This window comes from Rhinatrema bivittatum, chromosome 2, assembly GCF_901001135.1.
Source record: "Rhinatrema bivittatum chromosome 2, aRhiBiv1.1, whole genome shotgun sequence".
Classification (NCBI taxonomy): domain Eukaryota; kingdom Metazoa; phylum Chordata; class Amphibia; order Gymnophiona; family Rhinatrematidae; genus Rhinatrema; species Rhinatrema bivittatum.
The window spans coordinates 278,267,439-278,411,617 of record NC_042616.1 but is presented as its reverse complement, the minus strand read 5'-3'; the positions used below and the strand labels follow the sequence as shown (position 1 = coordinate 278,411,617).

The window sequence follows — 144,179 nt, the reverse complement described above, 5'->3', positions numbered from 1 at the left end:
CCGCCACGTTTCCGGCGTCCCCACGCGGCGCCCAGGCCTGCCTCCGCTTCCCCTGTGCTGCTGCCGCGCCGCCGAAGCAGCCGGCGTCTTGCCGCGGCTGGCTCCGCCCCCTAGGGGCACGCGCGCGTCTCGGCCCGGGATTTAAAGGGCCAGGTGCGGGGAACCTGCCTCCACCCTCCAGTGACGTCAGACGCGACTGGGCTACTTAAGCCCTGCAGCCCCTCTCCTCAGAGCCTTGCAACGAGGTTCCCAGGTTCGTCCTGCTCCCAGTTGCTGTGTTCCTGCTCGTCGCTTGATCTCCTGGTTTTCGACTTCGGATTGGCTTGTGGTTCTTCCTGGCTCCTGACTCTGGTTTGGCTTCGGTGACTTCTGGCTCTCGACTCGGCTTGGCTTTCGGTACTTCTCTGGCTCTTGACTTGGACTGGCTGACGACGATCCTCTGGCTCTAGACGCGGACTGGCTGACGGCGATTCTCCGGCACCTGACCCTGGCCTGGTGAGCAACGACTCCGTCGGTAGAGATCTCCTAAGTCCCAGCAGCCGGGTTCCTACGGGCTCCTCCCGGGGGGACACCGGCTTCCAGGGTGAATCGCCTAAGTCCCAGCGGCCGGACTCCTACGAGCTCCTCTCGGGGGAGTACCGGCTTCCAGGGCGAAGATCCTCTTCCACCGGGTCAGCCTCTCCTCCTGGCCCTTGGTCGCATAGGGCCCTTCGTGTCTTCCTCTCAACTGTCCGCGAGCCTGTCTTCGCCGCCTCCCGGTTGGAACCGGTGTCTCTACCTCTCTAAGGTATTCCATCTCCTGGTTCCGATCGGCCCAAGGGTCCACGAAGCTTACAAGAAGCATGTGAATTTTGAAGAATATTTATATTCTGTGAGAGAGTCTTTGATGTATGTTTTGAGATATTTAATCTTTAAAATATACATATTTAGCAATCTTGATATGATTTTAATACTTGTTAGTTTATGGGTTGTTCATTTATCATAGAAAAAATAACACCCTGAGGAAGCCCAGTCGGGTGAATTGAGGGTCCTTTGTCAGGGAGCAATCAATCAGCATTGAAAAACCTGTTGACAACAGTGTATAAAACCATTGATAATGAGGGAATAACTAATCAGAATTGAGAAATGTATTAACAACAGAGTATAAAATAATCAGTAATGAAGACTCTATCCATATTAAGTACAAGATTGGCAACATTGGAAATATTTATTTATTTATTATTTTTTATATACCGACATTTGATCTCAATTGAGATATCACACTGGTTTACATTCAGGTACTGTAGGTATTTTTCTATCCCCAGAGGGCTTACAATCTAAGTTTTTGTACCTGAGGCAATGGAGGGTAAAGTGACTTGCCCAAGGTCACAAGGAGCAACAGCAGGACTCAAACCCTGGTGTCCTGGTCTGCTGCTCTAACCATTAGGCTATTCCTCCTCCCTTTACCATATTCAACATGTATGACTTCTGTGAAACGCATTGTGTTGAAGCATTGGCCTGTGTTGGAATCTTTGCCTTCATTATAGAACAACTGATTTTTGCAGTTAAAAAGGGATGGAATTTAAAGAGGAGATTGTTCAGAAGAGATTCTTTACAAATCACATAAATTAGTGATAAGGGACAAGTGAGGTGTACTGAGTGTTCAGATTGTGATAAAATGTTACCTATTCAATTTAAAAAATATAAGATTGATTGTCATTTCATATTGTTGAAAAAAAACATTATTTTAGGTAGAATAAAAGGCGAATGAATAGGGTATGTGATAAAGGATGTTTGTTGCGATTGAGGTTAGTTCTTAATGGTTTTTATTGAGGTGTAAATTTGATGACATTTTGTATTTGAGGATATTTGAAAACTATGTAATTTATATTGTACATTTAAACATTAGTTATATAAATTTGTGAATCCCTGTACATACATGCATCTCTACAGCATTTTAATGAAATTATTTAAATAAAGCCTGATTTATTTATTTTTTGTGGTAGATTAATTAACATCTCTCATTGTGTTATATATTTAGTATTGGATTGGCCCAGTTATACAGTGGCAGAACCATATTCTGCCATGCAGAGAACATAGGTTTGATTTGTGAACCAGATCTTTTGTTCCTTGGGCAGGCTAGGGCTGGGGATGCTATGGAGGCAGAGTACATAACCTCTAGCAGGGAGGTTGTCTCTGTCATCACACAAATGCAACACCTAAATCAATTCTTTGCCTCTGTTTTTACTGAGGAGGAGGATGGAGGTCATATATTATACCAGAAACATTTTTTGATGGTGATTATTCTGACCAACTAATAAAATCAATGTGAAACTGGAGTATGTAATAAATCTGATTGACAGACAAAAGAATAAATCACTGGGACAAGATGGTATTCACCTCAGAATTCTGAAGAAACTCAAACATGAAATTGCAGACCTGTTTCTGATTATTTGCAAGCTATCATTTAAAACAGCAACAGTACCAAACGTCTGGAGCGTGGCCAATGTGAAAAAGGTTTCCAGGGGTAATTTAGGAATTTATAGACTGGTGAGCCTGATATTAATGCTGGGCAAAATGGTAGAAGATGTTCTTAAAACAAAATTACTGACCACATGATTTAATGAGGAACATCGTTTTTGCAAAGTGCTGTCTTGCCTTACCAATTTACTAGATTCCTTTGAAAGTATAAACTTGTGGATAAAGGTGATCTGGTTCATATTGTGTATTTGGATTTTCAGAAGGCATTTTACAAAGTCACCAATGAAAGACTCCTCAGGAATCTGGAAGGTCATGAGATTGGAAGCAGTGGTGTACTAAGGGGGGGGGGATGTGGGGGTGTGGTCCGCCCCAGGTGACAGCCAGGAGGGGGATGCCAGCCGGGAGGTTGGCTGCCTCGAGCAGAGCCCATCCTGCTTGCAGCAGAAGAGAAAGGCTGGCAGGCCATGAGCGGTGGAAGTAGGGCTGGTGGAAGCACTGGCGGCCTTCTCGAGCACCATGGGTCTGGGGCCAGCAACTGCATAGCCTTTTCTTCTTCCCACCCTCGCAGCCCAGAAGAGGAAGTGGTGGGTCCACGTGAGCGGAAAGAAGGAAAGGTCATGCCATCTTGGCCAGAAGCAGGAGGAAGATCAGCGCGTGTCCCAGATCATTGCAGGATGAGGAAGCATCGGCGCTTGAGTGCACATGGAGCAGCAACAACGTTGACTCCCTCCCCACTGCAGGTGCAGAAAGCAGAACCACATCAACCCCTATAGCCTCAAGAAAAATGAAGACTCCCCCGTCTGTCACAGGGGCTGAAGGAGGAACCTGCTGCTGTGCTTCTGATGGGGAGCAGGACAGGAAATGAGAGAGAGTGTGTTTGTGTGGCTGAGAGTATTTGTGTGTGTGTGTGTGTGTGTGTGTGTGTGTGTGTGTGTGTGTGTGTTTTTGTGTGTCTGGGAGAGTCTGTGTGTGTCTGTGTATTAGAGAATGTGTGTGTGGGTGAGTGCATGGGAGTGAGGGTACATGTTTGTGTGCTAAAGAGGGAGCCTGTGGGAAGAGAGGTGTGTGTGTGTGTGTGTGTGTGTGTGTGTGTGTGTATGTGAGAGAGAGATGGAGCCTATGTGAAGGGATGTGTATGTGTGAGAGACAAATGGAGGGAGCCTGTGTGCAGGATGTGTGAAAATGTGTGGAAAAGAGAGAGGGAGCCTGTGTGAGGGAGAGAGGAACTGGAGATCTTTGGGGGGAGGGACAGAGAAATGAACAAGAGAGAGGAGAATGGAGAAGTGAACTGGGGGAAGGGGGACAGAGATGTTTCCCTGGGGGGGTGCCAAAGGAAGTATCCACCTAAGTGCCAAATACTTTAGGTGTGCCACTGTTTGGAGGCAGTGTTCTATTGTGGATTGGTAACTGGATAAAAGACAGGAAACAATAGATAGGACTAAATAGTCAGTTTTCCAAATGGAGAAACCTTGTTAGTAGAGTGCCCCAGGGAACAATGAATGAGGTGACCAAATTTGCAAATGACACAAAATTGTTTTGAGTTGTTAAAACAGCAACAAATTGTGAAGAACTGTAGAAACCCAATGAAATTGGGCATCTAAATGGCAGATGCAATTTAATGTGGACAAGTGCAAAGTAATGTATATGACTAAATAATCTCAACTACAGGTACATGGTGCTGGATTTCATGTTAGGATTCACCACCCAGGAAAAGGACCTGAGAGTCCTTGTGGACCATACCTTGAAATCTTCAGCCAAGTGTGTGGCGGCAATCAAAAAGGCAAATAGAATGTTAAGAATTATTTGGAAAGAAAAAGAGACAAAAACTGAGGATATCATAATGGCTTTGTAAAGATCCATGGTGCCACTGCATCTTGGGGCGGATTTTAAAAGCCCTGCTCGCGTAAATCCGCCCGGATTTACGCGAACAGGGCCTTGCGCACCGGCGCGCCTATTTTCCATAGGCCTGCCGGCGCGTGCAGAGCCCCAGGACTCGCATAAGTCCCGGGGTTTTTTGTCGGGGGCGTGTCGGGGGCGGGGTGCAGCATTTCGGGGACGGGCCCGGGGGCGTGGTTTTGGCCTGGGGCGGTCCGGGGGCGTGGCCGCGCCCTCCGGAACCACCCCTGGGTTGTGTCTCGTGTGCCAGCGGCCCGCTGGCGCGCGTGAATTTACTTCTCCCTCCGGGAGGCGTAAATCCGTGGACAAAGGTAGGAGGGGGTTTAGATAGGGCCGGGGGGGTGGGTTAGGTAGAGGAAAGGAGGGGAAGGTGAGGGGAGGGCGAAAGAGAGTTCCCTCCGAGGCCGCTCCGATTTCGGAGCGGCCTCGGAGGGAACGGAGGCAGGCTGCGCGGCTCGGCGCGCGCCGGCTGCCCAAAATTGGCAGCCTTGCGCACGCCGATCCTGGATTTTAGAAGATACGCGCGTATCTACTAAAATCCAGCATACTTTTGTTTGCGACTGGTGCGCCAACAAAAGTATGCAAACGCGCATTTTTTAAAAATCTATCCCCTTGAGTATTGTGTGCAGTTCTGGTTGCCCCATCTCAAAAAAGACATAGCGGACATAGAAAAGGTACAGAGAAGGGTGACAAAAATGATAAAGGGGATGAAAATGCTCCTTTTATGGAGAAAGTCAACAGATTAGCTTGGAAAAGAGAAGACTGAAAAGGGATGTGCTTGAGATTTATAAAATCATGAGTAGATAAATAGGGGACAATTATTTATAAGAAACATAAGAAACATAAGAAAATGCCATACTGGGTCAGACCAAGGGTCCATCAAGCCCAGCATCCTGTTTCCAACAGTGGCCAATCCAGGCCATAAGAACCTGGCAAGTACCCAAAAACTAAGTCTATTCCATGTAACCATTGCTAATGGCAGTGGCTATTCTCTAAGTGAACTTAATAGCAGGTAATGGACTTCTCCTCCAAGAACTTATCCAATCCTTTTTTAAACACAGCTATACTAACTGCACGAACCACATTCTCTGGCAACAAATTCCAGAGTTTAATTGTGCGTTGAGTAAAAAAGAACTTTCTCCGATTAGTTTTAAATGTGCCCCATGCTAACTTCATGGAGTGTCCCCTAGTCTTTCTACTATCCGAAAGAGTAAATAACCGATTCACATATACCCGTTCTAGACCTCTCATGATTTTAAACACCTCTATCATATCCCCCCTCAGTCGTCTGAAAAGTCCTAACCTCTTTAGTCTTTCCTCATAGGGGAGTTGTTCCATTCCCCTTATCATTTTGGTAGCCCTTCTCTGTACCTTCTCCATCGCAATTATATCCTTTTAGACAATTATATCCTTTTAGACAATTATATCCTTTTTAGACAATTATATCCTTTTAGACAAATCTAGGACTAGGGGAGACTCTGTGAAACTAGAAACTGGCAGATTTGAAACAAATAATAGGAGGTATTTTTTCACTCAGTGCAAAAGAACATAAGAACATAAGAAATTGCCATGCTGGGTCAGACCAAGGGTCCATCAAGCCCAGCATCCTGTTTCCAACAGAGGACAAAACCAGGCCACAAGAACCTGGCAATTACCCAATTGCACAATCAAGCTATGGATCTGTTGCCAATAGATGTGGTCAAAGCAACTAACACAATTCAAAAAGAGGACTGGACAAGCTCCTGAAGGAAAAGTCCATAAACAGTTATAAGCCAGGCAAACCTGTGAAAACCAGTGGTTATCCCTGGGAGTGAGTTACAAGAAATAGATCAATTACCGGGGATCTGCTGAGTATTTGTGACCCAGACGCGCCTCTGTCGGAGACAGAATGCTGGCCTTGATGGACCTTGCTCTGACCCAGAATGGCACTTTTTATGGTTTTATAATCTTACCTTATGGCTGCACCTAGGGTGCAAGTTAGCCAGGTTCTGGGCTGATCCCTGATTTCTGGACTGTGACTGAGAACTGTCACTGAGATGGCTCAACTATGCTGGAGAGAGAATACAAAATAAAGGAAAAAAGCCTAGAGACTTGCACATAAAGATTTCTGGCACCGTGGCTTATCAGTGGCCAGGCCCAGATTTTCCCATAGACAGAGGCAGTTGCCTCTGGCGCCATTATTCAATATTTCAAAGGTGCTGTGCTGGCAGCTTGAGTGACGTCACCTGTTTGCCCTCCCCCCCTCCCCCCAGCTCCTTCTTCCGGTGCTGGTGGTGATGAAGCAAGCACAAAAATCTTCAAAGCATGCGCAAGAGTCCTGATGTGCAGACACACCTCTGCATCATGCATTGGGCGTACCTCTTTCTCCTTTCGCCTAGTGCCTGGTTGGAACTGGGATCCCAATCGGTGCAGCTTGGTGCCGCACGGCAAGACAAGGGAACCGCGGAGTTCAGTTACAGTAGGCACAGCTGCCAGCCGGTGTGTTTTTAACAGACCAATGCTGCTGCCAGTAAGGAGGATAGGAGGAGGAGGAGGAGGAGGAAGAGAGGGCACGAGCAAGCAAGCAAGAGTGGTATGGGATGGGAAGGACATGATGCTGGGGAAGCCGGGGAGGGAGTAAAAGAGAGAAGATAGATGCTGGAAATGGCATGGTGTGTTAATGAGAGGGGAGGGAGAAAGAGGTGCTGGGCATGGTGTGTTAATGAGAGGGAGGGAGGGCATCTCCCTTGTAATCCTTAATTGTCCCACTCATGCTCCACCCCCCCTCCCAGAGGGCACTTCTAAATTTAGTGGCTATGGGTCCAAAATTTTAAAACTGCATCCGTCAGAGGCAAATTCTGATTGAGCTAGAAGCTCAAAATAACAGAAGAAATCTGCTGAATGAAAAGAAAAAAAAAAGGAAAAATCCTCCAAAAACATTGGATAATTTCAATGACAGGCAGCTTATCTGATTGGTGCGCTTCAGTTATCCATTACTGCTCTGCAAATTTCATACCAGTTGCTTTTGATCCATTGTTGGATTTGCAGTCTGACACCTTTTATGATCATTTGAAATTTTTGTTCTTAAAATAAATAAATTGGATAAGTTGCCACAATCTGCAGTCCTTTCGCTGGTCAGTCTGCGTACACAACATGAATAGAGTCTGCATGGCACAGAACAAGCCTCCTGGCACTGCTGGTTGATTTCCTGCAGGATCTCGCACAGAAAACTGCCTCAGAGTGCTTCGAGGGTGACTCTGTTCTGCACATTAATCACGCAGTCTGCCAGCAAAATGAAAACAGATTGGCTCGGTCGAGAAGAGTGCAGGTCCCAGCACTTTATAAAACAATATCAAAACAAGGGGAAAAAAAAAGTTATCGTACATTGCAATGCTCCTTTCATGCCTACTCCCCCCTTCCGGCCCCACCCATTTTTCTGTCTTTAAAAAAAGCAAAAAACAAGAGATGCATGGAGGAGGGAGAACTTCTTTAAGAGACCATCAGGCTGCACAAGATTGCACGGCTCTATATATTATATATATATATTAACCAAGAGGTTAATATATAAAAGCTTTGACCAGGTAACTGAGATTTTAAATTTTTCTCCCACTCCTCGGTTAAATATTGTCCGGGTAAGTCTGGTTGGAAGAACCAGCCGGGTAACTTTAACCGGGTTACCTAGATTAACTTTCTCATTCTCCGGCCTGCTGAAGTGAATATTGACCTCTAAATTACCAGTATGAAAAACAAAAAAAATGAAAGCACTTTCTGCGTGTGAAGATTTTGCATAAAAAGAAGCATGAAGAAAATACATACTTTAATCATTTATTCAGAAACCACTATAAATCATTTCAGCCTCCTGTCAAATGTTTGCCTGAGATGGGAGAGAAACCTAAATAAGGGGAGAAGAAAACTGTGCATGTGGGAGTGAGAGAGAGAGCGTGTGATTTGGGATGGGCTGGTGTGAGGGCGGCTTTGACTAGTATATCAAGGAGAGAGAAAGAGGGGGAACATGGCTGTGTGAAGAAGATAGACTGCAGGTCTTTGTAAACAAATCACGTGCCTGTTTTTGCAACTGCGTGCGTTTTGATGGGCAAGGAAGTGGGGGGCTTCTCAAAAGGATTTACATTGTAATTCACAATTGATAGGGGGCGCTGGGGTTTGGGTAGGGCCACTATGATCACCAGGCAATATTGCTTACACTTGGGAGGGGGTGAGAGGTGCTCACATTGGATGCAAGGCCCCATTTAAATATGCATTGGTGGCGCGCAGGTCGCTGGTCAAGTTTGTGCCCTTGCACAGCCAGGCACACGTAAAAAAAAATTCACGGACAATTTTGCTACCTATGCTAATGAGCTCATTAGCATGAGTAGAAAATTGCACAAAATGGACCTTTTAACCGATGGTAAATATCACTGGTTAATATACTAGCCTTTGCATTTGTAAGAGAGAGAGAGAGATAGAAATAGTAAAATAAAATAAAGGAATGGCGAGATTAAAAAAATAGTAAAAGATGATGATTAAAAGGGAAGAAAATATGCAGAAAACATGTAGAAATAAAGATAAAAAGAGGAACGAGGAAAGCTGCTACAGTAAGATGGAACTAAATAAACCTGAATATAAGAAAGATCTAAAAGTTTTCTTGTCAGGATTTTTAAGTGATCCATCTTTAGTGTTCAGTACACAATGTGCTTATGTAACTATACTATATATAGACTGGGTTGTATTTGTTTTCTGACACTACCATACACCTTAGTCTAAAAGTTAGACGCTGCCCTTGAAAATGTTATGAAACAATAATCTGGCCCCCAGACTGATAAAAGTTGGTCATCCCTGGCCTAGATATTGTTTAGCTAGAATTGTAAAGGTGACAACTAGTAGCAATATGAACATCTAAACAGATCGTGAAAATTTGAAAAATAAATTTGGTCGTGCTCTTGAAGGTTGCCGCAAAGAGCAAAGGGTAGCATTCACCAGTAAAATGCAACTACAGCCTGGTATGATGATTTCCCAAAAATGGCAGCTTTCCATTTGCCTTCTATAAAGGTCTCTATATAAATAATAGCTAACAGGTTGATTTTAAAAGCGTTGCTCGTGCAAAAACAGCCTCACACGCATGTTTGTGTGTAACGTGCAAACCTTTTCAAATTTACTTGTAAGCCTGGAGTAAGAAAGGAGTGTTTCACAGCAACTTGAAAAAAACTAGGAAAATATCCTTCCAGGTGAATTGGAATTACAGCAGACATGTTGCCAAAAAGTACAGGATCAACCAAAACACTTGAATAAAACTATGGCAGTGGGCTCAGCTAAAGCATCTTTCCCTTTTACATATAGGTCTTTAATTTTTCTTGTGCTTTGGAGAGGAAAATTAAACATGTCATGTGATACATTTGTATTTTGGAGCTATAGCCTCTTCAGAAAGAATAGTGCTGCATATATTTTCCAGGTTTGTTGTTTTTTTTGTGGATTTATAGTTTGTCTGACATGAAATATGTTTCATACTTTAAAAGTACCTACCCCTAGATTCATCATATCGCTATAAATATAGCGAAAATAGCGCCCGTGAGAAAAAAAAATAAAAGGGGCATGATTAGGGTAATTTTCCAGGTTCATTAAATTTATCACGCCTGTGATATTTTCACATCACAAGCTGAGAAGTTCCCAGACAGGCTTTTATTGCAATTGGGGGTGGGGGAAAGAGAGAGAGACAGAGAGAGAGTGAAAGAGAATGAGCACCTCTTTATAAGGAGCACATATAAGTAAACTATTTATATCACTGTAAGAGGGGCAACTAGTAACTTGGGGAGAAGTTTTGGTGGTGTGCTAGGTTTTGAGGGGCAGTTTTACATGCACAGTCAGAGGTACTAACTGCACAGTAGACATCGGTGCAGATTGTATGTGATTTGGAGTGATGAAAGTTAAACAAACATGAGATTTGAACAGTATAATCTCGACCTAGCTTGATAGCAGCTAGGTAGAGAGTGCATCAAGCTAGGTGTTATTTATCGTATCTGTTATGGCATTATTGTTGGTGTTAGCCTGTGTTAACGCCTGCGATAAGGCCCTAACACGATTTTTAAAATGACCCACCGCCCCCCAGTTTAGGACATTTATGGGATCTATGACTGTTTCTGATATGAGGGAAGCAGAACCCAGGAAAAGCATTGGTTTGAACTTGCGACATTGGAGTCTCTTTGTTAATCCTTGATACAGGAGTTATTTTGTTTGAAAACAGCTAATATGCCCAGGGAGATTTTTATAGCCAAAAAGTACTAGTAGAAACATAAAACTGCTAGTAACTCCGAGCTGTACTGTTCCAAGCTCTCTGTTTGTAGGGATACCATAGACTGCACCAAGAAGGAGTATTTTTCTAGGTGAATTGTGTCCTCTGCTTCTCATCTGTGTGAACTATTTCGAGTAGTGAATTCACTTGTTCAGGTACCATCTTCTGGCTCTCTGAATTTTTCCACTATACTATGTGAGTGTTTTGCTGCTTTTTACATACCAAGATTGATACAAATTGAAGGCCTGATCTCAAGCTTCTTCTGGCTAAGATCTGCTGCAGGCTCGTGGAGTGAGTTTGCTCTTCCTTCAACAACTAAACCTGTTTGACCTTGGTTCAAATGAAAGACAATTTCTGTGTGTTCAGTTCATGTTTTTGTGCTCTGATTAAGGTGTTGTGTTCAGATGAAGGATCTTTGTTCAATCAATTGTGCATGCTTTAGTAGTTCAAGACTTGCTGCAGGCTTGTTTAAAATCTGTTCTGTTGTGGTACATCTCATTCTTTAAAAGCCAAATTCTAATAGCCCTGAACTGTGCAGTTACTGCCCTATTTCCATTGCTAGCAAAAATTATTGAGAAGGTAGTTCTCCACCAGTTGCAGGAATTCCTGGATGATAATCCTCTTTTTCATGAATCCCAGTTTGGATTCCATCCTTATCAGAACATAGAATTCTTGTTATCTAGTTTGATTTGGGGCCTCATTTTCCAATATCACATGTGACCAAGGAGAGAGAGAGAGAGAAAGAGAGAGAGAGAACCTTGCTATAGTGCCTCCTCCCTAGACAGGTATTTGTATCCCTATGGTAAGCCCACCTAGTAACTCGAGGTGGGGATTAGGTAGGAGTGTAGGGGGTTGGGGGCCACTTTCACATTCAACATGAGACGTACGAACAGAACAGTGGTCTCCTGTGAAGATTTGATGGCCTTCGGAGTGAGGAAACTCACTCCAGGATGAGATTTGGGCAATGTTCTCTCAACCTAGCTTGATGGACAACATCAAGCTAGGTTGAGAGAACATTGCCCAAATCTCATCCTGGAGTGAGTTTCCTCACTCCGAAGGCCATCAAATCTTCACAAGAGACCACTGTTTTGTTCGTACGTCTCATGCTGAATGTGAAAGTGGCCCCCAACCCCCTACACTCCTACCTAATCCCCACCTCGAGTTACTCGGTGGGCTTACCATAGGGATACAAATACCTGTCTAGGGAGGCTACACTATAGCAAGTCTCTCTCTCTCTCTCTCTCTCTCTCTCTCTCTCTCTCTCTCTCTCTCTCTCTCTCTCTCTCTCTCTCTCCAAACCTTGGTATAGGTATTCTTTAAACCTTTTGGGGGTAATGCTGATTTTCGGATTATAACTTGACTTTAATTCTGTCATCATTACATTACTGTAATTCTGTTTTTGAATTTCCCTCAGCCTTCAGTGAAGGCCTTACAGTTAATCCAAAATTCTGTGGTCCACTTAATGTTGAGGTGTCCTTTGCATTCTCGTGTTTCCCAAGTATTGACTAATTTACATTGGCTCCCTGTTTATTGATATTTGGTATTTAAGTCACTTAAGGGTCTTGCATCTGATTGATTGTCTGCTGAATTGAGTGCATATTGTCCATCTTGAATGCTGTGCTCGTCCTCTCAGCACTTGCTTATGGTACTCTCACACAAACATGTTCAGTTAAAGGAATCTCAGGAGCGCATTTTTGGGGTGGCTAGGCCTGTCTATTAGAATGAGCTCCCAGAAATTTTAAAATCAGAATGTGAGCTGTTACAATTTAGGAAACTGTTGAAAACCTACCTTTTTGTTTTTGCCTTTGCTGATTGACAATGACTTTTTAAATAAACTTTGTGGGTAGCTATTGTTAAAAGTGGTACAGGTTATAGGTTACGTGCTGTGGTGTTATTCTAAAGCCTGTGAAGTCAGAGGTAACTGTGATTGTTTTGTTTGCTTGCTATTTGGACAGTCTAATGCTTTAATTTTGTAGTTTAGTTTTACATGCTTTGAGGTCAATGTTCCAAACTAAACATTTAAATGGATAACTTGGGCTTAGATGAATAACCTGGATAACCTGAGCTAGATGGATAACTTGTGAGTCATCCATCTAAATGGCTTTGTGTTTGTTATGGCCGTTGGCCGCAGGTGGCTGCGGCCGACCCAACTCACATCATGTGTTGCCCTCCTGTCCTCTCCAGGTGAACTTGTGGCTGTGGCTAGCCGCTACCACCGCGAATCTCCTGGCTCTCAAGTCTACTCGTGGTGGCTGGGAAGCCGCTGATCTCCATGCCGACTTTAGGCCTTCCTAGGCACATGCGCACCACTGGGTCTCACTTTAAAGGCACTATGGTGGGAACCTCAGGGGCATCCCTGACTGATGACATCACAAGCTGGGGATTCATAAGCACCTCCCTTGGCCTACACTAGCTGACTTGGCAATGAGTTCCTTCGCCTACTGGTGTTTGCTCCTGTCTCCTTGGACCCGTGGTTCTTGCCTTGGATCTCTACCTGCGGCTCTGGACTCTGGCTTGGGTACCCACTCCTCGGGAGCCTGCTTGCGCTTCCTGTGGGAGACTTGGTCTCCAGGCTTCCCCGCTTCTTGGGTTAGTCCCTGCACCTTTCCAGACGTCCTATCTGCTGGCTTCCCTGCTCCTCGGTGTTGCCTTATGAACTGCCTATCTGAGATTCCTTCTCTGCACTTTCCCGCTCCTCGAGGTAGTGTCTACCTTAGTACATTGGAGACTCACTCTGCGCATCCTCCCTCCTTGGGGCAGTGCCTACGTCTCTACACCAGTGACTGTACTCTGTGCTCCCTCGCTCCTCGGGGCAGTGCCTACGTCTCTGCACCACAGACTCCTCGGGGCAGTGCCTACGTCTCTGCACCACAGACTTACTCTGCTCCTCATGGCAGCTTTAGTCACTACATCGGAGATTCGACTCTGCGCTCTCCTGCTTTTCGGGGCAGCCCCTACGTCTCTATACCAGTGATCTTTCTCTATGCAGCCTCACTCCTCGGGGCAACCTACGTCACTACATTGGAGACTTGACTCTGCGCTTCCCCACTCCTCGGGGCAGCCCCTACGTCATTATACCTGAGACACTGTCACTACGCTGTCCCGCCCCTTGGGATAGTCTCTGCATCACTCCTCCAGAAGATCTGTCTCGCGCTCCCCACTCCTCATGGGCCTGCCTAGTGCTCCTCTGTCGGAGGTTCCTGCTCTGGTACTTGTACATTCAGTCCTGCCTGAGTACTGTGACTCCTCTGAACTGTGTCTCTTTGTCCTGCTCCTCAGCGCGCCTCACAATACTTCTCTGTGCAGGTACCTGCGATCACGTGGCAGTGACGCAGGGCGTTCTCTCTACTGAACTACCATCATGTCCCCTGCTGCAGCTGACCTCGCCGGTGAGGACCTGTGGGGCTCCACCCCACAGGCTGTATCAACCTTCACCTCGGGCCAAGGGTCCATGAAACCCATGATTCCTAACAGTGTTTTGTTATTATATTTCATTTATTCTCTATGTTTGGTTGTACTCCAGTGATATATGTAGATTAACAGATTATAAAATTTATAAATAAAATACTCTTGTGACATTTATTTAGTTTTTAACAGATGGTTTAATCTTTCTGCTCTGGCAATGCCCTATCATCATCATGTGCTCAACTGAGTTGGGTGACAAAGCATTAACTCCTCCTCCCCTCCACACACACACACACACACCTTGTTTAGGTTCTCAATCTCTGCTAAAAGGCTATGAAGGGATCATCCTTAGCTCATATCTCCGACCCTATATTTAGATCTTAGACAAAAAGCTAAAGCACACCATCACAGCTCATATCAACTTATTAGTCTCAGCAAAGACACTAACAATTGGAAGAGGCAGAAACCAAAATTGCTTTCTTCACCAGCACTAGGGATTTACTAAGCAACATTTTAAAACTTTCAAAATGCAGTCACCTGTTCTCTACTTGCTTTATGAGCAGTGAGCACACATAGGATGGTCAGTCTGATCCAGCAAATGTTCAAAGCAGACTTATTCTGCACATATAACGAGACAACTTGCAGATTTTAAAAATAGTCATTTGCACATAAATCCACTTTGAAAATTCAAGCTTAAGACTAGGGGGTATAAGGTACCCGCAGTCCTTAGCTGTACATAGGCTATTTGAAAATTGCCCTCACAGGGAATAATTTTTAAAGGCATTTACAAGCATAAAACCCAGTTTTATATGTGTAAATGGTTATACTAAAATAGTCCAGGGTTGAGTGCCTGTAAAAGTATGTGCATCACCTGGTTACATACATAGCTTTATACAAATGGAACAGAGCATTCTGGGATGGAGTTGCGTGGAGATGGCATTTGCATGCATACTTTTTCTGATTTTACAAAGTATGTGCTTAAGCGCACATCACGTAAGTTACTACCACTGAAGAGGGTGTGTACCTTTCTGCAAGTGAATATGTGTACGTACTCCTCCAATTACCCGATTTTAACTGCCATTCCTCCCACTACCGGTTTCTTAACTGTTATTTCTTGACACAGTAGACCTCGTCCTGTGGGATGGCATGAAGGGAGACATAGTGCTAGAGAGTTAAGGAGATTGTTGAACAAGAGTAGATGCTGTTTAGGAGCTTTCCTATTTTAATCAGCCTCCTCATGTATGCAGTAGCGGGGCACTTTTTTTTTTACTTGCATACTTTACACAAATTTTCAAAGCAAGACTATCAATACTTCTCTGTTTCACAATTATCAATTGAAAAGTATGCATGCTTGACGTCATTAGGCCTTGCCTGAATAATCCTCCCATGATTTGGGGACTAGTCTATTGGAATATATTTTTTGGTATAAGTGGATAAATGTTTACGTTTGCTTGTATTCCAATATGTTTGCTTTATGGATATTGTCAATGTATCTTGTTAAAATCTAATAAAATGTTAATTTAAAAAAAGAAAAGAAAAGTATGCGTGTAAAAAATACCCATCCATGCACCTTGCACCTCCTATTTGGGCAGGCGGCCAAGTGGGAACAAAACAGAATGGGGGTAATTTACATGCACAATTGCTACGATATATGCAACGTCTACACACTAAATTCTTTTGAAAATGACCTCCTATGGGTCAGATTTTCAAAGGGGTACGTGCATAAGATACGCGCGAACCCCCCGAAAACCTGCCCAAAGTTCCCCCTGCGTGCGCCGAGCCTATGTTGAGTAGGCTCGGTGGTGTGCGCAAGCCCCAGGATGCGAGTAAGTCACGGGGCTTTCCTGGAGGGGCGTGTCAGGGGGCGTGTTGCGGCGGCATGTCATTTGGGGGCGGGGCCGCGGGTGTAGTTCCGGCCCGGGGGCGTTTCGAGGGCATAGCCGAGGCCTCCGTAACAGCTCCCGGGCCTGGGAATCGTGCGCTGCGGTCAGCCCAGCACACGCAAATTACGCCTGCCTCGGGCAGGCATAACTTGTGCAACAAAGGTGGGGGGGGGTTTAGGTAGGGCTGGGGGGGTGGGTTAGGTAGGGGAAGGGAGGGGAAGGTGCCGGGGGGTGGAAGGAAAGTTCCATCCAATCGGAGCGGCCTTGGAGGGAACGGAGGCAGGCTGCGCGGCTCGGCGCGCACAGGCTGCCGATTTTGCACAGCCTTGTGCACGCCGATCCCGGATTTTAACAGATATGTGTGGCTACACGCGAATCTATTAAAATCCTGCATACTCTTATTTGCGCCTGGTGCGTGAACAAAAGTACGCGTGTGCGCAAATTTGTAAAATATACCCATATGTGTACATTTGACAACTGAATGTATACACTTACTGTTTTCCTTCCCTAACCTAATCCTATCCAAAGAATGCCTTTTTTCCAGTGACTAGATACGTACACAATATAGAAACCTGTGCCTAGTTTAGCCACTTTGAAAAGGGCAATTTTCAACCAATTCATTTTAACTATAAAGGTTTTAAAAATTGCTCTCATAATGATGGCAGACCTGCCATTCTTTTTTTTTTTTTTTTTGGAGGGGGATGTTTATTCTACTATTTAATTTTTTAAAGATATAAGTGGTGTGAAACTATTCTTGATCAGAGAAAGTAATAGTATTTAAATCAGATTCAAACTAACTGGGGTTTCAATGACTGCTGCTCACTAAAAGGAAATATATCACTGCCTAGACATAAAGGTGTTCATACTGTGGATAATGAAGGATATTTAGCTAAATTAGCACTGTGAAGTTCATGATAGTGAATAACACCTTGGGGATGGTGAAGATGGCTGATCCTCTTGTGAAAGAAATTGACAACAATTTCTGTCCAGGACCGCAAAAACCAATAGAAAATTAACTTAATGGAATGGTAGCAGCAATTCCATGTTAGAGGAGATTAGAGTAATAGATGATAATGAGAATGCATTTTTATAAAGCAGTTTTCATGGCAACCATCCAAAGGCACTGAAGAAGGAGAAATATATATGAGGTTCAGCTAAAAGTCTAAATAATAAGAAATATATTTAGGATACCCTCAAAAAAATCAACTGAATATCTTTCTTCAGTAGCACTGCATGATGAATTAATATATAATCCTGGGGTATAACAAGCGAATGGCCTTGACATCTCTAGTATGCAGTAGGAGTGTGCACACTAATGTATTCTTTTTTTTTTTTCAGAAATGTTTGGTTGTTTTTCATTTTGGGGATTTTTTTCTTTTTGTTTTTGTGGTTTTTCATTTTCAGGAAATAGTGTACTCTATTAGTAAATAGTGTGCATTAAAAGAACCGTGATGTTATTCAGTGGGCAGCAAATGGACAGCCTTAAACTCTTTGTGGCAGCATGTGCAGTTAGAATGACCAGAGAATAGACACAGGCTAGGCTCTGGCTGGATATTTATGAATTTTTATTAATTCACAACAGAAAAACAGCTGCATATCTTCGCAACTTATAAACAATGACACAGTATCACAATTTGCATTCTCTCAAACTAGGCCTTTCCCAAGATTCCTCCTATTTTCCCCAAAGCTTCATGTTCCCTCCTGAGCCTAGCTAGATGTGCACCTTCCCGGACCAGGATTCCCTGTTGTTTGGGGCTTAAGGTGGACCAGGTCAGATCTCTAGATCTGGCATCTTAAGATATTCTGGGGTTTTCTTGTACATATCCATTTACATTCCTATTGAAATGTATTCAATGAAAGTTTTAGGAGAGAGGAGTTGTGGAAATGGTGATTTTTACTGCCACAATAAGGTCTCCTTCCTAATCTATTTTGCAAGATCCATCTGGACCTGGCTACATCGGGAGGGACAACGTACAGAAAAACTTTAGACAGGTATCTGAAACGATCAAAATAAAAATGAAGACATATGATCTAGAGCAATAGTAATTTAAATACCGTATTTTTTGCTCCATAAGACGCACCTGACCATAAGACGCACCTAGGATTCAGAGGGGGAAAATTAAAAAAAAAAAAATTTGTGCTAAACCGGCTCTGCTTCTGGGCGTCTTATGGAGCAAATTAGGGGAGTGCATAGCTTTTTTTTTTCTCCCCATTTTGTTTTCGGGTCTGGGGAGGGCCATTTCGGTCCACTCCCCAGATCAGAAAACTTTTCTTTCTCTGGGAACCCCTCCCCCCCCAAAAAAAAACCCCCATCCCAACCCTTTAAATTAATTAACACCCCCCACCCTCCTGACCCACCTCCAAGACCTGCCGACTTAATTTACTACAAACCCCCACCCTCCTGACCCCCTCAAGACCTGCCGTCTTAATTTACTACAACCCCCCACCCTCCTGACCCCCCCAAGACCTGCCGACTTAATTTACTACAAACCCCCCCCCCCCAAGACCTGCCAAACGTCCCTGGGGGTCCAGGACCGGTCTGGGAACGATCTCCTCGGCTTCGGCTGTCGGCTGCCAGTAAACAAAATGGCGCCGACGGCCCTTTGCCCTCTCCATGTCACTGAGACCGACCAATAGCAGCGGTCGGTCCCAGTGACATAGTGAGGGCAAAGGGCCTTCGGCGCCATTTTGATTACTGGCAGCCGACGGCCCTTTGCCCTTACTATGTCACAGGGACTACTGCTGCCATTGATCGGTCCCAGTGACACAGTGAGGGCAAAGGGCCGTCGGCGCCATTTTGATTACTGGCAGCCGACGGCCCAAGCCCAGGAGATCGCTCCCGGACCGCTCCTGGACCCCCGCTGGACCACCAGGGACGTTTGGCAGGTCTTGGGGGGGATCAGGAGGGTGGGGGTTGTAGTAAATTAAGTCGGCAGGTCTTGGGGGGGTCAGGAGGGTGGGGGGTTGTAGTAAATTAAGTCGGCAGGTCTTGGGGGAGTCAGGAGGGTGGGGGGGGGGTTGTTAGATTTTTAGTTTTTTTTTTTATATTCGCTCCATAAGACGCACATACATTTTCCCCCCACTTTTGGGGGGAAAAAAGTTCGTCTTATGGAGCGAAAAATACGGTAATTTACACAGACCAAAACAATGGCAAACAGCAGAGGAGATACAAGCCCACTCTGTTTATCTGTCTAAAATGTTGCTGTAAACCGATCCTCCAGATGCAGCCTTGGCTAAACATGGTCCCGTGACTAATTTTTCAGCCTTTATTTGGATCAAAAACTTTGGGTTTATACAATTGTTCAACACGTGGTTCTGTTTATAGACTTCTCAAATATACCTCACAGCATACTCGTTCCTTGCCTTGATAACCAAGTGTGCTTTATGCTTCAGTCCACAACTCTTTGTGGTGATACAGTTGATCATAACATTCTTCTATTAAGATTGAGTGAAATTGATATCTGCGGTCAAGCCTTGAAATGGCTTACATCTTTTTTGCATGATAGGTCCTATCAGGTAAAAACTGAAACCAAGACTTCCTCTTGAAGAACAATCACAACTGGTATTCCTCAGGGTTCTGCTTTATCGGCAACCCTGTTTAACATTTATTTGTTACCACTATGTAAACTATTAGCAGGTCTTGATCTCAACTTTAGAGTGTACACTGATGACGTACAATTCTGGATACCAATTGAAACTTCTCTATCACATTTCCTAAATTGTTTAAACATTTATTTTGCAGCAATAAAAAAAATGGTTAATTGTCAACAGGCTTTGCCTCAATATTGAAAAAACAGAAATAATCCAATTAAGTAGAAAAAATGTGGACTTTCATTTTGATGTAAAACAATCACAATGGAAAATTCATTATGTGACTTAGGGGTGTTACTGGACAACCAATTAACAATGACTATTCATTTTTGATCAGTCATCGAACAAGGATACCATAAGCTTTGCATCTTAAGTTGACTAAAAGCACGTTTAGAACAAGAAAATTTCCATTCTCTTCTTCAGACACTGGTATGTGCTAATATTGATCCTTACAAGTGCTACAGAATGCAACTGCCCATACATTAACAGGAATAAGAAAATTTGAAAACATTAATTTGATTTTATGTTCATTACAGTAGCTATCCATACAATTTCACATATAGTACAAAGTTCTCACATTAATCCATAAAATTTTGTCTAACAATGACACTATGTGGCTGGAATTAGCACTGAACTTTTATGTTCCACAAAGAATGTTACCGTCAGCCAACAAAGTCTTAGTAGATATTCCATCTATACATGATGCCCATCTTAGCGAATATAGGAGAGAGTGATTTCAACTGTGGGACAATTCTCTGGACCTGGATGCCTGAGTCCTTAGATATTACATCTAATTTCAAAATCTTTTTTAAAAAGGGCTTAAAATCTGGTTCTGTATATTGGCATTCACAAATTGATGATCCATTTGCACAGTAGTGCAATTGCTTATATATATGTATGATTCAGTTGGGCAATATAAATATATAAGAGTGTGAATTGTTTTGTAAACTTGTAATGTTGCTTTATGTAAATACTGTGTATGTTTTTAGCTTATTAACTGTTCTGTTCTATTTGAGGGATGGCATATAAAACCAAGCAAATAAATAATGAATACAATATCAGTGTCTTCCCAATAGAGTGCAAAGAACAAGAAGTAAAATAATGGACAAACAGCTCCTACAGATAACTCAGGCCATCCCCTTTAATGACTTTAAAAACCAAAACTGGTACCTTAAATGAATTCAACAAGCAACTCGGAACCAATGTAGAGATTGTAATCTGGGAGAAATATGCTCCCAAATATTGCAACCTGTAGTCAGCTGGGTAACTGAGTTCTGAAGGGGCTATAGAACCCTAATAAAATCCTGGGGGGGTCCTAGATAGACTGAGTTAAAATAATCGTGCTGCTTAGGACTAGCAATTGCACAACTGTCCTAAAATCAGCTGATGACAAGATATATTGCAAATACCTCAATATTCACAGCTTATAATTGATACTTCTTAGCACAAACTTAATCTGACTCTTTAAGGGAAAGACCTGAATCAAACAAAACTCTAAGATCGCAGGCTAAGGACACAAATAGGAAGGTAAAGTTTCTAAAATGCAACTGATTTACAGAATCAGGGGAAGACTTTCAACTCACCTAAAGGGCTTCTGTCTTCCTTAAATTAAAGGCTAATATTTTGTTTTGCCCTCAAATATATACAGGCAGTTAATCAGGGGATGACAAAGTCATCTTAGTAGAAGTAGATGAGTTTAACCTATATGGCAAAATAATTGAACATCGTCTATATATATCCTTTACTGTTCTCCCAATGATGAGAGAAATTTCTCCATGGGCTACAGATATATATTGAACAAAACTGGTAATATCACTGATCCCTGGGGCACAACTAAAGTGAGAGATTTCCAAGAGGAATAACTACCAAATACCCTAATCTGTTTATTCCTTTCATTCAAGAAAGACTCAAACCATTTGATAAATATTAAAAAGCCCAAATGATTTTAGACCATTCATGGACTGACAAAAGCAGATGAAATGTCCAAGAACACCAATACAACTGACCCTCCTCCTTCCAACTGACTCAAAAGGGAGTCTAGCACAGATATCAATAAGGTCTCAATGCTATGACCCCCTCAAAAGCCACATTAGAAAAGATCTAAAATATGATGATCTTCTAGTATTCCTGCAACTGGATCAAAACACATTTTCTCAACTTCCAAAGACAAGAAGACTCAAAATTGGGTGATAGTTTATAGGGTCCAAAAACAATAAAATAGATTTCTTTAATATAGGGCAAACCATTGCCAATTTTAGGGGATTGGAAACAACCCTCTCTCTCAATGAAGAGTTGACAATGTTAGCTAAAAATTCAGAAAAGGTATTTTTTAGCCCTCAAACTATCAAAAATGAACATTGGTCTAAAGCAGAGCAGGTAGATTTCTTCTGAGGTAATAAGTCAGTTACTTCAGCAGGGGAAACTCTGTGAAACTCATACCAAGTGATATAAACTGCCCCTCTAGAGGGAGCACATGAAGTCTGAACTACCTCTTGGTCATGTTGCGGTTCTGGCCACGAGCGCCGCGACCAGACCCTTACCTCCGTGTTTCTGGACCCATTCCCGCTTTCACTGGCCTAGTTCCTGACCTGTTTGGCGGCGTCCTGGCGAGGGCTGCACTGCCGGGAAGCCTTCCATGGACATCCTGTCTCTAGGCGCTTTTCTAGGCCGTTTCCCGTCACTGGTGACTCCACCCAATTCCTGACGTCAGATGCCGTGGTCTTCTTAAGCCGGCCACGGTCACCCAGTCTTTGCCTTGCAACGGGCTTACCTACCGGATCCCTGTTGCATTGTGCCCTGGAGCGTCCTGCTTGGCTAAGCGCTCCGTTCCTGCTTGCCAGCTACAGTACCTGCTTGGTTACTGCCTGCCTGCTACAGTACCTGCCTGGTTCCTGTTTACCTGCTACAGTTCCTGCCTGGTTCCAGTACCCGAGTCTTGCTACAGTTCCTGCCTGGTTCCAGAACCCAAGCCCCATTACAGTACTGACCTACTGTCCTAGTCTGGTTCCAGTTCCCAGTCCTGATCCACTACCGCCTAAGTCCCAGTGGCCAGGCTCCTACGGGCTCCTCCCGGGGGAGTACCAGCTTCCAGGGTGAAGAGCACCTCTACGTCCAGCCTGAACATCTGCCTCCCGGCCTGTGGTATACTAGAGACATTTGAATACATTTCCCAGTCTCCTGCAGGTCGGCTCAAGGGTCCACTAAACTGACTTTCCCTAACAACTTCAGCCAAGAAAAAATCAACAGAAGTCTCACAATCTCCAAATCTATCTGATTAGTACTTGGTCTCCAGAAAACACATTGTAATCCTAAACAATTCCCAGGACTGGCTGAAGGATCCCTGAATCCATTGGGTAAAATAGGTCTTCTTCGTCTTATCAATGACCTATAAACAATCCTCTGATAACAATCAGGGATGCCCCTTGATCGTGATCAAATAACCATAAGTTAGGATCATCCGGTAGGACTGTAGCTAAGAGAAGGCTACACCATTTCTGAATCTGTCTCCAGAAAGTCCGTATCACAGGACAGGTCCAAAAATGGTGATAAGTGCCCACTGCTTGTTTACATTTATTGCATATATTGAATGGTAGTAGGCGGGTTTTAAATGCTTTGTCTGAAGTACAAAAAAATTGCCTAAGAAATTTATATTGGGCTTCCCGAAGCAAGACGTTCTCCAAACACAAGGGGATGTCTAAAAACATGCTTCAAAATCAGAAAAAGTCAAACAAAACTCAGACCAGCATTGCCATTTGTTGTACAAATGAACAAACTCATCTTTGCTGGAGAGTTTTCACAACATTTTCAAAAATTGAGAGATAGAGGGTCTATCCTTCCCCTAACCTAGAATTATGGTTGTAAGGGTATTAGTTGCTACTGAGGGTTGAAAGGCTATAATGTGCCCTTTGGTAAAATGACAGAGTTGCAGGTAAGCAAAAATGTCCGTGGAAAGTAGTAGGAACTTGCACTGCAGATCATAGAAACTGTACGGTTTCCCAGATAGTGGTAAAAAGAGTTGATAAATAAAGGAGAGCCCTTTATCTTTCTATCTATGAAAGACTGAGTTTCCCATCCCAGGTGAAAAGATCTCATTGTCTGTAATCCTTTTTTTTTAAATTTACTTTTTATTAATTTCACAATATAACATTTCAAGAAATTCAAAAAAGAAGCTGAGCGATACCGAAAGAACATTCTTAGTGTCCATTGTTTATCTGCTTCTAAAAGAAAGGAAACCACTAAAGTTGCAGGGGTGACTGAATTTTTCTGAGATGTTTCTAATATTTCAGTCAGATTCATTACAGATGGTTCAGCTGGTGTCAGGACATGAACTCCCTTCTGATTTTGTAAGTCCTTCTTCTTAAAGGGTGGAATGTAGAAAACCCTCGAAGTGAGAGGGAGAGCCTGCTCAGGAATCTTTAATATTTCCATCATGTATTTTTTCCGCATCTCCTAAGGAGGAGTATATTGATCCTTAGGAAAGTTAATGAAATGCAGATTCTTTGCCCTAAGCTGGTTTTCTAATTGCTCCAGCCTCGTAAAAAGCATCTGATATTCTTTAATCAAAGAAATATGCATTGAGGATTTTTCTTTTATTGCCTCTTCGATTGAATCAATTGATTTCTTACTGCTCAGCACTTCTTTTTCCACCATATTCAGCTGATTACCAAAGTTCTCCATAAAATTATACACAGGTGCCATTTGGTTATATATATTAGTATTCAAAACTTGTATTGCTTCCCATACAAGTTTTGACAGAGCTGGAATTTAAAGAAATCTCAGCAGGTCTTACCAGGTCTATTTGTTGATCTCTGGAAATGAAAATGCTTCTCCAACTAAAGGCTGAGGAAGGGAATTTCAATATATGCCCCTCAGTTTTACGATTTGGAAGGGTTATCTCAACCCATACCATTGAATGATCTGATACTGCTGATGGGCCAATATCAGCTTGGGAAACTTTAGAAAACTTTTCACTGGAAAGTAGGACATAATCAAGGCAGGAAAGGGTTAGGTGTGCCCTAACTATGTGTGTGTACCCTTTCTCCTCAGGATGGAGTATTCGCCAGATGTCTAAGAGGCCTAGTTGTCTGCAGAGAAAGGCTACTCCTTTTTCATTTCTTTTTTGTCTACTGGATGTTAAAATTGATGGGTGCTTATCTAGTGATAGATCGTGTGGGTAATTGAAATCTCTTGCAACATATAATGTCCCCTGCCGATGTGAAATTAAAAGATGGACAATATGGGAGAAACATTTGTGAGAATAATTGTTAGGGGCATATAGATTGCAAAAAGTAACATCTTCCCCATTCCAACATCCCGGACAAACTTCCCCTCTGGATCCTGAATTGTGTTATATAGAACAAAGTTAATCTTTTGACTAATTAAAATTGCTGCGCATACCTTTTTCTTTTGTGTGGGTTGTAAGTGCGATGTTCAGCCATTCTCTTTTAAGTTTCTGACTTTCCTGTTCAGTTAGATGTGTTTCCTGTAGGAAAGCAATTGCAGCTTTATGCCGCTTAAGTTGGTGAAGAATCTTCTCTCAATGGTAGATCCTAACCCGTTAACATTCCAAGAAATAATTCTGTTCATCCTTCTCTTCTAAACTGAGATTTTGTCTCCTCCATTGTGGAGTTCCTAGTAAGAGATGTACAGTCATCCAAGCCCCCTTCCCTTATGCCTTGAAAAAAAGAAAAGAAAGGGGAAGACTGTCCCCAAAACCAAATGTGTGGGTATCAGTGATAAGTCTACTATGCCCCCAAATAAAAGTAGATCCCAAACTACTTTTTACAGAAAGATAGATACAATTCTAGAACTGGTACACTTTTTGCTCAAGGCTCAAGTGAAAGGATGCACAGAATAAAGATATAGAATAGTTGGCTATTATGTATGCTCACTGAACATGTAAGAACAAGATCACATAGCAATTTACCTAGAAATATCGTACCTTTTGTCCCTAACTGATATCCCTCCCTTTCCCTCCCCCTCCCCTTCTCCCCTTTCTCCTCCACATTATGCTTGCCCAGTTTGTTTTTAGCCTCTTCGACCATGAAGAGTAAGGAGTCCTGTGTATATGCATGGATAGGTGCCACACCCACCAGGAAAAGGAAAAACAGTGGGAAAAAATAGTCTTACAACATCAAAGAGCTTACATCATACCCTCCTGAGGATAATCTCACATATAGAGATAACAATGAGGATTAAAGCACTTATATCCAAGCCAATTCAGGTTTTCACCTCTCGCCATGCTCTGTTGAAGAGCTCCATTACAGCTGGAGTCTGGAGGCCTATCTGTTGATGGTTTGTATCTCCTTTCTTTTGATTATATCTGGTGCCTAAAGTTGGCAGGAATTTTTGAAGCTAGAAAAGAGTTTTTATCTTAATGCACGAGAAGGAATTTGGAGATAGCGGCTTGTTATACTGACTGTTCCCGGTACTGGAATATTCCTATTGTTTAGCCAGATTTAGTGCACTTAGTTCAGTCTGGGCTGATTTCCATCCTTACCCCCTTTTCAGCAGGAAAAAAGAAATCCATACACATGAAATAAGACACAGTGTCTCTATGCATCCTTATTCTAGCAGACATACCTTTTAGTAGAACGTGGAAGTATAGAGATCTTGGGAGGTAATCAGTGGGATCATACATAAGGAATGGCTGATTGAAAACATATTGAGAGAATATTCGTTAAGTCACCAATCTTCATCTTATCCTGAGCTGACCACAGCTCTGGCCTTTCTTGCTCTGGCCGCTACTGTTGTTCCGAACTGATAATAGTCTTAATATTTTTTCTGAACGTGATAATGGATAATAAATTTGAGAACAGTGTCTATGGTCTGAGACCTGAAGGTTGATGACTCCATATACTTGAGGAATGGTTTGATAGGTTTGTCATTCTCCCAAGGCGAGGCCATGTCTCATCTCGGCCCGAAGAAGTAGCGCGCAACATCATAGTCCACAATTTCGTGATGATCCCCGCAGTACCCTTTAGGACAAGGTATTCACAAATGGTTGGGCGTCCGCTGCTTTATCAAAGATTTTAGTATGTCCTTTATGCCATATCTTGAGTTTTGCAGGGGACAGGAACGTGAATTTGATTTGTTTTTTGTAGAGGATATTGTAGGCCTGGGTGAAACTCCAATGTAGCAAGGATACACAGGCAGAGTAGTCTTGGAAGATATGTATTTTATGGCCTTTGTAAAATATCTCTGATTTTTTCTGATATGCCTGCATGATGGTGTGTTTGTGAGCAAAATGTAATATTTTGATGATTACAATTCTTGGCCTTGCTTCTGCTTCCTTGCGTATGCCCAGCCAGTGTGCTCGCTCAATCGCTAATTGTTGTTCAAGCTCAGGTAAATGGAGTTCCTTGGGCAACCAGTGCTCTCAGACCTCTTTTAGATTCCTCTCCTCTACAGATTCAGGGAATCCCAAAAATCGGAGGTTCAATCGCCTGAAACAGTTTTCGACGTTATCTAGCTTCGCAGTTTGTTCAGCTAGAAACTTTTCTAGCGCCGCCATTTTAGCTGCTGTTGCCATTGCATCATCTTCTAACAAAGATATCCTACCTTCATCATGGTCCAGCCTATTCGAACAAAGCATTCTGGACACTTGTGAGTTGGGATGAAATTCCAGCTAACTTTTCATCTAGGACAGCGAGGCCCGCCGATTTGATTTCAGAAACGGTACCATCCTGTTGGTCGTTTCTTTCTAGGGAAGCCAATGTCAGTGCCATTTTGGACTAAGCCCCACACGGCTTCTCCTTTTCCTTCCTAACACTTTTAGTGGCCATCTCCAATGGTGATTTCTGCATAAAACGCACTATGGACATAGGCTCTGTACGATCCTGCTTGAAAAGGATCTTGATTCCCCGATATAATTGCTGATTATTTTAGATACAGTGGGCACAGCACCCAGAGCTAAGGCAGGAGTGTCCTTCCTAGCTCATCACATCACATGACTCTCTCATTCATTTTTATAAAGCATAAGAACATATATTTTCTTATGTGAGACATTTGCTAAATGTGAAATATTTTAATGTAAATGCTGATAACTATTGCCTTTAATTTTTACAAGTGTAATCCAATTCAATAAAACTTTGATAAGCAAAAAGGGTTCTTTTATTCTGGTAATAACTCTGGTATATTCTGACACTTAGCTCAGAAAATTGTAGAATAATCCCAAGAAAGCATTTGAATTGTTCAGTGAATTTTGTGAAATTTCAGTTTATCAGAAACATAAGGTATTCCCACAGTTCCATGTGGCACTACAAACAACACCTGTTTATACCTCCATACAATTTTCAAGAATTAACTAGAAGTGTTTAGATACAATTTGAAAAACATAGAAACATAGAGATATAATGACAAAAGAAGACCTTACAGCCTATCTAGTCTGCCTAGGAACACAATTGCCGAGCTCTTCAGCCCCTACCATTCTCTCAGAGATCCCATGTGCTTGTCCCATGCTTTCCTAAATTCATTATACAGTCCTGGTTTCCACCAGCTCCATGGGGAGACTATTCCATGCATCCACTACCCTCTCTGTAAATAAATACGTCCTTAGATTACTCCTGAGTCTACCCCTTTTCACTCTCATCCCATGACTCCTTTTCCAGAGTCTCCTTTCCATTGAAAGAGACCCACCTCCAGTGTATTGATACCTCAGAGATATTTAAATATCTATATCATATCTCCCCTATCTCATCTTTCTTCTAGGGTATACATGTTTAGACATAGTTTATCATAACATCAACAAACTGTTGCAGTTCTGGCCGCGATCACCGCGGCCAGGCCCTTACCTCCAGGCTCCCGGACCTGCTCCCGCTTCCAGAGGCCTGGTTTGCGGCCTGTTTGGCGGCATCCCCGCTGGGGCTGCGCCGCTGCGAGCTCTCCCATGGATGCCCGGCTTCTAGGCACGTGCGCCACTTGGGCGCTTTTTTAGGTCGTTTCCCGCCAGTGGTGACTCCGCCCAACTCCTGACGTCAGACGTCGCGGCCTTGATAAGCCGGCCGTGGCCATCCAGTCTTTGCCTTGCAACGGGTTAGCCTCCCGGTTTCCTGTTGCGCTGTGCCCTGGAGTGACTTGCTTGGCTTTGTCGCTTCGTTCCTGCTACAGTACCTGCCTGGTTCCTGCCTGCCTGCTACAGTACCTGCTTGGTTCCAGAACCCGAGCCCAGTTACAGTATGACTACTGTCCTAGTCTGGTTCCAGTTACCTGTCCTGATCCATGACCCGCCTAAGTCCCAGCGGCCAGGCCCCTATGGGCTCCTCCCGGGGGGATTTTGGCTTCCAAGTGTGAAGCCACCTAAGTCCCAGCGTTGGGCTCCTACGGGCTCCTCCCGGGGGAGTACCAGCTTCCAGGGTGAAGAGCATCTCCGTCCTGCCTGAACATCTGCCTCCCGGCCTGCTATTCACTAGAGACATTGACCACCTTTCCCAGTCTCCAGCAGGTCGGCCCAAGGGTCCACTAAACAGAGACTCCCATAAAACAAACACCAAACAATTTGTGCTTTCTTCAAATGAATCCTTTCAGAACAAACTATGACATGTCAAATTACCCAAGAACAAAAATGTGACCCTGAGTTTCATTCAGATGACCCATAAAAGGTATGTGCTGTTCAAACTCTTCCTTTCATACCCTGCTTTTCCCATCAAAAGTCTCACTTCCTTCCAGTAGTTCTAAAAACAGTGACCTAACATATATTAGAAGTCCTTAAGAAAGCCTTTCACATCCTATTTCTTTTTCCTTTGAGTCACATTTCAGTCTCACCAGCTCACTTTTTCTAGGCATATTTTGCATTTCTCTTTCCTTCATCTGTAAACATCCATTTAACCCCATATACTCATTTTAACTAGCCTACTTCATGCATGAACCACTTCTCATACCTATTTCCCTACATCAGTTCTACACAATTTTAATTAATACACATATAAATATTTGTTCGCCCATATTTAAATGCTATCCAGCTGAACAAGTTAGCCAAATAAATGTAGCTGAATAGCACTATAATAGTGTGGACTTAAAACTTGGGGTGAGGGATCAAGGGTCAGGAAGGCTTGGGGGGGCAGTTTTAGATATACTGTCACAGGTACAAACAGCACAGTAGACACCTGTGAAGATTGAGTATCATTTGGAGCACTGATAGTTGAAAGAAAAGTAGATTTGTACACTGTACTCTCTACCTAGCCTGATTGACACTCTACATAACATTGCAACACATAACCACAAAGAAACAATCAACAAGACTATAACCCTTATCCCCCAAAGGCAATTTATCAGTAAAGCCAGACTAACTAGCAATAAACCACATCAATGACTATGAATGAGAAATTTTTACATACATAGAAGGTAGTGCATGCAAATAAATCTCATTAGAGATTTTCATTAGAGATATCTTGAAAACCCGACTGGCTGGGGGAGTCCATAGGACCGATTTGAGCACCCCTGCACTATGACATGAGACAGTCAGCTGAGCAGATGCAAGCGAAGGCATAGGTAAAAGAGCTTGCTGAGATGACCTCTGAATTCTCTTTGGCTCATAATGCAACAAGAGGTCTGCCAGATATTTAGAATGCCAGTCTATAAGCATTTAGGGGTTGATTTTCAAAGTCATTTATATAAATGAAACCCATTTTTATACATGCACATGGCTTTTACAAAACAGACCAGGACTCTGGGCATGTAAGCATGCACAGAATCCAGTTACACACATAGGGGCAGATTTTATAACCTGCACGCACGGCCTACATTTGTGCGCGCTACCTGGCGTGCACAAATGTACGCCCGATTTTATATTATGCGTGCGCAGCTGCGCGTATGTTATAAAATCCGGGGTCAGCGCACCCAAGGGGATGCACACTTGTGCACCTTGCGTGCGCCGAGCCCTAGGGGAGTCCCGATGGCCTTCCCCGTTCCCTCTGAGCCCAAAATCGGAGCAGCCTCAGAGGGACCTTTCCTTCTGCTCCCCCCACCTTCCCCTCCCTTCCCCTATCTAACCCATCCCCCAGCCCTACCTAAATCCCCCCCACCTTTATTTCAGGAGTTACGCCTGGCAGCCGTAACTTGCGCATGCCGGCCGACTGCCGGCGCACCATTCCCCGGCACAGCCACTGTGCCGGAGGACTCGGCACTGCTCCCGGACCGGTGCCCCAGCCCCACCCCTTCCCGCCCCTTTTTCAAAGCCCCGGGACATACTCGCATCCCAGGGCTTGCCCGCATCGCCAAGCCTATGCAAAATAGGCTCGACGCGCGCAGCAGCAGGTTTTCGGGGTTACGTGCATAAGTTACGCACATAACCCTTTGAAAATCTGCCCCATATTGTATGTCTACATGAACTGCAGAGAGGCATTCCAGGGGGTGCAGTTGGAACTTATGTGCATACTTTTCAATTTTAAGAAGTATACACATAAATTAATCCATATAAATTACACCTCCAAAAAAGAGAGAGAACTCCATTTACTTGAGCATTTTCAAATGAAACTTATGCACATTAAGTTTGCTTTGTAAATGCTGGTTAAAGTCTGCTTGTTCAAGTTACCACAGACATTAACCTTACCTGCACAGTTATAAAGTCACCCTCACTGGGAGTAATTTAATAGGTTGCTTAAATTTGCAGGCTATTTGCCCAAGGTACACCAATTTTCACAGCAAACAATGCTTTTTTGAAATTTATCCCCGCAAAGCTAAGCACACACACTTAAACACAATTATATGCAATTAAAAACTCTGTGCACAAGTCCCAACCCTTCCTTGATTCCATCCCTTGGAGCGCCTCTCGCATATAATTATTAAAGTGCCTACCTACAGTGTGCATGCGCATAATTTACATGTGTATCAATTGTGCAGCTTTTATTGGGCCATGTCTGTGGGTAAAGACTACAATCCAACTTTACATTTTGATCTGAATTCTACACATTCTACATATTACATTTTGATCTGAATTCTACACAAGATAATGACACAGTTTTGCCTCCAAAACTGTGTCATTATCAACCTCGCTGTCATGTTTTGGAGGCATTGAAGACATTTCATACCAGTGGTCATTATGCCCTGGCACAAAAAATTGCAATAATCCAAGTCACTAGTGTTAGGTTCGTGGACCCTTGGACCGATCGGAACCAGATGGTGAGCCGCTGAGTGAGGTGACAACGGAGGTCCCGATCGGAAGGCGGCAAGGACGGAGTTGTGAGTGGCTGGAGGGAGATCCTGGAAAGCCCTATGCGACCAAGGGCCGTGGCAAGGAAGGATGAAACGGTGGAGCTGGTACAAAGGTGAGAAGATCTTCGCCCTGGAAGCCGAGCCTCCCCCGAGAGGAGCTCGTAGGAGTTCGGCCGCTGGGACTTAGGCGATTCACCCTGGAAGCCGGCGTCCCCCCAGGAGGAGCCCGTAGGGACCCGGCCGCTGGGACTTAGGAGAGCCCGCGGGGGCGGAGTCGGACGGAGTCCAAGGTTGTCGCTCACCAGTCCGGGGTCGTGTACCAGAGAATCGTCGCTTGCCAGTCCGGGATCTGAAGCCAAAGGATCGCTGTAAGCCAAACCAAGGTCCGAGAGCCGGGAGTCGTCGTAAGCCAGTCCGAGGTCCAGAGCCAGAGGGAACACCGTAAGCCGTACCGGGGTCAGAAGCCAGGAATCGTCGAAAGCCAGTCCAAGGTCAGAAGCCGAGAGTCACCGTAAGCCAGTCCAGGATCAGGAAGCACAGGAAGTCAAGAAAGTACTGGAACGCAGCAACTAGAGACAGGGAACCCCTGGTAACCTCGTTGCAAGGCGAAGGTCCTAGTCCAGCTGCAGGGCTTAAGTACCCTGCAGCGTCTGATGTCATCAGGGGGCGTCCCCGAAGTTTCCCGCGCTGGCCCCTTTAAATTTTGAGCTGAGACGCGCGCGTGCGTCTAGGGGGCGGGGCCTACCGCCGAGAGACGCCGGCTGCTCCGGCGCGGCGAAGAGGCAGGAGCAGAAGGAGATGCAGGCCCGGGCGAGGTGGGGAGACGCCGGGCCTGTGGTGGCAGAGCTCCCCGGAGGCCCGGGGAGCGCGGGGCCCGTGCGGACGCGTGACAAGGTGGGTGGCGATTCCGGGGGCGACCCGGAATCGCAACAACTAGTTATTAACATATGGATAGCCAGGGCTAAATTTTCCCTGTCATAAAAGGTACAAAACTGACAAATATGGTGCAGACTCAAAAAAGCATTTTGGACCATTGAAGTCACTGGCTCCTGCACTGGTAGCTGTGCATCTAGTTTCAACCCCAAACTAAGACCCACGTCCTTTGGAGTCAGGCTAACCCCAGACACTACTGGAAGTATAGTGAGTGACCTCCCTTGCCGGCTAATCCATAATGCTTCTGACTTAAGAGAATTCAACTTAAGTTTATGTTTCTGCCACTGCATCCAAGCAGACAATAAGTTTGAAAGTCCTTAGGGAATGGTCAGATTATCTATTAAAGCCATAGAGGTCGATATGCAAAGTCTTTTTCTGGGTAACAACACATGCACAACATTTATCTGAATGAAAAGATGCATTGCTAGTGGCATTCTGGGAGTGTGAGAGTACATATTGAGTGCTCTCCTACTAAAGTTATGCGGGTATTTCTGGTTGGAAAAATAGCTGTCATAAATTTATTCTTAAGTAATTAGTGGCAGACTTATCCTGGCAAGCCTTGCTAAATATCATGAAGAGCTACAGGCATAACTTTACCTGAATAAATCTGCCACTTGCTGGCTTACTGAATATCAGCCTCATAGGTCACTGGCAAACCTAACATTCATATTTAAAGTTAAATGATGTATTGGCACATACCTGCAAGATTTCCATATAGAGCTGGATTACTCTGATGCATTCTCTGCATGCCCATTATGTTTTACAGAAATCTCTGGAAGATTTTTCACATTGCCTAGAGGCACTATAAAACCCTATTGTTTGTTATCATGGTAAATGTTTATTTGCAATCAGATTTCACAGTTCCCAGTAACAAATCAGCCTACAGACCTGAACTTCCCAAAATACACAATATTCACATGAAATAACTTATAGTAACTTTTCATAAGTTTCTCAGGTACTCACAACTTTCCCATGTTAGACTAGATATAATCAAGACATTTACACCTAAACCTGTAGACAGACTATTGTTTGCAGTTATAATAAGAGTGCAAATCAAAGATCATCTAAGCAGGATTACTGTACATAAAACATACTGTCTTGACAAACCCTGTAGAGATGAAATGCTAGCTCATGAGAAAACTGACATCAGTTGAAAGATGTAATACCAGTATCAACAAAACTACAAGCAGTCAGGCGATAATCCACCCAAAAAAGTAGATGAAAGGAATGGTTTAAAGACTTATGCCATATTGAACATTTATGGAAAACTGAAATCTACGGTACAACACAAGCTAGTTAATGTGTCCTGTAATCCTTACAAAAAATGTGTGCAGGCATATTTTTCCAAACATCTAGCCATAACCATTGACATTAAGTATAACAACAATAGGGTATGTGTCCTATTAAAGGGGTCTTGTAGATACTGAAATTGACCCTCAATGTCAGGGAACACAGAGTTGCTGGAATAAAGGCATTTAACTTATCGGGCTGGTATTCCCAATGGTTTGCATTTATTGTTGATGTAGAATAGTTGCAAGTATTTACAATAAAAAGCAAATACAGTTTATGTACAATCAACATTTCTATTCTTGCTGAATAGATGCCTCCTCTCTCCCAACTCCTCAGAACAGGGTCATTCATCAAAATGCGCTAACACACGCGTTAAAGCCATAATGCATGAGATAATAATGCTAGCGCATGGCGTGAATGCAAATTATGGGAAGGGGTGGGAATAGGGAGGAATTTGGGTGGGGTTTATAAAAATGAAGGGCAATATTGCACCGTTTTAATGCCTTAACTAACTACACTTTTTTTCCTGGTATTAAGCTGTGCAATATGACTGAAATGGCCGTAACACAATTTGTGATAAACTTTTTGAATTGCATTTTGGCCATTTCTGGGGGGTGGAGGGGGAGAGGGAGAACCTTTGGGGAGGCCCGCACAGTATGCAACTATTTATATGCCTATCAGAGGGGCATCTAATAGCTCGAGGTGAGGTGATGGTGGTGGTTTAGGGTTTAGGAGCCAGTTTTTCATGTAGAGTGAGACGTATGAACAGCACAGTACACCACAGTGAAGATTTGGTCTTAGACAGTATGAAGATCATGCAGGGCACAGAATACATTCAATGTACCATTTTAGCACAATCATGGTATTTGATTGGTAGGGCTGGAGAAAGGTATCAGGAACCCTAGGAAAACATTCAGCCTTGCATTGCCCACCCCCCACTGACTTATCCACCAGCTGAGACAGTAGGGGAAAAAAGCAGTGATGAGGTGGTCATGATCACTAGCCAACTGGAGCCTGAACTGGTAGTGAGGAGGAACGCAGTAAGAGACTGAGCCAACAGTGAGTGGGAGCACATCTTTACAGCTCCCATACAATAAAAATAAAAGAGAGAGATGGCTTAGCTGCCTCTGCTGACAAGTGGCAAGACAGACCCAGAAGTACTGGGCCTTCCTTAAAAGTGGGAGGGTGGCACTGGAAATTTTCAAGATTTTGAGACCTCCCAAATATTGGCATTCTAGATGATCACCTAGTTTTCCTAATGGAAAAGCCACCCTGTGAATTGGAATATGTGGATTGGGCCTTTAATTACAATAGTTACAAGATGGTGCCTTATAAACTGAGCAGTGTACAACAATGTTTGAAAAACAGTTGACTGGTGAACATTTAATTTGAAAATAATTTTCTTGTCTAAATTACTGTGGAATGTTTTGGACGTGCTCAAGTATGTGTGTTGGTGTTTCTCCTTTCTGATCTCCTATTTGTCCTCTCGCATATTCCATCTTCTTCATCGCTTCTCTATAGTCTACACCATACCTCCCACAATATATCATGCTCTAACAGCCCCATGTTTTCCATGAGCAACCCCCAATGCATCCTGTCAGCTAAGCCCTTGAAATAGCATGAACACTCTAAAGCTAACATCTAGTCTGAAGCAGATTTTAAATTATAGGCCTTATTGAGCATGTACTAAAAAGCATGCAGCGGAGAGCATATCACACTATTTCATGGCATCAAGGGGGCTGGTACTATTTGAGTCAGAAGCCCAAAGAAATAGAAGAAATTTGAGTAAAAAACAAAACAAAACAAAAACACAAAAAAAGATGAACTGCAATGTAGAATCATTTCATATTTTATTGGTACCTGTTAGGGAGTGCTAGGAGAGAGGTCCCACCTCTGAGGAGATTGTGTGCCCCTGGACCTCGGCACAACCCCAGAGGGCTCCAAGAGAGACATGTCCGAGCCTGGGCTGAGACCAGGAAGCCAGGCCTCCGACCTGCACAGCCTGAGTGAGACCAACCACGCAAGGTTGGTCTCTGAGTGGTCCTCTGACTACTCCAAGCCCTTTCGGACCTGCCGCTGGGAACGGCAAAGGCAGCAGGCTGGACAGGAGATGAGGGCAGACGAAAGCTCTGGAACATGAAGACTCAAGACGAGGAACTTGGAGACGTGAAGACACAGATGAGAAGCTTGGGACGTGAAGACTCAGATGAGAGGCTTGAGCACGAAGACTCAGGATCAAGGTTCAGGAACAAAGTCTAGTACTTGGTTGAGGCTGCGATGCAGCACGCCCTACACAGCCCACCACAGGGCCGACCCACAGGACTGGTCACAGACCACGCTTAAGGGTGAAGCAGACTCCAGACGAATACGTAGAAGATGAAGCTAGAACATGGTGAAGATTCAGTAGAAGCCTGCACCGAGACACGCCCTACACAGCCGCCCATGGCTGGTCACAGACCACGCTAGAATGGAGCAGATTCAGTCAAAGTCTTAGGCATGGACGGTGCAGCCACAAGAACATCCGAGGGCCGAGACGAGGTTCAGGGTAAGGGACCAAGATGAGACTTGGCTCCAGGCATGAGCACGGGACCAAGATGAGACTTGGCTTCAGGCGAGGATGACCCTCCGGAGGCTTGCGCTGCAGACGAGAAGACAGGCTCATGCCACAAGGTGACAAGACATGACATGGCACACCAGAAGAGATGGCAATGAGGAACCAAGGGTCCAGGAAGCAGAAGCAGAGTCAAGGCATCAGGAAGGAACATCATAACATCAGGAGATGACAAGGAATATCCAGAAGAGACCAGGAACATGAAGCATGATGAGGGATCCCATGAAGAATAGGAAATACCAGCAGGACCGAAGACGAGAAGTACTGGAGAGGAACTAACTCCTTGTGAAGGCAACTAAGGACTGGAAGCTGAGCCCTTAAATAGGGCTGAAGATCAGGAAACACCCTGGGAGGAATCCAGGTGGGGCCAGAAGGCTGGCCCTTTAAATCACTGAAGGAGGCACGGCCCGCTCCTTAGGAACAGGAAGCAGGAAGTTGTGCAGGACCATGGCCAGCGGCCCTGCACAGACGCTAACGATGGAGGAGCAGGGCTGGGCTGAGGAGCAGGCCCCGACATCAGCAGCGGCTCCTACCGCTGCAGGAAGAACAGAGGGCGGCTCCAGCCACCAGGAAAGCCCGGGGGCTGCGGCCTCCAGGCCGCAAAGATGGAGAAGATGTCGGCGGTGGCTCCAGCCGTGCTGGAGCACAGCGGCAGGGCCCGCCATGCAGAAGAAGCACACCAAAGTCCGTGGCTCCTACCATGGTGAAGGAAAGCAGTTAACTGTGACTCCGGCCGTGAAGGTAAGCGCCTGCTCATGGCTAGGCCCGCGGGCAGGAACACAACAGTACCTTTACATTATCCAGAAATTTAATAAGAAAGTTTAGTGCTGTACATATCCATTATTTTGTATTATGTGGTATACTATGAGTGCATTTTATCTTGCCTAGAATGAAGGAAATGCTAGATCTCCAACATTTGATCTTTCCAAGCTAGTATCTTCATATTTATTTTCGACTTTCAGTACTAAGGTGCAGCATTCCAAAGGAGCTGTACATGATAGGGACTGAAATACTGATGTGCATGGACTGGGAGTGAGTACCTTGGGGTGATGAAGTTCAACAATCTGAAGGTAGCGAAGCAATATGTCAAGGGAGTGGTTAAGGCCAGAAGGATACTGAACTTCATAGATGCATATTTAGCAGGTCTTTGAGGTATCACCTGGAGTACTGTGTTCAGCTCTGAAGACTGTATCTCAAAAAGAATAAAGATAGGATGAGGTCCAGAGAAAGGCAACCAAAAAAGTGTGGGGTCTGTGGTGGAAGACCTATGAGAGGAGACTGGAGGACCTAAATATGAATAATGTGGAGGAGAGGAGGGACATGGGAGATATAATACAGACTATTAATACAATTATCTTAGGGATATATACTATTAATCAAACTGACTTAGGGAATAGTCACTGCTTATTACTGGCATCAGTAGCATGGGATCTACTTAGTGATTGGGTATTTGCCAGGTTCTTGTATCCTGGATTGGCTACTGTTGGAAAGAAGGTGCTGGGCTTGATGGATCCTCATTCTGACAAAGTATGGCAACTTCTTATGTTTTCATGATTTTCAAATACTTGAAAGGAATTAATGATACACAAAAATTCACCTTTTCCGATGGAAAGGAAGCTGTAGAACTACGGATCATGATGCAAAACTCCAAGGGGGTAAATTCAGGAACAATGTCGGTAAATATTTCTTATGAAACAAAGGAGAATGTGTGATAGCAAGTAGTGCTGTTCAAAGTTGATATAAAAGAACACACAAATCTTCAGAGTATGCAGCAAAGCTGTTTATTTATAGGGCTCATTGCAGGCTACAGTCCCCCAGTATGGCAATAAATATTTTTTCACAGAAAGGGTGATGGATACATGGAATAATCTCCCAAAAAAGGTGGTGAAATAAGAATGGTAATGGACATAGGTTAAACACAGAGGATCCCTACTAGTGGTTAGCGGTTAGGAATGAAAGAATTGGCATAACTTTTCTTAACTTGAGGTGTAACCTTTCTACATAGGAATAACCTGCATAAAGCAAGTTTCTGGGAAGACTGGATGAATCATTTGTGCTTTATCTGCCATCCTTACTATGTTAATTTGAGTGTTATAATTTGGGAGAGAGCATGGACTGGTTGTTAGAGTATTGGATTTTGATTCAAGAGAACTACTTAGACATGAGTTCAAGGACAGTCCTTGCCAATAGGTTTATGACTTTGGATATGTCATGTTCTCTAGTTAACTGTGACTCAATTAAAAACAAAGCATTAAACTTACTCTGGCTGTTCTAGTCAACTAAAAAATGACTAGAGCTCACCATAGGAATTGATATCTTAGCATATTAGCAACCATGTAAAACGTATATCAGGAATGGGCATGGGGTTATGAGATGAGAGTGAAAGGAGGCAGATTCAAGCGTAATCTAAGGAAATATTTCTTTACGGAGAAGATGGTGGATGCATGAAGAAACCTTCCATTGAAGATGATGGTGACAAGGACAATATATGAATTCAAGAAAGCATGAAGCAAGCACGGAGGATCACTGAAAAAGTTGTAGGTATTGTAGAGCTGAGCAATTGATATGCATGGGAAACTAGACAGGCATCATGTTTCTATGTTCACTCTGATTTAGCATTTGGTACATATTCCAGGAAGACCAACTCCCATGCATTTTCCACCAGTTACTTAAGTGAGATGTGTGATTGCTTCTTAGCTAAGATTCGAGTATAGCATCTAAGCACTGAGCTGAGGACAGTCCCTTCTTGGCCTTTTGGCTGAAACTCAGAACCTTCTTGGCCTTTTGGCTGAAACTTGAAGTTCTGCCACTTCATCTCTTAATAAGATGTTTTACCTTATAACCATTTCCAAAGCAGAAGGATTAAACTTCTTGTTTAAAAAAAATGATTGCTGTAGCAAACACTTAGAACATATGAACATAAGATATTACAATATGTACTCCTGTGGGAGTATTGAGAAGAGAAAAAGATTTTGCTGCTTACTGAAGAGGATCAGAGAGCATTTCTCTGGGAAATTTTAGGACTTAAAAAGTTTAGGGGAGAAGTGAAATAGTGGGGTATATTCTTTAGTGTGTGGGTCAAAAATAAAAAGCTAGCACAAGGTAGGTAATTCTAGTGTCTGTATTTCTCCTCCCTCCCATCTCAATACCCACCCACTGCCTAGCTCATTCTTTGATTTGTAGAGAAGAAATATTTTCACATTAAAAATCAATCAGGGTTTTATCTAAAACACAACATAGCCCCAGCCCTTATCAAGAGTTTAATTATCTTTTGCAGATTAGCCGTGAGCACACCATATAAATTTAATGGACTCTAATTTACTCATCCCTATTCCTTTAGCAACTAAACTTAAAAAAGAACACAACAATATTAAGATGAAGGCAGCAGTCCAGCAGCAAGATGGGGGCCTTCCAGTCTTTTGTACTGAGTGTCACATGTATGATTTTTTACCAGCTGGTTAGAGATTGTATGTGTGCACCTGGTGCAAAGAGTTCCTGGCTCTCAGAGAATGAGTTTGATCTCTGGAGGAGATGAAGCAAACTATATAGAGGAGACCTTCAGGGACATAGTAGTCAAGTACCAACTACAGACTTGCAGCCCCCGGACTGCCTTGGAAGAGGAAGTTCACCTAGTCAGAAAGCATCACCTGGTGTAGCTGGAGGTGATCCTGTAGCAAGGATCTGCTCTCCAGGTGATGTATTATCCTCTCGCTTCAAGGATGAGTCTCTCAAGCTAGTGCCCAAGAGGGAAGGGTTTAGTTGGCCATCATAGTTGGTGACCGATTATTAGGAATATAAATAGCTGGGTGGCTAGTGGACATGAGCATCGCCTGCCTGGTGCAAAAGTGGCAGACCTCACTAGTCACTTAGATAGGATTTTAGACAGTGCTGAGTAGGAGCCAGCTGTCATGGTACATGTGGGCACCAACAAAATAGAATATTGTGGGAGGGAGGATCTGGAAGCCAAATTTAGGCTTTTAGGTAGAAAGTTGAAATCCAGAACCTCCAGGGTAGCATTTTCTGAAATGCTCCCTATTCCATGTGCAGATCCTCAGAGGCAGGCAGAGCTCCGGAGTCTCAATGCAGACAATGCAGGGAAGAGGGATTCAGTTTTGAAAGGAACTGGGCAAACTTTTGGAGACAGGGCAGTCTCTTCCTAAAGAACAGGCTCCACCTTAACCAGGATGGAACTATTGCTGGTGGCACTAACCTTTAAAAAGGAGATAGAGCAGCTTTTAAACTAGGACAAAGGGGAAAACCAACAGTTGCTCAGCAGCACATGGTTCAGAGGGAGGTATCTTCAAAAGATACTAATGAAAAAGGAGAAATAGGGCATCCCAACAGAAAGGTTCCAGTAAAAACAAAAGTAGTGTATGTGTCTCCCAGTGCTACTGCCCAAGAGGGAAGGGTTAGGTTGGCTATCACAGCTGGTGATTTGATTATTAGAAATGTAGATAACAGGGTGGCTGGTGGACGTGAGAACTGCCTGATAACTTGCCTGCCTAGTGCGAAGATGGCAGACCTCACGCGTTACCTAGATTTAGGATTTTAGGTAGAAAGCTGAAATCCAGAACCTCCAGGGTGGCATTTTCTAAAATGCTCTCTGTTCCTCGCACAGGTCCCCAGAGGCAGGCAGAGCTACGGAGTTTCAATGTGTGAATGGGATGATAGTGCAGAAAAGAGGGATTTAGTATTATAAGAAACTGGGGAACCTTTTCGGGAAGGGGGAGACTTTTCCGAAAGGATGGGCTCCACCTTAACCAGAGTGGACCAAGCTGCTGGCACTAACTTTTAAAAAGGAGATGGAGCAGCTTTTAAACTAGAACAAGGAGGAAAGCCGACAGTCACTCAGCAGTGCATAGTTTGGAGGAATGAATCTTTGAAGGATGCAATTGAAACAGGAGAGTTGGGGCATTCCAATAGAGAGGTTCCAATAAGAGCAAATGTAGTCCATGTGCCTAAAAGTAAAGAATCACCTGAGCTAAAGAATTCCAAATTATTCCTATCAACTGAAAAGTAGGTGGTTAATGCAAATAAAAAATGCACTTTTCTGTATGTCAATGCCAGAAGTCTAAGAAGTAAGATGGGAGAGTTAGAGTGTATAGCAGTGAATGATGAGATAGACATAATTGGCATTTCAGAGACCTGGTGGAAGGAGGATAACCAATGGGACAGAGCTATACCAGGGTACAAATTATATCGCAATGATAGGGAGGATCAACTTAGTGGGGGTGTGGCACTTTATGTCCGGGAGGGTATAGAGTCCAACAGGATAAAGATCATAGAAGAAACTAAATGCTCAGTAGAATCTATATGGGTAGAAATCACATGTATGTTGGGTAAGAGTAGAGTAATAGGAGTATTACTACCATCCAAAATGGTCAACAGATCATGAAATGCTAAGAGAAATCATGGAAGCTAACCAATTTAGCAGTGGTGGGTAGGAGCCAGCTGTCATGGTACATGTGGGCACCAACATGGTACATGTGGGCACGTGGGTAAATTTAACATCAGGACATGCTAGAGACCTAAAGTTCCTGGATGGAATAAATGACTGCTTTATGGAGCAATTGGTTCAGGAACCAACGAGAGAGGGAGATATTTTAGATTTAATTCTTAGTGGAATGCAGGTTTTGGTGAGAGAGGTAACGGTAGTGGGGCCAATGGGCAATAGTGATCACAACATGATCAAATTTGAACTAATGAATGGAAGGGGACAATATGTAAATCTAATACTCTAACACTAAATTTTCAAAAGGGAAACTTTGATAAAATGAAGAAAATAGAAAAAAACTCAAAGGTGCAGCTGCAAAGGTTAAAAGTGCACAACAGACGTGGACATTGTTTAAAAATACAATCTTAGAAGCGCAGTACAGATGTATTCCATGCATTAAAAAAGGTGGAAGGAAGGCAAAATGTTTACTGCATGGTTAAAAGGTGAGCTGAAAGAGGCTATTTTAGCCAAAATAAAATCCTTCAAAAATTTGAAGAAGAATCCATCTGAAGAAAATAGGAAAAAGCATGAGCATTGTCAAGTTAAGTGTAAAACATTGATAAGACAGGCTAAGAGATAATTTGAATTGAAGATGGTTGTAGAGTCAAAAGCGCTCATAATAAAAACTTTTTAAAATATATCCAAAGCAAGAAACCTGTGAGGGAGTCAGTTGGACCATTAGTTGACCAAGGGGTTAAAGGGGCTCTTAGGGAAGATAAGACCATTGCAGAAAGACTAAATTAATTCTAAGCTTCTGTGTTTACCAAAGAGGATGTTGGGGAGATAAAGTTTCTGAAGATGGCTTTCAAGGGTGATGAGTCAGATGGACTGATCCAAATCACTGTGAACTTGGAAGATGTAGTAGGCCAGATTGTAAAACTAAAGAGTAGCTAATCATCTGGACCAGATGGTATGAATCCCAGGGTTCTGAAGTAATTAAAAAATGAAATTTCAGATCTATTAGTTAACCTATTATTAAAATCATCCATTGTACCTGAAGACTGGAGGGTGGCCAATGTAATCCCAATATTTAAAAAGGGCTCCAGGGGTGATCCAGGAAATTGTAGACCAGTGAGCCTGACTTCAATGCCAGGGAAAATAGTGGAAACTCTTCTAAATATCAGAATCACAGCACATATAGAAAGACATGATTTAATGGAACATAATCAGCATGGATTTACCAAAGGGAAGTCTTGCCTCACAAATCTGCTTCATTTTTTTGAAGGAGTTAATAAACATGTGGATAAAGGTAAACCAATAGATAAAGTGTATTTGGATTTTCAGAAGGCCTTTGACAAAGTCACTCATGAGATGCTTCTAAGAAAACTAAAAAGTCATGGGATAGGAGTCAATGTCCTTTCGTGGATTACAAACTGGTTAAAAGAAAGTAAACAGAGAGTAGGATTAAATGATCAAATTTCTCAGTGGAAAACGGTAAACCAGTGCTTTTCAATATATTTATATATGATCTGGAAAGGAATACGATGAGTGACGTAATCAAATTTGCAGATGATACAAAATTATTCAGAGTAGTTAAATCACAAGCGGATTGTGGTAAATTGCAGGAGGACCTTGAGAGACTGGAAGATTGGGCATCCAAATGGCAGATGAAATTTAATGTGAACAAGTGCAAGATGTTGCATACAGGGAAAAATAACCCATTCTGTAGTTACATGATGTTAGGTTCCAAATTAGGGGTTACCACCCAGGAATCCTAGTGGATAATACATTGAAATAGTCAGCTCAGTGTGCTGCAGCAGTCAGAAAAGCAAACAGAATATTAGGAATTATTAGAAAGGGATTGGTGAATAAAATGGAAAATGTCATAATGTCTCTGTATTGCTTCATGATGAGACCACACCTTGAGTACTGTGTACAATTCTGGTTCCCGCATCTCAAAAAATATATAGTTGCACTGGAGAAGGTACAGAAAAGGGCAACCACAATGATAAAGGGGATGGAACAGCTCTCCTATGAGGAATAGCTAAATAGGTTAGTGCTGTTCAGCTTAGAGAAGAGATGGCTGAGGGAGGATATGATAGAGGTTTTTAAAATCATGAGTGGTCTAGAATGGGTAAATGTGAATCAGTTATTTACTCTTTTGGATAATAGAAGGAATAGGGGGCACTCAATCAAGTTAGCAAGTAGCACATTTAAAACAAATTGGAGAAAATTATTTTTCATTCCATGCACAATTAAGCTCTGGAATTCATTGCCAGAGGATGTGGTAAAGGAAGTTAGCATAGTTGGGTTTAAAAAAGGTTTTGACAAGTTCCTGGAGGAGAAGTCTATAAATTGCTATCAACAAAGCTGACTTATGGAATAGCACCTGTTTATTATCGGCATTAGTAGCATGGGATTTATTTAATGTTTGGGTACATGTCAGGTACTGGTATGCTGGATTGGTCACTGTTGGAAACAGAATTCTGGGCTTGATGGACCTTCGGTCTGACCCAGAATGGCAACTTCTTATGTTCTTAGATATGCCATGCTGGGTCAGACCAAGAGTCCACCAAGCCCAGCATCCTGTCTTAGATAGTGGCCATTTGGGTTACAAGTAGCTGGCAGATACCAAAAAGTAGATCTATTCCTTGTTGTTCACTCACAGGGAGTGTGATGGTTTTCCCTCGTCTAGTTGGCTAATAATGTTTTATGGACTTTTCCTTCAGGAATGTAACCCAGTGTTCCCTTGTATTTTTCCATCATGGGCAGTGGGAAAGTTTTTTTTATATTTTTGCAGTTCCTCTTTGGCTGGGGCTATAAATGTCCATGGAGCATGCTCAGAAACTGGAGGGAAGGCAAGTTGGGAAGGAGAAGAGAGAAGGAGTTGTGGGTCATTGCCTCATCCCTGGTGGAGTGATCAGGAGGAAAAGTATGAGTTTTGCTATTGATCTTGGCCATCCTACAGTTGGGATTGATCAAGAAGACTAAAGGATTTTGCTACAGAGAGCTTTTGTGATTTTGACCAGTCTGGAAGGAAGGGCATCTCCTCCTGGTATCTAGAAGGGCTGGGTCAATGATCTTTTTGCCCAAGCTACTAGACAGAGGCAAGGTGTAAAGAGAAGTTTGGGATTCTTGTCATTCCAGTAGGATTTTTCTGGACTTGGTTTTGAGTCTGAAGACCTGTTTGGATCTTGAGGACTAATGTTAAACTAGGAGAACTTTGTTACCTTTTCCCATGTATGCTGGAATTTCATTTAAGCTACTCTACTCTCTGTTGAATATGGATGGTGGTATCGGAGGGGAAAGGCCAGCTGGGTGGAGCAACATGGACAAGGATATTATGATTTTTCCAACCCTTACATTTTTTATGCTGTTTCTTGTTTTCACAATACTTGCATGGATACTTATTTTCAAGCTAAAGTAAATTGCTTCTGTTGAACATCAATTGGACTCATTTTATTTTTCTTCTCTTTTGTGGTTTTGGGTGGGGTTTTTTTTCTGTGGTGGATGAACAGTGACTGCTATTTGATATTGTTTCTTTTAATTTTCTAGTTCCCATTGGTCCTACAGTCCTACCTTTCTAGTAGGTCCTCCTTTCTTCAGTGAGGGCCATTAAAAAATTCACTGACCTCAGCTGAACCGCCACCAAATTTAAATGTCTGGCCCTGAAGACAGGAGGATCCACAAGAAAGGTAAGTATAGTGGTACTTAAGGGAGGACCTGCAAGGTGGGGTGGGTTAGGGAGTGGTGGGGGATAGATAGGTTGTGGAGGTAGTTAGGTGGACCGGGGTACATTAGTGAGTGGGTGGGGCCAGATGAATGGGCAGGAATAGATTAGTGAATTGGGGGGGGGGGGGAGAGGATTGGGAGTTCTCTTGTCCTGGGGCATAGTCCCTCTGACTAAGGGTCCTCGGACAGAATTCCCCTAGCTTTGGAGTTCTGGGGCAGAGGTTTTTTTTTTACCTTCAAGGGTCCCAGACTCATGTACCCCAGTTGTGTTAGTTCACATTGTTCTTTTGGTCCATTTGTCCATCAAGTCCAACATCTTGTCTCTGACAGTGGCCAATACAGATTGCTTGGAAAATGTTCAGTTGATATGTTGTGTGATCAGGAAAGACAGTATTAATTGTCTCATGTATGCTGATGATGTGCAGATTTATCCTGAAACTAATGAGTCACATCAAGAGTTCATGGCAAGAGTGAGCACCAGTTTACTCTCTGTATCTTCATGACTTAATATAATCAATTAAAACTGAAAGCAAATAAAACTGAAATCCTGTCGGCTAAAAAAACTATGCTTTTTTCACTACCTGCTCTAAATTTAGAGGTCATTGTGCTCTTAATTAATCAACAGGAGCACTTTCTCAATGTGATAATGGACTCTGAGTTGTCTTTAAGGGGATAATTTTCAAAGAATTATGAGGGAGTTGTGCACATAAAATCTGCATATCAGTGTCTAAGTAACATCTGTGCACAGTAATTGAATTTTCAGAAGGTCTGGAGTATGTGCATACTATTGGTGCCACACGGAAAAGTATACACGTAGAAAGAGGATGTTTCAATGGTGTCCAGGGCATGGTTTGGAAATGCGCGCATATTTATGCATTTTATAAATGGAGTAAGCACATATATTATTAAACATGCGCATTCTGTTACACCTGCTAAAGACATTGCGGAAGTTATACCTGACTTCTCTTTCATCTGCAGTTTTTGGGTGGGGGGGGGGGATGGTGTCTGGGAGCCAGTGGTGGAGAATGTGAGTGAACTTATAGAAGATGTGGGTAAACTGGTGAAGGTCTTGGTCAATCAGTGGAGATCTACCTCAGCAAACTGTTGCTTGATAATATACACACAAGTATTTTCATAAGCGAAATCTGCACATGCATCGGCCAACATTATCATATACCTGCTTACATGCATAAACTGAGGGTTATTACTGGTATATATTACAATTAATTAACCCATAAAATAAATGCACGTACTTTTATAAAATAGATGCATAAACTATGTGAATTACCGCATTAAAAAACATGTGTATAGAGTGAAAGATATGCACATCCTTTTGGGGCAGAGATATGCAGTATTTTTAAAACTGTGCGGCTCCCACTGCACAATTTATAAAAAAAAATCAGGTGTACCTTTAGGCATGTTTACATATGTGTGTATGTGCTGAATTATGCACACTATTGAAAATTACTCCTCTAACTGCTCAAATTTCCTTGGTGGTGAAAATGTTGTTTTATTATCTCTACACGCTTCACCAGCTTCAGTCTTCCTTATCCCAAAAAGACATAGCTGCAATACTTCATGCCTTCATACTTTGATACATGATTATTGTAACTCTAACAAACTTTGGGGAGAAATACCACAACTTAGTGAATGAGCTCCCTAGGTAGAACATTTAAATCCAGAACCTCCAGGGTGGCATTCTCTGAAATGCTTCCTGTTCCATGCACACGATCCCAGAGGCAGGCTGAGCTCCAGAATCTCAATGTGAGATGAGACAATGGTGCAAGGAAAAGGGCTTTAGTTTTATTAGGAAATGGACAACATTTTGGAGATGGAGGAGCCTATTCCAAAAATATGGACTCCACCTTAACCAGGGTGGAACAAGGCTGCTGGTGCTAACCTTTAAAAAGAAGACAGAACAGCTTTTAAACTAGAACATTGGGGAAAGCTGCCAGATACAGAGCAAAGCATGGTTCAGAGAGAGGTATCCTATCTTTGAAGGATACCTAGAAATAGAGGAGTTAGAATATCCCGATAGAGAGGTTCCAATAAAAACAAAAGTAGCCCATGTGCCTGTAGGTAAAGAACAGATTGAGTTAAAAGATTCCAAATTATCCCTATTTACTGGTAGGAAAGTTGTATATACAAATGAAAAAATGTAACATGAAATGTATATATGCTAATTGGCATTTCAGAGACCTGGTGAAAGGAGGATAACCAATGGGGCAGTGCTATACCAGGGTACAAATTATACTACAATGATAAAAAGGATCAACTTGGTGGGGGTAAGGGAATTTATAACAGGGATGGCACAGAGTCCAACAGAATAAAGATCCTACAGGAGACTATCGGGTAGATTTTAAAAGGCCTACGCATGTAAATCCCAGGGTTTACGGGCCATTGATCGCTGTCCTGAAGACTCGTGTGCCAGCAGCCGGCTGGCACGCACAACTTACTTCAGCTCGGGAGCTGAAGTAAGTGATGAAACAAAAAACAAAAAAAATAAAGGTAGGGTTTAGGGGGTGGGGAGGAAAGAGGAAGGGCGTTTAGATAGTGGGGTAGAAAAGTTCCCTGGGAGGGAAGGCCCAAAGGCGTTGCCACGTGAAAATTGTGAAAGTTCCCCCCCTTGTGCGCTTGGATTATAAAATTCGGCACGCACGTGCACGTTGCCCACAGATTTTATAATATGCGCGTGCCGGCGTGCGCAAGTTATAAAATCAGCACGTCCATGTGTGCACACCAGGAAGCGCGCGCACATTATAAAATCTACCCCTAAATGCACAGAAGAATCTTTATGAGTGGAAATTCCATGTGTGACAGGGAAGAGTATAGCAGTGGCGGTGTATTAACATCTACCTGGCCAAAATAAACAGACGAAAATTATATGCTAAGTTATCAAACTCGACAGCACAGAAATAATGGGAATTTCAATTACCCCAATATTGACTGGGTAAATGTCAGATCGGGACATGCAAAGGAGGTAAAATTCCTGGTTGAAATACATGACTGCTTCATGGAGCAGCTGGTCCAGGTACCAATGAGAGGGGGAGCCATTTTAGACCTAAGTCTTAGTGGAACACAGGATTTGATGCAACAGGTAACAGTATTAAGGCTGCTCTACAACACTGATCATAGCATGATCAACTTTAACTTATGATTAGAGAGATGACATTTAGAGGTTGATTTTAAAATGAGCGCATGTGCGCCCATACATGTGCATATGAGTGCACAAACAAGCTAGACATTTTAATCATTTGCACACTTATGTGCATTTGTTTTAAAATGCACCAAGCCCAGGTAAGTATGTTCCTAATTTTAAGAACTTACTTGAGCACAGCTAGCGCACACATGTGTCTTTAATAGGACCATGTCGGCTTTTACGTACATATGTCAGCGAACTTTAAAACAGGCTCGCGCGAGGCACATTCCCATTTTTCCAGTTAGTCCACCAGTTTGTCCAGTTAATATTGAGGTCTTTCAGACACCTTTGGTTCGTCATCCTATACACTGCCCAGCTGACCCGGACCCCTCACTGTCATATAAGCCCTGAAACTTGAGATCTATACCCTTGTTCCTCAACAAGAACAACAGTAAAGTTACACGGATATCTAGCATATGCACACTGTGGGTTTCATTTTTTAAATTTGGAGTTACACACTTAAGTCTTGGCCCTGTCCTAGAACGCCTATGCCCTGCCCCATTATTCTACATGCACGCATTTTGCGGCTTTTTAAAATCCATGTTGCTCACACACAGCTCACATATGCATGTACACTGGCATTTTTGCATGAGCAAAGCTTTTAAAATCGACCTGTTAGTAAATCTACTGCCCAAGCATTTTACTTTCAAAAGGAAGACTTTGATAAAATAATGAAAATAGGAAAAAGCTAAAGGGTGCAGCTATAAAGATTAAAAGTTTATGTTAGAAATGGACATTGTTTAAAAAAAATATCTTGGAAACCCAGATCAGATATATTCCATGCATTAAAAAAAAAGGTGGAATGAAGGCCAAATGACTGCTGGCATGGTTAAAACCTAAGGTAAAAAAACTGTTTTAGCAGAAAGAATTTTTCAAAAATTGGAAAAAGGATCCATCTGAATTAATTCTTTGCTTCAGTGTTTACTGAAGAGGATATTGGGGCAACATCTATGCTGGAAATGGTTTAATGATTCAGAAGAATTGCAAGAAATCACGATGAACTTGGAAGATATAATAGGACAGATTGACAAACTAAAGAGTAGCAAATTGTCTAAACCAGATAATTTACACTCTGAATTCTGAAAGAACTGAAAAATGAAATTGCAGATCTGTTACTAGTAATTAGTAATCTATCATTAAAACCACCCTCCTACCTCAAGATAGAAGGATAACCAAAATAATGCCAATCTTTAAAATGGGCTTCAGGGGTAATCCAGGGAACTATAGACTGATGAGTCTGACTTCAGTACTGGGAAAAATCATAGAAACTACTCTAAAGAACAGTATCACAAATATATAGAAAGACATGGTTTAATGGGACACAGCCAGCATGGACGACGTGCTTTATCGATCTGCTACATTTGTTTGATGGCATTAATAAACATGTGGATAATTGTGAGCCAGTGGATATAGTTTATTTGGATTTTGAGAAGGCTTTTGACAAGGTCCTGCAAGAGAGACTCCTGAGAAAATTAAAAAGTAACAAAACAGGAGGTAAAGTCCTATTGTGGATTGCAAACTGGTTAAAAGATAAGAAACAGGGAATAGGAATAAATGGTCAGTTTTCTCAGTGGAGAAAGGTAAACAGTGGGGTGCCTCAGGGGATCTGTACTGGGACTGGTGCTTTTTAATATATTTATGAATGATCTGGAAAAGGGAATGTCTGCAAATTTGCAGACAATACAAAATTATTCCAACACAAATCACAAGCAGATTGTGGGAAATTTCAGCAGGACCTTCAAGACAGGAGAGGGTGAATCCAAATGGCAGATGAAATTTAATGTGGGAAGTGCAAAGTGATGCACATAGGGAAAAGTAACCCATGCTGTAGTTACACGATGTTAGGTTCCACATTAGAAGTTACTACCCAACAAAATGATCTGAGTGTCACTGTGGACAATATTTTGAAATCTTTGGCTCAGTGTGCAGTAGCAGTCAAAAAAGCAAACAGAATAGTAGGAATTATTAGGAAAGGAATGGAAAATAAAACTGAGAATGTCATAATGTCTCTGTATCGCTCCATGGTGAGACCAAACCTAGATTACTGTGTGCAATTCTGGCCACCACATCTCAAAAAAGATATAGTTGAATGGGAAAAGGTACAGAGGAGGATAACCAAAATGATAAAGGGGACTGAACGGTTCTCCTAGGAAGAAAGACTAAAGAGATTAGGGTCATTCACCCTGGAGAAGAGATGGCTAAGGAGGGCTATGATAGAAGTCTATAAAATCATGATGAATGGAATTGAATGGATAAATGTGAATTGGTTATTTACTCTTTCATACAATACAAAGACTAGGGGACACTCTATGAAGTTAGTAAGTAGCACATTTAAAACAAATCAGGAAAAATTATTTTTCATGCAATCTATAATTATGCTCTGAAATTCATTGCCAGAGTACATAGTAAAGGCAGTTAGTATAACTAGGTTTAAAAATGTTTGGACAAGTTCCTGGAAGAGAAGTCCATAAAGTGTTATTAAGCCGGTAGACTTGAAAGCCACTACTTACCCCTGGGTGTTAGCAGCATGGGATCTATCTACTATTTGGGGGTCTTGCCAGATACTTGTCTCCTGGATTGACCACTGTTGGAAACAGGATACTGGGTTTGATAGACCCTTGATCTGACCCTGTATGGCAATTCTTATGTTCTTATCAGCCTCTACCCTCCTCATTTCCCATCAATCCCACTTCTTTTCCAACAGGGAACACTCCTCCCCACCTTCCTCATCAGGTCACTCTAACCCTTTCCCGTCACGCCTTGTCCTTTTTCATCAGAGCACCTTGCTCTCTCATTCCTCATCAGTCCCCTCCCCCTCTGTAATTTTCATCAGATTCTCCCTCTATTCCAATAAGGCACTCTCCTCTTCTGCTTTCCTATCTAAGCACTCTAACCCCTTCTCCATCAGAGTCATCCTATCCATTTCCCATCAGGCATCATCCTCTCCCCTTTCCCCTTCTCTGACTCATCCCTTCCCAAAGTGTGGGTCCTGTTGACTAGAGGAGAAAGGAGTTCTCTCAGATATCAGTGTGGATTGGCTGATTTTCTACTCTGAATTCCCTGTGTTAGGAGAATTTTTCACAGTGTGCTGGGTGCACCAAAAACGACAAAGGACCACTGTTTAAGTGTCCAAACTAATACTTTACTGCAAATAAATGTCTTTTTCCAGCTCCACAGTTCTTGCTTTATCTTTCTCTCTCTTTACAGACCTATGTCCTCTATCCATGCAAGAGCCTTGTATTGGTCCAGGAATCCAGCTGCTGTCCTGGGTTAGGCTAAGCAGTGGTCCCCTCAGGTTAGGGCTCTTTAAATAGAAGGGAACCCCTCCCAGATGGCAAAAAGCTAATCTTGGCACTTGGAAACTCCAGAAGGGTGTTTTCCCTTTAGAACTGATGTTTACACACAATTAGTTGTCCTTACTTTCGAGGAGGATCCCTGGTGGAAGGGATCCTGAATAGAACTGCAGGTCCACAGGTGGGTAGGAAGAGGGCAGAAAAGTACTTCCTTCCAGGTCTTGAAATTAACTTTTTTTGACCGGATGTCCTCTGCAGCAGGTCACCACCACATCAAGGGTAGGCCTTCCCTAAACCTGGACATTTTCAACTCAGGGTTCCCCTGAGACTCGGAAAGGCCCAGGCCTTTAGAAGGTCTCCTACCAAAAAAAAGTTAAAATCCAAAACAGTGCCCAGCCACCACTCTGTACCTCGGGAGGAAAGCACTGCAGTGGAGCCTTAGCCTGCCTGGAAGGATCTCAGAGGTCTTCCAAGGTTCCAGGTATGCCCCAAACTGTAACAGAGAAAAAATTCTCCAACCTCTCCTTCTAACTTTCAGTTCAGGCTGCCCTGCGCCCTTTGCAGATTTCTGCTAAAAAGCCTCCAGCAAGGGATATCCATTACAGCCCCGCCATTGGGAAGGCTGCCACAGAATTTTATTTATTTTATTTATTTCAAATTTTTATATACCGGCATTCGAGACAACAGTCACATCATGCTGGTTCACATAAAACAGGGGTGCATAGTAAACATAACTATAACAATGGTGCTGAAAAGGCAGTTACATATAACAGGGTGATAAGAACTTGGCTGAGAAGGAAGAGAAAGGACAGGATTAATTCACACAGGTAAACAATAGAAGATATGGTTAATCAAGGTGTAGTTGGAGATTAGTTGACCATGTTGGTGTCCGGGAAAGCTTGTATGATCCTCCCCCTAATATTAGCTCTCTAACTGCACTATAGGTCTGTTCCCAGGTCTTAACGGTAACCCTGAAAAGTGCCCGGGTTACACAATTACAATCTCAGAAATGCCTCTTTATTGTGGCTGAAAGTATGCTTGTTCTTTTAGCCAGCTAAAAATCCACTTAGATGGATTTAGTTATTCTATCCATGTAACCCCTGTTTTTACCCACATAGATCCAAACTAAGCCTTTGAAAATGTACTCCTTTATGGATAATTTTCTTAGCTGTTAGTAATATATTTGTACAACTAGGACTTCACTTAAGCTGAAGGTGAAGATTACTTACTTCTGGACACTATATAAAAGCCCCTAAAAGTAAGGAGATTCATGAAATTCATGATGAAAGGGTTAGCTTTTCATTATATATTAAGAATGCCGTGCTACATGCTTCATATGACACAAAATGACAAGGTCGGGAACAAAGAAATTAGAAAAAGGTTGAAGCTAGCTGAGATCACAGAGAACATGAGGGAAAGAAGCTTGAATGTTTGAACACGTGGAAAGCAGAGATGAAAGTTACCTCAGCAGGAACATATATGCAAATGAGGATGAAGGTGAAAAGACCCGGAGGAAGACTATAAAAGGCAGAGATAAATACTGTACATGAGGAGACTGAGACCCAAAACTCAAACAAGAGAACTGCCCTTGATTGGGTGAAGGGCAGGTAAGACCTTAGACTTCACATAAGTGGGGAAACACCGATAAGAGGATAAAGAAAAACACTACTGAGGTTGCTGGTTGTTTTGTTTCCTGTTAATATGAGAACCTATCTGTATTGGATTATATAATATTTTTGCAGTCAAAAGTAAAAATGTATTATAAACCCTTGGGTTAGAGCACTGGATCTGATTCAGAAGAAATCCTTGGACATGTGTTCAAAAGGAGTCAATAGCAATGATTGCTTATGAGACTTTGGGCCAGACAATGGGTGGGTACCACGGTTAGGGATGTGCTTTCCTTTGAAAATGGCACAGAAGCAACCAAAAAAAAAAAAGGTTTTGTTTTTCCATTTTACGTTAAATGGTTTTAGGGGTACATTAAATGATTTTAGGGGTACTAAAATGGAAAAACAAAATGAAAAAAAAAAAAAAAGAAAACACCAACAGAATGAAAAAAAAAAAAAAAGAAACAGAAAAAAAATCCCTGTATACCACTAATCTGTTATACCACTCCTAACAAGTAAATAAACAAAATTTATTAAAGCTTTGCAATCCGTCCAAAATTCTGCTGTAGGGAGTTTAGCAGGGTTTTCGACTTGCGAGCACATTACTCCTTTTTTGAAGACATTTCTTTGGTTGCCCATTAAATGGTTTTAATGTTGGTTTACAAGGGATTGAATGGTCTAGTACCTGCAAGCTTCCATGCTGCATTAAAGTTTTACCGCCCAGTTAGGCCTTTGAGATCCACGAGTCAGAATTTATTAGAAGTTCCATCATTCAAATTGATAAGATTGGATGAATCCCATGAAAGATTAATTTATGTTCAAGGCCCTGAACTTTCAAATGCCCAGAGGGCTAAAAGGGAAATCTTCTCTTTTGCAATTTAAAAAAAATGACAAAGCGTTTTTTTTATTTTCTATGGCCTTTCCCAAATGATGTGCAATAAAGTCGGAGGTAGGAACTGTATTGATAGTATCTTGTTAAATGATAAGATAATAGGTTAGTGGATAACATATCCTAATTTATAGTATATTACAGTGAAAAACAGAATGATGTAAGGATAATGAGAACGTAAGGTGTTATGCAATGACTTAAGAAAGAAAGTAGTTCTCGAGTTCTTGAATTGTTGCTATCTCTTTGTCTTGTTGTTCATGTTTTTATTTTATGTTTATAGTATTTGTAATTTGTATTACAGATTTTATGAATGTTTTTATTGTTAACTACTTAGAAATTATGATTTGTGGTATATAAATTTCAAATAAATAATTAAAATCCCAAAGAGGAAGAGGTAGCACACAGGCTTTGAAATAAATTAAACGTTTTCACTACAGTTGCTCACATGAGGAAGCCAGTAGTAACATGCACATTGGGACTGTTAGCTGTGAGTGCCTCTGGAGGACTCATGTGACTAAGTTACTTTATCTTTCTTTGCCTCTGGGACCCAGTTGAAAACATGGCATTTATCTTCATCAGATGTTGTCTGTGCATTAATTGAATTTATATCGAATGTGGCGCTACCCTGATTTTTGTACACTGTTCTATAGGTCAACAAATACTTGTTCAGAATCTGCAAAATACAAAATGTGGACCTGATTTACTAAGCTTTTTTTCCCCCATAGACACAGAATGGGGAAATAAACCCAGGGAGGATAACTTTAAAATATGTGTGCAGGTGCCCAAATATACACACGGCAAGATGCGCTGAAATTTTATATCCTGCGTGCACATGTTATAAAATAGGCCTGGTGCATATATGCATGCTTCTTATTTTAAGGGTGTAGGCAAACAGCAGGGAAAAGCCGGCATTTAGACACACAAGTGATGGATTTTTATAACATGCACGCATCCAGGAAATAATCAGTATTAACCAGTTTGCCCAGTCTATAGCTATGTCCTCAGGAAACCCCTGATTCTATAGCTTGCACTCCTCCCAGTTGAGGCAGACCCCCCCCCCCCCCAAGGCAGTTTCTATGTGGCTAGAAATAGTTTTACATACAGCATATACATGTAGGGGCATCATAAATCTAATCATTCATAAATCCTATCCATCAACAACCATATACATACATATTCCACAATTTTGTTTTTATTATTTTACATATATCAAAGTTTAAATGTATACAAATACAGCATTTACATAATGTTCTTAAATACAATATCCATCATCAAATTATACATATGGGTATATAAGAAGGTATGGAGACACATTTACATCCACTCTTGGATTACCCATATAAACATATCAAAGATATAAAAGACCATTTCCATCTGCCAGAATCCACTCATGTTCACCTCACCACTCATACATCATCCCATTCATACAACATACATATCTAAAAAACCTCCATCTAAAATCACAATACAACACCACCTCCCAACAAGGACCCTTGTTTCGCCCCACCCGGGCTTCCTCAGGGGATGTATTTCTGCACCATTCCCATAAATTCCTGGACCAGTATCTTCTGTGAGACCAAATCTCGTCAGTGCAGTCTGCACTGCTCACATGTAGTCCAGCCAACGTCCCATGTACTCTACAATAATTGTGCTCCTCACAACCTCTTCATGTCCATATCGATCTTCTATTCACATAATCCCCTTTTATTTTCCTGACACGGACTCATGCATGTTTATCAATGCACGATCATTATAATTCACCAATAATAGCACATTCAATAATCATGGACACCCTCCTTCACATCAATATGACTTCAGCTTCTTCTGCAAACGTCCACCCTCCTTTTCTGGTAATATTCCTTCATGCCACCACAAACACCCCTCAAACGCAAACGAAGTATGCTACTTCTGGGCAGCACTGCCCATGCACCATCGCTGTACCAGCCGCCTCCAACCCCGCCACACCCCCCGGACCGCCCCTTTTCTTTGGCCTTACACTTCTGCGTGTAACAGAAGTTACACGCGCAGCTGGGCCCCTTCTAAAATGCGTGCGGCACATGCAAGGCACGGCCGCACGTGTAGCTGCCGTTTTTTTACGCATGCTGGCCATTTAAAATCTGCCTGTTAGTGAAGCAACCTCAAGTGCATATTTCAGTATTCAATACATTTTTGACAGTCAACATATGACATTTTTTTTTAAATAAAATGTTTACATGAATGTAAATGGATCCAAACTCCTCTATTTTGAGAAACATGACCTAGCTAACTTTTAACATTCATTGACCACCAACCTACTGTAACTCCCTATTCCATGGCATCTTGCTACACAGTTTCAAGCACCTACAGCTTTTGCAGAGCATGGCAGCTAGGCTTTTGGTAGGGGCCAAATCCACTGACCGTGTGATGCCAATTCTCTGTGAAGTACTCTAGCTCCCAGCTGAGAGCAGGATACAATTTAAAACTCTTTGCTTTGCCTTCAATCCATGAATAAAGTGGCCCCAGAATATCTTTCCCAACTTCTGCTCTCCTACGCTTCCACAAAAGAGCTCCAATCCTCCCAACAAGCTCTACTGCTTTCCCCTCCATTAGCTTCAGCTAAACTAACATGCAAACGACTTCTCTGCCCCCAAAATATAGAACAAGATACCTATAATGCTATGCCTGGAAACTTGTTACCTCAATATCTGGAAAAAAAAAAGTAAAGCTTGGCTGTTTAGCCAAGTCTTCTCCTAGACTCCATAGCAAAGACTCATCCTTCTGTCCGAACTCTCTGAGGTCGATATTCAAAAGATATTTATCTGGATAACTTTTGAGTTATCTGGATAAATGCCGAGATTTTAATATTGGTGCCACTTATCTAGATAAGTGGCACCAATATTAAAACCTCCCACTTACTTTATCCAAGTAAGTGGGAGGTTTTTTAGGAGCATTCTGGGGCAGAGCTGAGCTAGCCAATATTCAGAGTTAGCCAAATAAATTATTCGGCCAACTCTAGATATGGCCAAAGAAGGGCTGCTGAGTGGGCTTGCCAGGCCTACCCCCCACCCCATGAGAGAAATGTGGAGGCCTGCTCTCTGATTCCCCCTGCCTACTGCCCCCCAAAGATTTAGCAAAAGATCATGCTGAATGGGCCTGATTGCTCTCCCTCCCCTGGTTTGGCCAAAAAAAACGTATGTCTGGTCACTAATTCCCTGCCACCCCAGCCACCCCAGCCTCAATTCTTCCAGCCTACCCAGCATATTCCAAAACCTTTAGTGTATGCAATCCCGGTAGCACTGCGGGTTTTGGAGTGTGCCAAGTGGGATGGAATGCTTAGGGTTGGGGGTGGTGGAGGGAGGGAGAAGAGGATGAGGCTAAAGGTTAAGTTAGGCCAAACTGGGGAAGGGTAGGGAGAGAGTCACTGATTGGTCCCATTTGGCATTATCTTTTGCTAAATCTGTGGGGAACTTTGAGGAGGAGGTGGGATCAGGCCAGAAGGTCCCACATTTCTTCCACTAGGGTGGGAGATGGGGGATAAGGTGGTCAGACTTGCTCGATACATTTTTTTAAAAGATGTTTGTCACTTAACTAGTAGCTATATTCTTATCCAGTTATACAGTTATCCAGGAACATATTGCCCCTGAATATCCCTGATAACCTATCTAAGGCGAAGGTGGAATAGCAAATATTTATAAATAAATTACTGGATAACTTTATTTGAGGATATTCAGTGTTGAGTATCCCTGATAACTTATCTAGCTATCTTTAGCCACACAAGTTATTCATTTTCTGGATTTTAAAATATTGACCTTTCAATGTCCATGAATCTCCCAAGGCTGACCCACTACCAGGTTGTTTTTTTTTCCCAAATGTTCCTTAATAGCTCTGGCATCTTTTCTTTCCTGCCTTTCTATTATGCATAATTCATACTTTACCCTCTCTTTATAGCCAGTGTACATGCTTATCGATATTTATGTAGTACCTCATGTCTGTATGTCATATCAATATGTATGCATTACTCAAGTTTTTGCTCTATGTATCACTTATAAAAATGGTGAAATATCAAATCTTTATAAAGAAAATAAAATGTATACTATGTGAAACTAAACAGCTATATATATAAAACCGGATTGATTTGTATTGTATACAGGAATTCCGGTATATAAAAATTTAAAATAAATAAATAAATAAATAAATAAATAAATAAATATAAATAAATATTTCAGAGGGGAAATGAGGAAACAACCTATAGATCTTGCATTTAATTTACTATGGTGGATTACTTCATCATGGCCTTTGTGAACATTCCGTGTTTTGCCTTGTTAGGAACAGCATAACCTTTAGCTAATTGTGCACAAACATTTGCCAAATTCTAATTATAGCTGAGTACACTAATGTTTGGGGAGGTCAAATGGAATATAAAGTAATTCAGATAATCCAACTCAAGGATAGGACTAGAACTCTAAAATCCTGTCTTCTAAGCCATCATACTAACTACTAGAGCTTACATCTTTCTATGGTAAATTAAATTTTTCTGGAAATGACACATAAAAGAAGGCATCTTTTTATAAATGCTATTAATCCAGATACCCAAAAGGCAGTTCAGAGCTACAGGATAGAGAGAGATAAGAAGAAAGTTATCAAGACAGAAAAGAATCACGTCCATAATTATGTTAGTGTGAGCTTTTAATGCAAATATTCTCTACTTTCAAAATGAATTACTGCAGAGAAATATGGCCTTTAGTATCTTCATTATCCTTTGTACGGTGCCGCAGATGCTGAAAAATATTATAATCCAACATTTCCAAACTACTTTAACATAAAATGTCATGTAACTTTAGATCAAAGAATATACAACTCTCTCTATAATATTTTTAGAGGGATGATAGCCATATAGCAAATAGTAATCAAAAAGAATAGCCAACGTCCCATTTATATGTAATAATACAAAGACACCGTGTGACGGATTTTTAATCTCATTATCAATCGGCCTCATATATGGGCCCCGAAATTCTCAGCCTCATGAATTCAAAAACAGCGTTTCTCCCATGAATTACAAAGAAGCTAGGTAACATTGAATTGAAATATGTTACTATAATCGTTATAAGGACTAATGAATGTTGAACAGATTTATCACTATTTGTGAATTCACAAGAAAAAAAATCATTATTGGACCTATGATTAAAACTTTGGCATTGAATAATCTCTGCTCACATGCAATGAGTTTTATGCCCATATATGAGGCCCATTGATAATGAGTTAAAAAAATCTGTCACATGGTGTCTTTGTATTAATACATATAAGTGGGACGTTTTGGCTACTCTTTTTGATTACTACATGTAACTTTAGATGCCATTTCCCATTATGGCTGTACCACATTAAAAAAATAGATCCACAAAAATAGAAGGAATGATTGTTAAGGCAGGTGTTAGTTCCAAACCTCCTCTGTAACATGATTACAATGTTCATTTATAGAAATACTCTTTAAAAAATAAATAGGTAGTGTCCCTTCTTCAAAGTACTGCTTTACTTATCCTAAGTGTCTTGGGACGCAAGATTACACGAGTCAAATATCTTTGAAGGACATCAAACTCCTTTAGTATGCAATTGGAATGAACAAGTAAATTGTAAGATATTCAGGGTCAAAGAAATATATACTTTTGATTTTCAAAACAAAGTCAATTTTTAATCTGTTTTTGTCTCTGCCTGATTATCCTTACTAAGATTAGATCACAGCCTGCTATCATTAAGTACTATTAAAGGTTTCTTACTTTGTTGACCCTACATCAAAGGATTTCAAAACATGATGCTGTCTGACAATTTAAAATGCTTCATTTCTCAAACATTTGTGTTATTTATTCAGTTTTATTTGCTTATTATGTGTATTATATTTGATATACCGCATATTTATACAATTCTAGATGTTTACATATAAAATACATACATAATTTTGCATTAAACAATGCAAAGAAACAAAAGAACAAATATATACAATATATAGAATCAAATATTCAATATTCATTACAAAACAGAAATTAAAAGATAGTGTACACTAACCCTCTAAAATCAGAGCTAATACAATTGAATTTCAGTCAATCTTTAAAGGGTTGGGAGAATAACCACACCTTCCCATTCTTCCTGAATTTCAAATAATCCAGCCTTGCTTGAACATCAATCGGTAATGAGCCTTGAAAACTAAACAAAGTGTGTCCAGTTACCTTCCAATCAGAGTGGGGCGGTAGTCTTAACAGACCTTACTGAGAGGAGGAGTGGAGAGAGCTCCTAAGACAATAAGGGATCAGAAGATCCGAGAGGTTACATTGGTTGACTTCTGTGCAAGATTCGATAAAACTAAGCATAGAATTTTAAACTGAATTTGACAGACAATGGGTCATCAATGTAAACTCTCTAACAAAGGAATGGCATGATCGTATTTGTTTTTGCTAAGAATCGGCTTAGTGGCTATATTTTGCAAGAAGTTGTAACCGTTTAGTTTGTACTTGAGGTAAGCTTTTGATAGAAAGCACTGCAATAGTCAATGCAAGAGAAAACCAACACCGAGTAGCAAAGTCTGCTAATCTGGAGGCTCCAAGAATGGCACCCTATAGAATGTACGGAACAGAAGGACATCTGAACAAGTTTTGAGATTCGATCAGACATGGTAAGTTAAGTTTGGAGTCCAGCTGAATAAATACTAAGAGTTAATACCGCTTCTCTGAGAGGTGGCGCCATTAACATCAAATCCCAATGTCTGTTTACACAGAGGGCCTCCGATTGCTGGGGATTAACCCTTAGTTTCTGCTGGAATAGCCTCTGAGCAAACAGAATCTAAGCATTCATTAAACTTCAGTAAATTCCCTGAGCATTTTATGTCTAGCTGGGCAATGACTTGAATATCACCTATGCATAAAAACACACCTGCTCTTGAAATGTTCTATGACACATTCACAAATTATTTTTTAAACCCTATAAATCATGTATTAAGAAAATAAAATAGAGCATAGCTATCCCTTTATGATATAATGTCTGTGTCTCAAAAACAGCAAATAAGTTCTTCTCAAATGAGATGCAAATCTAGTCTCATTGTTATCTACAGTACTGTGCTTTCAAATTATAGGAGCATTGCTAGCACTTCCACACCCAGAAAGTTTTCTGTGAGTGCCAGTGACAGAGACAAGGAAGCCTGGACTGCATCCTGAATTTCTTTACCACTCCACATCCCCAGCACACGCACACACACATTCCCCCCGAAAACCTGACAGAAAGAACACTAATCCTTTCCTACTGGAAAATACACAGTTTCAAGATGAATCCCTGCAAGCTGAAATGAATTACTTTAATAGCCACAATCCCAGTAGGGTCACTGATCAGAAAGGCACAGCTGACCACCTGCTACATGACATCAACAGAGACAGCAGCAGTTTCTGAACCACTAATTGCTGATTTATTCGTCCAGGGCCCGTGCCCCCTACACCATATCATCAGATGGTCACCAGAGTCCTGGAGGAGAGACCAGGAGAAAAAAAAACGGAAGTGCAGCTCTCGTGTAACCTGTGGGTGAATGCTTTTACAGCTAATGTGGGCTTCTGCTGAGCGTAGCATAAAAAAAAAAAAAAAAAGAAGCACTACTGCGGCTCTGCATGCAAGGATGTAAAGGGACACATTAATAAGGCCCAATCATTTCCTCTTTAACTGTGACTTCCAGGCATCCGAAACACAGCACCACTTTACAACAGGATCAGTAGCAGCGCAAGATAAGAGGTTCATTTGATCTTTGATGTCAAAAAAAAAACAAAAACAAATCCCCAACCAAAACATGTACATTCTTCCACCACAGCAATGAATGGATGAAAGAGAAGTGCAGTCGCAAGACTCTGAAAGTGTGACGTATGGTTAAATTCTGAAGAAGCTATGACTAACTGCTAATCTTACCATTTCTGCAACTCATCTGGTAGTGAGTGAAACAGGCCAGACACAGGCAACCTAAATAAAGCTCTCTGGGACTTAACGCTGCAGTCGTCCACACTCACCTTTCTCAGATTGGTGTCAGCTACTGCTGGCATATGCTAAGCAACTATGGCTCTAAAAAAAAACAACCCCTTACTAATCTACCTGGTAACCAGAATTGAAAAGAAAGCATAATAGCTCAGTTATGCAATGTAAACCTGTACTGTCTTCAGAGCAAATTATCTGCAACCTCACCCTTTCCATAATACCCCCCACCACCACCACATACACAGAAACATGCATTACACACTCACATATCTGATTCCCATTTGTCTTCTGTATGCTGGCAGAAACCATATGTGAGTGTGGGGTTGCATGCACAGATCTGGAAAGCAATGCTAGCCCGTGCCCACACGCATACACATAAACAGTACACACACACACACACACACACACACAACATCTTAAACCCTCATGCATTGTCCCCTGTAACAGAAAGCACATTAACATTTGAGTGAGCGTCCCCATCAGATATGGTTCAATAAAAACTGCATTGAGAACATTTCTTTTGTTTTATGAATTAAAAGGCATCTCCCAAACATGATTATAATCATGATTATTACGGACGATTTACCAGCGCTAAGGGAAGATCTTTGCTTACGGTATTTGACTGTGAGACCATACTTGTAGCTATAACAGCCTTCTCCTAAAAGGCAAAGTCATTGTGTACAGTAATTTAATGAAATAATGTATCTCTGTTTATATGTGTGTGTATATCTATATTTATACACACACACTCATAAACATATATATATGATACCTATGTATATACATATATACATACACATATGAATATAACTATATATATATACACACACCACATATGTATGTAGATAAATACATACATAAATGGGGTTTTTTTATATACACACAGCATATTTCTGTTTCTCAGTACATGGAAAACTATAAGCTGTAAAATAAAGAGATGCATTTAGTTCCTATATCAAGAGAAAACTGAAACCTCATTGGGGGGGCGGGGGGGCAATGCAAGGGTCTTTTTTTTAGGAAGAGTAATAAGGAAAAAGCGCTTATCTCCTAGTAGGGGGTCTTGTCAAAATAATGAGAGCTGCCATAGGACGAATGAAATGTAAAAGGATCAGCACAGCCAGAAAGACAAAGAGGGACTAAACGCAAAGAGCAGCCTTGCATCTTACCTGTACAATATAGTGACTCAGGCCGAAGACATTCAGCTCCTGGCTCCGGGTAGACCCTTATATCCCCCGCATGCCACTCATGGCCACTTCCACGTAATCGTGCCGCGGGAGACCGCACCGTAGTTCCCTCTCCCTCAGTAAATCGTGCGGGCTTGCGCGCGCGCGCGCGTGCGTGCGTGTGTGTGTGGCAAAGCCCGTCAGAGATGCACCATACCCCAGCCCCGACGGCAGCCGCTCTCAGGCTGGAATGCTGCACCCTGCATCTCCTTCCCCCCGCCTCTCGGTGGGTACCAGACAGCTGTAGCCAACCACAGACTCCTGCTCATAGATATGCATTAATGCACCCCCACCCAGGATCGGGCTCTTCCTCTTCACTTTGATTCGCATACCTCTCTCTCCCTTTCCCTTATCCCCCGGCCCTGACTCTTGTCATTAGTTGTTCTCTACCACACAAAGAGATGGCAGGGAGCTCCCTGGGAGAAGCGCGAGCAGCTGCACCTTCCTACCTCCTGGGGACTGCGCCGTGCAAGCCTCCTTCCCAACTAATTGGAAGCTCTCTCTGCCCTTGCCAGTGGCAGCAGTTTCAGCCTTTGACAAAGACGTTTGGAAATCGCTGGCAAGTGGGGAGGAGGGGACTCGAAGGAGGAACAATTGATCATTAGCTAAGGTGAAGGGCAAATATTGCTCTCCAAGAGAAATTCCTGCTTTTGTTTTGCTTTTTTTTTATCGTATAAAAAACAATCTTGCAATGGTAACTGCATCAGGTACTGTGGACCAGAATAACTGGACGGACTGAATGGGTCGATTGGCCTTTTTTCTGCCATCACCTTCTACTTTGCAGCCCTGTACATCACCAGTAACCACAGAAAGGGTCTGCCAAATAACAGATTGTGGAAACTGAGTAATATTTAGGCTTTTTTTTTTTTGTCCATACTTACCTCAGGTCATCATTATCATCATATAATGGAAATGCAGCAAACTGTTTATTTTTTAAGGGTATCAAACACTTTTTGTGTCCGATTTTTCTTCAAGAGGAGCCCACATAGCATGTAAAAACAATATTTTTTTGCTCTATGAAAGCAGACGGTAATTTCATCGTCCACAGCCAGGACACTGGAGGTCACAGCCAAAGCCTCCAGTTCTCTGCAGCAGCCAGAGGGTAGATTCTGTAATCAGATGTATGCAATTCCTTGGCCAAAACTGTAAATTCTGCTACAAATCTGTGACAAGTCTGCAGTGCAAAATACGTCAGCATATTGCCATTAAGAGAGTGCAAAATCTTTGCACACAGAAGGCAAATGTATACTTAGCCTAGTTTCCTACAGGAAAACTAATTTTATAAAATTACCATGTGTCTGCATGTCTGTCCATCTCTCTCCTGTCACCTGGTACAAAAACAGCTATTTTAATTTCTTTATGGTGGGTACCCTTGTGAATATGGATGTTTTCTCTTTCCAGTAAGATTCTGTTACTCCCGCTGCCAACCTCAGTGCAGAATAAAGGAGGATAGTATACTTATGTGTCTGTCATGAGTATGTGAAAGTGAATACAAATTCTTGTTTTTCTTTTCACCTCCTTTTTCTTTCCCGGTCATCAAATCCACTTTTCCTCCCACTTGCACCTGTTTTTTTCTCTCTTTTCATAGACAAGTAAAGATATAAATATCCTACCTTCTGAAAAAAAAAAAAAAAGCTATAATTAGTATCTGGCTGCTGTAACTAAGATGTGAATAGCTTGGTAAGAGTGCCTTGAAAAAAAACATTTTAGCTATAAAAATCCAATATAATAAGCACACATATTAAGGATGTGCATTCCTTTAAAACAGGCCACTTTCATTTCCCCCAAATGAATGTACCATGCCTTCATAAAACTAAAAAAAATTCAAGTTATTCATTTCAGGAAACAGTATGCACTCTTTTCAAATACAGCATGCTATTTGCAAATAGTGTATTTTATTCAGAAATAGTGCATGCTGATTTTCTAAAATGAAAACCACAAATAAAAAATCTAAACAATTCCCAACATGAAATTCAGTTAAAATATGAACCAAAACTGAAAAAAATATGCCTGTACATCCCCAACACTCATACATGCGCGCGCACACACACACCCTAATTTTAAGAGTAAAGTTAAAGCATTTTGCCTTTTAATCCTGGTCCAAGAAAACAAACCAGTCCACAGGCAAGCAACAGAAATATGATGCAAAACATTGGAACGTTCTTGGTAGCTCTGTAGAGAGAGTATAAAAAACTTGAGCTCAGGCCCTTCAGGCACACTGATATTAGATTCTAAACTGGTAGTGGGGGAGTTAAACGAGACCACATGTTGAAGTGATTGTGAATGTAAAGCACTGTGAAAAACTATCACTTCCAGAATTCAGGGACTGGAAATTGTATTTTAAAAAATAAAATGACTTTAATTTTGAAGATTGAAGAAGAGCTTTGGTACATTACTTGCTCTAACAAGGTTAACTGTAGCATAATTATTTACTGTCTGTAGTGTGTAGGGATGTGCAGAGCAAAATTTTATGTTCATATTTTTTATGTCCGAAAGGGGGTCCCACTTGCGGCCAATATGGACATAAAAAAAATCCAATGAGTTGGGTATATGTACATATGTGCAAAAAAAAAATTTAAACCCCCTCACCCTCCTTAATCCCCCCCCCCAGACTTACCACAACTCCCTGGTGATCGAGCGAGGAGTGAGGACGTCATTTCTGCAATCCTTGGCGAGAAGCATGTGACGTCGGTGGCACGTCGAGTGACGCGGCGTCACGTGATTCCCGGCTCGTTCGCGCCGGACGGCTCGTTCGGCCCAAAAAGAACTTTTGGCCAGCTTGGGGGGGCCTCCTGACCCCCTCAAGCTGGCCAAAAGTTCTTTTTGGGCCGAACGAGCCGTCCGGCGCGAACTCGCCGGGAATCACGTGGCGCCGCGTCACTCAGACGCGACGTCACGTGATTCCCGGCAAGTTCGCGCCGGACGGCTCGTTCGGCCCAAAAAGAACTTTTGGCCAGCTTGGGGGGGCCTCCTGACCCCCTCAAGCTGGCCAAAAGTTCTTTTTGGGCCGAACGAGCCGTCCGGCGCGAACTCGCCGGGAATCACGTGGCGCCGCGTCACTCAGACGCGACGTCACGTGATTTGGCCAGCTTGGGGGGGCCTCCTGACCCCCCCAAGCTGGCCAAAAGTTCTTTTTGGGCCGAACGAGCCGTCCGGCGCGAACGAGCCGGGAATCACGTGACGCCGGCGTCACTCGACGTGCCGCCGACGTCACATGCTTCTCGCCAAGGATTGCAGAAATGGCGTCCTCACTCCTCGCTCCATCACCAGGGAGTTGTGGTAAGTCGGGGGGGGGGGATTAAGGAGGGTGAGGGGGTTTATATTTTTATTTTGGCTCAACAATCGCGATTTCCCACATATCGAACATATCTATGTTCGATATGTGGGAAATCCGATCGTTTATGTCGAATCAATTTTTTAAGTAAAAAAAAAATATGAGTTGCGTTTTACTAATGCGGTCAATCCGAATGCACACCCCTAGTAGTGTGTATTATGTCTATGAGCTTGATTTTCAAAGGGTTTAGTCACCTAACTTCAGGAGTTTCTATCCTAAACTGGACCTTTTGAAATTTTACTAGGTCTGAGTTCCTAAATTTCAGTTCCTAGTTTAACTCGGCCCTTAAATTAGGAGTCTGAAAATTGAGCGGCTACAGGGGCAGAGTTAGGGCAGGGAAACAAAGTAAGGGTCTTAGCACTGATTTTCAGAACTAGGCACCTAACTTACTGGGTCATTCGTCAAAATGCATTATGGCATTAACACATGCGGTATCACATGCGTTAACGCCATAATGTTATGCACAGGCTTGTGGACCCTTGGGCCGATGGGAGGATGGAATACCTTGGGATGTTGGTCCGTAAGTTCTCCCGTCGGGTGGCGAGGCAGGAACAGAGGACGTGACCAGCTGACTCTCGGCACAGGAGACAGAGATGACTGTGAAGGCAAACGAAGAGTGGTGAGATGAAGAAAGGAAGTGTGTCTTCGCCACTGGAAGCCTGCGATCCCCCCAGGAGGAGCTCATAGGGACCCAGACTGCTGGGACTTAGGTGGACCTTTGAGAGGTCAAGGATTCGATGCAAGGGCTGACTGGAGCTTCGCCCTGGAAGCCTGCGGTCCCCCCGGGAGGAGTCCGTAGGGACCCGGACCGCTGGGACTTAGGCAGGCCCTTGGAGACGGTAGTCTGGAAGAAGTACAAGGTCAGTGCCCGAGGATCGTCGCTCACCAGTCCGAAGTCGCGCACCGAAGGATCACTACTTACCAGTCCGAAGTCACACACCAGAGAATCACCATAAGCCAATCCGAAGTCAGGAACCAGGGAATCACCATCAGCCAATCCGAAGTCAGGAACCAGGAACACCAAGACAAAACAGGAACAAGGATCCAAAGCACAAGGAACTCATCGAAGCAAGCAGACTAGATAGCGCTGGAGAACGTTGCCAAGTCAGGGAATGGTCAGAGGAAGTCTCCTTTTATACTTTCTCTGGCCTGGTGGATTGAGACCAGCTGTAGGCAATTAAAGGGACGAGGTCCCTTTAATTCGGGTGAGGAGGCACGGCCTCGTGCCTAAGATGGTGGCGGCCATCTTGGATCTCGGGCCACGGAGGAGAGCTGCTTGCTGTCGCGAGGGAGGAGCAGGACGGCTCCTGACCCGGCGGCTAGCCTGGAGGCCTGTACCGACGAGCGGGGGCACCAGGCCCAGGTGATGGGCAATCTGCCCCGACACTGCCGCCGGCGGCCCGGCATGGAAATCAGGTAGGAGGCTGCGCCTGCGGATGGCCGCGGGTGCGGAACACAACACATAACGCATGTGATAATAGTGCTAGCGCATGGCACAAATGCAAATTTTAGGAAGGGGTGGGATCAGATAGGAGTTTGAATGGGATTTAATAAAATGAAGGGCAATATCGCACTGTACAATAGTATAACGCATTATATCACACACTATTAACACTGGAAATAACTACACCTTTTTTTCAGTCGTTAGGCTGTGTAATATGCCCAAAATGGCCATAATGTAATTCATAGGGATGTGCATTTATTTTCAATGAATGTGCAATCAGCAACACATAAGTCCCTGTTCGTTTGATTCATGGGTTCACGAAACGCATGGCGATCCCCAGGAATAAAACATATCATATTAGTTTCGTTCTTTTCGTTCGCAGTGATTTCTTAGCGGCCGTTTGAAATAGGAGAAGGCCATGTGGGAGCATCCATAGCAAAACCCAGCCCTTTCCTGTGAGTCATAAGTGACCTCACAGCCCTGTCATAGAGTGGGTCAGACAGGTTGGCAAGGAGATGAGAATGCAACCTATCAGAGCTAAGCATTTTTCTAATGCAACCAATCTCAGCTCTCACTCAGTGCTCTGTGACGCTGTTCCTGATGATGCTGTACTATTTATACCTTAAGCACGTGGCGTGCCACACTCTTTCTTTGCGGGTGTTGTCCAGGGAGGTGGCTTTACTCAGAGCTAGTCTGTCTCAAATCTGTATTCAATTGCTAGCTACTTTGATAGAATTTTCCATTGAAAAAGATATTTGTTCGTTTTTGCTGCAGTGCGAGCCAGGCTTTTTTTGACCACACTTTTTTTTATTGAACTCAGACGGTCTCTCTGTCTCTGCAACTGAGACAAGCTGCCAGCAGTGGCATTTTGCTGCTTATCTTACCCCACTGGGGTAGGTTGGTGCAGGCACAGACAGGGTGTGGGTGGGAGATAGTGTGAGTTGGTATTTTCAAACAAGAAGCAGCATCACTAGGAATTGTGCTTGCTCAGGCTTCCAGTCAAGTCTTTTCTCTGCTGTTTCATTTTTTTGTGCACACAGAGCAGTCTAAGTTATAGTGTACATCAAGGCACTGCACTGCATCTGTGGGCAGTTTTCCAGACTCACATATATTGGTACAGCAGTGCTCTTTTAAGCCAAATCCCCAGTAGGCCTCTTTTGTAGTTAAAAGTTTGTTTGCATATACAGAGGTCTCAGTTGTAGTGTACATCAAGGCACTGCACAGTGTGTCTGTGGGCAGTTTTCCAGACTCACATATATTGGTACAGAGGTGTTCATTCACTAATAAAGAAATAATTCTTTTAATTGAAATCCATAGTATTAAATCCCTATTACTAAATCCCTAGTATTAAATCCATGATGTCAGAGAAAGGTAGACGTGGTCGAGTGATTGGGACTAGCAGAGGAGGCACTTCAAAAGGCAGTGCCAGTCCCCCATTAAAGTTAAAAATGGAGCTGTTCCAATCTAAAATCTCTGGAGGGGCAAGCAGTTCCATCCAGAAAGAACTGAAATTTAAAGATGTCATTTGGAGTGAGGAAAGTCTCACAAAGATGACATTTTGTACTATGTTATCTCACCATAGCTTGGTGGTACCCTGTTATAGAAGGAAGGCAGTGCAAGGAAGTAACGAATATCAGATGTAAATAAATAAATAAATAAATAAATAAATAAATAGAAATTGGCCCCTGGGTGCCAGAGACTGTCACTAAACCTCTGCCTCTACTCTCGGCCTTCTCAAGAAAGAGGGCTCCCTGAAAGTCCTCTATCCCAGGTCAAGTACCAGGGATCTCACAGAAAAACTCAACACACGTCCAAAAATCCCTTAAACATCCCTGGGACATCCTAACTAGACATCTTGTCTACAAGTAAGACAATTGCCCTCTTTCTAGTTCAGTGCAGGTTCCAGGCCGTGAGGTTTAGCACACCAAGAATAAGAAGTAAATCAACTCAGGAAAAACAACTCCTCTGATTGCTAACTCAAAATGCCACACCTTGCTATGATGCAAGCTGCTTTTATACCAGCAGGGAGTTAGCCATTCCAGCAACCTCACTGGAGAAAATGTTCTGAAATGGTGCACCCCTCTCTCTACTACCTAACTCCTACTGCTAACTCTTTTGATGGTCTAATTAAGATGCTCTAACTAGTCTGTTTATTTCTGGGTGATAAGGAGTGGTTCTGATAGTTTGAATACCCAAGTATTGATACAGTTGTTATAATAAAGTGGATAGGTAATTGGTACCTTGCTCTGAACTAACAGTAGGTGGGATAATAATCCAACTAAACATTTTGACCAACTACTCAAAAGCTTTTGGAACAGTCACTTTCTCTGGAGTACAGCCAAGAGATATTGTTTAGTATAATGGTTCACAGCATACATGTATTGATTTCCCCTTCCACTTTTGTCCAATGGTCTCATGATATTTAGGGCCGGTGGAAAAGGTATTAGACACATAGGCAAACCTTCAATCTTTTACACTTAAGAACATAAGAACATGCCATACTGGGTCAGACCAAGGGTCCATCAAGCCCAGCATCCTGTTTCCAACAGTGGCCAATCCAGGCTACAAGTACTGGCAAGTACTCCGGGGCTCTTTTGCACACCAGATCCAAGCACACTAAAGAACCACTCTTCAGCTGTTCAACAATAAAGTCTTAACTATAGTATATACTGGAAAACTGGTAGCAGGTGTCCAAGATGGTACACTAATTAATAGTGCACCCACAGGAACAAAATCCAAAAGGCACATAACAAAACTCAGTCTCTTTCTCCTCCTTGCACAATTTCCCTAAACAGGTAAACTTTCAGGTGAAGGTACCCTCCACCCTGAGCTCTCCCGGGGGCAACTGAAATGTCTTCTCTGTTCCTCTCTTCCGCTTCTCTTAGTGAGCGCGGGCAGATTTTTCTTGATTACCCAGTGCTCTGTGGATTTTCCCAGGCAGGGTGCCTGTCCTCTGGCACCCGCCAGTTACACTCATCCCATGGATTCCAGGGCTTCTTCCTTTCCTTCTCAGGGCTCCTTGGAATCTGATGCTCTTCAGGGACACTTTGTCTTTCCATTCTCTGGACTCCCAGGAACTTCCCTTCCTGTAATCCTGCCTTTCAGGTCGTCCCAGCTACTTCCTTTGAGCAGGATCTCACTTCTCCTTCTCCTGAACTTCCTGGTGGAGGGAGAGGCCCACTGGTGCCACTCTGTGAAGAGGTAGCCTCAACAGAACTCCAGAGCCTGGAATCCCTCTCCTTCTCCTGTCCCCCTTACATCATGAACTCACCATGCTCCCTCCCATTGGGGAGTGGTCCACCTCCCTATCTCACTGACGCTGCATTGACATCATACAAGACAAGGCTTAGTGAGACCTCGGTCTCTCTGAGGGCACTCAGGCCATCTGAAGCCTCAAATGCCGTGTTCATAAAGGAGAAATGTTATTTAATTGGGGCAGAATTTGACACCCTGTTACAAGAGGGAACAGTGCATAGTTGTCATCCTTTAAAACCCTGCTTCACTTTTTTAAATTTCAGTGGATTTGTTTAATTAATACATTTCCTTAATGTTTTCATATAATTGCATGTGACGTTATCATCCCTCTCAGTTTTTACATGCCTGTGCTTTCAGCAAAGCAAAAGAAATGCCTTTATTTTTCTTGAGGTACTGATAAGCCCCTTGGTAACACCATCCTGAGTGAGCATGAACCCATTGGATAGCTAGAACCTGGATGAGACACCAGCTGGGAGAACCAGGTGCCGTGGGCTGTGGAAAGCAATGGCAGACCACTGCAGTATCCTGCCATGAATGTCATTGTTGTATCTGTGAAAAACAGATGAAGTTCTGCCACCATTGGCAAGCATTGCAGCTTTATACCCACACTCCTTAGTGACATCAACATTGCAAGCAAGCTCAGTGGACAATCCTTGCATCTGATCCAGATGTGCCTGCTGAAGGAGATCATGCATTTTGTGGCCAAAACAAGGGGCAGGGCGTGCCAACCCCACAGACACAAAATTATAGATATTGATGGCAGCCCTATGGTCATATTTTCAAATTTGCTATGCAAATTATGTAAACATTGCTTGCTCATGTTCACATTTTAAAGTTAAACACGTCTTCATGGAACCTTTTTCCCCCTAGGTTCCAATCCATTTTTATTGAGCTAGGAAAAAATAGCTCTGCTAATCTCAACTCCTATTTTCTCAGTCAATAGCATCAAGATCCCCTACAGAAGAAACATACAGAGAATGAAATGAACTTCTGGATTCATGTGCTGTTACATGAGCAGCCTTGATTTTTTACTTCTTGGCAATAAAAGATAATTTATTCCACTTAATGGAATTCTTCCCAATAGCCCTGTGGCTTGCCAGAGTGCTAAAAAAAGGTTGTGAGTGTGGATGGAGTTTATTGTATGTGCTCTGAGCACTCCATTTGCTCACTCCCCCAACAGTTTATTTGACACGAATGGTATCAAGGAAAACTGTAATGCCCTTACGGGGTCTTGAAAGCTTATGCACAACATATTTGTGTAATTTCCATATTGGTTTGATAAAAAGTATCACAACCTAAATAGAATCAAATTGATGGATAAATGGCAGAAGAAGGGAATGAGCACTGGCTATTGGCTAGATCCAAACAAGGAAGATGATATGAGTTCTTGTGGCTCAGTAAAGCTCCTTCAGTTTCCCTGGGCCATCCTTGGATGAGGTTAAGGGAAATGCTGTTTGATATCTACAATTTTTATCAACTGCATTTGAAAAGGGTGATTTTCAAAGGTACTTTTTGCGGGTAAAGTTGTGCTTTACACACAGAAATAGCCCTTTAGAAAATTGCACAACTGATAAGAGTGTAGAATTATGCATGCACGCACTGAGGGCGTGCGCTATAACGCACATAGGGGGCGATGCACTGTTTTAACCCGCAGTTGGATGCGGGTTGTCTAGGCGCTACCAAATTCCCTCATGCAATAAGGGGATTAGCGAGGCCAACGTGTGGCGGCCAACGTGTGGCGAAACTAATAACGCTCATCACATGCAAATGCATGTAGATGAGGCTATTAGTTAACCATCCCAAATGCAAAAAAAAAAAAAGTGTGTCTAAAATGCACATTTTTATGCTCCAAAATTAATGCCTGCCTAAAGCAGGCGTTAATTTCTGAGCACTCCTAAAAGTTGTACAGAAAACCAGAAAATACTGCTTTTCTGTACATCCTCCTACTTAAAATTGCTGTGATATTAAGTTGGAGGAAGGAAAACTTTAAAAAACTTTAAAAAAAAAGTTTAAAAAATAGTGCCGGCAGACACGTTCTGGAAACAGATGCCCAGTTAACAAGTGTCCATTTCCTGAACCCGTGGCTGTGCACCGATTAGGAAAACAGATGCCATTAATTCAGCGTCTGTTTTCCTAACTGGCGGATGGCTGCTGACAGCCGACCGCTCGCGGGCTACTGCTGTTGAGGAGGCGCTAGGGCTGCCTGCTCTCAGCGCTCTTTTTTTTACATCAGCCCCATAGGGAAGAGGCGTTGCGGGAGGTGGAGTCTGTGCGGGCTTGAGACATACGCACATACTTTTGATTTTAAAATGTATGCATGTACATTGTCTCAGCAAATCTATACTCACCAAAAAGCAGATGTAAATTGTGTGTGTAGCTTTGCCAGATAATTTTCAAAGCGGACTTATGCCTGCTTCGATAATTGATGTAACTTGAGCGCCTGTTTCCCAGCTAACTTACATGTGGTGTTACAAAATTACCCCCAAAGTGTAAAGCCCTAATGTGAAAGATGTATTAATTTTGGATACCAGTTTTTGCAATTATCTACTTCAAAAATTTAGTGAAATATTTTCCACTACCTCGCCAGGGAACAGCCTTCATTAACTTCTTTTTTTTTTAAAGAAGAAACTGCACCATCTAATCCTGCAAAAGCCTTCATAGCAAGTTTTAATTTGAGCCAGGGACATGTAATAAATTCTAATGAATACCAAAAATGCAATGAATAAGGCCATTTTTGGTTCATTCTGAATGGAACGAACCAAAAATAGCCTCCTATAAAATTAACTGAAAATTTTCAGATATTTTTGTATTCTAGGTATTTAAAAAAAATGGGCAGCCGCTGGCCCATGCTGGGCCTCCTTGGACCAAAAAACTAATTTGGCCTGCCCAGAGCCGGCCCGACTGGGACCTGACCCAGAGCCAGCCCAACTGACTGGGGCCAGGCCTCTCCTCTCCCTGTTTAAAAGTGCCAGGGCCGGGGACCTCCCATCCTGGCACTCACTTGCGCCTTTCATAAATCCTGGTTCGAAAAAGACAGGAGGAATGCCCATTCGCTCCCGCCTGAGTCCCAGCATTTTAAAAATGGTACTATCTGCCTGTAAGATGGCGCTGAAGTGACTTCATTTCAATGCCTTCCACCATTTGCGACCAGCGCCATTTTGATGTACAGCTGCACATTTCTATGGTAATAGATGTCAATCGGTTATTTACACTTTCAGATAATAAAAGGACTAGGAGGCACTCCATGAAGTTAGCAAGTAGCTCATTTAAGACTAATCAGAGAACATTCTTTTTCACTCACAAACAATTTAGCTCTGGAATTTGTTGCCAGAGGATGTGGTTAGTGTAGGGTTTTAAAAAGATTTGGATAAGTTCTTGGAGGAGAAGTCCATTAACTGCTATTAATCAAGTTTACTTAGGGAATAGCCACTGCTATTAATTGCATCAGTAGCATGGGATCTTCTTAGTGTTTGGGTAATTGCCAGGTTCTTGTGGCCTGGTTTGGTCTCTGGTGGAAACAGGATGCTGGGCTTGATGGACCCTTGGTCTGACCCAGCATGGCAATTTCTTATGTTCTTGTGGCATTGGCCATGCCAGAGTTGGGTCATGAAGTGATGTCACTTTGGTGCCATTCACCATGGCAGCTGGCATTTTTAAAGCACTGGGACCTGGGCGGGAGCAACTGGCCATCGCACCTGCCCTTTTTGAACCAGAATCTGGGAAGGAGGCGTGCTGGCCCTGGCACTTTTAAAGGGGGGTGGGGGTGGGGGAGAGACCCAGCCCTGAGCCTGGATCAGGGCAGGCCTCAGTGCCAAGCCTGACTTGGGGAAGTATTTTGGACCAGGAAGGCCTAACCAGGGCAGCCACAGGTCTGTACTTTTTTTAATTATTTGCTTTTTTTTTGTTGCTTAATGTTTTTTTTTCAGTTTGGCAAATGAACTTAACTGAAAAAACATTACACAAACCAAAAAAAATGGAAAGAAAAACCTCTCGCAAATTGAAAAAATGAACCAAACCAAAATGTTAGGGGCTGCACATCCTAATTTGTGCTACCAAGAGGGAATGTAATTTTCCAGGCATGTTCAGTGCGTTTACCTGCTGAAATAGTCCAGCAACAAATTCCACCCCCTCCCCTTGCTACCACCCAAAAAGCGATGGCATTAGGACAGGGGAGAGCCCCTCACATACTTCCCATGGTACATTAGCACCTTTTTCAATGTAGGCGCAAATGTATGTGGGTGCATTGAACCCAATCTCCCCCACACTGGCTGGATTTTCAAAGGGAAACCTCCCACAAGGTTTTCCTTTTGAAAATGTGCTTGCAGTCCCCATATAATTAAAAGAGGGTAATTTTCAGCCACAGGTGGTATTGCAGCCTGCAGACCTGTGAGTACTTTATAGCATGGGGCTGCAAGCAGATATTTAAAGGGAAATTCCCAGCATAGTTTCCCTTTAAACATTTACTGGCCAGCCCAGGAAGGCTTTTCCTCACGTACTTTGCAGGTATAGAGTATGCGGGGAGGAAGCAGGAGGAAGCAGGCAATGGGATTTCAAAATAAAATCCTCACTTGTCTTTTTGCTAGCTTGCTCTGTCCCCATCCCACCCCTGCGCTCCTCCTTTTCTGCACTGATGAATGGGGCAATTTTCCATGGGGGGGGGGCTCTTTCCATGGGTAAACACCCATTTACTAATGGAAAGCCCCTTGAAATTGCCCCATGAGTGTATACTTTGCTCTCTTAGGCCTGGTTCATTTTGCTACTGGCATGACTGACTCTTTCGTTAAAGAAACCTACAAAGTAGCCTCCATGATGGGAGAAATTAAATCTTTGAAAGGCCAAAGGTTATGTAATGATGGGCTGGCACCGCGACCGGCTGACTCAACCCCGGACACCGCAAACTTCCTCGGTGGTAGGGACGTTGCCTTGACGTCGCTCCTTCTCTCTCTCTCGTGCCAGCCTCAGGTGCGCATGGGCACCACTGCTCCAGAGCTAAAGGCCCTGCGGCGGGAAAACACTGATGGCATCTGGTGATGATGTCAGCACGGCTGAGTACTTAATACCCAGCAGCCCCTCCCTCCAATAGCTCAGCAACAGGTCCTCCTGCCTTGCAGTGCATGTAGCTAGTTCCTGTGCCTTATCTTGCTGTTCCTGTGCTTCATGTTCTTGCTGTCTTGCCTTGCCTGGTTTGTGTCCTTGTTCTGCCCTGCTAGCCTTTGCCTTCATCCTGCCTTGTCCAGATCCTCGGACTATTGCCTTGCCTTCTCTGGGTCCATTCATCCCTGTCGTGCCCCTCAGTGTTTCGTCTCTGACCGTCTTGACCTGATTCTCCAGTTCTGACCTCTGCCTTGGATTCTGACTTCTTTCTTGGATTGCTGCCTGCCCTGACCCTTGGCCTGGACCCAGATATTGTTTTCTAGTTGCCTGCCCCGACCACTGCCTGTACCAGGACTCTCTCTCTCCATTCACTTTTTTAAGGGAGCACTCGCCTAAGTTCTGCCGGCCCCCGGAACTCAAAGGCTCAACCTGTGGGGAACGGGGGTTTGGAACAGGTGAAGTTCCACTTCCAGTCCCAGTGAGGGCGTGTCCGCTGTTGGCACGGTCCTAATAGGTTCACTAATTAGGCTGCGTCAACCACGCCACAGCCTAAGGGCTCACATCTGTGACCGGTTACACATAATGACGGTAACTTTGATACCAGCGCATGGGCGCATACGTACATGCGTATGCTGGCTCGCACCAAAGAGCATGGCCATTTTATAACATACGTGCATACGTGCGCGCATGTTATAAAATAGGCTGAACGCACATGCATGTGCGCAAATTTTATATGGACACGCACACGAGCGCGAAAATGCCATCTCTACCACCTAAGTGGGGGAATTATATAGGGGAAACGTGCCAACACCATTACTAATTTTCCCAGTTTGTTCTCAGTTTGCCCAGTGACTTCGAAACCCCCTAGGTTATTAACTTCCCTTTCCCTTTGTTAACCCCAACCCTTAAAACCCTGCTGACTAGCCTAGTTTCTTTTTTGTTTTTTTTCACTTACACACCATCCATAGCAGTAGTAAAGTTTCACAGCAGGGGACCCTGGCGTGTGCCTGTGCATGTAAATACTTACATGCAATTTTATGTTAAAGCCCCAGAATGCCCATGTGCTGCCCTTGCCCTGCCCAGACCATTCCCCACCCATTTTTGGACTCTCTCACTCGTGCGTGTACCAGGAGAGACATGCATACATGGGCGGCTTCTAATATCTACTCGGTGTACACCAGCTGGACATACTCGTGTATCTCCTGGTATTGGCGCGTGCCGGGCTTTTAAAATTCACCTCAATGTGATTGTGTTTTTCCCAAATATGAATGTGATATAAATTTGTATAAAATATGCTCAGAAAATAAATTCATTGAAATGGCCAGAAGCTCAGTAATTATATGCAATGCATTACTCCAGAGCACATTATATTTAAAAGTCATACAAAGGTAGTCATAATACATTAAAAATGTTTGCTATTTTTTTTCCTTCAGTGCTTGTTTTTAGTGGATGACAAATTGTCAGGTTGGAAGCTCCTTCAGTTCAGTCACATGAGTAATGGTGTCTCAATAATGGTTTATTGTTAAATAAGGCAACAGCAAAAGGTACAAATGAGGCAGGTACCACTCACAGTTAGGGAAAAGTCAATTTATCCAGACTAGGTCAGTTCACAATAATTTTGCTTCATAGAGGAACACGGATTATGCTTGAGACATCATTTCTACTTACAGACTTTGATGCAGGTGTAACCAAGAGCCATTCTTTGGTTACCAGGATGCCCAGAGAAGTATTAGCTAGAGTACGTTAGTGGATGGGGGGAAGACTCATACAAATTCTAGTCCCGCCATTTGAGGGACCTGGGAATGGCCGTCCCCCTAGGAAGCTTTATAACAGCTCTCTACTGAGAGTCTGGAGGCAGTCATGTATAATGTTTGGAGAGTCAGGAACTGGTAGACACTTCCCTTCTGTTGCATTTTCAGACCCAGTCAGAGGAAACAGGGAAGCCCAGCTTGAGAATCCTGACCAAGGTTGGGAGGGTGACCAGTCTATTCCCAAGCTAGTGTGAAAACCCCCTTCAGGTTATTTTAGGGATTTAGAGCTTTTCATGGTAGAAGCCTCAGTGCACACCTGAGTATTTCTTGGATTTGGGGCATGGGGAACCCTGTGTTTGGGTTGACCAAGGATAGGGAAGACTTGCCCTCAGAGGTGGTGACCCATTGTGGGGAGTAACTCCGGTGTTATATTCAGTTAAGGGAAAAGGACATTAAGTTGGGATATCCAGGAGGAAGATTTCTGGCTGCCCCTTCCTTCCTGCAGTAAGAGAACCTGTTTCTAGGGATCCCAGAGGAGAAAGAGAGGCTGAGATAAAGAAGTGGAAGAACCTGCTAACCGTGAGTAACAGAACTGGAAGAATTTTAGAGAATGCCCATCAGGAGTCTTCAGCCCCTGGGGAGAGGAAAGAGATTACTCTCTGTGCAAAGATAAGATTTTAGGCCATCCATGGAAGGGGTTTTCTGTCCAGTTTAAAAGTTACCCTGTCTAGCAGGACCTCCATCTCACCTAACCCAGGAGGGTGGTAGGATCCCTTGCCTGTTGAAAGATTCCTGCACAGATAGAGCTGAATATTGTAATCAAAGGGAGAAAAACCTGTGGTGCTGGAAACATATTTATTGTGCCATCTGCAACTATCTTATTAAGTAAATTTCAAGTTTGGACACTAACTCATTGTGTCCAGTGTCTTTATTTGGCACACATCACACAAGAAGCATACTCAAAAAGGATGTCAGCTGCCCCTGCACTGGGACCCGAAAGGACATCTTTCCCCCCAACCAAAAGGGTCCACACCCTAGGGAAAGGGCAACAGAGAAGGGCTAGTCAGAGTTCCTGCATACAAAAACTTACAAATACTTTTATGGCCCTACCTAAGCAGAACATGCACACTGGGGGTGAGGTTACACAGGCTTCAAGTCTTCATATCACATCACATTATGTAATATATCATTAGTGTATATAGTGAGAAGAGCTATTGAGTCTTTCTCCAGGATCCCAAACAGTAGCTTGGTTTCCTACTCCTCTATATGCCAGGAACACCTTCCAGTATTCCAGCATTCCTTTAGAATCCCTTGAGCACTAATTCACATTCTCAAGCAGTCATTCAGTCTGTGCGTGTTTCTCTAGAACATTCTGTGGCTACATGTACAGCACACAAGTCCTGTTCCAAGTAGACTCCAGTTAAAGGCCAGCCACTGCTTTTTTTTTGCCCTAACACACATTTAATAACTGCACTCTTTTGTGCAATTAGAACATGATATTTTGAAGTGCAACTCATCTTATTTTTATCTCTTATGAAAACATACAAGAATGTGAAACAGACCCTAGCTACCTACACATAGGGCCATATGGAGTCATTTTGTCATCAAGGCTAGGATAACCTTCCCACAGTTAAAAATATTTATGTTTCCTAATTTGATATCATTCTCAAAGAAGCACCCGATAGCTGCTGCTGTCTCATGTCCATCCCCCTATCCCCAGTATAGCCCTATATGTACACACAATTGCATTTCTGCCTCCAAATATGCTTAGTTAAACTCATGCATCCCAACTGATCTCTACAAGTTTCTCCTCTTACTCCTCCCACTCCACCTATTTTATCATTTTTTTTATTTTGTTCTACTTTTTACAATCCCTGCCTGGTTCTCCCACCCTGTTTGTTTGTTGGTTATAATGGGGTGTTTTGTTCACAAAATTCCTCAGTCAAAAGGAAGATATATAGGCGCAACAGAACACATGCAGACAAAAAATGTTTTATATGTTCTGAATATGGTAAAAGTTTCAGGAGGAAGAGAGAACTAATGCAACACCAGAAAATCAACAAAGGGAAGAGATGTGTTCAGCTACAGAATATGGGAAAAGCTTTCTGAATAAAGCAAACCGCACAAATTAACAGGAAAGACACACTGAGGAGAGACCATTGGTGTGTTCTGATTGTGATTAAAATTTCCATTGGAAAGCAAATTTCATAAATTCCACCCAGCAGCAAGACAAAGTACTAGTAGGGAATGAAATAAGAGTTTATGTCACAAAAATGAAACTGGTGTCAGATCACTCTCTTGTACTAAATCTAACAAGTGACAAGTGCTTCCACAGGAAGACAGACATCTCCCATGTCATTCTGCTTTACTGCTGTACCCCTTATCTTTCACCTTAGGTGTCTTTCTTGAATTCAGCATTGCTGTCATATCAAGTGTTTTGTACCTTGAGGTTCTTGTTGTCACTCTGCCTTGCTATCATACCCGAGACTCTATATCTTGGGGAGTTGATGCCACTGTTTGGATTCTTTTTTCCTTTAATTGGTGCCTTGAGGAAAGAGCCTTTTTGAGGAAGATTCAAGATGGCTCCCTAAACGGTCGCAGATGCAGACGCTCCTGTAATTTCTGTAAATTGCTGTCTTATTAATTTTAATGCCACATAAGAGAAAAGGAAAAGTGAGGGTATACCCACCTGAGACCTCACTTCCTCCAGGATAGCGTGTAATATCGCAGTTTGCGACTCCCATATCACAGATAGGTGTTCCATGCCCTGCTGGCAGGTCGGGAGGAGGAGTCCCTTCACTGCCTGGGGAGATATCGTTGACCCCTTCAGAACCGCGAGAACAGCCGAGAGCAACTCCTCCAAGCCGCGCTGTGCCGGATGAGTCGCCAGTGAGTGATGTCACAGGAGCAACTCAGTGGGTGGTCGGCACGACGTTGCAGCGCACCAGGAGAGGTCCCCAATTTCCCTTATGATTCCGGAGAGCCTGGCATGGAGTGGGGAGAGTGCCGAGAGCTTGCTGCGGAGAACAACAGCAAGAGCAGGAGAAAGTGAGGTAATGGGAGGCCCAAAAAGTTCCCTTGAGATAGTAAGACCAGCTGTAATTACAATGGAATCTCTCTGGGATTTGATTGTAAGACTGACCAAGGTGTTTAATGAACATACTCAAAAAATAGAGGAAACCTCCCTGAAAATGGAGTCCCTGGAGAATCAATCCAAGTTAAGAGATTAAGAACAAACTCGAGCCATGTCTCAGGTTAAAATTGATTTAAAACAACTGTCTGACTCTAACGCCATGTGTGTGAAAGAATAGGCAGTCTCAATGCGCAAGCTGGAGTCGGTGGAAAATTATCTAAGACAATTAAACATAAGGGTACTGAATTTTCCTAAGGTGGCTGGTGAAATACCTCTAATAACATTTAAAAGGTATTTAAAGGAGATTTTAAAGATCCCAGAAGATCAAATACTAGCATTGAAGATTTTATACCTGAGACAAAGACAGAGTCAGATACAGATATCCCCCATAGGGAATATGGGAGGCTTTGAGAATTTATCAGAGTATTTGGAAAGCTCTGGTCATGAAGTTGTGGAAAGACCGGTTCTGTTTGTCTCATTATTTTCTGAACATGATAGAGCTATAATTATGAAATATTACTTTAAAGCAATTAATGTTACTTATTCGGGAAGATTAATCCGTATTTTCCCAGATCTTTCTAGAGTAACGTAAAAATGTCCTAGCAATGCACCCAGAAGTTGTTGCGATGGGTGCTAATTTCCTTTTGAGATATCCTGCAAGATGTGTAATAAAGTACTATGGAAATACTTATGTGTTTTATAACCCAGAGCAGCTAAGGGAATTATTAAATGTCAGAATAGTTATCCCAGCAATTTGAAAAAGCTCGCTAGTAATTAATGATATGGTATTTACAGGAGAGTCTTGTATATATTAATAATTTTCATTGAATACTCCTCTAGATTTCTTTTCTTCCCCCCCCCCCCCAAATGTTTCTTGGGAAAAGATTGAAAGTATTAATATTTCCAGATGTATCAATTCAGATAGAATAAATATATTTCCTTTTTGTAACTTTCTGTTGATTTCAAAGCAAAGTTATCTTTGTTTGTATTATAAAACTGAATAAATAAAAAATAAAATAAAAAAATAATTGGTGCCTTGAGGTTCTTCTTGCCACTTTTTTTTGCTTTATTCTCCCTTCATTGTGCCTTAGGATATTGATGCCACACTTGATGCCACTTTGCCTCTCGTTCTGTTTTTGAAGATTCATGCCACTGTTGTTGGTTCCCTCTTTTGAAGCTTTGGGGTGTTCTTCCCATTCTGCTTCTTTGCTTCTCTGACGGTGTCTTGGAGAACTCCTGCCACTGTTGGTACCCCTTTGCCCCTTTAAGGTGCCTTGGGCTCTTCATGCCACAAATCTGCTTCACTTTTTTGAAGGAGTTAATAAACATGTGGATAAAGGTGAACCGGTAGATGTAGTATACTTGGATTTTCAGAAGGCATTTGACAAAGTTCCTCATGAGAGGCTTCTAGGAAAAGTAAAAAGTCATGGGATAGGTGGTGATGTCCTTTTGTGGATTGCAAACTGGCTAAAAGACAGGAAACAGAGAGTAGGATTAAATGGACAATTTTTTCAGTGGAAGGGAGTGGACAGTGGAGTGCCTCAGGGATCTGAATTGGGACCCTTACTTTTCAATACATTTATAAATGATCTGGAAAGAAATACGATGAATGAAAAAATCAAATTTTCAGATGACACAAAATTGTTCAGAGTAGTTAAATCACAAGCAGATTGTGATAAATTGCAGGAAGACCTTGTGAGACTGGAAAATTGGGCATCCAAATAGCAGATGAAATTTATTGTGGATAAGTGCAAGGTGATGCATATAGGGAAAAATAACCCATGCTATAATTACACAATGTTGGGTTCCATATTAGGTGCAACAACCCAAGAAAGATATCTAGGCATCATAGTGGATAACACATTGAAATCGTCGGTTCAGTGTGCTGCGGCAGTCAAAAAACTGAACAGAATGTTGGGAATTATTAGAAAGGGAATGGCGAATAAAATGGAAAATATCATAATGCCTCTGTATCGCTCCATGGTGAGACCGCACCTTGAATACTGTGTACTAGAGATGTGAATCATGTCCTCGATCGTCTTAACGATCGATTTCGGCTGGGAGGCGGAGGGAATCGTATTGTTGCCGTTTGTGTGTGTAAAGTATCGTCATAATCGTTAAAATCGTGACCCGGCACACTAAAACCCCCTAAAACCCACCCCCGACCCTTTAAATTAAATCCCCCCCCAAATGCCTTAAATTACCTGGTGGTCCAGCGGCACACTAAAACCCCCTAAAACCCACCCCCGACCCTTTAAATTAAATCCCCCACCCTCCCGAACCCCCCCCCCCAAATGCATTAAATTACCTGGGAGTCCTCCGTAGCGGCGGTCCGTGGCTAAATCGGGGGAAGGGGGAGAGCACGAAAACCGGCACACTAGATCGTGAGGTCTTCAGCCGGCGCCATTTTTCAAAATGGCCGCCGCAAAATGGCGGCGGCCATAGACGAAAGCGATTCGACGCAAGAGGTCGTTATGGACCCCCGCTGGACTTTTGGCAAGTCTTGTGGGGGTCAGGAGGCCCCCCCAAGCTGGCCAAAAGTTCCTGGGGGTCCAGCGGGGGTCAAGGAGCGATTTCCTGCCGCGAATCATTTTCCGTACAGAAAATGGCGCCGGCAGGAGATCGACTGCAGGAGGTCGTTCAGCGAGGTCCGGAACCCTCGCGAGATTTCCGGACCTCACTGAATGACCTCCTGCAGTCGATCTCCTGCCGGTGCCATTTTCCGTACGGAAAACGATTCGCGGCAGGAAATCGCTCCTTGACCCCCGCTGGACCCCCAGGAACTTTTGGCCAGCTTGGGGGGGCCTCCTGACCCCCACAAGACTTGCCAAAAGTCCAGCGGGGGTCCGGAATGACCTCTTGCGTCGAATCGTTTTCGTCTATGGCTGCCGCCATTTTGTGGCGGCCATTTTGAAAAATGGCGCCGGCTGAAGACCTCACGATCTAGTGTGCCGGTTTTCGTGCTCTCCCCCTTCCCCCGATTTAGCCACGGACCGCCACTACGGAGGACTCCCAGGTAATTTAATGCATTTGGGGGGGGGTTCGGGAGGGTGGGGGATTTAATTTAAAGGGTCGGGGGTGGGTTTTAGGGGGTTTTAGTGTGCCGGTTTTCCTGCCCTCCCCCTTCCCCTGATTTACGATTTTTTGACGATAAATCGGGGGAATTGGTATTGTATCGTGGCCCTAACGATTTTTGACGATTTAAAATATATCGGACGATATTTTAAATCGTCAAAAAACGATTCACATCCCTACTGTGTACAATGCCGCATCTCAAAAAAGATATAATTGCGATGGAGAAGGTACAGAGAAGGGCTACCAAAATGATAAGGGGAATGGAACAGCTCCCCTATGAGGAAAGACTAAAGAGGTTAGGACTTTTCAGCTTGGAGAAGAGACAGCTGAGGGGGGATATGATAGAGGTGTTTAAAATCATGAGAGGTCTAGAACTGGTAGATGTGAATTGGTTATTTACTCTTTCGGATAATAGAAAGACTAGGAGGCACTCCATGAAGTTAGCATGGGGCACATTTAAAACTAATCGGAGAAAGTTCTTTTTTACTCAATGCACAATTAAACTCTGGAATTTGATGCCAGAGGATGTGGTTAGTGCAGTTAGTATAGCTGTGTTTAAAAAAGGATTGGATAAGTTCTTGGAGGAGAAGTCCATTACCTGCTATTAAGTTCACTTAGAGAATAGCCACTGCCATTTGCAATGGTAACATGGAATAGACTTAGTTTTTGGGTACTTGCCAGGTTCTTATGGCTTGGATTGGCCCCTGTTGGAAACAGGATGCTGGGCTTGATGGACCCTTGGTCTGACCCAGTATGGCATTTTCTTATGTTCTTATGGTGCCATGTTGACATAGTATTAATGTATTGACATACCTTCACCCTTCTAATGATGTCTACCCACCAATTTCATTAGAAATGATTAGAAAATTCCAATTTGGGAGCCCAAAATAGGCTGCATTGCGTCCTCCATTAACTAATATGGTAAACAAATAAACAAAGGAATTTTTTTTTCATTTGAAATTAATGAAATAAACCTAGGCACCCTACAATTTCCTAAGGAGTGTTTCATGACAGACTTTGTCAAGTGCCTTTTGAAAATCCAAATACACAATATCAACTGCCTCAACTGTATAAATATACTTATTTCCACCCCCAAAAAATCTTGATGTTGTTCCCATCGGTCACAGACAGCTGCGCCCTCTATTGCTCACCTTTTTTCTACCTGACTCAGTTCATTTTCGAAAGATGGCTGCCTCCGCTTCTCCTCACTGTATCCTCCAGCGTCCCCTGTCCAGCATGGGCGACTGCATTCGCAATCTTTCTCCAGGAGTCACCCAGGGCATGCGCGTGCACTCAACCCCATCCTTTACTTGTGTCATGGCTGGAACCTCAGGGGCGTCTCTCCATAGATCCCCAGCCTACCCCGCACCACGGACCACTACCGAATCTATTGGCATCTCCATCTAAGCTCAGGTTCTCAGCCTACCCCACTTCGTGGACCACTACCAGACCCATCTCCCTCTTGGGACCTGGTGAGAATGTGGAACTGCCTTTTCCACCCTGCAACCTACAGACGGAACATTGTCAAGTGGCCCATCATCTCCTGGCTGGAATCATCACTATTCCTCTGGCCACCATCTACGTTGCAGTACAATAAAGCTAATTCTCTGTGTCCATCTCTGCCTTGAGCTAGCCTGTCACTGCAAGTCCCCACAGGGCCCCACCCTGTGGGAGGTGCCATCTCTTACAGTGACCAAGGACCCATACTTCAATGTCCAAAACACAGCAGATTGCTAACTACATGGACCCAGCTCAGCTCACAGCCTTACAGGCCATTCCTGGCCTGGCCCAGCAGATTACAGAGCAACAGAAATCTCTGGAGACACTAGCCGCTGCTTTCAACCAGTTGAATGCCTGACTGAATACATTGATGGTTCCAGAGAAAGATTCTTCTCCTCAAGTGGTTGCTGTTCATACCACTGTACCGCTACCAGCTCCTACACGCTTCTCTGGTGATGCCCAGATGTGCAGGGGTTTTATCAGCTAGTGCTGTATGCACTTCTCCTTGCAACCGAACTACTTTCCCAATGCTGTTTCCAAGACTACGTATATCTTATCGCTACTCGATGGAAGAGCCCTGGCCTGGGCTTCACCTCTCTGGGAACACAGCAACCCTATTTTGAATGATCTGACTGACTTCTTGAACCTGTTCAAATCTGTATTTGATAATCCAACACATCAGACCATCTCAGGGTCTACTCTTCTTCACCTTCAACAAGGAAGCAAGCCTTTACTAGACTATGTTACTGGATTCAAGACACTAGTATCTGAGCTTTATTGGAACTTGGGATGTCTACATGCTATATTTTTAGAGGGCCTCAATACCCGTATAAAGGATGAACTCGCGGCTCATGACTTGCCAGACACTCTGGAATCTCTCATTGATTTAGCTGAGAGAGTTGATCGTAGGATACACGATCGGACTCAAGAAGCAAAGAGTCAGAAGAGGCACTCTATGGGAAGCAATCGCCCTCGAGCCATGCACATGACTTCAGCCCAATCTTCTGTGCCCAGTGAAGAGGAAGAAGAACCTATGCAGTTAAGATGCAGTCACCTGACTTCTAAAGAGAGATGTTTTCGCAGATGCTCAGGTCTCTGTATGTACTGCGGCCAATCCAGCCATGCTGTTCAGACCTGCCCTATCTGTCCGGGAAAAGGCCAGACCTAGGATCTCTGGAGGACTCCTCCTAGGTCTAACTGTGCCCTCTCCTCCATTATCTCTCCCCGTCTCTCTCATCTCTGGAGGCCTAACACTTGCACTTGTGTACTCTGGTGCGGGAGGAAACTTTATGCTAAAAAGAATTGCAGACCATCTGCGAATTCCTACTACACCAATAGCTACCCCTGTACTGCTGTCTTCTATACATGGAGAACCACTTCCAGGGCAAGGTGTCCCTTACCATGCAACCCATATGCCTTCGTACTAGGGCCTTACACACTGAAAACATCTCTTTCTTGCTCCTTGAGAAGGCTATTCATTCCGTGGTACTCGGCCTACCGTGGCTACAGGAAAATACACCTCAATTCAATTGGACCACCATGGAACTCTCTGAGTGGGGCCCTGGCTGCCATGATCGTTGCCTAGCCAAAGTTTAACTGCTGCCCTCCATATCAATGACTCCTTCACTACCCGGTCTTCCACCACAATATGCGTCTTTTCAGACATCTTCTCCAAACAAGCAGCAGATGTATTACCTCCGCACAGGACCTTTGTGCAATAAATCTCAAACCTAATTTGGAACCTCCCAAGGGAAGGGTATACCCTCTCTCAAAAACAGAGGCTGAGGCCATGTCAGCCTATATCCAAGAGAACCTGTAAAAGAGGTTCATTAGACCTTCTAAATCCCCGGCTGGTGCAGGGTTCTTTTTTGTTGGGAAAAAAGACGGATCTCTTTGTCCTTGTATCGATTACAGAGGTCTCAATGAAATCACCATCAAGGATTGCTACCCTCTACCGTTGATAACCAAACTGTTCGACAGGCTCCAGGGGGCCAAGGTGTTTACTAAGCTGGACCTAAAGGGGGTCTATAACTTGGTCCGAATCCGTCACTGAGATGAATGGAAGACAGCTTTTAACACCCGTGACGGAAACTTTGAATACTTATTCATGCCTTTTGGACTATGCAATGCACCAGCGGTATTCCAGAATATGATGAATGATATTCTGTGAGACTTACTGTACCAGTGCATGGTGGTATATTTAGATGACATCCTGATTTTCTCTCAGGACCTCCAGACCAACCAGGCCAATGTGATAAAGGTACTACAAAGGCTATGTGACAATCACCTTTATGCGAAGCTTGAGAAGTACACTTTTCACCAGGAGTCAGTGTCATTTCTGGGGTACATTGTTTCCAAGAATGGCTTCCAGATGGACCCTCAAAAGCTGAAAAGCATTCAAGAGTGGCCTCAACCCACTGGCTTAAAAGCCTTATGCCATTTCCTCAGCTTCACAAACTATTACCATACCTTCATCAAGCACTACTCCTGAAGGCTTGAGACCCGCCGTGCAAAATGCCTGCACCTGTACCTGAAGCCCGCCCCTCAAGCCATGTCACTCTACGTGACTGAGAAAGGTCTTTAAATCTCGGTGCATGCTCCTGGCACCGCGTGCCAGGCATCGCACGCCTAAGGAGCCTGCCCCTTGGCGCGCCCCTTAGCGTGTCCCCTTAACTCATCTCTGATCTCCTCCGACCCCCCCCCCTCTGCCATCCTCCCCTTCCTATCCCTCTCACACACCATTACTTTAACAGCACCACTCACGGCCATGACTAGAAAAGGGGCTGATCCATCTCAATGGTCTGCTGAGGCTGTGGCAGCTTTCCAAACTCTCAAAGAAGCCTTCCAGACCAAGCCTTGTCTTCATCATCCTAATCCTCAGTGTCCTTTATCGTCGAGGTCGACACCTCCGACGTTGGCGTGGGAGCAGTACTAAGCCAATATAGTGATGCCGTTCTCCATCCCTGCTCTTTCTTCTCACAACAATTCTCTCCAGCCGAAAAGAATTATGGAATCGGAATAAAGAATTGTTAGCTATAAAATTGGCCTTTGAAGAATGGCATCCATGGCTGGAAGGTGTGCAGCCCCAAATAACGGTGTATACCGATCATAAAAATTTGGAATATTTATGGCACGCTCAACATCTTAATCATCGGCAAGTGAGGTGGTCATTGTTTTTCAACCGCTTTGACTTTTTACTGAAATACTGTTTTGCAGAAAAGAATATTAGAGCAGACGCTCTTTCACGTTCCTTCTCTACTGTGGATGTACCCAATGAACCTTGTCATATCATCAGTCCAGAGAAGGTAGTGTTAGCAGCCACTCACTCTGTCCCTGCTGGGAAGACAGAGGTACCACTGGGAATGAGGAAGAAATTATTAAAGTGGGCACATGACTCCCATCTGGCCAGCCACCCTGGGAAAGAACCTACATTAACTATGCTCCAACGTTTCTATTGGTGGCCTACCATGAAGACTGATGTCCAAGCCTATGTGGCTTCTTGCGCCACCTGCGCAAGACAAAAATCTCCTGCCGGATGTCCCTAGGGTCTTCTTCAACCTCTGCCTGTACCAGAGGAACCTTGGACGCACATCGCGAGTGATTTCATAGTGGACTTACCCCCTTCTGCCGGAAACAATACGATCTGGGTGACCATCAATCGGTTTTTGAAAATGGCACATTTTGTAGCCCTGCCAGGATTACCATCCACTGCTGAACTAACTAAATTATTTGTGAAGCACATCTTTCGCCTCCACGGCATGCCCAAACACATTCTGTCTGATAGAAGCCTCCAGTTTACCACAAACTTCTGGAGAGCTCTGTGTCAGAAGTTCATCATCTCATTGGATCTGACCTCTGCCTATCACCCACAGTTCAATGGCCAAAAAGAGTGAATGAATCAGACGCTCAAACAATTCTTATGCTCATATGTGAATACTAGACAAAGTGACTGGGCAGAATTACTTCCTTGGGCGAATTCACCCTAAACTCTCATCCAGCTGCTGCCACGAGATCAACACCCTTTCAAGAGGTGTATGGCTGCCAACCATTACCCCCGTTACCTCTGCCACTCTCCGTGACATCTCCAGCAGCTCAAACCACCACAATGGAATTGCAACAATTGTGGAAATAGACTAATGATCTACTTCTCAAGGCAGGAGAAAGAGCCAAGAAGACTTACGATGCTCGTCACAGGAAGGCTCCTCAAAGTATGGCTTAGTACAAAGTTCCTCCACCTAAAGCTGCCCTCTGCACATTTTGCTCCTCGGTACATCGGACCCTTTGCCTCCCTCCGACGTCTTGGGAATTTGACTTACAGTTTGAGGCTACCGCCATCCATGAAGATTCATAATGCTTTTCACATAGCCCTACTGAAACCTCTCATACTGTCTGAATTTTCCAGCAAAGCTCCAGAACTAACACAGCTTGATGCAGTAGAAGATATTGCATATACCGTTGATGACATCCTGGATGTACGCAAGAGAGGTAAATGATGGGAGTACCTTATCTCTTGGAAAGGATACGGACTGGAGGAGAACTCCTGGGAGCCCATGGCCAATATCTTGGATAAAGAGATGCTCCGTCGCTTCCATCAGTCATCCTCGGAAGCTGACCCCCCTGGGAGGGGCCCTTGGAAGGGGGTACTGTTGCGCCTGTCGGTCACAGATGGCTGCGCCCTCTATTTCTCACCTTTTTTCTTCCTGACTCAGTTCATTTTGGAAAGATGGCTGCCTCCGTTTCTCCTCACCATATCCTCCGGTGTCCCTGGTCTGGCGTTCACCATCTTTCTCCAGGAGTCACCTAGGGCATGCGCATGCAGGCAACCCCATCCTTTATGTGCATCATGGCTGGAACCTCTGGGGCGTCCCCACCACATGACGTCACTAGCTCTGGTATTTAATCTCCGCTCACGATTCCTTTTATGAGTTAGCAAGGAATCCTCCAAGCTGATCTCTCCACGTTACAGACACTCCCGCTCTGTGTACTCTCACTCCAGGACGACTTAGGTACCCGCTCCACGGGGGCCTTGCCTCACTCCTCCTTACCCTTCGGGGTCACCTCCTACCAACTAGGATGCCTAAGGTACCCGCTTCTCGGGGGCCTTGACGTGCTCCTACCTGCCCTTCGGGGTTGCCTACCTATTACCTGGATGCCTACGTTACCCGCTGTTCAGGGGCCTTGTATGTCCGGGACCTCCACTCCTCAGGGGTTCCCTTCTACTACAACTACCAGCATCAGAGTGAGTACTGCCACTCCAGATCTGTCTTTGCATTGTCTCATCTCTCTCTCCATAGATCCTCAGCCTACCCCACACCACGGACAACTGCCAGATCTATTGGCTTCTCCATCTAAACTTGGGTTCTCTGTCTACCCTGCTTCGTGGACCACTACTAGACCCATCTCCCTCTTGGGACCTGGTGAGACTGTGGAACTGCCTTTTCCACCCTGCAACCTATAGACGGAACATTGCCATCTGGCCCCTCATCTCCTGGCTGGAATCATCACTATTCCTCGGGCCACCATCTATGTTGCAGTACAATAAAGCTAATTCTCTGTGTCCATCTCTGCCTTGAGCTAGCCTATCACTGCAAGTCCCCACAGGGCCCCACCCTGAGGGAAGTGCCATCTCTTACAGCATCCAAGGGCCCAATCTTCAATGTCCAAAACACAACACTTGAGGTCCATGTTCAAATGCATTTCACCGTATAAATAAGAAGTTATCCAGATACTTTTCAAGTCGGCTTCTGACTAAAGACTTATGTGATGGCAGCATTCGGTGCTAAACCCAGAGAGAAGGCTCATTGCTTGGTCAGAGATGATATATCTTCACTAAGGAAGAGGCCAATTGTTTCTTATTGCTGCACTATAACATTAGCATAGCTATACAACCTATTGGTCACCAACAAAGAGATCTTTGGGCTTGTGTGCTGAAGAAGAGCAGAGTCCTGGATCACTAGCCTTCAATAACTCGCTAAGTGAACTTTTATTGATAGTTGATAGTTATATAAATAATTGTGCCTGTTATTGAAGGGGTTTATAATAGCAAAATTGTGTGCTTTGGTTTTTAAGAGGGGACAGATTTTTACTGGGGATGAACTAAAGACAAAAGTCTTACTTCTAGCAACTGTTTGGAGTGGGAGAGGAGAATACTGGATTAGCCTGCCCATAAGACTCATGTGCTGAGGAAATGCAGGATCTTTGGGCTTTATGCTGAGGAAGAGCAGAGTCCTTGGACTCCAAATATTCCTGGATCTCTAGCCTTCAAGAACTCTCTAAGTGAACTTTTACTGATAGTTATATATTAATGTGCCTGTTATAGAAGGGTTCTGATGAGAGACTCAATCATCAGAGGGAACAATTTGGGAGAAAATTTTGATAGTGACACAGTTAAATGTCTTCCAAGAATTTTAGCTAGTAGAAACGCAAACCAGATAGTCCAAGTCATTGAAGAAGAAAGTAGGAACTTTGATATCAATGTCATCATCCATCTGTGGATCAATGACCTCAATAGAAATGGCTTCCATGAAGTACAAAAGATTTCCCAAATCTAGGAAAGATGATAAGACACACTGGGGCGGATTTTCAGAGCCCTGCTCGCGTAAATCCGCCCAAAACCGGGTGGATTTACGCGAGCAGGGCCCTGCGCGCCGGGAAACCTATTTTACATAGGCCTCCCGGCGCGCGCAGAGCCCCGGGACTCGCATAAGTCCCGGGGTTCTCCGAGGGGGGGCGTGTCGGGGGGGCGGGCCCGGTCGTCGCGGCGTTTCGGGGGCGTGTCGGCAGCGTTTTGGGGGCGGGTACGGGGGCGTCACTACGGCCCGGGGCGGTCCGGGGGCGTGGCCGCGCCCTCCGTACCCGCCCCCAGGTTGTGGCCCGGCGCGCAGGAGGCCCGCTCGCGCGCGGGGATTTACGCCTCCCTCCAGGAGGCGTAAATCCCCCGACAAAGGTAAGGGGGGGTTTTAGACAGGGCCGGGTGGGTGGGTTAGGTAGGCGAAAGGAGGGGAAGGTGAGGGGAAAGCAAAGGAAAGTTCCCTCCGAGGCCGCTCCGATTTCGGAGCGGCCTTGGAGGGAACGGGGGTAGGCTGCGCGGCTCGGCGCGCGCCGGCTATACAAAATCCATAGCATTGCGCGCGCCGATCCAGGTTTTTAGCAGATACGCGCGGCTCCGCGCGTATCTACTAAAATCCAGCGTACTTTTGTTTGCGCCTGGAGCGCAAACAAAAGTAGGCTATTCGCGCGCCTTTTAAAATCCGCCCCACTGCAAAGACTATTGCCTTTTTGGAAGTATTACCTATTCATGGAAAGGGAAATGAGGATATGCCATATAGGTAATTTCAATTCCTGACTCAAAACCTGGAGTACAGTAAGTGGTTTTGGATACATTGGAGGTTGGAGTCGTGTATGGAGCAGTTAAAGGTTTTATGGTAAGGATGGCCTACATTTGTCTGTGACAAACCTAAACAAATCAATGCCACTACTACAGCGATTGGAAATTACAATCAATCAATCAGGAGCTGCTGCTCGATCGCTGGGATGTGAAGATATTGAAAACTTAAATACCTACTTATAAATGATTTGTTGAAACTGATATTTAATAACGGTTTATGACACCTGCTCTGTATTCAGTGTATACTAATGTTAATAAATTATTTGTGTGATGATTTTAAAAAATTGTTAAGGAGTAGAGGGAAAGTTTCATATAAACTCGTTGGTGTCTCGGCACCACAGTTTTGTGGTAGTATAATCATTAACTAACCCCCTCCTCCTGTGTGAAATTTTTTGCTATAAAAGATTTTTTTCTTTCGCCTATGTGAACTCTTCCGTGAGATAAACGTGGAACTTGTTTATAAAGCCATAACAGTGCTAAATTTAAAGAGCTGAAAATGCTCTGCTTTTAAGCTATTATGGAGTAAAGTTAAGACTTCCCTTTTTGATGTTGGTATACGCTGTCCAATTTCCAACAAGGGTCCCGACACAGTCGAACCGTGTTTCAGACTGTTAGTCTTTCCTCAGGGGTGTGAAACATTGTAGAGCTGCCAACTTGCTGGGAATCTAGATGAACTCCGTTCAATGCAAGCCTCTGGTGAACTTGAGGTATACGGCTCTTGGCGGAGTGACTCTCACTCCGTCACCGGAAGAGTAATTATGTCTTCTGAACTGACCCTTTATATGTGCAGCTGAAAGAGTAAGTTGTGACCAATGACCGTATACGAACTTGATGACGTGATAACGCCAGCGTAATGAAAGATTGATGTGCTGGATTACGACCTGATAGAGAACTCCTATCTGGATGGCTTACTAGCGTGATGACGTAAGCTAGCTGTCAGACTTGCTCGCTGGTGTAATGCCGTCGATTGGTTCGAGAACGAGTATGTTTGAGTCCATCCATATTCTCTAGTCTGATGCTCGCATAGAACAGCATCAATGTGCCATATTAAACTGTTGTTTGACCGGACGGTCAGGTTCACTACCAGAACGCACTATATGCCAACAAGTCCCGTGCACTGATGTACTGGAAATGTGATGGAACTTTACAACAACATATTCCAATTTAGATCGTCATTCATGCCCCGCGGGGCCGCGGTGGATAAAGTGAAAATCCAAAAAGCTTCACGTTGATTAAGTAGTACTTGGATGTCCCCGCCCCTGGGTGGGGCGTCCAAATGTTCCAATACCGTCCATGTGAGATCTGCTATAATATGTCCCTTATCTGTCAGATGTTGCACCATTGGCGCTGTCATTTTCGCTGTATTGAATCTGGACTTGTGTTCTCCCAGTCTCACCTTGACTGGTCTTGAGGTGCGACCGATGTATAACTGGGGGCACGGGCAGATGATGACATAGACTACATTGCTGGATAAACAGTTTGTATTTTGCTTACGCCAAACTTTGTATCCTGAGACAGGGTCTATCCATAGGATACCTTGGATGGTTTGTGCACACCATGTGCAATTACCACATGGTTGATGACCCACTAGAATCTCTTCTTGTTTGGGAATGTTGGCTTGTGCGTGAACTGTGTGGTCTCTAATGTTTCTGCCCCGGGACATGGCAAATATAGGTGTTTCCTGAAATATGTCGTGTGTTGACAAAATATGCCAATGTCTTCGTATGGCTGTTTTGATGATGTTGGATGCATCTGATTGTTTTAGTACACAGGTCAACCGTGTTTCCTGCTTGTTAGGCTTATACTGTAATAAAGTGTTACGGTCACTGTACTTAGCTCTTTTATATGCTGCATTGATGGCTTTACGAGGGTAACCTCGGGCAAGGAATCTGTCTGCTAGAATGTCTGCTTGTATCTCAAAATCCTTATCCGTGGAACAGATACGTTTTGCTCTAAAGTATTGGCTGACTGGGAGACCCATTTTGAAGCTGTATGAGTGGTGACTGCTGAACTTGAGTAGGTTATTGCGATCCGTAGATTTACGGAATATGGTTGTGTGTATTCTGCCTTGTTCTATTCTTATGGAAACGTCTAGAAACGATATAGCAATTTTTGAAACCTGTGAGGTGAACTGAAGATTTTGATCTACCGTGTTGATCCATTGTAGAAATGTGTCTAACTGGGACTGTGGTCCATCCCAGATAAGAAAGATATTGTCGATGAAACGATACCAACATTTAATATACTGCCACCAAGTGGAGGTGTATATATGGGTGTTCTCAAAATGAGTTACATAAAGGTTGGCAACCGAGGGTGCCAAGGGCGACCCCATGGGTATACCATGGACCTGGTGGTAACAATTCTCACCTAGCCAGAAGCAATTATTGTATAACACTGTCTCTGCTAACTCAAGTAATAAACTTGTGTTGATTCTTTCTGATGAAAGACGCTGGCTCAATGTTTCTTCCAGAATTTCCAAAGCCCTATGTTGGGGAATATTGGTATACAATGAATTTATATCCATGGTGATCATAATAATGGATTCCCAGTGTATTTGAAGGGTTTCCAAATTCCTCAAAAAATGAGCGGTGTCTTTGATAAATGACGCAGATTTTTCCACAAAAGGTTGCAGAAACGTGTCAATAAAATTTGCCACGGGTTCGAGTACCGACCCATTTTGGGACACTATAGGTCTGTTGGGAGGGGATGACAGGCTTTTGTGGATTTTGGGCACAGAGTAGATCACTGGTTTCCTAGGGTGGGCAACCATAAGATATGATTTTTCTTTGCTCGTGAGCCTAACATTGTGTTCTACTATTTCCTGAACTTTAGACTTAATGGTGTCCGTGGGGTCTCTCGTGACTGTTTGGTAATATTTGATGTCATTCAAATGAACCTGAAGATCTTCTAGATACTTGGTTCGGTCCTGTATAACCACTGCGCCCCCTTTGTCGGCTGGTTTGATGACGATTTCTGTCATTTTATTCAGACTCTGTAATGCTTCCTGTTGTGCTGATGATAAATTGTGCTTACTTCTGTGTGAAGTCGCCTCATAGTCTGCCAGATCTTTCAATACTAGAGCCTGGAACGTTTGTATGTGGGGGTCGACAGGACCCGGGGGGATCCAACTGGATTTGGGTTTAACCACTGACGGGTCCGCCTCCATAAACGTTTTGTCTGTGAAAAATAATCTCAGATTCAATTTACGTACAAAACGTTGAATTGTGATGCGGCTGTCAAACGCTGAATGTTTGGAGGTTGGTACGTAGGAGAGTCCCTGGTCAAGGAGCGAAACTTGTGAGTCTGTTAAGGGAATGGAGGATAAATTCACTACTGAAGTGGCTGTTTTATCTTCAGCTTGTAGCCCTTGACTTGCCGGATGTCATTTCTTTTGTCGTGTTGATCGCGATGAGGTGGCTCCTCCCCTATTCGTTTTCTTGCCTTTCCCTCTACCAGACCAACGGTTGTTCTGCTCCACTGTACTGGCCTGTGCGGCTGAATCTCCCTTGATGTTTCTATCGGGACCACTTTTGGGATAATCTTCTCCTTCATCTGTGTTGCTAGAATTTTCATCTGATGAAAAGGTGAACCGGACTTTCCTAGAGGGTACTTTGGGACCCATCCAGTGGTATACCCTGTCCAGTTTGTAATCCGTTTGATCTCTCTTTAATTTAGAGATTTTAACTGTTTTAATAGAGGTCCTGAACTCCTCTAGTGTGGTTTGGAATTCAGCCAATTTTTCATCTATTGTGGTGACTGTGGGGTCTGTTTTTAATTGCTCCACAATCGTAGTAGTTTGTTCTGTGAGTTCTTTGGTGCTTACCTTGGATCTGGTGATAATCAATAACATCAGATCCAGGGAGCATTTATTAAGTATGGCATACCATGTCTTGACGAATTCCGGATCCTCATTAAACAGCATTGGGTCTTTTAACATACGAAGTCCCCTGGGTATAATTTGTAATTTAACATACTCAATTAACGTCGTTCCGTGAAGTTCTGATCTGATCATTTTTTTTGATAACCGCAGATATTCTTCCCAAGCAGATTCCTGGTTAATTGTACTAGGGTCAGTCAAAAATGACTCTTCTTTTAATACATCGGCTACTTGTGCTTCAGTGAAGCTAAACGTATGTTTCCATGCTTCCATGGTGTGGCGTGAAAAACTGTGACAAACCTAAACAAATCAATGCCACTACTACAGCGATTGGAAATTACAATCAATCAATCAGGAGCTGCTGCTCGATCGCTGGGATGTGAAGGTATTGAAAACTTAAATACCTACTTATAAATGATTTGTTGAAACTGATATTTAATAACGGTTTATGACACCTGCTCTGTATTCAGTGTATACTAATGTTAATAAATTATTTGTGTGATGATTTTAAAAAATTGTTAAGGAGTAGAGGGAAAGTTTCATATAAACTCGTTGGTGTCTCGGCACCACAGTTTTGTGGTAGTATAATCATTAACTAACCCCCTCCTCCTGTGTGAAATTTTTTGCTATAAAAGATTTTTTTCTTTCGCCTATGTGAACTCTTCCGTGAGATAAACGTGGAACTTGTTTATAAAGCCATAACAGTGCTAAATTTAAAGAGCTGAAAATGCTCTGCTTTTAAGCTATTATGGAGTAAAGTTAAGACTTCCCTTTTTGATGTTGGTATACGCTGTCCAATTTCCAACAAGGGTCCCGACACAGTCGAACCGTGTTTCAGACTGTTAGTCTTTCCTCAGGGGTGTGAAACATTGTAGAGCTGCCAACTTGCTGGGAATCTAGATGAACTCCGTTCAATGCAAGCCTCTGGTGAACTTGAGGTATACGGCTCTTGGCGGAGTGACTCTCACTCCGTCACCGGAAGAGTAATTATGTCTTCTGAACTGACCCTTTATATGTGCAGCTGAAAGAGTAAGTTGTGACCAATGACCGTATACGAACTTGATGACGTGATAACGCCAGCGTAATGAAAGATTGATGTGCTGGATTACGACCTGATAGAGAACTCCTATCTGGATGGCTTACTAGCGTGATGACGTAAGCTAGCTGTCAGACTTGCTCGCTGGTGTAATGCCGTCGATTGGTTCGAGAACGAGTATGTTTGAGTCCATCCATATTCTCTAGTCTGATGCTCGCATAGAACAGCATCAATGTGCCATATTAAACTGTTGTTTGACCGGACGGTCAGGTTCACTACCAGAACGCACTATATGCCAACAAGTCCCGTGGACTGATGTACTGGAAATGTGATGGAACTTTACAACAACATATTCCAATTTAGATCGTCATTCATGCCCCGCGGGGCCGCGGTGGATAAAGTGAAAATCCAAAAAGCTTCACGTTGATTAAGTAGTACTTGGATGTCCCCGCCCCTGGGTGGGGCGTCCAAATGTTCCAATACCGTCCATGTGAGATCTGCTATAATATGTCCCTTATCTGTCAGATGTGGCACCATTGGCGCTGTCATTTTCGCTGTATTGAATCTGGACTTGTGTTCTCCCAGTCTCACCTTGACTGGTCTTGAGGTGCGACCGATGTATAACTGGGGGCACGGGCAGATGATGACATAGACTACATTGCTGGATAAACAGTTTGTATTTTGCTTACGCCAAACTTTGTATCCTGAGACAGGGTCTATCCATAGGATACCTTGGATGGTTTGTGCACACCATGTGCAATTACCACATGGTTGATGACCCACTAGAATCTCTTCTTGTTTGGGAATGTTGGCTTGTGCGTGAACTGTGTGGTCTCTAATGTTTCTGCCCCGGGACATGGCAAATATAGGTGTTTCCTGAAATATGTCGTGTGTTGACAAAATATGCCAATGTCTTCGTATGGCTGTTTTGATGATGTTGGATGCATCTGATTGTTTTAGTACACAGGTCAAGTGTGTTTCCTGCTTGTTAGGCTTATACTGTAATAAAGTGTTACGGTCACTGTACTTAGCTCTTTTATATGCTGCATTGATGGCTTTACGAGGGTAACCTCGGGCAAGGAATCTGTCTGCTAGAATGTCTGCTTGTATCTCAAAATCCTTATCCGTGGAACAGATACGTTTTGCTCTAAAGTATTGGCTGACTGGGAGACCCATTTTGAAGCTGTATGAGTGGTGACTGCTGAACTTGAGTAGGTTATTGCGATCCGTAGATTTACGGAATATGGTTGTGTGTATTCTGCCTTGTTCTATTCTTATGGAAACGTCTAGAAACGATATAGCAATTTTTGAAACCTGTGAGGTGAACTGAAGATTTTGATCTACCGTGTTGATCCATTGTAGAAATGTGTCTAACTGGGACTGTGGTCCATCCCAGATAAGAAAGATATCGTCGATGAAACGATACCAACATTTAATATACTGCCACCAAGTGGAGGTGTATATATGGGTGTTCTCAAAATGAGTTACATAAAGGTTGGCAACCGAGGGTGCCAAGGGCGACCCCATGGGTATACCATGGACCTGGTGGTAACAATTCTCACCTAGCCAGAAGCAATTATTGTATAACACTGTCTCTGCTAACTCAAGTAATAAACTTGTGTTGATTCTTTCTGATGAAAGACGCTGGCTCAATGTTTCTTCACATCCCAGCGATCGAGCAGCAGCTACATTTGTCTGTAGCAGGAAGGAGGATGCTAAAGAATGGGGGTGGCAAGAAATTGCCAATGAAATTGACGTCACCCCCAGCAATACAGGAAGTGGGAGGAGAAAATAACAAACTCAATCAACTCAAAAAAGCAGAAAAGGTGTCTAGGAAGTGCAACAAATCAAGAAAGAAAAATTGGAAAGCAATGAATACAAATGCGCAGAGTTTGGGCAATAAAATCCCAGACCTGCAGGCCCTAATGTAACAGGCCGATATAGTACAGCGCACTGTTAACCGGCATTTGGACGCGCGTTTTTGACGCACTAGCTTTACCCCTTATTCAGTAAGAGGTAATAGCACGTTGAAAACGTGCATCCAACCCCTCCAAGACTAATAGCGCCCGCAACATGCAAATGCATGTTGATGAGCCTATTAGTCATTCCCGCACAATACAGTAAGTAAAATGTGCAGCAAGCTGCACATTTTACTTTAAGAAATTAGCGCCTGCCCAAAGATAGGCATTAATTTCTGCTGGCGCCGGGGAAGTGCACAGAAAAGCAGTAAAAACTGCTTTTCTGTGCACCCTCCTACTTAATATTATGGTGATATTAAGTTGGAGGCCCCAAAAGTTAAAAAAAGTTAAAAACAAATTTTAAATGGGCCCGTGGCTCGCGGGTTGAAAACCGGACGCTCAATTTTGCCGGCGTCCGGTTTCCGAACCCATGGCTGTCAGCGGGTTTGAGAACTGATGCCGGCAAAATTGAGCATCGGCTGGCAAACTCGCTGACAGCCGCCACACTTCTGTCAAAAAAGAGGCGCTAGGACGCGCTAGTGTCCCTAGCGCCTCTTTTTACTGCGGGCCATAATTTAAATAAATTAACTTACTGAATCGTGTGCACAGGAGAGTGGCCTGTGTGCATGCTGGGAGAGCGCTGGGAGAGCCAGATAAGTAGAATTTTAGGACTCAGAATTTATACTGATAAGCAGCTGAAAAACTGATATTTACCCATATAATTTGGAATCTAGCTGGATAAGTTTGCGTAACTGGGATGCCTGTGTATTTTAACGTTAAAGTTATACATGAGTAGATTTAACATGCATACATCAGACACATTTATCCCCATATGTCGGTTTTTACATGGGTAAATCAGGATATTTTCTAACATGCACACAGCAATTAAATTACCAGTTTTACCAATTAGTCTACCAGTTCACTCAGCCCATCTACAGGTCATTGAGGCCCTCCTGGCTGTTCAGCCTGAAGTCCTCCCATTTCATCCAGACCTCTCACCCAATCAGTAGTTCACATACAAGAAATTTACAATTATGTAAACCACTTGGGGGGGTATAAACTATCTCTCTGCATGGTCACATAGGTATCCAGTTGATTCAGCCTTCAGGGGTTTCCTTTCTTTCAAGTTGTTAATTTATGACAGTTTACACTTTTCTTCAAAGGGATTTTATCATAAAAAAATAATTTAAATACTTCTGTACCAACCAGATCAAATTTATTAAACTGGCAGTCAAGAATCCCGTTCCTGGAAAACAATCTCAAACGAATACACAAACCAGTTTTTCAGATCACAAATATATTTAAACTCTGGTACTAGATCTTAAATCCTAAACAGCTTTCACACTACTGTGTTCTTTTCAGATACAATGTATCACTGTAGAATTCAACTCTCAAAATGATCTTTGTAACAATTAACTTCAGATAAGTATACTACCATTCTAGTTTCCTTTTTCTTTCACTATAATGTATATTATTTTTAGGGATGTGAATCGTTTTTCAACGATTAAAATTATCGTCCGATAATGTTTATATCGTCTTAAATCGTTATAGAACACGATACAATAGAAATTCTAACGATTTATCGTTAAAAATCGTTAAATCGTGTTAGTGCGCACTAACTCGAGTTAGTGCACACTAACTCCCCGTTAGTGCGCACTAACTCGATTTAGTGCGCACTAACTGAAAATGATACAAATAAACACTTTCCAGGTCACTGAAGGTCAGTTAGGAATGAATATGTGTTCCTATTGGCTGGCTGCCCTCTTATCTATTGATGTTACCAAGGTTACCACTGAGGTGATGGTTGGGGGGATGGGAAATGGAACTGGAAACTAACGAACACCAACAGAAAATGAAACAAAGTGTTCACACTTCCCAGGTCAGTAAAGGTCACTTAGGAATGAATATGTATGTATGTATTCCTATTGGCTGGCTGTGCTCTTATCTATTGATGTTACCAAGGCTAACACTGAGGTAATGGTTGGGGGGATGTGAAATGGAAACAGTTGGAAGCTTGACAAAAAAAGTAATGTAATGATCAGCACTCACGTGACTAGAACTTGTTTGTTTATTATTTTTGTTAGCAGGCACCTGAAATGCTAGTGCATGTTGAATTTGCCAATCACTGTGCATTTTAGAAAGGTGGTCCTGGCTGGAACTGTACACAGTTCAAATATATGTAATTGATTGTTGGTAAGTGTATTTTTTAAGTAGCCACACTGGCACAAGTATGTTTACTTTTCCTCCTACTTAACTCACTAGCTCAGCTTTGGAAGAAGGGCTTCTCTGCTTGTGTGTTGTTTTTGTTTGGTGTGAGGAGAGCAGAAACATCAGATCTTTATTCAATCTACTACAGTCATCTCTTACAGTGCCCTATCCCTATTAATACCAGGAGTGTTGTGATCTTCCTGCACACAGTGCCCTAACCATGATACCAGTCTGAGACAGCTCCCTCCCTGCATTACTAGTGAGAGGCTGGCTTCACAGACAGGGGGGAGCTGCCTGACCCTCACTCCTGACTTCCCCCATGTCCCAGCTAGTGAATGGTGTGTGGGTGAGGGGGGGGGGAGGATGGTGAAGTCTGAGACAGCTCCCTCCCTGCATTACTAGTGAGAGGCTGGCTTCACAGACAGGGGGGAGCTGCCTGACCCTCACTCCTGACTTCCCCCATGTCCCAGCTAGTGAATGGTGTGTGGGTGAGGGGGGGGGGGGAGGATGGTGAAGTCTGAGACAGCTCCCTCCCTGCATTACTAGTGAGAGGCTGGCTTCACAGACAGGGGGGAGCTGCCTGACCCTCACTCCTGACTTCCCCCATGTCCCAGCTAGTGAATGGTGTGTGGGTGAGGGGGGGGGGGGAGGATGGTGAAGTCTGAGACAGCTCCCTCCCTGCATTATTAGTGAGGGGCTGGCTGCACAGACAGGGGGGAGCTGCCTGACCCTCATTCCTGACTTCCCCCATGTCCCAGCTAGTGAATGGTGTGTGGGTGAGGGGGGGGGGGGGGAGGATGGTGAAGTCTGAGACAGCTCCCTCCCTGCATTACTAGTGAGAGGCTGGCTTCACAGACAGGGGGGAGCTGCCTGACCCTCACTCCTGACTTCCCCCATGTCCCAGCTAGTGAATGGTGTGTGGGTGAGGGGGGGGGGGGGAGGAGGATGGTGAAGTCTGAGACAGCTCCCTCCCTGCATTACTAGTGAGAGGCTGGCTTCACAGACAGGGGGGAGCTGCCTGACCCTCACTCCTGACTTCCCCCATGTCCCAGCTAGTGAATGGTGTGTGGGTGAGGGGGGGGGGGGGAGGAGGATGGTGAAGTCTGAGACAGCTCCCTCCCTGCATTACTAGTGAGAGGCTGGCTTCACAGACAGGGGGGAGCTGCCTGACCCTCACTCCTGGCTTCCCCCATGTCCCAGCTAGTGAATGGTGTGTGGGTGGGGGGGGGGGGGGAGGATGGTGAAGTCTGAGACAGCTCCCTCCCTGCATTACTAGTGAGAGGCTGGCTTCACAGACAGGGGGGAGCTGCCTGACCCTCACTCCTGACTTCCCCCATGTCCCAGCTAGTGAATGGTGTGGGTGAGGGGGGGGGGGAGGATGGTGAAGTCTGAGACAGCTCCCTCCCTGCATTACTAGTGAGAGGCTGGCTTCACAGACAGGGGGGAGCTGCCTGACCCTCACTCCTGACTTCCCCCATGTCCCAGCTAGTGAATGGTGTGTGGGTGAGGGGGGGGGGGGAGGAGGATGGTGAAGTCTGAGACAGCTCCCTCCCTGCATTACTAGTGAGAGGCTGGCTTCACAGACAGGGGGGAGCTGCCTGACCCTCACTCCTGACTTCCCCCATGTCCCAGCTAGTGAATGGTGTGTGGGTGAGGGGGGGGGGGAGGAGGATGGTGAAGTCTGAGACAGCTCCCTCCCTGCATTACTAGTGAGAGGCTGGCTTCACAGACAGGGGGGAGCTGCCTGACCCTCACTCCTGACTTCCCCCATGTCCCAGCTAGTGAATGGTGTGTGGGGGGGGGGGGGGGGGGGGGGGGAGGATGGTGAAGTCTGAGACAGCTCCCTCCCTGCATTACTAGTGAGAGGCTGGCTTCACAGACAGGGGGGAGCTGCCTGACCCTCACTCCTGACTTCCCCCATGTCCCAGCTAGTGAATGGTGTGTGGGTGAGGGGGTGGGGGAGGATGGTGAAGTCTGAGACAGCTCCCTCCCTGCATTACTAGTGAGAGGCTGGCTTCACAGACAGGGGGGAGCTGCCTGACCCTCACTCCTGACTTCCCCCATGTCCCAGCTAGTGAATGGTGTGTGGGTGAGGGGGGGGGTGGGGGAGGATGGTGAAGTCTGAGACAGCTCCCTCCCTGCATTACTAGTGAGAGGCTGGCTTCACAGACAGGGGGGAGCTGCCTGACCCTCACTCCTGACTTCCCCCATGTTCCAGCTAGTGAATGGTGTGTGGGTGAGGGGGGGGGGGGAGGAGGATGGTGAAGTCTGAGACAGCTCCCTCCCTGCATTACTAGTGAGAGGCTGGCTTCACAGACAGGGGGGAGCTGCCTGACCCTCACTCCTGACTTCCCCCATGTCCCAGCTAGTGAATGGTGTGTGGGTGAGGGGGGGGGGGGGAGGATGGTGAAGTCTGAGACAGCTCCCTCCCTGCATTACTAGTGAGAGGCTGGCTTCACAGACAGGGGGGAGCTGCCTGACCCTCACTCCTGACTTCCCCCATGTCCCAGCTAGTGAATGGTGTGTGGGTGAGGGGGGGGGCGGAGGATGGTGAAGTCTGAGACAGCTCCCTCCCTGCATTACTAGTGAGAGGCTGGCTTCACAGACAGGGGGGAGCTGCCTGACCCTCACTCCTGACTTCCCCCATGTCCCAGCTAGTGAATGGTGTGTGGGTGAGGGGGGGGGGGGGGAAGGATGGTGAAGTCTGAGACAGCTCCCTCCCTGCATTACTAGTGAGAGGCTGGCTTCACAGACAGGGGGGAGCTGCCTGACCCTCACTCCTGACTTCCCCCATGTCGGAGCTAGTGAATGGTGTGTGGGTGAGGGGGGGGAGGATGGTGAAGTCTGAGACAGCTCCCTCCCTGCATTACTAGTGAGAGGCTGGCTTCACAGACAGGGGGGAGCTGCCTGACCCTCACTCCTGACTTCCCCCATGTCCCAGCTAGTGAATGGTGTGTGGGTGAGGGGGGGGGGGGAGGATGGTGAAGCCTGAGACAGCTCCCTCCCTGCATTACTAGTGAGAGGTTGGCTTCACAGACAGGGGGGAGCTGCCTGACCCTCACTCCTGACTTCCCCCATGTCCCAGCTAGTGAATGGTGTGTGGGTGAGGGGGGGGGAGGATGGTGAAGTCTGAGACAGCTCCCTCCCTGCATTACTAGTGAGAGGCTGGCTTCACAGACAGGGGGGAGCTGCCTGACCCTCACTCCTGACTTCCCCCATGTCCCAGCTAGTGAATGGTGTGTGGGTGAGGGGGGGGGGGGGGGAGGATGGTGAAGTCTGAGACAGCTCCCTCCCTGCATTACTAGTGAGAGGCTGGCTTCACAGACAGGGGGGAGCTGCCTGACCCTCACTCCTGACTTCCCCCATGTCCCAGCTAGTGAATGGTGTGTGGGTGAGGGGGGGGGGGGGGGGGAGGAGGATGGTGAAGACTGAGACAGCTCCCTCCCTGCATTACTAGTGAGAGGCTGGCTTCACAGACAGGGGGGAGCTGCCTGACCCTCACTCAAGCAGAGAAGCCCTTCTTACAAAGCTGAGCTAGTGAGTTAAGTAGGAGGAAAAGTAAACATACTTGTGCCAGTGTGGCTACTTAAAAAATACACTTACCAACAATCAATTACATATATTTGAACTGTGTACAGTTCCAGCCAGGACCACCTTTCTAAAATGCACAGTGATTGGCAAATTCAACATGCACTAGCATTTCAGGTGCCTGCTAACAAAAATAATAAACAAAGAAGTTCTAGTCACGTGAGTGCTGATCATCACATGTCAAGCTTCCAACTGTTTCCATTTCACATCCCCCCAACCATTACCTCAGTGGTAACCTTGGTAACATCAATAGATAAGAGCACAGCCAGCCAATAGGAATACATATTCATTCCTAAGTGACCTTTACTGACCTGGGAAGTGTGAACACTTTGTTTCATTTTCTGTTGGTGTTCATGAGTTTCCAGTTCCATTTCCCATCCCCCCAACCATCACCTCAGTGGAAACCTTGGTAACATCAATAGATAAGAGGGCAGCCAGCCAATAGGAACACATATTCATTCCTAACTGACCTTCAGTGACCTGGAAAGTGTCTATTTGTATCATTTTCAGTTAGTGCGCACTAACTCGAGTTAGTGCGCACTAATCGGAAAAAACGATTTTTAACGATTTTTCAATGAAATAATCGTGCCAAACACGATTTTCTTCTCCTGCCACACGATTTCTATCGTTAAGACGATATGGAAAACGATTCACATCCCTAATTATTTTACTATGCAAGAATTAATTTGATTATAAAAACGGATCCTTTGTGAATCCCTCTTATCTTTTCAGGTATGGAGTAATGCATTTTATCTTTTAATTTATAAAATGTGTTCTTTGTGTGTAATCTATAAAAAGCCCTGTTGCCTTGGGTACAAAAGATCAGACCAATTGAAATTAATTACCTTGTGGATCTACTATCATCCTAGCCATTAAATTTTGTTTTTAATTCAGCAGTTTCCACCTGCTCCTTTTTGCTTTCTCACTCAATAAGAACCAACCTCTGTTGGCCTATGACCTTTCATTTGCAATTGCCAGAGGCTTTTTTGTCACCAGTTTTATATCTCCACCTCAGATCAATCCAGACATTGCAGCGACATTCCTCACAGCCTGGGGCTACAAACTGGAGCCCAGCTGACATGGACTCAAAGTATGGCCAGTAGGGTCAGCATTCTGCAATGACTGTGACTCCCTTCTTCTCCCCCAGGTCACCACAGCATCCTCAGCACCAGCCAGCCCTAAGGAACAGAAAACCCAGCCTGTGAATCGAACCCAGGTCCACTGCATGGGCAGGCACAAAATTGCCACCAAGTCTAAACGACATTCTTATGCATACTACAATAAATGGAAATTTCATTTGCACAAAATCCAGGGCAATTTTTTTTTTATTTTATTTTTATAGCATTTAACATCTTAACTAAGTTAATTCTTACAGAATGAGAAAAAAATGTTTAACAGTAGCAACTTAAACAAACAGACTATTCTTCCATTAATTATTATTAACTACATATATCATAGGAAAAATGGAATCCAATTTAAAGATAACAGCAATCTAAATAGAACAGTTAACATGTGAGAAATTATGTCATCAAAAATCACTGTTTCAACCATCCAAAACATTTTTTTTTCCAGTCAATGAAGGTACTAGGAATGGGAGTCCAAATAAGATCTAAGTTGTTCCCGTGAATTAAACAAATATTTTGATTCCTGGTGAATAATCAGGCAACGACAGGGAAACCTTAAAAGAAATTTTGCCCCTCTATCAGTAGCTTCCTGTCTTATAGACATAATTTTTTTTCTTCTCAACTGAGTAGAGCGAGCAATATCGGGAAATATTCTGATATATTGACCATAAAAATGTATATTCTTATATCTAAAAAACATTCTCAATACTGAATCCCTTTCTGACTGAAAGGCAAATTGCACAATTAAAGTGGCTCTATTTTCTACGGTCATTTCAAATGAACTCTCCAGAAACTGAGTGAGGTTTAATTCAACCTCAGACAGTTTACCTTGATCCTGCTTTTCTGTATGTTGTAATTGAGGAACATAATGGGGTAGATTTTAAAAGGGTTACACGCATAAGTTTTGCGTGTAACCCTTTTTGAAACACCCCCCCCCCCCCCCGTGCGCGCTGAGCCTATTTCGCAAGCCCTGGGATGCGCGTAAGACCTGGGGCTTCGCCAGGGGGCGTGTTGGGGGGTGGCGTGACATTCGGGGTGTTCCGGGGGGGCGTGTTGCGGGCATGGTGCCGGTCTAGGGGCATTCCGGGGGCATGGCTGAGGCCTCCGGAACAGCCCCAGGTTGGGTGATGGCGTGCCAGCAGCCCGTTGGCGCATGCGAGTTACGCCTGCCTCCGGCAGGCATAACTTTGTTGACAAAGGTAGGGGGGGTGTAGATAGCGCTGGGGGGTGGGTTAGATAGGGGAAAGGAGGGGAAGGTGGGAGGAGGCCGAAGGAAAGTTCCCTCCGAGGCCGCTCCGATTTCGGAGCGGCCTCGGAGGAAACAGGCAGCACGCGCAGGGTTCGGCGCGCACAAGTTGCACAAATGTGCACCCCCTTGCGTGCGCTGACCCCGGATTTTATAAAATCCGTCGTACTTTTGTTTGCGCCTGGTGCGCAAACAAAAGTACACGCGGGCGCACTTTAGAAAATCTACCCTGATATGTAGGGCAAATTATTTTAATAGTTTCTTTTATATACATACACACAAACACATCTATATATATAGATAGATAGATAGATAGATAGATAGATAGATAGATATAGATATAGATTTATATAGAGAGAGAGTATATTGGATCTAAGCTTTAAATAAAATAAAAATGATATGTGTGTACCTAAAATGATGAGCCCAATATGACACTAGCATCACAGCGTCTGTACTGCAAAGAGGTATTAAAGTCTGCTCCATATATAGTTCCAGCAAAGAGACTTGAAAAGGTTTCCACACACTAAGAAGACAATGGAAATTCACAGATGATTATGCTGCATTTAGCAAGCTGTTAATTAACAACGGTTGAAGTCTTAAGACACTGACCTCATCATTCTTCAAAATGCATTATGGCGTTAACGCGTGCGATAATGCGTTAATTCATGCGTTAACACCATAAAACATGCGAAAAATGCTGTAGCGCATGGTGCGAATGCAGATTTTTGAGGGGGCGGGATTGGGGAGGAGCTTTGGGTGCGAATTAGTTAAATTAGGGGACATGTCACACCGTGCGATAGCATAATGCATGCTATCGCATGGTCTTAACACCAGAAATAACTATACATGGCATTAAGCTGTGCAATAGGCCTGAAATGGTCATAACGCGATTTGCAATAAATTTTTGGAATTGCATTTTGGCCATTTATGGGCTTGGGGAGGGAGAGTGGAGTGAGAGAGAGTGAAAGAGAGGGAATTTCTGGGGAGGCTTTCACTATGTGCACCTATTTATACCTCTATAGGATGGCCATCTAATAGGTCGAGGTGGTGGTGGTTTAGGGTTTAGGGGCCAGTTTTGCATGTAGAGTGAGATGTACAAACAGCACAATACACCTTAGTGAAGATTTGACTTCATTTGGAGTGAGGAAAGTCTAACAAAGATGAAATTTTGTACTATGTTATCTCACACTAGCATGATGGACTCTATAGAAGTATCTTCCACGTGACTCATTTGCAATTCACAAAGTATCTTTCTTGAAGTCCAATTCTATTGCAAGGGTGTCATTGTTTCATTACATGCACTTTGTATATATTTCAACACTGTTTTATGTGATATCTATACATATTGGGGTAGATTTTACAAAATTACGCACACACGTACTTTTGTTCGTGCACCAGGCACAAACAAGAGTACGCGGGATTTTAATAGATAGCCGCGCGTATCTGTTAAAATCCGGGATCGGCGCGCGCAAGGCTGAGCAAAATCGGCAGCCTGCGCGCACCGAGCCGCGCAGCCGGCCTCCATTCCCTCCACTTCCCCCCACCTTCCCCTCCCTTCCCCTACCTAACCCACCCCCCAGCCCTCTCTAAACCACTCTACCTTTATTCCAGAAGTTATGCCTGCTTGAGGCAGGCGTAACTTGCGCACGCGGGCCAGCTGCCGGTGCGCATGTTCCAGTCTGGAGGCTGGTCCGGAGGCCGCAGCCACGCCCCCAGAATGCCCCCAGGCCAGAACCACACCCTCGGCCCCGCCCCGGAATGCCCCCGGATGACACGCCACCACGCCACGCCCCCGACACGCCCCCCCCCAGGAAAGCCCCGGGATTTACGCGCGTCTCGGGGTTTGCGCGCACCGCTGAACCTATGCAAGATAGGCTCGGTGTGCGCAGGGGGGTTTGGGGTAGGTTTTCGGGGGGTTACGCGCGTAACCTACGTGTGAAACCCTTTGAAAATCTACCCCATTATAAATGCATGACACTACATAGAATTTAGAACAGCAGTGTGATTGAGGAATGATTGATTAGGGCAACTGATAAATATATGTGTGTGTTATTGTGCCAATTTTATTTTTTGAATTTTTATATATATATAACCAACCAAAATGAATATTCTCTTGCCAGATTGTTTGCTGATACATAGAGCAGAAAAATGAAGCTGCCTCTTTGGAATGCTCAAAACAGGAGGCATAAGGAAATCCAGCAGATTGAAATTGACAGCCAGATGACAAGATATCGCTAATTGAGTCATACCTGCATTGGTTGGTCATCTTTAGACAAGGAAATCTCAGTGAATAAAGATGGTGTGCTAAGCTTACAGGCAGATGATAAAGCTGCTATGAGGCTTAATTTGTGGTGAAGATGAGACATACTTTTTACCCTTTTTTATCTTTTATGAAATCATAATCCTTTTATTAAGTTTTTTATTATTTTATTTATTACTAATGACATGTATTAATAAGCATTGAACTAATTTTATTATTGTTTTATCTATTATGCATTGTATTTAAGTTCTTAAATTTTGTATATTTCTTTTTACCATGTTGTAAACCATTGTGATGGTCCCACCGAACAACGGTATAAAAAATCATCTAATAAACTGTGAAACATACAGGAACTGATAGTGAGTCATAGGTTTTAGGTTATGGTTCACTGGGGAACTCATCAGCAGTACTGTATAGTAACTGCTATTTTAAATTAGTGAATGTGTTCATTTTATACTTGTATTCTTTTTATTTCCAGTGACAGTCGCAAAGAATGTGTTTGATATTTTTGAACAGTTCCGGAGTATTGCAGGGCTGAAGATTAATTTTTCAAAATCTGAGGCCCTCGCATTGGACCCAGCGCTACCACAGTCATGGGGAGGACCCTTTTCATTTGCATGGGCCCCTGGCAAGCTTCAGTATTTGGGGGTCTGGATTCCCAGGGATTTGGGCCTAATGTATGAACTAAATCTCTCTGCAGTCATTAGCAAGGTACAGACACAATTAGTAGCATGGTGATCTCTCCCACTTTCTCTGGCAGGTAAGCACTGGTGAAAATGGTACTTTTCCCCAAAATTCTATATGTGCTACACATGCTCCCATGCTGGCTTACTGTCAGCGATTTAAAACGCCTGTGATCCAGTATCTCCAAATTTCTGTGGCGGAGTAAGGCCGTCCGTATCAAATACACCACTCTTGAAAAACCTCGACAGGCGGGAGGGTGTGGGATGCCAGATTTGCGGCTTTACAATGTCGCCTGCCAGCTGAGATTTGTGGGAAAATGGCTGACAGATAATTATCGCTATTGTGAGAAGGGGTTAGTGAGCAGAATGACGGCACACTGGTCTCCTCTTTGTTTGTTACATCTCCAGCCCTCGCAGCTCCACACCTTGGACTTCCCCAAACGGCTGCTGAATCCCTGTATTTGTGCCTGGAGGTGGCTAAGGAAGCACCAGGGTCTGGCAAGCACCACCTCACTATTGATGCCGCTGTTGGGTAACTTGGACTTTCTACCTGGCAGGGAATCCAGCGGCATCTTTCAACATTGGGCCAGTCGTGGGATCGCATTCACTTTTCACTTATATGACTCAGAGTTCCATACCATTTTGGACTTTCAGTCGCTGACTAAGGATTATCATCTATCCCCACGTCATTTCTTTACATACCTACAAGCCCGTCACTATCTGCAGTCCCTCTCATGGACAGCGGAGGTGGTGGCCGCGGAAACTGACTTTGCAACTAAAGTTTTTGATGCAGCCTGTCTCAATAACACCATAGTAGGATGGAAAACCCTAGGCCAGGCTCGTCAGGAACGTGACTTCCTGCAGCCGCTGGGGCGCCGGTGGTCTGCCATCCTGACCCGGGATATCACGGAGTATATGTTGAGTTGCCTTAAAATTCTACACACTCAAAACCCGGATGTAGGGCTTCGTGAACTACAATTCCAGATTCTTCACTTGGCCTATTATGACTATGTCCGCCATTTCAAGATGGGTCTCACCGATTTTCTGCTTTGTATCAAATGTGGCCTGGAGGAGGGAACTTTGCTACACCTTCTCCTGCAATGCCGGATGCTCATACGGTTTTGGGAAGTTGTGCTGGACACCATCACCCGCTGTACAGGTATTGCCACCCATGCCTCTGCCGATAGTCTGATGACCCATCCTTTCCGTATGCTGCCGCCAGGCAATCACTCTGAGGCAACATTTGGGCGAGTGGCCGCCCTGTTAGGATGCCGCACGATCTTGTCGGTGTGGGTGGAACCTACAACATCCCCTTCCGCAGCGGCTTGGCACTAAAGGATGGCAACGTTTGTGCAAATGGAGCGCATGGACTGCACTGCCGGAAACCGCAAGCGGAATAAGAAGTACGAGGAGTGCTGGCAGGTGTGTTTCGCTTTGCTACACAAGGAAATACAAATTGGACTGTTGGAAACTGGTTATACTATATTATGGAACTGAATTCCCTGGTCTCGGGGGGGGGGGGGGGAGAGAGGGGGGCTGCCGCTGCTTGTTTGAGGTTGTATTGATGACTGCATGGGGAGGGCAACAGGAGTGACTGCGGATGCTGGAATGAGTGCGGTTGGGATGAATGCAGGGGATGAGTCTACCACTTGGGATGACAGGCTGGGAGAGTAGGGGTTACTAAAAAAAGAGGAAAGCGGGAATTGCATTGTATGCGCTCAGCTGATTGGTTTGTGCTCTTGTTACTGTTTGGACATACTGTCTCTGTTGTGCCGTGCCCTGTTGGCACTGACTGTACTATACTGCCCTCTCTCATCATATGGATGCATATTCTTGCAGTTAATAAAAACTTTTGAAAAAAAAAAAAGAAAACGGCTGAAGGGGGATCTGATAGAGGTCTTTAAGATCATGAGAGGTCTTGAACGAGTAGATGTGAATCAGTTATTTACACTTTCGAATAATAGAAGGACTAGGGGGCATTCCATGAAGTTAGTAAGTAGCACATTTAAGACTAATCGGAGAAAATTCTTTTTCACTCAACGCACAATAAAGCTCTGGAATTTGTTGCCAGAGGATGTGGTTAGTGCAGTTAGTGTAGCTGGGTTCAAAAAAGGTGTGGATAAGTTCTTGGAGGAGAAGTCCATTAACTGCTATTAATCAAATTTAGTTAGGGAATAGCCACTGCTATTAATTGCATCAGTAGCATGGGATCTTCTTAATGTTTGGGTAATTGCCAAGTTCTTGTGGCCTGGTTTTGGCCTCTGTTGGAAACAAGATGCTGGGCTTGATGGACCCTTGGTCTGACCCAGCATGGCAATTTCTTATGTTCTTATGTTCTTAAGGGATATTAATGAGAAAGCGTGTCTTAAGAAAGCATGTCTTACTTTGCAACTCGGGGAGTTTTGAGTCTTCTAAGTGCTTTCCTCCATCCTGTAATTGCCATTTTTAAGGCAGACTGGAATCAAACTGGCTGCCATTTTCAGGAAACTTGGAGGGTAAGAAGGTATAAAAATTACTGTTTAAGCACCAGGGTGTAGCACTAAGGGGGCGCACAAAGGGGCACAGCGGTGATGCAGAAGTGGTAGAGAATCTTGTCCTGGTCCAACGCTTGCGCTTATGACGTCCTCGGGGCCCTTGATCTCAGGCTGGAGGCAGAGTCAGCAGCCGAGGGGGGAAGCAGCACAGCGGATAGTTCGGGGCTGGGATGGCTGAAGGCAAGCTTATTGTATGAAATGCCCTCCTTCTGAAACAGCACTGGAAATTCTTCATTTGATAGCATTTCTGGACTAGACAACAGTGATATTATAAGCAAAATACTCTTAATAGAAAAAATAATTATTTCCACGGATAAAAAACAGACTGGGACTAGCATATGAAATCCATTGTACTTCATCTGTTGTTTTATATTTATTGAACAAATAATATGGGACCTATGAAATATCAAGGAAATGAAATTCTTTAGTCTTCATATCATAGATATTACAACAGAGCTAATTATCAAAGAAAAAGAAATGGAACATAAGTATTTTATATGAGGCTTGTACTCTGATTGACTGCTGCTGTGCACTAAGATAGTTGATCATGTGTCTGTCACAGAGTGCTTAGAGGCACTACTGAGCACAAAGGTTTACATTTGGGATTAAGCAAAGTGAAACGGACTACACTGACAAGCTTGACATATGACCTATTTTGATGTTAATGCAATTCTGTTTCAGTAGAAAATATGAGACTTAATACATTCTTTCTTATTCCCCCTTCCCAGTCATCGAAGCTCAGTCAACGATAGAGCCAGCATAAAGAAATGACTGTGGAGGTTGCTAACCAGTCAACTACTGACACTTAAGGCCTAATGTATTAGAGGATTTTTCCATTAGCAGTCAACTTTCAAACTCTGTACAGAAGTGTAAAGTGTGCGGGTACTTTTTACTTATGGACTATGTTAATTTTCAAAGGGAAAATATTTCCTTTGACATGTGAGTCAGAAAATGTGCACGCACAGACCTGCACCTGCTATTTGTGAGGGCACATTTTCCACTTCCACTTCCGAAGCATGAGCTTAAGTGTTAACGCCTCCCCGGCTCTTCTCCAGGAATACTTCTCTTATCTGTGCATAAAGTTGCGCACATGTTGGCATGACCTGTGAACTACTTTGGTTTAATGAACAAAGACAGTATATCAAGAGCACTGAATAAACTAAACTTTACGTACAGTCAGAGTGTTTTCCACAAGCAAAACGCCATTTTATGCAGGGAAATTGCTTTGAAAATTACTTTTCCCATATCTAGGGAAAAATGTTTAGTATATAGGCCTCTTAGGGGATAAATCATTAAAGTGTGCTATTAATAATGCATGTAAACACAGGTTTTTTGTGCATGTTAACAAGCTCATCAATCTCTGTCAGAGTTGAAAAACTGACCCCTGTTACCACAGAAATCTTTGCTTGGTGTTCCTTTGCATACTGTGGCTTTACCGAATGTCATGGTATGCAAATGTTCACTGTGCAAGTTAACTTTGAAGGGTTTCTTGCAATAATCTTTCTAAATTAGCGCACTCTGATGAATCAACCCCTTAAGTCTTCTGGCACTGGTAATGGTCAACATCACTGAGCCATGGCACCACACTTTTCTCTCCTTTGTTTCTTGTCAATTGTATTGCAGAGCCAGCCACTGGCAGCTCACTTTGACTACTACTCAGTATGTCTTCCTCTTCATAATGTGTCTGATTTTGCACAGATGTTTTAACTGATTAGTGCAGGCCTACCAGCCCTCAGGTGCGGAAGAGGGGTTTTGGCCGGCTGAGTTCAGTCTCCAATTGAAATAATTGTCCACGTCTCCTTAGAGCATTGGTACGGAGCCAGAAATGATGGCTTCATCTGAGTATCAGACCTAACTGGCCAGGGTAACCTTGCTGGGCTGATGGTCAGTCCTGTCACAGTGTACTTTATCATCTCTCCAGTCAAACCATAGGGTCTCACTGGCTGTTTGGAGCAGCAGCTGAGGATGCTTTTATAGACAGTGACAAGCTAGACCTGGTGGCAACTGCATGGTACAAATCAAGTGGGAGATCACTTTTTTAAGCAACAGTCATCCCATGCAAACTTAAAATACAGAGATCATCCTGAGGCATATGTCCTTTTATGATTAGAAGCCTCAGGTCTCCGATTTCAGTAGAGTTTGGCCTGAACATATCAGACATAACAGACATACTGGAGACATTTGTTGAATGCATGAGATTCCCAGCAGATGTGAGAGACTTGGAAAGTCTGTTAGAGCATCCACCCTCCATCCTGGTTACAGAAGAAGTTGGGGAGTGAGTCCTACTAAAAAGGATCATGAAGATGTTGAACTGGACCCATGATGGAAGAACAACGGAAACAGACCTACCACATGCAGGTTACTGTTCTCCATAGCTTGCCTTTATTTAAGGAAGACTTTGTAGACATTTACAGTGGACTGTAACAGTCTAAAAACACAAAATTTACCTTCAGTATTCCTGTTAGTGTTGAACAAGAATATTCTCCTCTCCCCCTGTTCCTCTGCATTGGGGGTATAGACTTCCCAATGAGTTTAATTAAGGCTCTGGGCAGCAGATCCCAGTAAACAGGGAATATCCTTTTGTTTAGGACAGAAAAGATTCCACTGGTATCCAGCCCATGTGTGTTATTGTCCGGCCACCATACCAAAATATAGCATTTCTCACTCCTCTACCCTTGAAGCATGGTTAAAGACAGATTAGAAATACCAATACCAGAGGGTATCTACTCACAGATAGCACAAACATTGGAGTGACATCAAAAACATCCAAACAGTATAAATTGAGGAGCAGGAGTTCAGTGCATGACTGTGTAAGAGCAACAAGTTTGTATGTATCAAACAAAACTTTGTGCTTCCATACATGCTCAGATTCTTGCAATAAATATGTATAGTATGAGAGTGCCAGCACCAATACATTCTTTAGAAATGTGAAGGATATGCTTATACAATGTCATATATACAAACTGTAAATGCAACTTGTAAATAGCTGCTGCCAGCAATTTATCATTTCTTATAATCATTGCATGTCTTGCTTGTGCAATCATGAAATCATCTTGAAGGTGATATCATGTTTCAATACTTAAAAGACGGCATGAAGTCACTGTCTTGTGTGTCAGCACATCATATACTGTATCTATGAAAAACAAGAAAACCTCACAGTAAAGCTGTGAGAAAGATGATACTTACCATGTTTGTAGATTTATATGCTTAATATTAAAGTAAAACCATGATAAAGAACTGCTGTGAACAGAATTATTCCCCCCGATGTGAGCCGCATTTTGCAACAGTAGCTGTTTCAAAAGGATTTGAGATACCTCAGATGGCAAAACATTCAGCAGCAAATTTCTAAAATGGAGACAAAAATAAATGTTCACATAAAGAACGTTTAACAATGAATAAAGGACACATCAAGGTTTGCACATACAGAAGCAGAGCTGTTCATTTGTACATTGTATTCTCCATTGTGAGACAACACCACCTGCTGTTGAGTGACAGATGGATTTTGAAAGGTAGTGCCAAAACATCACTTGATTGATAATCAGCAATCACTGTATGTCTTCCAGCATTGAATGAGATGCGTGACATCACTATAAGTAAATGGGCCAGTAGGAAAGTTGAATTTGTATCCCTTGGTTCAGGCCACCATTTTAGGTTTCAATGACAACCAAAATGTTTGAAATGTTGAAAACAAATAGTGCCTCACTGACACATAAACATACTGCACCAATAAATACCAAAAATCTTCAACATGGCAAATGAATAGATTTGTCAAAAGGAGCTGAGGGATGGAGACAGGGAGGAACAGAGGAGAAGAAAGTGAAGGGTAAAAAGAGGAAGGGGAGGAATGATGGATGAACAAGGGAGAGGGAGGTGAGGAAAAGGGGAGAACAAATGCTGCAATGATAAGGAAGTCAAAACGTAAAACAAAAAATTAGTAAAATAAGAAAAACATATATGTAAAGATGTCACCAAAGTGTCCCTTACTGAACACATCAGAATCCTTACAGACAATGAATGAGGAGGTAATATTTGGCATGCATAGTGTTCCCTAACATTATCCAGTGAGAGCTGTCCAGTGGGGAGAATGTTTACATAAAACTCATGAACCTACTTCTGCTCGTGTTCTTTCTTCTGTCTCTTGTCCTAGGACTCAATGGATGAACTCTCAGGCCCCCAGGATTTAAGAGGTTCTTGGGTCTAAGAGGATCTTGAGAATAGAATGACCAACTCGCTGAAGAGTGGTGAGAGGAGAGTTAATCCAATACTCTTTGTATTTCACCGAAGATTTGCCTTAAGAGTGGATTTCTGGTTGAAGTTAGACTAGGACTGGCATATCTGATCTCCATCTGAGTTGTTATTTAAAAAGAATGTGCAGTAGTTTATCTATTCAGGAGAGTGTTCCAGCTCAGCTACTGAACCTATAGAGACCTGCATTCCACAAAGCAGAAGGAGAAAGCCCAGGGAGGGTCTCTCTCCAAAAAGTATCTTTTGCTATTCTAACCTGCCCCCTCCCATGGTAGTGACCCTCCGCTGTTGGTGGCTGTATGTCAAGGGGTTTCAGATGTTGCTAGTGTTGGACCACTGGATGTTATGTACACAGGAGTAGCAGACAGAAAAGCCCTTCTTCCTACCAAATCTCTAGTGAGGAAAAGGGGTCTAGAATCCACTCAGCCAAGTCTCCCTGGGATTAAGAGGGAAGGCAGGGTTAAATGAATCAGCTGGAACAATAATTGTTGATGTGGGATAGGAGTTTTGCTTTCCAGGCTCGCTGGAAAACCACGTCATGGGAAGGGAAACTCCATTGCCATTTCTAAATGGTTTTTTCCTTAAACCTACTCTTAGAATAAAGAAAATGTTTGCTCCGACCGCAGCATATGAAAAGCCCCCAGCTAACAGGAAGTCAGCAGGAAACATATTTAGTGCAAAGCTCTTGCAGCAGCTCATGACCTACTTGCATTTATGTGGTGTTTCACACCTAGGTAGTTTAGTACAAATGACCAGCTAATGACCTCCCCCCTCCCTGCCTGAAGACTGACCGCTTGCACCTACTGCCCACTTGCACCCACGTAGTAAAAGGTCAGCATAAACACTTGTGGTGGAAAACATTGTAGCAGGAAAATATGTGACGTATGTATCATATCAAATACTATGAGATCATTTACAATAAAAGGGCAGCCTTCCCAAAAGCCTGGGAGAGCACGCTTCACCCTGAAGACCGTCTGAGGTGTTTTCATTGCGACATGTGGTGACCCCGACGTGATGTAAGTCTTGATCCAAGGAGTGACCCGAGACGTGACAACTCCCTGCTCATTCGGCTGGACAGAAAGCCTAGATGCGCATCGTACAACAGCAAAACTCGCTCCCACAAACGTAAGTATTTTTCTCTCAGCGAGTTTGCTCCCACCAACAGACCCGTTGTAAGTATTTATTCAGCGAGTTTGTTCCCAAACATTCGTGAGTATGGGAGATAGCATTTCAATTCAGCATAGAAGTCATGTGGAAGAATTGAAAATATTAGTGAAGAATCATTATTTAGTCACTAAGGGAGAAAGGGTACATATCAAATTGGGGGACATGGAAAAATTGATGAAAGAAATAGTTTGTCGTTGTCCCTGGTACCCCGAATCAGGAACTCTAAATGTAGAAGATTGGATCCAGATAGGTAATAGTCTGCATACATATCCACGAGCTCCTTTAAAGCAGTTATTGCTCTGGAAAAAATGTACAGAGACTTTAGAACACATCAGGACTAAAAATCTCAAGGCACCACTTTTAGTTCATGCGTCCTTAGACACAGACAGTAAAGAAACAGACAGACTGTCCGTCAGCACAGCTAGTACACACACTCATCCCTTACCAGATTTGCAAAAACCCTCAGGAACAGCAACTTCGCTGTATCCTCAGCTTCCCATGCCAGAACCCATGACGCAGTCCATTCAGACTTCCCAGTTTGATTCAGAAAAACAGCTCCTAGGCACAATTGAACCACAACCTGGCCAGTGTGGTCCAATTTGCAAAGAAAATCTTACAGGAGAAGAATTATTAGAAGGACTTCAAGTCTTTCTCATTAGAGAAAGGACTAATGTACTAGGGAGGACAGAATATGAATCCATAGAACATCTGGGAACACACACTCACAAGGCACAGTCCCCAACCACGGCTCCCGTGGTTTCCTCTGCGTTCATCTCAGAGAAAAAAACCTCAGGAAACTAAAGACACTGAAATCAGAGAAGCTAGTCTCTCTCCGCCTTACCCTAAAGCTCTTTCACCTCTTGACCTGTCACCTAACCCTTGCCTCCAATCCATGCCTATTTTCCTTGAGAATAATGAGGAAGGCACGGACAGTAGTGAGGAAGTTGAAAAAGTCATTGTACCTTCGCCTGTCGCTGGTCCTCCAGCAGCACAAGTTGCCAAATTAGAACGTTCATTTTTTTATGTCACCATTTGGGTTGATTTATTTCACGGATGGACGCTTGCCTTAAGCCCACAAAAAAGAGTCTGTCCTCTGGAAGGATCTCTGACAACAATTGAATTGAACACCGCCCGGAGTGCCGTACGCAGTAAAAATGCTCCCAGGTCTTCCAAGAAATTAGCCAGGTACTTGGGCCAGGTACTCCTAATATCGCAGCAGCGATATAAGCAAGAACGGTTCCAACGTGAGAGAAATGATTTAATAAGACAGTACAATGCTCTATTGGAAACCAGAATAAACAAAACATACGTATTTAAAGCACATTTCCCTACAGGAAATGATAGGGGCCCCTCGCACATCAAAAAAGATTCAATGTATGTTACAACTGTGTTGAAATTTGGCCAAGACACTGTAAATTTCATGTGAAATATTTTCCTTTTCACAAAGTTAAAATTGGACCAAATTTAAAATGTCCTCGTGACTCTGAACCTTATATTTCATAGCTATTGATTACATTAATAGTGCACAGAATTAGTTTTGTTTAGGATAAAGTAGATTAGGATAGAATCTGACTATTGATTCATTGAATGGAGTTCTCTTTCCTCTGTTTATTTTTCTCTTGAGAAACACACTGTCTTTCTGTTGTTAACTCGTGTGGGGGAGGGAGAACTTTTGAAAATAAAACAACTGAACTTAGTACTGCAGTTTATCTCTCTAATTTTGTATTTGTATATATCTGATACATTTCTTTAACTGTGCGCTGAAGCTCAGATCTTCTGCTGATCCAAATCTATTTTCCCTCAAGCTTCAAAACTAAAACTTTTTAATGCTTTCAAACTGTGTTAATACTGAATTGAGGTTACTGACAATCTGAAAGGACATTTTAACCACAGAGTTAAACTGTCTCTTAGGGAAGCAAAGGTTGCTTTACCGTAAAAGCACTGTTCTAGGAAACTGCTTCTGTCAGTTCAGTGCTGAGCAAAGGAAAAAAAAAAAAAAAAGACAAAGAGGAAGTACGTTTTGTGGTGACAGGCACAGCACTGCTTATAGAAGTATTCTTGTCAGTGACTTGTGCGGCGAACGGAAATAAGAAAAAAACAGTTACTTTTGTTTAAATGGAGCATATTCCAGCTCTACTCATTTGATAATTAACTGATGTTTAAGTTCTAATTATTCTAATTACTTAGTATTGCACATTATACTTCAGCTCAGAATCTTATTGCTTAAATTTATTCTAGGTTAACATCTATAAAGTGATGATAGTGCATCCACTAGGAGGCACTGTGTTATTCTACCAAATGTTACTACCAGATGTACCGTATTGTTTTTGTTATCTTCATAATTCTTTGAATACTAGTTTTATTTCAGGAAACTTCAGTTTTATTTTCTTTTTCTAAATTTTATTCAGAATTCTGAACTTTTATTTTTACTCATAGAGGGTGCTACATCTAAAGCAATCCCTCCCAAGTTTTTTCTTGCAAATCCAAATTGATTTTATTAAATGGTATAATAGAATTAATTCTCCAAGGTTCAAAATGTAACAATTTCACTTTAATCATTGCCTTAATAATTTTTTGCTGAGTGCTAGATTTTAATATTTTCCAGATTGACAGTCTTCCTGTCATAAGACATGTGAAGATGAACGCTTTACTTTGCAGCTTCTTTTAACAATTTTTTTCAAACATTTCTTACACATCCTTTTGATTTTTTGATCTTTGATCTAATTTTATTTCTGATACATCTTGATATGACACGTTGATGCTTCATTGTTTTTACTCATAAAGTGAAAAAACATTATATAAGATTAGTAATAGTAGAATTATAGCCATAATGAAATGTCATTAATTAATCTGAATTTCAGTTTTTTCCCTATATTAGGTACCCGACGCTACAAGAAACACATATCACAATTTAAGCCTTGATGAATGAAAAATTGATACACCTTGCTGTAAGATTGACTATGACATCATTAAATTTTATTAAACTTGCTGCAGCAGTCAGCGCAAAAAGCAGAACTAGCTGCAGTCATTCTACCCTTGCAATTTTTATCAATGCTAATTTCAACATTATTTCTGATAGCCAGTATGTTTGTAATGTTGCTTCTTCTCTTCCTGGAGCATAAACACAAACAAACTGAAAGCGGGAAATGCCATGCCATTGGACTTTGCCATTGGTCTTCCCCCCAAAACACTTTAAATCATCTAAATATATCAACTTCAAATCAGACCACAGTCGCGAATAATCATTATGGGACTAAAGTTAGTCACCCACAACCGTCAGTTTTGTATTGCCTAATACTGTCTGGCATGGTCCCGTTCCTGGGCATGCTACTGTGCTTTCTTTCACAGGTCCAATTTGGGTGCCAATCCATTGTATGAAGCCGTGGAAAGATGGAAAGGTGTCCGGATCCACAAAACCCGATCCCAAACTTCTCCCTGAGCCTCCACAATCCACAGACGGTCAGAGACCGGACTCCCCGCAAAAAGCAGCCCCTGATGACCTGGAGATAGATCAAAGCCCTATCCCACCAATCTGCACAACTCCTGGAACAGCAAGGCTTTGAGAAAACTCCAGAGAACTTCTTATTAGCTGCCTTTTCTTGCCTGAATGCCAACTCATTAACAATTGTGTTCTGTATACTCATATTTAGCTTCATCTCTCCTGCCATTGCGATGTCTGAACAAGAACTATTAACAATCCAATATGTACATTACCGATGCACAGACTTTATCACAACTATTGAACAAACAGATTGCTGGGTTTGCATACACATGCCAACCCATTCCAGAGAAGGACTATTGATGCATGCAGTTCTTTTTAACCTATCAGGATGGACTACTTACCCATGGACTTACCAATGGGTCCTTTATAAATTCACCAGTCAATTACACAGTAATGTATTTGAATAGTAGGGTACAAATTAATGCTGTTTTTGTTGGAATATAATAATTACAGTATCACAGGGCTCAGGGTAAGGGAAATACTCATATTGCAATCAAACCTTCATTCTGCACCACATCATATCTAGAAAATACTCCTTCCCTAATGCAACCATCACTGACCACATGCACAATTTCACAAACATCTCCTGGCTCCAAGTCTCAGAAAGACTATTCTCATTGCTGTATATATATATATATCAGATTATAAAGCAAATCTTACACATACCATAGAGCAGATAGAGACCATGATTGCAGAAGGGCCACCCTCAGATAGTACACCAGCATCCCCCTGGGACTGGCTATAGTCCTGGCTTCCTAATATCGGTGGTATCACACGACTCCTTCCTGTTGCATTCCTGATAAAAGGCTTCCTTGTTTGGCTTGGTGCGTTCAGTGCGTATCCTATCTCATATCCATTCTAAAACCTCAATTTCGGCCTGGATAAAGAGATGTTCTGTATGTTGCTTAAAATTAGATAAAAAGAAAAAAAAGGAAAGACGAGATGTGGGATAGGAGTTTTGCTTTCCAGGCTCGCTGGAAAACCACGTCATGGGAAGGGAAACTCCATTGCCATTTCTAATTGGTTTTTTCCTTAAACCTACTCTTAGAATAAAGAAAATGTTTGCTCCGACCGCAGCATATGAAAAGCCCCCAGCTAACAGGAAGTCAGCAGGAAACATATTTAGTGCAAAGCTCTTGCAGCAGCTCATGACCTACTTGCATTTATGTGGTGTTTCACACCTAGGTAGTTTAGTACAAATGACCAGCTAATGACCTCCCCCCTCCCTGCCTGAAGACTGACCGCTTGCACCTACTGCCCACTTGCACCCACGTAGTAAAAGGTCAGCATAAACACTTGTGGTGGAAAACATTGTAGCAGGAAAATATGTGACGTATGTATCATATCAAATACTATGAGATCATTTACAATAAAAGGGCAGCCTTCCCAAAAGCCTGGGAGAGCACGCTTCACCCTGAAGACCGTCTGAGGTGTTTTCATTGCGACAGTTTATTAAGATATTAAAGTTTAAAATTTATTTTTAGACAAATTATTGTAAGTTGGCAACAATGTATTTATTTAAAACAACTTAATTTTAAAGGCAATAAATAACTTAAAACTAATATGAGCTCTTTTATTTTACTTTATAGAATCAGTTCTTTAACGCAAATATTATTTTATCAGGTAAGTATATGCTTTTATGTTACTCTCTATTTAATACAGTAAATAAGATTAAAGCCAATTGCCTCTAGTGAGAATTGTGCTTCTTTGTGTGAATTGTCATTTACAGATGTTATAGATCGTTATAGGTTGGTGTTATAATAATTTTTTTTTTAGGTTTTCTTGTGTGTCTCTTCCTTTGTGTCTTGGGTTTGTCTAATTTCCCTTCTTAGTTTTCTTTCTTTGTCTGTATGTATTTCTCTGCCTCTGTTTAGATAGGCCTTTATATGTATTTATGTTTACGTGCACACTTATCTCATTCCTCTGTGTAGCTTGAGTTTGATGCTAGTGTCTGTTGTTGCTTCTTCTACTGAATGCACTGCTTGGGTTTATCTGCATTGCTGTTGAGGGCAGTATGCAGTGCTTGGGTACGATGCTTGTGTACTCGGTCTCCTTCTCACTGCTGCTTGAGTGCATTGTCTTTTCTCTGTCCTTCCTCTTCCTCCTTCTCTTGTCACTGTAACCTTGACCATGACCACTGTATGCTTTAACTAAAACACACAGAGAGAATCTAACTACGTTACCCTGTTTATTTTCCACAAATAAGCTAGTATGTTTCCTTAAACGTGAATTTTAAGTGCCTGAAGCACACCAAAATTAGGGGATGCGCGAATATGTTGCACTTGTGTTGCTGTCCAGATATGCGCCTAAATGCCGCTGCACATGCATCTCAGAGCTTCTCAAAAAGGAGAGGGGTATGGACATAGTCTGGGTGGGGCATGAGTGGTAAATAAGCATTTTGGGACTTTCACCAGAAAATTGCATGTAAATACCTACGCAATCCAGCATGTACTGAGGCCCCCTGCCTGCTGTGTAACTTTACTTCTGCTATGGATGGTGTGCAAGTAAAAAAAAATAGCGAGCCATTTTGGAGGGGTATGAAGGGTCTGGGATAACTGGGGGGTGTACAGGCTATCAAGCCAGCTTGCTGCTACTGGACAAAGTGGAAAGGAACTGGTAAAACAGGAAATGGTGACAACACTGGTTCCTTTTAAAATTTCCCCACTTACGTGGTAGAAAGGTTTCTTTCACACACAGGAGCTTGTCCACTTAAAATTGGGCATATCTGTGCACGTGGCAGGCTACTTTATAGCATTTGCACATTATATATGCATATGTTATAAAACAGCCATGTACCTGGTTGTGGGCTGATGAACACATGCACGTGTGTGCCCGTGCCGCTGTGAAAGTTGTCTTAGTATTTGTATCCATGATAGCTTGTTGTACTTTGTTCTAGCTAATATTTAAAAAACACCAAATAGATAATTGATTTTTCCTAGGCTAGATAATTGAAGGAACAATTATCCTTAAACAGATTCTCAGTAACATTCTCTTTGCACAATAGAGATACATAGATAGATAGATAGATACCAATGTGTTTCCTGTAGATTTATTTTAAAATCAGATGTTTGCTGAAACAAAATTTGTCAGCCTGAATATAGAGCCCTCCCCCCACCTTGTTGTTTAGAGCTAGAAAATCCTTTTCTATTCTCTCTGGTGCTGTTAACTGAGCCTCCTGCAGGCAGATTCCCTGACGACGGGCGTAACAAGGTGCTTGTTACGCCCGTCGGTCGCAGATGGCTGCAACCACAAGTGCTCACTTCCTACTCGACTCTGGCACCCGCTCCTCAAAAAATGTCATAATGCCTCTGTATTGCTCCATGGTGAGACCACATCTTGAATTCTGTGTACAATTCTGGTCGCCGCATCTCAAAAAAGATATAGTTGCGATGGAGAAGGTACAGAGAAGGGTGATCAAAATGATAAAGGGGATGGAACAGCTCCCCTATGAGGAAAGACTAAAGAGGTTAGAGCTGTTCCACTGGGAGGAGAGATGGCTGAGGGGGTTCTGATAGAGGTCTTTAAGATCATGAGAGGTCTTGAACGAGTAGATGTGAATCAGTTATTTACACTTTCAAATAATAGAAAGACTAGGAGGTATCTAGGAGGTATTCCATGAAGTTAGCAAGTAGCACATTTAAGACTTATTTGAGAAAATTCTTTTTCACTCAACGCACAATTAAGCTCTTATTTTATTTATTCATTCATTTATTTATTTATTTATTTATTTATTTATTTAGCGTTTTTCTATACCGGCATTTGTGATTAGAAACCACATCATGCCGGTTTACAAGCAACAAGGGGTGAGAACAAAAAACGGAACATAAACAAGTGCAAAGAGATCGAAAGTTACATTACAACAGGGTCTTAAAACTGGGAAGAGAATTAGAATAAGAAATTTGAATTTGTTGCCAGAGGATGTAGTTAGTGCAGTTAGTGTAGCTGGGTTCAAAAAAGGTTTGGATAAGTTCTTGGAGGAGAAATACATTAACGGCTATTAATCAAGTTTACTTAGGGAATAGCCACTGCTATTAATTGCATCAGTAGCATAGGATCTTCTTAGTGTTTGGGTAATTGCCAGGTTCTTGTGGCCTGGTTTGGCCTCTGTTGGAAACAGGATGCTGGGCTTGACGGACCCTTGGTCTAACCTAGCATAGCAATTTCTTATGTTCTTATGTTCTTATGTCAGTATGCGCCTTGTTGGGGACTTGCTCCCCTGGCCTACTCCGCTCCTCAGGCTGGCTCTGTGCCTCTTGGGTCCAACCCTGTCTTGGCTTCAGCTACATGTGTCTCTTCAGGATCATCGCAATATCAGTGAGTTCTACTCTTGGCCCTATCGCTCCCTGAAGCTGTGCCTGTATCTTCGTCTGACTGACAGTGCTGCCTGCTCCTCGGGCCGTGACATTATTCCAGTTATCTACTCTATCCTGCCCTGCTCCTCGGGGTTGGAATCCAGCTTGTCCTTGCCTGGCACTGTCCCACTCCTCAGGTCAGCTACTGCTTCGTCTCTGGCATCACCTCCGCCCTCCGGGCTTCTACCTACATCAAGCAGCTAAGGCTGAGACTGAACTCTCCACCTGTGGGTGGTCTACGTTCTCTCCTACGTCTACCATGTTGCACCTGTGCCCCCTTGGGGTTGACCTCTTAGAGAACCTCCTTCAGTCTACCATCCTGTGAGGGTTAGCTACTGGTTCCTGGGACCTCTCCATTGCTCTGCCTAGAGCTCCTCGCTGTGCCGATAACCTGCATCCTGATGGCACGGACCTGTTGGGCTCCTCCCCACAGGCTGTAACAGCTGCACCTCGGGCCAAGGGTCCACAAACCCACAAAGCATAACAGATTGCCAAGTCCATGGATCCGGCAGAGGTATCTGCTTTCCAGGTCATTCCTGGTTTGGCACAACAGATCAGTGAACAACAGAAATTCTTGAGTTCCTGGCCACCGCCATAGACAACCTGAGCTCTCGTCTAGATCCCACCGTGAATGCCACCACCATGTCTATCAAGCTCAATGCCTCTACCTTATCACCAGCTCCTCAGCAGACTGTGCCGTTGCCGACACCTCCATGCTTCTTAGGAACCCTCTCATGTGCCGGGGCTTCCTGAATCTCTGCAACATGCATTTCTGCTTGCAGCCTGCATACTTCCCAGATGTGATCACCAAGACCACATACATTCTGGCCCTTTTGGATGGCAAGGCCCTGGCATGGGCTTCACCTCTCTGGGAATGGGCAGATCCCATCCTTTGGGATCTTCCAGGGTTTCTCACCCTGTTTCGGTCCGTCTTTGAAGACCATGGCCGGTGTGCCGTTTCTGGGTCCACGCTGCTCCACCTTCAACAGTGCTCCCGCCCTTTAATAGACTATGTCATAGAGTTTTGGACTCTCACATCAGAGTTGCATTGGGACTCCAATTGTCTGTGCTCCATCTTCTTGGAGGGGTTGAGTCCTCGCATAAAGGATGAGCTGGCTGCTCATGAGCTACCCACCTCCTTGGACTCCTTCATTGACCTTACCGGGCGCATCGACCGTCGATTACAAAAATGCTCTCATGAGTCCAGAGTATCCCGGATACCGTCTCCCAGACCACCTTGAGCTTGTCGTTCCTCCTCCCCAAGACCGACCAGTCCACCTATCTCCACAGAGGAAGCACCCATGCAAATGGGTAGGAGTAGACTCTCTCCCAAGGAATGTCATCATCGCCAGCAGTCTGGCCTTTGCTTGTACTGTGACCAGTCGGGGCATGCCATTGCCTTGTGTCCCATCTGTCTGGGAAACTTCCGGGCCTAGGTTCTGCTGGAGGACCCCTCCTAGGCCTGACTTCACCGTCTCCTCCGCTGACTGTGCCCATGTCTATCCGGATGAATAATCAAGAATTTCACACCTTAGCCCTGGTGGACTCCGGGGCTGGAGGGAACTTCATCCTGAAACAGCTCACCGAGCATCTATGGATCCCCATCATCTACTCTCCGGTTCCTCTATTGCTCTTGTCCATCCACGAGGAACCTCTGCCTGGTGAGGTCACCCATACTACTGCGCCCATTCAGCTACTCACTGGAACCCTACATGTGGAAACCATCTCATTCCACATCCTGGATAAGGCCATCCACCCGGTTGTTCTGGGGTTACCCTGACTTCAGAAGCACACCCCACAGTTTGACTGGACTACCCTACAGCTTTCCCAATGGGGCCTGGCCTGTCACCAGAACTGTTTGGAGCCAGTTATACCTTTGTCCTGCATGACAACCGTACCCATTCTGCCCGGTCTACCACAGCAGTATGCATTCTTTGCAGACATATTTTCAAAGAAAGCAGTGGACACCTTACCACCTCATTACTCCTACGATTGTGCGATTAACCTATTGCCCAATACTGAGCCTCCACGGGGTAGGACCTACCCTCCTTTTCAGACGGAGACCCGAGCCATGTCAGAATACATTCAGGGAAAACTGGCTAAAGGGTTCATTCGGCCCTCCAAGTCTCTGGTTGGGGCAGAGTTTTTCTTTGTAGGAAAGAAAGACGGTTCACTGCACCCCTGCATAGACTACCTAGATCTTAATGAGATTATGGTCAAGAATCGCTACCCTCTGCCACTCATCTTGGAGATTTTTGATCGGCTTCAAGGGGCCAAGATCTTTTCTAAATTGGACCTCTGTGGTGCATATAATTTGGTATGAATCTGGGAGGGTGATGAGTGGAAAACTGCCTTTAAAAAACGTGACAGCCACTTTGAATATCTGGTAATGCCGTTCAGCTTGTGCAATGCACCCGCGGTGTTTCAAAACCTGATGAATGAAGTGTTCAGGGATATGTAGTACCAGTGTGTAGTCATATATCTTGATGACATCTTAGTCTTCTCTCAAGACGTCCAAAGTCATCACCAACATGTCGCCCATGTTCTACAACTCTTATGAGACCATCAACTCTTCGCCAAGCTCAAGAAGTGCTTTTTCAAGCAAGAGTCTGTTCCTTTTTTGGGATACGTTGTGTCCAGTCAGTGATTTAGGATGGATCCCCAGAAACTAAAATGTATCCGTGATTGGCCACAGCCCACGGGCCTCAAAGCCCTCCAGACATTCCTTGGCTTCGCCAATTACTACTGCTCATTTATTTACCATTATTCCACCCTGACTGCCCCACTCACAGCCTTGACTCGTAAGGGTGCCAACCCTTTTCAGTGGTCACCAGAAGCCATGACCTCCTTCCAGGATCTTAAGTTGGCCTTCTTAAAAGAACCATGTCTCCGACACCCGAACCCCATATGTCCGTTTGTGGTAGAAGTCGACGCCTCCAACGTCGGAGTTGGGTGGTGCTGAATCAGTTCTCCACTACCCACAAGCTCCACCCCTGCTCATTCTTTTCTCGATGCTTTACATCTGCCGAACGAAACTACGGCATCGGGGATAAAGAACTGTTGGCCATCAAATTGGCATTTGAAGAATGATGGCCCTGGCTTGAGGGGGCGCAACACCAGATTACGGTTACACGGACCATAAGAATCTCCGATTCCTGCACCAGGCCCAGCGTCTGAACAGCCGCCAGGTTCGCTGGTCTCTCTTCTTTACAAGGTTCAATTTTATTCTATGATACTGCCCTGGTGACAAGAATGGTCACGCCGATACCCTCTCTCGATTGTCTGTAACTGAGGATCTGCCAGACACCCCACGACATATTATTAACCCCGCAAGGGTCATTCTGTCTGCCAACTTTCCTGTGCCTCCGGGTAAGACAGTGGTCCCACGCCCGCTGCGGCCGAAGATTCTATGATGGGCCCACGACTCATTGACCTCGGGGCACCCAGGTCAGTCCAGGATTCTCTCCACTTTGCAGCGCTACTATTGGTGGCCTACCATGCGAAAAGACACCCAAGCATATGTAGAGTCCTGTCCTACGTGTGCCCGTGTTTCCAGCAGGGAAACCATGGGGACTTCTACAGCCACTTCCGGTTCCCAGTGAATCCTGGACCCATATAGCCACCAATTTTATCGTGGATCTGCCCATCTCCAACAGAAATAACAGCATTTGAGTCTCTGTCAACTGCTTCTCTAAGATGGCGCATTTCGTGGCTCCACCTGGCCTTCCTAAGGCACCTCAGTTAGCCAAATTGTTTTTAAACACGTGTTTCGGCTCCACGGCCTACCCAGACATATCCTCTCAGACCGTGAGTTTCAATTTACCGCTCGCTTCTGGAAATCACTATATAAGAAGTTTGACATTTCCTTGGATTTTACCTCGGCTTACCATCCTGAAGCCAATGGGCAAACCGAGAGGACTAACAGAACCCCTAAAGAGTTCCTGCGAGCATACGTGAGTCTGTGGCAAGACGATTGGGCTATCCTGTTGCCCTGGGCAGAATTTGCGCTGAATTCTCATGTCTCCTCCTTCACGGGGTCATCGCCTTTCCAACTTGTCTACAGATGCCATCCTTTGCCACCTCTTCCACTTCCACTGTCTGTCGCTTCTCCGGCAGCGCAGACAACTGCCCAGGAACTACATCAGCTGTGGCAAAGTACCCAACGGTTGTTCAAAAAGGCTGCCCAGAGGTCAAAGAAGGCTTTCGACGCCCATCACCGTGTCCCCCCCCCCCCCCCCCCCCCAGTTTCCACCTGGAGATAAGGTAGGGCTCAGCACTAAGTTCATTCACCTCAAGCTGCCCTCAGCTCGGTTTGCCCCAGATACATTGGACCCTTTCCAGTCTGGGTCTTGTTACATATCGACTTCAACTGCCTTCATCACTCAAGATCCACAATGCATTTCATGTTTCTCTACTCAAGACGCTAATTCTCTCTGGATTCTCCAAGAAGCTACCTGACCCAGTTCCGCTGTCTTCGGAAGCCGACATCACCTACCAAGTCCGGGATGTCTTGGATATCCATAAGCATGGGAGAAAATGGGAGAGCCTCCTGTCATGGGAGGGGTTTGGTCCTAAGGAGAACAGCTGGGAACGCATGGCTAACATTTTGGACAAGGACCTTCTGCGACAGTTCCTATATCAACCATCCTCACAAGCCCAAACCCCTGGGAAGGGGCCTTAAGAGGGGGGGTACTGTTACGCCTGTCGGTAGCAGATGGCTGAAACCGCAAGTTCTCACTCCCTACACGACTCTCCTGCCCTCCCCGGGGCTGCTCACTGCACGGGCTAGCCTGCAGCGCCACGTTCCGCGGGACTCTCTTCAGCGGCATGGATGCCGCTGCTCCCTGCTCCGACGCTGGGCCCTCCTAGGGACGAGTGTCACAGGCTTCACCTATGAAGCCTCTTTGGCAGGAACCTCGGGGGCGTCCCGCTGTGATGACGTCATTGGCCTTCCATTTATAAGCACCGCTGTTGCCCCCAGAAAACCGACTTGGCAACAAGTTCCATCCTGCACTGAGCTCCTGCAGATCCCTGAGACGTTGCCTGCTGCTGTTCCTTGGACCCTGTCTGGCACCCGCTCCTCGGGGGTCAGTGTGCGCTTCATTGAGGACTTACTCCCCTGGTCTACCCCGCTCCTCGGGCTGGCTCTGAGCCTCTTGGGTCCAACCCTGTCTTGGCTTCAGCTACATGTGTCTCTTCTGGATCATCGCAATATCAGTGAGTTCTACGCTTGGCCCTCTAGCTCCCTGAGGCTGTGCCTGTATCTTCGTCTGACAGTGCTGCCCGCTCCTCGGGCCGTGACATTATTCCAGTTATCTACTCTATCCTGCCCTGCTCCTCGGGGTTGGAATCCAGCTTGTCCTTGCCTGGCACTGTCCCACTCCTCAGGTCAGCTACTGCTTCGTCTCTGGCATCACCTCCGCCCTCCGGGCTTCTACCTACATCAAGCAGCTAAGGCTGAGACTGAACTCTCCACCTGTGGGTGGTCTACGTTCTCTCCTACGTCTACCATGTTGCACCTGTGCCCCCTTGGGGTTGACCTCTTAGAGAACCTCCTTCAGTCTACCATCCTGTGAGGGTTAGCTACTGGTTCCTGGGACCTCTCCATTGCTCTGCCTAGAGCTCCTCGCTGTGCCGATAACCTGCATCCTGATGGCACGGACCTGTTGGGCTCCTCCCCACAGGCTGTAACAGCTGCACCTCGGGCCAAGGGTCCACAAACCCACAAAGCATAACAGATTGCCAAGTCCATGGATCCGGCAGAGGTATCTGCTTTCCAGGTCATTCCTGGTTTGGCACAACAGATCAGTGAACAACAGAAATTCTTGAGTTCCTGGCCACCGCCATAGACAACCTGAGCTCTCGTCTAGATCCCACCGTGAATGCCACCACCATGTCTATCAAGCTCAATGCCTCTACCTTATCACCAGCTCCTCAGCAGACTGTGCCGTTGCCGACACCTCCATGCTTCTTAGGAACCCTCTCATGTGCCGGGGCTTCCTGAATCTCTGCAACATGCATTTCTGCTTGCAGCCTGCATACTTCCCAGATGTGATCACCAAGACCACATACATTCTGGCCCTTTTGGATGGCAAGGCCCTGGCATGGGCTTCACCTCTCTGGGAATGGGCAGATCCCATCCTTTGGGATCTTCCAGGGTTTCTCACCCTGTTTCGGTCCGTCTTTGAAGACCATGGCCGGTGTGCCGTTTCTGGGTCCACGCTGCTCCACCTTCAACAGTGCTCCCGCCCTTTAATAGACTATGTCATAGAGTTTTGGACTCTCACATCAGAGTTGCATTGGGACTCCAATTGTCTGTGCTCCATCTTCTTGGAGGGGTTGAGTCCTCGCATAAAGGATGAGCTGGCTGCTCATGAGCTACCCACCTCCTTGGACTCCTTCATTGACCTTACCGGGCGCATCGACCGTCGATTACAAAAATGCTCTCATGAGTCCAGAGTATCCCGGATACCGTCTCCCAGACCACCTTGAGCTTGTCGTTCCTCCTCCCCAAGACCGACCAGTCCACCTATCTCCACAGAGGAAGCACCCATGCAAATGGGTAGGAGTAGACTCTCTCCCAAGGAATGTCATCATCGCCAGCAGTCTGGCCTTTGCTTGTACTGTGACCAGTCGGGGCATGCCATTGCCTTGTGTCCCATCTGTCTGGGAAACTTCCGGGCCTAGGTTCTGCTGGAGGACCCCTCCTAGGCCTGACTTCACCGTCTCCTCCGCTGACTGTGCCCATGTCTATCCGGATGAATAATCAAGAATTTCACACCTTAGCCCTGGTGGACTCCGGGGCTGGAGGGAACTTCATCCTGAAACAGCTCACCGAGCATCTATGGATCCCCATCATCTACTCTCCGGTTCCTCTATTGCTCTTGTCCATCCACGAGGAACCTCTGCCTGGTGAGGTCACCCATACTACTGCGCCCATTCAGCTACTCACTGGAACCCTACATGTGGAAACCATCTCATTCCACATCCTGGATAAGGCCATCCACCCGGTTGTTCTGGGGTTACCCTGACTTCAGAAGCACACCCCACAGTTTGACTGGACTACCCTACAGCTTTCCCAATGGGGCCTGGCCTGTCACCAGAACTGTTTGGAGCCAGTTATACCTTTGTCCTGCATGACAACCGTACCCATTCTGCCCGGTCTACCACAGCAGTATGCATTCTTTGCAGACATATTTTCAAAGAAAGCAGTGGACACCTTACCACCTCATTACTCCTACGATTGTGCGATTAACCTATTGCCCAATACTGAGCCTCCACGGGGTAGGACCTACCCTCCTTTTCAGACGGAGACCCGAGCCATGTCAGAATACATTCAGGGAAAACTGGCTAAAGGGTTCATTCGGCCCTCCAAGTCTCTGGTTGGGGCAGAGTTTTTCTTTGTAGGAAAGAAAGACGGTTCACTGCACCCCTGCATAGACTACCTAGATCTTAATGAGATTATGGTCAAGAATCGCTACCCTCTGCCACTCATCTTGGAGATTTTTGATCGGCTTCAAGGGGCCAAGATCTTTTCTAAATTGGACCTCTGTGGTGCATATAATTTGGTATGAATCTGGGAGGGTGATGAGTGGAAAACTGCCTTTAAAAAACGTGACAGCCACTTTGAATATCTGGTAATGCCGTTCAGCTTGTGCAATGCACCCGCGGTGTTTCAAAACCTGATGAATGAAGTGTTCAGGGATATGTAGTACCAGTGTGTAGTCATATATCTTGATGACATCTTAGTCTTCTCTCAAGACGTCCAAAGTCATCACCAACATGTCGCCCATGTTCTACAACTCTTATGAGACCATCAACTCTTCGCCAAGCTCAAGAAGTGCTTTTTCAAGCAAGAGTCTGTTCCTTTTTTGGGATACGTTGTGTCCAGTCAGTGATTTAGGATGGATCCCCAGAAACTAAAATGTATCCGTGATTGGCCACAGCCCACGGGCCTCAAAGCCCTCCAGACATTCCTTGGCTTCGCCAATTACTACTGCTCATTTATTTACCATTATTCCACCCTGACTGCCCCACTCACAGCCTTGACTCGTAAGGGTGCCAACCCTTTTCAGTGGTCACCAGAAGCCATGACCTCCTTCCAGGATCTTAAGTTGGCCTTCTTAAAAGAACCATGTCTCCGACACCCGAACCCCATATGTCCGTTTGTGGTAGAAGTCGACGCCTCCAACGTCGGAGTTGGGTGGTGCTGAATCAGTTCTCCACTACCCACAAGCTCCACCCCTGCTCATTCTTTTCTCGATGCTTTACATCTGCCGAACGAAACTACGGCATCGGGGATAAAGAACTGTTGGCCATCAAATTGGCATTTGAAGAATGATGGCCCTGGCTTGAGGGGGCGCAACACCAGATTACGGTTACACGGACCATAAGAATCTCCGATTCCTGCACCAGGCCCAGCGTCTGAACAGCCGCCAGGTTCGCTGGTCTCTCTTCTTTACAAGGTTCAATTTTATTCTATGATACTGCCCTGGTGACAAGAATGGTCACGCCGATACCCTCTCTCGATTGTCTGTAACTGAGGATCTGCCAGACACCCCACGACATATTATTAACCCCGCAAGGGTCATTCTGTCTGCCAACTTTCCTGTGCCTCCGGGTAAGACAGTGGTCCCACGCCCGCTGCGGCCGAAGATTCTATGATGGGCCCACGACTCATTGACCTCGGGGCACCCAGGTCAGTCCAGGATTCTCTCCACTTTGCAGCGCTACTATTGGTGGCCTACCATGTGAAAAGACACCCAAGCATATGTAGAGTCCTGTCCTACGTGTGCCCGTGTTTCCAGCAGGGAAACCATGGGGACTTCTACAGCCACTTCCGGTTCCCAGTGAATCCTGGACCCATATAGCCACCAATTTTATCGTGGATCTGCCCATCTCCAACAGAAATAACAGCATTTGAGTCTCTGTCAACTGCTTCTCTAAGATGGCGCATTTCGTGGCTCCACCTGGCCTTCCTAAGGCACCTCAGTTAGCCAAATTGTTTTTAAACACGTGTTTCGGCTCCACGGCCTACCCAGACATATCCTCTCAGACCGTGAGTTTCAATTTACCGCTCGCTTCTGGAAATCACTATATAAGAAGTTTGACATTTCCTTGGATTTTACCTCGGCTTACCATCCTGAAGCCAATGGGCAAACCGAGAGGACTAACAGAACCCCTAAAGAGTTCCTGCGAGCATACGTGAGTCTGTGGCAAGACGATTGGGCTATCCTGTTGCCCTGGGCAGAATTTGCGCTGAATTCTCATGTCTCCTCCTTCACGGGGTCATCGCCTTTCCAACTTGTCTACAGATGCCATCCTTTGCCACCTCTTCCACTTCCACTGTCTGTCGCTTCTCCGGCAGCGCAGACAACTGCCCAGGAACTACATCAGCTGTGGCAAAGTACCCAACGGTTGTTCAAAAAGGCTGCCCAGAGGTCAAAGAAGGCTTTCGACGCCCATCACCGTGTCCCCCCCCCCCCCCCCCCCCCAGTTTCCACCTGGAGATAAGGTAGGGCTCAGCACTAAGTTCATTGACCTCAAGCTGCCCTCAGCTCGGTTTGCCCCAGATACATTGGACCCTTTCCAGTCTGGGTCTTGTTACATATCGACTTCAACTGCCTTCATCACTCAAGATCCACAATGCATTTCATGTTTCTCTACTCAAGACGCTAATTCTCTCTGGATTCTCCAAGAAGCTACCTGACCCAGTTCCGCTGTCTTCGGAAGCCGACATCACCTACCAAGTCCGGGATGTCTTGGATATCCATAAGCATGGGAGAAAATGGGAGAGCCTCCTGTCATGGGAGGGGTTTGGTCCTAAGGAGAACAGCTGGGAACGCATGGCTAACATTTTGGACAAGGACCTTCTGCGACAGTTCCTATATCAACCATCCTCACAAGCCCAAACCCCTGGGAAGGGGCCTTAAGAGGGGGGGTACTGTTACGCCTGTCGGTAGCAGATGGCTGAAACCGCAAGTTCTCACTCCCTACACGACTCTCCTGCCCTCCCCGGGGCTGCTCACTGCACGGGCTAGCCTGCAGCGCCACGTTCCGCGGGACTCTCTTCAGCGGCATGGATGCCGCTGCTCCCTGCTCCGACGCTGGGCCCTCCTAGGGACGAGTGTCACAGGCTTCACCTATGAAGCCTCTTTGGCAGGAACCTCGGGGGCGTCCCGCTGTGATGACGTCATTGGCCTTCCATTTATAAGCACCGCTGTTGCCCCCAGAAAACCGACTTGGCAACAAGTTCCATCCTGCACTGAGCTCCTGCAGATCCCTGAGACGTTGCCTGCTGCTGTTCCTTGGACCCTGTCTGGCACCCGCTCCTCGGGGGTCAGTGTGCGCCTCATTGAGGACTTACTCCCCTGGTCTACCCCGCTCCTCGGGCTGGCTCTGAGCCTCTTGGGTCCAACCCTGTCTTGGCTTCAGCTACATGTGTCTCTTCTGGATCATCGCAATATCAGTGAGTTCTACGCTTGGCCCTCTAGCTCCCTGAGGCTGTGCCTGTATCTTCGTCTGACAGTGCTGCCCGCTCCTCGGGCCGTGACATTATTCCAGTTATCTACTCTATCCTGCCCTGCTCCTCGGGGTTGGAATCCAGCTTGTCCTTGCCTGGCACTGTCCCACTCCTCGGGTCAGCTACTGCTTCATCTCTGGCATCACCTCCACCCTCCGGGCTTCTACCTACATCAAGCAACTGAGGCTGAGACTGGACTCTCCACCTGTGAGTGGTCTACATTCTCTGCTACGTCCACCACATTGCAGCTTTGCCCCCTTGGGGTTGACCTCCCGGAGAACATCCTTCAGTCTACCATCCTGCGGGGGTTAGCTACTGGTTGCTGGGACTTCTCCATCGCTCTGCCTAGAGCTCCCCGCTGTGCCAATAACCCGCCTCCTGACGGCACAGACCTGTGGGGCTCCTCCCCACAGGCTGTAAAAACTCGTGTCTCGGGCCAAGGGTCCACAAACCCACAAAGCATAACAGTGCTCACTAATTACTCTTAAGTCTCTTCAGGATTTAATCTGTGCTAGCTATTCTGCAAAGTCAGGCTAGTATTAACTTCCTGGCATTATAATTGAAAGTTAATCTCTGCACAACTTTTGGGAAACTCACTTAAAAAAACATAGCTGGTGTCACTCTTGTTGTAAATTCTGATGACAGAGGAAACGCAGAGGTGATTACTGGAACTCAGCTTTTTAAACCCAATTTATCTTTCTTAAATATGGATTCCTGTCACACTCATACTCTTCTATTAAAGCTGGCAAAATATCTCCCGCAGTCCAGCTTCAGTTATTACAATAATCTATTCTAAATCCCACATTTTTTAATTGTTTTCCAAAAAATTTCAAATTAAAATCTCTTTCACACCACATTCACTCATACTGCTTGGTTTATAGATGTTCCCTCAATGTTGGAAAGTGTTTTTGACTATTCTGCTTTCTCAGCAGTCTTAGTACAGCACTTATGACCTGTACAACTTCACCACTGCTCTCCACACATTCTAAAAATGTAACAACCTTTCCTTTTCTAAAGTATTCATGCTCTGGTGATGTCACCAAAATATAGTGCCAATAAGGTACTCCAATGCTCCTCATTTAGCATTCCATAGCCTTTGACATCCCTGTGCTACAGGTTGTGACTTTTTCAAAAGATTTTTAATGGCCTTTCAATTAACTGACATGCCCACTGAAATGCCAGGAGAGCCCGTTGCAATGCTACTCAAGGAGTACTTATGCTTGCTGCTTCACCATGTTGTTCTCCTCATCTTTGCAAACAAGTCTGCCGAGTTACCATGGCAATGGCTTCAAAACAGCCTTGCTGCCTTTTTTTGTAGGTAAAAGCCAGAATGGACTACCCCCAAGTGACTAGGATGGAGTCTTTACAAATTACTTGTTCTCTTTAAAATCTCTTAGAGGATAACTTTAAAACAAGTGTGCGTGCCCATAATATACGCGTACCTGGTTCCATGGAGACAGCTCTGAGGAGTAGATGATAGTAGTACTCTCTGATGGTGTCTGTAGCGAATTCCTCCAAGTAGAAAAGGAGATAGATGCAGGCAGCGGGTCAGGGAACATGAGCCCTAGAGGCGTGAGTACCGGTTACCTGACAGCAACCTGAAAGGAGCAAAGAGACCCCTGAGGATCGGGTACCCCATTAGCAGAAAGAGTCCAATAGAAATTGGAAAGCAGGGTAGCTGGGTACGGAGAGCGAATCCCATCCGTAAGATACACCTTGCTAACTCAACAGCTAGCAATAAACAGTAGGCTTAAATATCCGGGCAGCATGTTGTCATCACAGGGGGACGCCCCTGAGGAACGCACCAATGAGGAAATAAGAATGAGGGCCACGCGGCGCGTGCGCCCTAAGGTAACTGGAGAGCATGGCGGGAGGCAGCGCCCAAGCCAGTCCGGGAACGCCAGAGAGGACGACAGACAGACGCCGCAGCAGCCAGGCATCCATCAAGAGCAGGAGGAGTCGCAGATAAGGAAAGGTAGGCGGAGTGAAGCCATCGGGCAGCGATGGTCGCAACAGTACCCCCCTTCAAAGGGCTGTCTCCTCTGCGGGTACCAGGTTTTGGTTTCCAAGGATACGAGAGATGAAACTGATGGAGCATCTCTTTGTCAAGGATATTAGCCAGAGGCTCCGAAGAATTTTCTTCGGGGCCAAAACCTTCCCACGAAGGAAGGTATTCCCAAGCCTTGCCTCATCTTCGGACATCAAGGACAGCTTCGACCTTGTATTCTAGGTCATCTTCTGCATTGATGGGAGATGGTTCCTGAAGACTTGGAAGAGAATTCACTGAGAATGAGTGGCTTCAAAAGTGAAACATGAAAAGCGTTGTGGATGTTTAATCCAGGTGGTAGCTTCAGACTGTAAATACTCAACGTTTGTAATATGCGCATGATTAGGAAAGTCCAGTCTATCTGCAGCTCATGCAAAACCCACTTGGCTCTTCAGCCTGAAGTCACCTTATATCACCCAGGTTCCTCGCCCTGTCATTTCTGCACCTCTAATGTGTCTATGATCACTTACACCAGATATTGAGCAAAAGTAAATAAATATACACAAGTAAAAGACAGATACGCGTCACTTTGGCAGCTTTTAAAATAGCAATTTAAGCATGTACATATTGGCCTTTCCCCAATTCGCCCCCTTGTCCAACACTTTTTTACATGCGCCAATGTATGTGCAGCCCCTGTTTACATGCGTATGTAGCGATTTTTAAAATAGTGCGTAATTGCACATATGCTATTTTACGTGCACATGTGCTATTTTTTATGTGCATATCATTTAAAAATTCATCTATTAGTATCTAAAGATGCTTCCTGGACATTTTAGACATGTCAAGGGCTTGGTTAGGGCACCCTATTCTTTATTTCACCTATTTTATTTAAATGCATAAAATTGAGCAATTCTGTTGATGTCCCTTCTGACAGAGTTTATATATATAGTGGGGGCTTGCTTGACTGTCCCCTACCACTGTACATATGCCCCCTGTATTTAATTTTACTTTTTTCAATATATTTGTATTGTTTACGGGCCTGCACAGATGTTGCCCATTTATTCTCCTCCCCTGTGTTTTTGACTTCACAGGATCTGCTCAGAACTCCCCTTCTTCCTTAACTAAATATCCTCTGCCTTTATTTTTATAATTTTTTATTTATTTTAATTTACTTTTATTTAATGGCACCAATGCTGCGAAGCCAGACGTGACATTGCACTGACATCATCAGAAGACCCAGTCTATTCCTCCGTTTAACATTTTCCAAGGCCGCCAGAAACTTGAGCCATCATTCCCCAGAAAAAATGCAATGGCACAGACCCATTCTGCATTGCTGCCCTGGCCAGAAAAAGCAGCAGCAGCAAGACTGCCAACTATCCTCGCTCACCTCTCCTGTGTCAAAAGGCAGCAAGAGTGAAACTCCCATGCTACAACATAATGCTACTTTCAAGCAGTTCTCTATCCAGCATCCCTGTGGTATCAGAGACCTCACTCTCTGTCATCTGTACCATGGGAGGTAGTCAACAATCCCTCTCATGGTACCGGCTTGCATATACTGCTGCACAATTCTACCTCCATACTTAAAGTACTCACTGGCTAAAATGTAACCCTGACCCTAGAACACCTCCTCTTTTTATCTAGCTAAATGTTGTGCAGGTAATGAGTTCCTGGACAAAATTCAGCTGGACAGTGAAAGAAAATTTTCAGATCTTGAGTTTTGTCCAGGTAACGTCAAAAGCTACTTGTACAAATTCTTTGAATATCAATTTCTCAGCTTTTTTTGAATATCAGCCTCAATAAGACTTAGATTAGCTACTATATTAAACAGCTGTTGACAATGAAGCTATGGCTTACTAGCTTCAAGTCACTACAAGGCTTTAGAATCCTTAACATTTAAGGACATTTAAGAAACATTTAAGAAAAACATTTAAACATTTAAGAAAAAACTTAAGACCTGGCTTTTCCGCCAAGCCTTCTCAGATCCCCCTGATACACACTAGTAGACCGAACCTCCTTCATGAACAATGGATCTCCATACTACCCCTAAGTCCTGATTAAGAGTCCCCACTGACTCAACATTTGTTTATACTAATTATTTACTACTTTCTTAAGCCTTTCCTTCTTTCCAGCAGTCTATGCTTCCAAGTTTACTTTTCCTGTTGAATGTAACTTTGTTCTTCCTGTTCAAACTATTGTTTTTTGGTTACAGTTCATGGTTCAGTTCCCCAATTCGATGTAAACCGATCTGATATGGTCCTCTACTATGAAGGTCAGTATAGAAAAGTGTTAAATAAATAAATAAATAAATAAATAAATAAATAGGATCCTCAAAATTTATTGTTCAGATTTAAATTTTATTGCATTTTAAATTTGTATGAGATTTTATACAGTTATATTTCCGTTAAATAAGGCTATAAGCAAAAAATGTGATACAAAAAATTATTACTAAATTCACCTTAGTGGAACAATGATGAAAAGAAAGTTAAAAGTTAATGCAATCTAATATTTCATGTGGATAATTAACAGATATCAATCCTTGAAAATATTGATATAACTTTGACAGCAACATTAGCAGCATTCACTTCCAGGTTTGCTATCAGAGTACCTCTGGATGCAGCCAGAAGCCTGGTAAGAGTCTGCTGCCTCCTAGCCCAGTCTTGGGGGTACAGTTTGTTTCCTTTTGAATTTTTTTCCTTAACATGTAGTGGCATCAATGTTCCCTGTAAGCGTGTACACAAGTAATGAAACAAGTGATACACAGGAAAATAGCATGCACAAAAAAAGGAAAATAGAAAGGTGTTTCAAAGAACACTGTGTAGACATTTATACATTGCTTCTAAAATGTTGCATACAGAAACTTGTTTGCCCATGCAGCTCACATGAAATTAGAGGGACTATTGCATGCCAACCCACCATCAATTCAATCTGCCCTGCCATTTTGATCTCTTATAATTGCTGTCTCTCATTTGTTATCCTCTCTCCATGTTTCTGAGAAGCCTTATTATGTATTTATCTTCACTTAGGGCCTCATTTTCAAAGGGAGTTACCACACATGATAAATTCACATTAATGGCTGTTAGTGCAATTTGTGAATGCAAATTTGGTATTCAGGGGGCAGAGTTGCAGTGCACAACATTTCTGGACAGCCTATTTCAGGCTCCAGCATGGATGGATGGATGGAGAGAGAGAGAGAGAGAGAGAGAGAGAGAGAGAGAGAGAGAGAGAGAGAGAGAGAGAGAGAGAGAGAGAGAGAGAGAGAGAGAGAGACTTACTATAGTGCCTATGCCCTAGACAGGTATTTGTATCCCTATGGGAGGGCCACCTACTAACTCGGGGTGGGGATTAGGTATGAGCGTCGGGGGTTGGGGGCCACTTTCGCATTCCACATGAGACGTTTGGAAAGAACAGTGGTCCCTAGTGAAGATTTGCTGGCCGTCGGAGTGAGGACGCTCACTCCAAGAAGAGGTTTGTGCCCAAACCTCTTCTCTCTCTCTCTCTCTCTCTCTCTCTCTCTCTCTCTCTCATATTGTGTGCTGTGATGACAAGTAAAATACTACTTCTTTCCACAAGCTTCAACCTTCACTCTACCCCACCAAGGATAGGATGATTGGGCATTTCTGAATGTGGTGATGCTTTTCAGATTTTAGAAAGTGGAATATGTCAGCTTTGGGAATACACATCTCTATCTTTATATTTTGCTCAGTATAGGAAGAAATGCATTTTTGTTTCTCTTTCTCCAGGGTTGCACTCATGCAGAGTCTGGCTTCTTAGGGTGTTGCGATTCTGGCCATGGGTGGCCTCTCTCCACCAAAGTTCAGAGCCAGTTCAGAGCCAGTGATCCACCAAAGTTCAGAGCCAGTGATCCTGGCTCTGAACTGTTCTCCAACATTCTCTGGCTCCTGTCCTCAGCCGTTGCTACTGACTCCATGCCAGGAGGGGACCTCCATGAGTTAATTCCCCTGGCTGACCAACCCCTTCTCTCCTGCCTGTACCACACCAGACTCCAGCCCTACTTAACTCTGTCTCTCCCATGCTTCACTGCTTCAGCATCAAGTCCTTCTTGGCTTCCTGCTCTAGCCCTCTCT

The 144,179-nt window shown here is 44.0% G+C and overlaps 1 protein-coding gene across 1 annotated transcript; it reads left to right on the top strand.

The window, feature by feature from the left end:
* Positions 1–32,409: 32,409 nt before the first annotated feature.
* Positions 32,410–113,281, top strand: LOC115086107. Its single transcript, XM_029592631.1, has 2 exons — positions 32,410–32,541; positions 110,963–113,281. Exon 2 carries the CDS (start codon positions 112,050–112,052, stop codon positions 113,118–113,120), a length of 1,071 nt encoding a protein of 356 aa, XP_029448491.1. The 5' UTR covers positions 32,410–32,541; positions 110,963–112,049; the 3' UTR covers positions 113,121–113,281.
* Positions 113,282–144,179: the final 30,898 nt, after the last annotated feature.

Bases quoted from the DNA above. Each gene is read 5' to 3' on its own strand.
- LOC115086107 (XM_029592631.1), top strand. From the start codon at position 112,050: ATGCCAGATTTGCGGCTTTACAATGTCGCCTGCCAGCTGAGATTTGTG.